Raw genomic sequence first — 124,970 nt, 5'->3', positions numbered from 1 at the left:
TCCTCTTTTTGTATTGTAGTTTCAGTATTGTAGTGGTTATCACGTTCGCCTCACACGCGAAAGTCAGTCACACCCTTAGTTTTCCAAACATTACGTTTCCGTAGTGTAGTGGTTATCACGTTCGCCTCACACGCGAAAGGTCCCCGGTTCGAAACGGGCGGAAACATTTTTCAATATTCAATATTTCCCAATGCCCAGAGGCTAACATTTGGTTTGAAACAGTTGAGGTTTGTCTAAACCTTGCTGTCTACCTAGATTGTTTTCTGTCATTACAGCTGCTTGATGTGACCGCTAGTTGTTAATGGGTACTATACACAATACCCCATAATGACAAAGCGATAACATATAGTTTTTATTAATGAAAAGAATATTTAAAAAAAAACGTATATACATACGTTTTCAGACCCTTTGCTATGAGGCTGGAAATTGAGCTCAGGTTCATCCTGTTTCCATTGATCATCCTTAGATGTTTCTTCAACTTGATTGGAGTCCACCTGTGGTAAATTCAAATGATTGGTCATTTCTGCAGCATTGAAGGTACCCAAGAACACAGTGGCTTCCATCACTCTTAAATGGAAGAAGTTTTGAACCACCAAGCCTCTTCCAAGAGCCGGCGGCACACAATAATTCCCGGCTTCTCAAGCCTTATTGCTTAATTAATGGACGAAGTAATTTCTGATTTCATTAGGTTCTGAGAGCGATAAATGTCGCACCCAGCCAAAGTCAGTCACACCCTTAGTTTTCCACACATTAGATTTCCGTAGTGTAGTGGTTATCAAGTTTGCCTCACATGCGAAAGGTCCCCGGTTCGAAACCGGGCAGAAACACTTTGTAATATTCAATATTTCAAAATGCCCAGAGGCTAGCATTATGTTTGAAACAGTTGAGGTTTGTCTAAACCTTGCTGTCTACAACTCCGACCTGTGGATCAATGTTGCCGTTTTTTGGGGGACCTCCTCCGTGCGATCTGTATGAATGTGACCAGACTGACAGCTTCTCTGAGCCAGGCAAATTCATTTATCAGGGTCATTGTAATGGATATATCCAAATAAATGGCAATATAATCCAAGGTAAAACAAACAAAAATTTAGATTGTTTTCTGTCATTACAGCTGCTTGATGTGACCGCTAGTTTTTAATGGGTACTATACACAATACCCCATAATGACAAAGCGATAACATATTATTTTTATTAATGAAAAAATATTTAAAAAAAAACTTATTTACATACGTTTTCAGACCCTTTGCTATGAGGCTGGAAATTGAGCTCAGGTCCATCCTGTTTCCATTGATCATCCTTAGATGTTTCTTCAACTTGATTGGAGTCCACCTGTGGTAAATTCAAATGATTGGTCATTTCTGCAGCATTGAAGGTACCCAAGAACACAGTGGCTTCCATCACTCTTAAATGGAAGAAGTTTTGAACCACCAAGCCTCTTCCAAGAGCCGGCGGCACACAATAATTCCCAGCTTCTCAAGCCTTATTGCTTAATTAATGGACTAAGTAATTTCTGATTTCATTAGGTCCTGAGAGTGATAAATGTCCCACCCAGCCAAAGTCAGCAACACCCTTTAAATTCCACTCATTAGGTTTCCGTAGTGTAGTGGTTATCACGTTTTCCTCACACGCGAAAGGTCCCCGGTTCGAGACCGGGCGGAAACATATTATTTTTTTTTACAGTAAGCCTATTCACTTAGTACTCTGTCCCAATTTCGGAATTCATGCTTTTCCTTCGCACTTCTCAATATTTGCTATTCAGACATACCTTTTTTAGTCGCGTAACGCACTCTGCATGTGTGGCTAGCTTGGGCGCTCTGAATACATTCCTGCTACGTGTGGTCTGAGGTCCATAATGATTCAAATAGTTTACCATGCCAGGGTAAGCCGACAAGAGCCACAGCCCTTATTTCAAGTGTTTTTAAAATCCCCCGTGGGGAACATGAATGGTGGAAAAACGATTGGAAGCATTTTCCTGTTTGACCGCTAGTTTTTAATGGGTATAATGGCTCTTTCTGTGGTACTCAATTTGGGATATTATGTGAGGTAGACTTGTGGGCATTCCTAATATTTACCACGACTTCCTCTTTTTGTATTGTAGTTTCAGTAGTGTAGTGGTTATCACGTTCGCCTCACACGCGAAAGTCAGTCACACCCTTAGTTTTCCAAACATTAGGTTTCCGTAGTGTAGTGGTTATCACGTTCGCCTCACACGCGAAAGGTCCCCGGTTCAAAACTGGGCGGAAACATTTTTCAATATTCAATATTTCCCAATGCCCAGAGGCTAACATTTGGTTTGAAAGAGTTGAGGTTTGTCTAAACCTTGCTGTCTACCTAGATTGTTTTCTGTCATTACAGCTGCTTGATGTGACCGCTAGTTGTTAATGGGTACTTTACACAATACCCCATAATGACAAAGCGATAACATATAGTTTTTATTAATGAAAAAAATAAAATAAAAAAAACTTATATACATACGTTTTCAGACCCTTTGCTATGAGGCTGGAAATTGAGGTCAGGTTCATCCTGTTTCCATTGATCATCCTTAGATGTTTCTTCAACTTGATTGGAGTCCACCTGTGGTAAATTCAAATGATTGGTCATTTCTGCAGCATTGAAGGTACCCAAGAACACAGTGGCTTCCATCACTCTTAAATGGAAGAAGTTTTGAACCACCAAGCCTGTTCCAAGAGCCGGCGGCACACAATAATTCCCGGCTTCTCAAGCCTTATTGCTTAATTAATGGACTAAGTAATTTCTGATTTCATTAGGTTCTGAGATCGATAAATGTCCCACCCAGCCAAAGCCAGCCACACCCTTTGAATTCCACTCTTTTAGGTTTTCGTAGTGTAGTGGTTATCACGTTCGCCTAACACGCGAAAGGTCCCCGGTTCAAGACCGGGCGGAAACACATTTTAACAAATTGGACAGTAAGCCTATTCACTTAGGACTCGGTCCCAATTTCGGAATTCATGCTTTTCCTTCGCACTTCTCAATATTTGCTATTCAGACTTACCTTTTTTAGTCGCGTAACGCACTCTGCATGTGTGGCTAGCTTGGGCGCTCTGAATACATTCCTGCTATGTGTGGTCTGAGGTCCATAATGATTCAAATAGTTTACCATGCCAGGGTAAGCCGACAAGAAACACAGCCCTTATTTCAAGTGTTTTTAAAATCCCCCGTGGGGAACATGAATGGTGGAAAAACGATTGGAACCATTTTCCTGTTTGACCGCTAGTTTTTAATGGGTATTATGGCTCTTTCTGTGGTACTCAATTTGGGATGTTATGTGAGGTAGACTTGTGGGCATTCCTAATATTTTCCACCACTTCCTCTTTTTGTATTGTAGTTTCAGTAGTGTAGTGGTTATCACGTTCGCCTCACACGCGAAAGTCAGTCACACCCTTAGTTTTCCACACATTAATTTTCCGTAGTGTAGTGGTTATCGTGTTCGCCTCACACGCGAAAGGTCCCCGGTTCGAAACCGGGCGGAAACATTATGTAATATTCAATATTTCCCAATGCCCAGATCTTAGCATTTGGTTTGAAACAGTTGAGGTTTGTCTAAACCTTGCTGTCTACCTCTCCGACCTGTGGATCAACGTTGCTGTTTTTTGGGGGACCTCCTCCGTGCGATCTGTATGAATGTGACCAGACTGACAGCTTCTCTGAGCCAGGAAAATTCATTTATCAGGGACATTATAATGGATATAGAGGCTGGAAATTGAGCTCAGGTCCATCCTGTTTCCATTGATCATCCTTAGATATTTCTTTAACTTGATTGGAGTCCACCTGTGGTAAATTCAAATGATTGGTCATTTCTGCAGCATTGAAGGTACTGTTGATGAATAGGTATATGAGAAACGAGACCAAGTCGAGACGCTGGACAAGGCGGATACGGTATAGTAAAGGCCGTTTATTCAAGAGTAATGATATCTGGCAAAACGTGCACGGCTCCGTTTCGTCAAGTTCTCATGCGAACCATTGGAAAAAGAGGGCGGACACATATCGTACAGGTCATTTTATACATTGAAATGACGTAGGTAGATTCTGGTAGTCCTGGCTTCTGGTAGGTTGTTCGTAGATGATAGACAGTCTCCTCCAGCCTGGTGTCAGTATCCCATTGGTTCTCGACAGAGTTCTTTGTCTTTGGAGCCCATCCAGAAGGGGAGGGGCTGCGTGTGTGTAAGTGTGTGCGTTCCTGTCTTGGCAAGTCTGTGTGTCTTTTCAGTGAGTGTGTGTGTGTGTGAGAGATATCCTGTATGGGCCCTACCATGTTTTACTGTGAAAATACGTTGCTATGTGTTGTCTCAGTTATAGCAATGCAATAGCAGTAAGCTGGTCATTTGCATAGGAAATAACACTCCATTACAAATCCCCCTTTTCACGTCTCCTAAGAGACGTGACATGAATTAAAAGCAAGTAAAATTTATAGTCGCTCTCTTCACGTCTCGAAAGGGACGTGACAACTACTCATATGTGCATGTTTCAAACTCCACCAGAGGATCCTCCTGTTGTAGGAGGGGGAACATCAGTGCAGGGTCATTATTTGGTGGAATAGCAGAAGTAATACCACGAAAAAGCAGGGAGCGGGCACATGGGATAAAACAACAGCCACAGAGGGTTAATCTAGCGACAAACACAGAGATAGAGACCCGAATAGAAGAGACCAAGACCTTATATTTACCAAATGCATCCATCCAGGAGTCCCACATGCTGGTTTCAACCCCAGAGTGGGATTTCATTTTACCATTAAGGGTACGCAGGCCTTCTAACGCCAAAGTGAGGCTGCCATCAGAGGCTGTGTTATTAGGGATAAATGTGCAACATTGCTCCCCAAACATAAAACATATCCCACCCTTCTCAGCCAGCAACATGTCAACGGCAATGCGATTTTGAAAAGCCATAAGGGAGGTGACAGCCAGTTGACCATGTACGGCCTCAAAACCTTGTTGAGTCCAGTTACCTAATTTTTGGACATTGAAATGTATATAGTTAATGCGGTCAACATTTTTATTCACAGTGCACCACCAGCAGAGAGATGATTCAAAACCTGCGGCGACCTGGTCCACCAGCTTGTACTCATCAGGGACCCCCCTAGGAACACCTATGGCATCAATATATGTGGGATCCCCACCAGTCGGGGCTGCTTCCCGCTTGGTTCTGGTAGGCAGAAACTGTGGGTCCACAGCCTGTATCCGGGTCACCAAATCACCCACACCTATAGGGTAAATAGAGATAGGCAGCAGAAGTGTTACAAGCGCACAAGTACCCGTGGCATTATTGGGAGTTCTGTCAAAAAGCCGAGGTCCCCCACACCACCACCAGATGTCAGCCCTGATCACTGGCTTAAAACCACCCACTACTATGATAGTATTTGTACACCAACCCACAGGGAGCAACCCTAACTGTAGTATACCCCCTGTCATGTTAATACAGGAGAATTTGGCCCTGGCAACATCAGAGGAAAATACTGGTGCCCTGACCGTAGCGGAGACCACAGGGTAAACTGCATCCCACAAGGAGCAATTACCAGTCGGATTGTCTTTGTCCATAAGGGGCATTAAACATCCGATGTTGACAGTGGCCGGGACAATGCGGAGCAATGGTCTTGCACCCATGCAAACTACGCAACTAGTGGGGGTTGTATTGGCTGCTTGTTCGGTCAATAATAACCAATTGTTAGACAAACCTGAGACACCTGTAGCAACCCGAATGTTCTCATCCGGGGTAGGGGTAGTGGCCACTAAAACAGCAGAACCCCACCCATCCCTGTGCTGGGGTAGGGTATGTGGCTTTGCCATATCGTCACGCACCGTCACAGAAGTAGGCTGCGGTTGTGGCGTAAAGCAGATATATAGTGTGAAATAGACTTCGGCCCTGCTGCTATCTACATATGGGGCCAACGTAAAAACCTGGCAACCCATAGTGGTCCCAGGCCGTACAATCAGCTTCATTTGAAAACCAGTGCGTGAAAGTGTAAGCCGTTTGCACCAGGCAAGGACAGCCCGTCCCTTGGAATAGCTGGACCAGTCATATCCTGTTTCTGCCACCAGGTTTTTCCAAGACCACTCACCATATCCCCCTTTGGTTATATACCAGTTAAAACTGGAATAGGTCCAGGCAGGTAGCCCCAGACTATTTCGCGCATGATCCAAAAGGCTCCAAGGCAGGTAAGCGGTGGTGGTGGCATTGACAGGCAAACACAAGGTGGTGCTCTTCAACTCCTGGGGGGTGCACTTAGTGACCCTCACCTCACGCCTAGAAACGGTATGGTCTTGTGGTAGATAAGCGGGAAGAGAGAGAGAGTTAGTTTCACCTGGCAGAGTAGAATTCAGTGTGTGAATCGGTAGTGGGTGCATCTGTTTGTCTATGAGCCATGTGAGTGTGCACAAAGTGACCCCTCCTATGAGAAGAAAAATAACAAACAGGGGTCCCGAGATCCCCAACCGTTCCCAGGGGGAAAGTGTGATTTAGTCAGGGAGTATGGGGCTGTACCTCCCATTTTCCTTGGCTAAATAGATGTAGAATTTGGGACCGAATGTAGACCACTTAGGTCAGTTCTGACTTCCGTCAGTGTGCGGGAAGGGGTTGGAGCTGGTGTACAATGTGTGAGGTGGTGCCAAGGTGCGCCCAATTTACCTTTGACCTGGACTGAGTGTGAAGTAACCTCCTTCACTTCGTACGGACCAGTCCACCTGGGTTCCAGCCACTTTCTTTTGTGGACCTTTACCCTTACCCAGTCTCCGACCTTTACCTTCAGTGGTGCTGGAGCTTCCGGCAGTTCTCTCTCCTGGACCTTGCGAACCTGAACAGAGAGGGCTGCAGAAAGAACCGTCAGTTCTTTCACATAATCAGACATTACAATATGTTGTACATCAAGGGCAGGCATATGACCTCCCTCCCTTGGTGGACCAGGCATGACTCTACCAGTCATTATCTCATGAGGAGAGAGATGGGTGCCTGACCCTGGTGAGGCACTCATGGCCATCAACGCCCGGGGCAGGGCTTCGACCCATTTCAACTTCGACCCGGCACATACTTTAGCTATTTTGGATTTAAGCGGTTGACCTGTGTTTCACGAGACCTTGGGATCGGGGGGTGGTACACAGAACCAAATCTGTGTGTTATGCCAAATCGCTTCCACCTGTCTCAGGTGTTTGTTATTGAAATGTGAGCCAAATAGTAAAATTAGATTTTTCTTTGGATGCCATACCTGGGTATTAGTTTGGTTTGTCAGCCACTTAACGACTTACCTAGCATCCCCCTTCGCTGTTGGTATTGCTTCTACCCATTTGGTGAACCTATCTATCATAACTAGGAGATAGCGTTTATCTTTAGAATACATTGTCGGGGCCCATGTCGGTGTGGTCTATACTAATATCCTGAAAACATGCATTAGGTACTGAGTATGTGCCCATTGGTGTTTGATATGGTTTCAATGGGTTGTGTCTGTCACAAACATTGCATTTGTCATAAAATAAATCATTGTCATATGAAAAATAATAATAATAAAAATAAAAAAAATCTGTCATATTTTCATGTGTGGGTGCCACCAGATGTGAGACACCTTCTGTAAAATCCTTAGTTTGCCTTCGTGTGTGTGGCTATGTGCTTCTCGTAAAAGTTCTGGGTCCATCAGTGTGGACTGCTCCATGAGCATAGGCTGAGTCTGTATAGATATTCACAGTCTTTCCTTTTCCTCTGATGAGGGCCTGCGTCAATCCGATGATTTCACCTAATTGGGCAGGTGCTGGTTGAGGGATGATGGCTGATTCAAGGGTAACGTATGAGCCGTCTGGGCCTGCTGCACCACTGCATAGTCCACATCACCATTCTCTCCTTTGTAGCAGCAGCCATCTGTGTATAACCATAGGTCAGGTTTGGTCAGTGGTGTGTTTCCCAGGTCGGGTCTTAGTTTCAATTCTTTAGCAGCTGTTTCGGTGCAGGAGTGAGGTAGCTCGTCTTCCGCTTTGAGAGCGTCGGCCATGTTCTTGTCCGTGTTATCTAAGTTGGAGGAGTGGTACAGCAGCACCCTACGCTCCCCCTCTTGTTTCTGAAAAAGGACAGAGACCGTGAACCCCTCCTTTTCAGAAACATCCAAATGGAAAATCTTGGAGTTGTCAGTGGTGATGAGAAAGGGATCCGTAGAGAGGTCAGGTCCTTCTCTCGTGGTGATGGGGGGCAGCTTTATTGCCATGGTGGGTATTCTCCTGACATACCCTGGAACGGCGCCTGCTGTGGTGGGTAGGAGGCCAATGGCACTGGGTGGTTGTATGCAGGTTGTTCACTCTGAATTCTTGCTTGCGGCTGTGGTTGTGGCTGAGGGGATGGCCTGTAGCCACCCCTCCCTCTAGGTGGACCGTAGAAGGGCCTTCTTCCCCTGGGTGGGTGCTAAGGTTGAGACGGTGGATATGGGCAGTCCCTGGAGTAGTGACCGGGCGTCCTACAGTTGTAGCAGACTCCCCCTCTAGGCAGTCCTGGAATCCATTGTGACTGGAATGCAACCTGTGGTCCCCCCTCTGCTGCCATTGGCATTGGTGTTAAGTGCGCAGGGGTAGGAGCGGGTGCGGAGGTCTGCTGGACAGTTTGTTGCTGCATCATCTGGGTGACTGTTTTAGTGACTATATCGGCAATGTCTGTAGATGCCTCGGCCACCATCTGTTTCTGTGGTTTGTCTCCCCTCTGCGCATCTTTCAGTTGAAGTTTCAGAAGTTGAATCTGTAGGGACTGGACTTGTGTATCCGCTCCACCCTTTTCCCTGTTGAATTGGGTGATGTGGTGATGTACATGGGAGTTAAACTGAGCTAAAGGTAGCGCCATCAGACCCATCTGGGTCCCGTTCACCACCATTTCCTTCCACATGCTGAGTGTGGTAGCAGTGTGATCATATGGGTCTTCATGAACGGTTCTCCATGTTGTCTTTGCTCTATCCAGGTAGGCTGCTGGTTGTTCCCCTGGATTGATGGTGAATGATGACAGGGTTGAGTGGTTTCGTTCGGTAGGGTATGCTCTTCTCAACTCAGCCCATAACTGAGTTCGGAATCGTCCTAGACCTAGTGCAGCTGGGGCCGTGGCCAGATCCGCGTCTCTTATGAGAGCCATCATGGTGGTATGGTCTGTAGCTCTAGCCAACAGAGCTTTCATGTCTCCCAGACAGAGGCGTAGGCCAGAGGTAAGTGTCTGTAGTTGGAGGAGCCATGCAGAGGCCCCCCCATGTAGACTGGGCAACTGTTCCATTAAAGTGGCGAGGTCTGTCATTTTCCATGGTTGGTACTCTTCGTATTCTCCATCAGGAGTGGGCCTCAATGGCATTTGGAAGCCTGTCCTTCCTGTCTCTCCATGTTGGGGATCCCCGTCTGCTCTGGACGAGACCCCCCTGCTTCTTAGTTCTGAGAGCCTTACGGACTGTCTGACAGGTTCGATCAGGTCTGTCACTGTTCCTACCATTACCCCTTCCACATGGAATGTGCTCCCTCCACGTTCAGCTTCGTCTATCATAGTTCTGGCTTGAGCTACAGAGTTCCGGATGTCCCGTCCCATTTCCTCCTCATCACGTCCAGGTCTACTTTTGTTTTCCTCGTCTTTACTGGGGTGATCTCTTGACGAAGCCCCGACGGAACATTTTCCTTGTGACACCCACGACCCTTGATCATCTTCTTTATCTCTGCGTCCGTACCAGTAAGTGTTCGGAGTAGAGGAGAGCTGAATAAGATCGTGGCCCTCTTTCCTTAGGAGGCCCGGTTGAGATCCACCTTCCCTTGGTTGTGGGTAGTTCGGCAGGGACCCACCTGGGCCTTGTAGTGCTGTGGGGCTTGAGCAATCGGGCCTTTCTTCACAGACTAGGAGGCCATCTTGAATACCCACAGTCATGTTCCCTTTTAGCTGTCCTCCCTGCACCATAAAGACCGGGGCCTGTACGGCGGCTGGGGTGGTGTGGGTTTTAAACGGGTTGTGTGGGAGGTGTGTGAATGGATTTTGTGAATAGGGAGGTGGCACTGCAGTCTTCTCTTCCTGTGGCAGTGGTGGGTATAGAGAGGGCGGGGCTGATGGGGTGGTCACGGTGGGCGGTGGTGTGTTGTGGTTGTTGATTGTGCCTTCGCTCATATCAGGTTTTTTGTGTGGGCGTGTCCTTTTTGTCTCTTCTATTGGCCCATGTTCCTATTTTTAGTTCAACCTCCGCGCTCTCCCTATTCTTCGTCCCTTTATTTTTGAAGAAATGGCTCTTATTTATTTCTGCTTCACTGTTTTTACTGTGTTCCACTGCTTCCTCTAATTCTCTCTCCATAGCGCTGAGCTGTTCCCTTGACGGGGCGACTCCACTAATGTAACCTGCCTGTGTCCATTTCAGCCTAATTCCCTCCCATACTTTCTTTATAGATTTATATTCCTGTTTTCCCCCTGATCTCTCCTGTATTCTCAGATCTAAATATTAGTTGAATTTGAGTTTGGGAATGGTGGTTGTGGCCATTCTGTCGTTTAACTATGTCTGGGTTTAATAACTATCTTCATACACTTAGCCCGTCACTTGGTCTAAACCAGCGATTTATTCACAGTGCTCACACAGACATATCTCTTGTGTCTCACCCTCGTGCACAAAGAGTTTTGTAGAATTACTATACTATAATATCGATGGGGATATTCGCGAGATAATTATGCGTCTAGGATAGTTTATTGGAGTAGACTGTACTAAAATATTGAAAAGGGATATTCGCGAGATAATTATGCATCTAAGGTATTAAATGTTTTTTTTTTTTTGTAATTTTACAACTACACACATTTCTACTGCCTGGCAAAATGTTAGTGTCCCTAACGCCTACTTTTGGGTCAGTGACAATGTATTCAACTGCCTTCTATAATATTGGTCGAATTAATTCTAGGCAACACCAACAGCACAAATGGGACAAAAATCAACTCGTTACACAGCACGGTGGCCGCACAACCCCGCCCCACTTTTGACTCGGCGGTCAATTTTAGAGTCGGTGGTCAGTATCACTCGGTCTCATGAAACGGTCAATCAGTGACATTAATCTGGAGAGATCAGGTTTAATTCCTTCACTCCTAGTCCAATTGTTTTACTTATTAACTGATGCTCCCTAGTGGGATGGGAACTGCTCTAGTCCCATTCTTGGCTATGCGTCTCGATCAATTTAACACCACATTTCATAATCACATTCATAATTTCATTTTACAGAGTCATCAAATCCCTCACTGTCACACCTAGTCAATTGCCACATCGTCTAGTGCCAGGCTATATGGATAAGATTTTGCAATATATCACTGAGTCATCAAATTCCTCACTGTACACCTAGTCGATTCATATCAACTACTGTCAGACTATTTGGATAAGATTTTACAATATATCACTGAGTCATCAAATTCCTCACTCTACACCTAGTCGATTCATATCAACTACTGTCAGACTATTTGGATAAGATTTTACAATATATCACTGAGTCATCAAATTCCTCACTGTACACCTAGTCGATTCATATCAACTACTGTCAGACTATTTGGATAAGATTTTACAATATATCACTGAGTCATCAAATTCCTCACTCTACACCTAGTCGATTCATATCAACTACTGTCAGACTATTTGGATAAGATTTTACAATATATCACTGAGTCATCAAATTCCTCACTGTACACCTAGTCGATTCATATCAACTACTGTCAGACTATTTGAATATGAAATGACAATATATCACTCAGATATCATTACGGAATGCCTTTTGTTATCGGAAAAATTTTCCCATAAATTTAACAGGAATTCATACCTACGCCTTTAGTACTTCTGATCAATAATTTGGATAATGACTATGATATAATATGCAGATTTTGATTTAACAGGTTTCTGCCTACCTTATAGTGTCGAGCTCTTAGATCAGTTTCCTAAGGCGAGTTGAATCCCCGATGGCTCCTAGTAAACAGGTCGCCCGTCCTTTGAATCTGTTGTCAACTTGTCTTTTCTCTCATCAACTCTCTATGGACCGAATTCATGGGTTTAATCCATCCATCTGCTACCAATTTGTTGATGAATAGGTCTTTGAGAAACGAGACCAAGTCGAGACGCTGGACAAGGCGGATACGGTATAGTAAAGGCCATTTATTCAAGAGTAATGATATCTGGCAAAACGTGCACGGCTCCGTTTCGTCAAGTTCTCATGCGAACCATTGGAAAAAGAGGGCGGACACATATCGTACAGTTCATTTTATACATTGAAATGACGTAGGTAGATTCTGGTAGTCCTGGCTTCTGGTAGGTTGTTCGTAGATGATAGACAGTCTCCTCCAGCCTGGTGTCAGTATCCCATTGGTTCTCAACAGAGTTCTTTGTCTTTGGAGCCCATCCAGAAGGGGAGGGGCTGAGTGTGTGTAAGTGTGTGCGTTCCTGTCTTGGCAAGTCTGTGTGTCTTTTCAGTGAGTGTGTGTGTGAGAGATATCCTGTATGGGCCCTACCATGTTTTACTGTGAAAATACGTTGCTATGTGTTGTCTCAGTTATAGCAATGCAATAGCAGTAAGCTGGTCATTTGCATAGGAAATAGCACTTCATTACAGTACCCAAGAACACAGTGGCTTCCATCACTCTTAAATGGAAGTAGTTTTGAACCACCAAGCCTCTTCCAAGAGCCGGCGGCACACAATAATTCACGGCTTCTCAAGCCTTATTGCTTAATTAATGGACTAAGTCATTTCTGATTTCATTAGGTTCTGAGAGCGATAAATGTCCCACCCAGCCAAAGTCAGCCACACCCTTTGAATTCCACTCATTAGGTTTACGTAGTGTAGTGGTTATCACGTTCGCCTAACACGCGAAAGGTCCCTGGTTAAAGACCGGGTGGAAACACATTTTAACAAATTGGACAGTAAGCCTATTCACTTAGGACTCGGTCCCAATTTCGGAATTCATGCTTTTCCTTCGCACTTCTCAATATTTGCTATTCAGACATACCTTTTTTAGTCGCGTAACGCACTCTGCATGTGTGGCTAGCTTGGGCACTCTGAATACATTCCTGCTACGTGTGGTCTGAGGTCCATAATGATTCAAATAGTTTACCATGCCAGGGTAAGCCGACAAGAAACACAGCCCATATTTCAAGTGTTTTTAAAATCCCCCGTGGGGAACATGAATGGTGGAAAAACGATTGGAACCATTTTCCTGTTTGACCGCTAGTTTTTAATGGGTATTATGGCTCTTTCTGTGGTACTCAATTTGGGATATTATGTGAGGAAGACTTGTGGGCATTCCTAATATTTTCCACGACATCTCTTTTTGTGTTGTAGTTTCAGTAGTGTAGTGGTTATCACGTTCGCCTCACACTCAAAAGTCAGTCACACCCTTAGTTTACCACACATTAGGTTTCCGTAGTGTAGTGGTTATCACATTCGCCTCACACGCGAAAGGTCCCCGGTTCGAACCCGTGCGGAATCATTTTGTAATATTCAATATTTCCCAATGCCCAGATCCTAGCATTTGGTTTGAAACAGTTGAGGTTTGTCTAAACCTTGATTTCTACCTCTCCGACCTGTGGATCAATGTTGCCGTTTTTTGGGGGACCTCCTCCGTGCGATCTGCATGAATGTGACCAGACTGACAGCTTCTCTGAGCCAGGCAAATTCATTTATCAGGGACATTATAATGGATATATCCAAATAAATGGCAATATAATCCAAGGTAAAACAAACAAAAATGTAGATTGTTTTCTGTCATTACAGCTGCTTGATGTGACCGCTAGTTTTTAATGGGTACTATACACAATACCCCATAATGACAAAGCGATAACATATAGTTTTTATTAATGAAAAAAATATTTAAAAAAAAAACTTATTTACATACGTTTTCAGACCCTTTGCTATGAGGCTGGAAATTGAGCTCAGGTCCATCCTGTTTCCATGGATCATCCTTAGATGTTTCTTCAAATTGATTGGAGTCCACCTGTGGTAAATTCAAATGATTGGTCATTTCTGCAGCATTGAAGGTACCCAAGAACACAGTGGTTTCCATCACTCTTAAATGGAAGAAGTTTTGAACCACCAAGCCTCTTCCAAGAGCCGGCGGCACACAATAATTCCCGGCTTCTCAAGCCTTATTGCTTAATTAATGGACTAAGTAATTTCTGATTTCATTAGGTTCTGAGAGCGATAAATGTCCCACCCAGCCAAAGTCAGCCACACCCTTTGAATTCCACTCATTAGGTTTCAGTAGTGTAGTGGTTATCACATTCGCTTAACACGCGAAAGGTCCCCGGTTCGAGACCGGGTGGAAACACATTTTAACAAATTGGACAGTAAGCCTATTCACTTAGGACTCGGTCCCAATTTCGGAATTCATGCTTTTCCTTCGCACTTCTCAATATTTGCTGTTCAGACTTACCTTTTTTAGTCGCATAACGCACTCTGCATTTGTGGCTAGCTTGGGCGCTCTGAATACATTCCTGCTATGTATGGTGTGAGGTCCATAATGATTCAAATAGTTTACCATGCCAGGGTAAGCCGACAAGAAACACAGCCCTTATTTCAAGTGTTTTTAAAATCCTCCGTGGGGAACATGAATGGTGGAAAAACGGTTGGAACCATTTTTCTGTTTGACCGCTAGTTTTTAATGGGTATTATGGCTCTTTCTGTGGTACTCAATTTGGGATATTATGTGAGGTAGACTTGTGGGCATTCCTAATATTTTCCAAGACCTCCTCTTTTTGTGTTGTAGTTTCAGTAGTGTAGTGGTTATCACGTTCGCCTCACACTCAAAAGTCAGTCACACCCTTAGTTTACCACACATTAGGTTTCCGTAGTGTAGTGGTTATCATGTTCCCCTCACATGCGAAAGGTCCCTGGTTCGAATACCGGTTGGAAACATTTTGTAATATTCACTATTGCCCAATGCCCACAAAAATGTAGGTAGTTTTCTGTCATTTCAGCTGCTTGATGTGATTGTGTGATAGATTTAGTTGGCTGGCTAGCAACGGAAAAGTAGCTAGCCTGAAACCTTGTCTAAAGATTGTTGTGCGCAATGATGGTGACAGGTGTGCGTAATGAACGGCAGTCTGGCGAGCGGGAGCATGGTTGACAGTACCCCCTCCCCCCACCCTCTAGGGGTACCACCCAGTGTCCCACCTGGGCGAGCCTGACGAACCGGCCAAGGCATGGGCGCTGGACAAGCCGGCCGGAGCGTAGAAGGCCGATGAACCGGCAGAGGCGTGGGAGCCTGGAGAGACGTCTCAGGTGTGGGAGCCTGACAATCTGGCTGAGGCGTGAGAGCCCAGCGATCCCGCTGAGGTGTGGGACCCCAACGAAACCCGCTGAGGCGCGGGAGCCTGATGGCCGGCTGAAGCATGATGTGGGGTGGGCGCATGCTGAGCCCACCTTGGCAAGACGACCTCTAAGCTAAGGCGTGGATGCCCGACGAGTTAGCTGTCCTCTATATTTGAAACCCCCCCAATCCTACGAGGTGTAATCATACCTTTCTAGAACTCACCTGCGGTTGTGCACCTGACATCTTTCTCCATAAGGTCTTCTTCTTTGGTATCATGGCATTCGCACATTTTGTTTGTGCATGCCGTCATCTACTCTGCGGTAGTGTGTGATCGATCACATTAGACCCTACACTACACCGCTATTACATACCACCAACTAACCCTAGACTTATTACATACTACATACTACTTATTACATATTACATACCACCAATTAACCCTACACTTATAAACCACTATTACATACCACCAACTAACCCTACACTTATATACCACTATTTCATAATTGAAAAAAATTAAACACCCCATTACACTACTTTAACCCTAACTGACCCTACACCAGGCCAACGGCCTGGGAGGACGGGACTCTTTTATTCAATACACCTTGTAACTCTCAAACACCCAAGTACTTATCCGCAGCTGCTATCACAACATATATTTTCTATGATTGACAATGAATGCTAAGAAGCCAACCTTATTGAAGCACAAATTCCTACCACTCTGTATTGGCCTAGGCCTAGTAACCACGCTTGAACCATCATCCTCTACTCACCTTCTGTTCTACTCGGACCTTGGCAACCTCAACCTGTCTCTCTCGCACCAGTTACTTCTGATCCCCAGCCACATGGGCACACCCACAATTGAAACCATTTGTTTTTCTCCCCACCAACACTGCTCGTTCCTTTGTTCCGTCTCGGAATCAAATCCAATTGTATTCATCACATGCTTTGTAAACAACAGGTGTAGACTAATAGTGAAATGCTTACATACGGGCGCTTCCCAACAATGCAGAGAGAAAGAAAATAGAGAAACAATAGCAAAGTAATAATAAAATATATAATAATAATAAAAGTAGACCAAAGTGAAGGGAGAAAAAAACAAATGCAAAGAAAACCAGTGAAGGAATCTACTGTTGAGAAATAATATAAATGTAAAACATGTAATAATAAAAGTATCTGTGTTATCTAGTGGAAATCGCTCTGTCATTTCATGGTTGCAAAAATTCTACACTATTTGCTCAATTTCAGTTTATGTGAGAAGACAAGCACTGAGTAGTGTGTGGAATCATTGTACCATCTAAATTGCTGTGAAAAAGATTTTCAATAACCAAAAATATTGTTTTTACAGCTGTTTGAAGCTGATGGACCAAAACCATTGTTTGAACCTGGTGGACCAAAACCACTGTTTGAACCTGGTGGACCAAAACCACTGTTTGAAGCTGGTAGCCTAAAAACTACATTTTTTGTTATTGAAAATATATATCACAGCTATTTAGATGGTACACTATTCAGCAATGTCATCAGGGTTCATTTCCACACACAAACACACACGGTTTAGGTTTGTGTATAGTCAACGCTTTGTTATTAAAAGAGTATTGTGCCTCTCATTCAGATCTGCCATGCACACCTCTGCCAGCAACACCACCACTGCCCCAGTCAGCTTCTTACCGTGTTGCCCGCACAAGGCCCATCAAGACAGGAGGTCACGCTTTTGTCTTGGACCACGGTCGATGGAAAGAGCCCATGAGAACAGTCATTGATGGGGTCTTGGCCAAGCACCATGGTGAGAAAGACAGCCTGAATCCTGAAGCAGGTGGATGGGGATGATGTTGCACTAGTGCAGAGTACATGCAATGACCCCAAACAGCATCCTGCACCCTACCGCAAGGCAGCATATCTCCAGGCATGTGAAACATCTGGCCAAGCATAAGAACATCAGCTCTGCTCTTAACACCAGCCCAGAGAAGCTCCTGGACACACAGGAGCGGTGGCAGCGTCTTACTGCAGAGAGTGAAACGGTCACTGTCCCAGTCACACCCCAGGCACCTGCTTCAGTAAACTCACCAGGGGTGTGTCCTCCCCAGGATGCCCCTCTGCCACAGGTTGCAGTCGAGAGGATGGTGAAAGAGATCAGCAGTTAAAAGGGGGCAGTGAGGAAGGCGCAAACAGAGGAAAGAGGAAAGAGAAAATCCTCAGAGCAGCATCCCTCAGGCTGTCTGAGCAGGTTTTTCCACCAGCCACTGAAACAAGGCCCCAACAGCTCAGACATAAATATCAGCTTTCCTGGAGTATCAGGAAAATGTATCTACTGCCTAGCCAAAGTGTTTTCCCTGTACCAGGCACAGGGCATGATGACAGATGACCTGGAGGGATTTCCAACAATCTGCTTTTTATGAGACTGAAAAGCAGAGATGGGTGGTGAAAAGTGGAAGTGACTCTGCAGTCACACACACACACACACACACACACACACACACACACACACACACACACACACACACACACACACACACACACACACACACACACACACACACACACACACACACACACACACACACAGGAGCTTTTCATCTATTTCCATTGAAGGAAGTGGTTTGGTTTCATGTTTGATTAGTATTTATGTAGTACCTTTGAAATACTACATATTACATTACTGAACCCCACCACGCACACCTTTCCAAATGAAATCATTACCCTTATGTAAATCAATTGATTAATCTTAAGTAATAAAGTCATGTTTTATTGTCATTGTTGTGGAGTAGTGAACTACATGTAGTTCAACTAGTAATCTACCTACATTTTGCAGTAACTTGGTGGTTGTTGAACTAAATTTAACTCAATGTAATTTTTGACATGTAGAGGTGTAGTTAACTACTGGAACTACACACAACTTTTTTAGCAGAAAGAAAATTAAATATGGGTGAAGTAGGCAATAATTTATTTCCTTTTTTTAGCATCAGACCTGCCTAATTCTCACTTGAATCGTAGATTTTGTGTTTAATAGGGGAAATGACACATTCTGTTAACATCTTGACTCCAAAATGATCTGTTCTTGCAATTTGTAGTCTGACATTATATATTTAGATATGATACTTTTCCCACTAAGTAGTGTTGATGCAATGAACTACTTTTACAAAGTAACTTGAGTTTTAAGTAAACCACATTTTTCTTAAGTGTAGATTTAGTGTATCTTCACTTCTTCCAGTAATAAGTCATTGGTATAATCTTCGTAAAGTACATTTTCTTAGTAGCTTCCCCAACACTGTTCATTTGGAATGTGGAGAGCATGTTTGCGTGTAAGGACTAAGGAGGTGGTTTCTATTTCTAATCCTTTTAACCCATTGGGATTAAAGGTGCGCCACTCCTGGCCCCTTTGTCTTTGGGATGAGTTAAATATAGAGATAATACATGGTGTTTTTCCGGTATAGGTAGACTAAACAATGGTAACAGTGCCATTGGTGTTCAATCAATACCCTTATAAATTGATTATACCTAGTAGGCCTATGAGATCGTTATTTTATTGAGTTGCAGGCTAGCCTATTTGTTAGGCTAGCCACCTTTATTTAAATACAATTTAGAATGAGATTCATTCAGATAACCAAGACATATGATACAACTAATTATAAGAATATGAATGAATTTACATGGTTATTATGTTAAAGCAGACAAAAATACATGCTCCGTTTATAAAGTTTATGACTGTGGCCAAGGACCGCTGCGCTGCGCAGAGAGTGGTTCAAAATACGTACTCTGCGCTTCCCGTCTCCTCCGCACAAATCAAATCGTTTGCCACAGAAAGAAGGAAACTGAAGAGCTGGTTTACCTTAAACTTGTTCAATGAATTTGGTCTTTACAGGCTAGTAGCTACATTAATCACGGGGCTTATCTGCAGTTTGCCAAAGCGTTAGGTTTTAATTGTAGAAGGTTGCGCGTGCAAGACAAGGAATTCCATAAATTATATCCCCGTTGAGATGGGGTTGTTTGATTAGATTGTGACGACGGTATGCAGACAGGAATTAGAATTTGAACATCGTATCCGAGAGGACTTGTCTTAGCTTGGCACCTGAGGAATGATTTGAATCCAATCAAAAAGTCGTCGTTGAATTCCCTGTGAGGCGTGTCTTTCAGCAGGTGTCAGGTGAGTTCACTCTATCCTCGTTACTTATAATACCCAGGTTAAAAGGTGTGATTGAGAATGAATGAGTAAGGAAGAAGACAATGCTATTTCACCGTAATTCTAAGCGATGCATATATGTTTAACGGCCTACATACATTGGTATATTTTCGTAGTAAAATAAATGATGGGAAATGCTCTAAGCTATTTGTGCGGTTAATATAGCTTGTGACACATGTATACGTTTCTTATACACGTAGGGATATTAAATAATCGTAGGCCTATAATAATAATATTGTCTCATGCTCTGGGGTAGACCTTGATCATGACTCTCCTTTAAATAAGATTCTTTGGATGAAAGCGTCTTCTGTAGGGGGGAGTTTTGTTAAAAGAGCTGCAACGCTTGGTCTGAACATGAACACAAATCGCTTGTGGTACGGTTTTGGAAGAATAAGGACCTTATTCCATATTAGCAATAAATTATTTTCAAAATACAAGGTTAAATTGACACATACATTTTATAGGATTCCTACATGGCCAAATTTCCACGTTACAGGGCTTGTTTATGGAAGACATAATGGACTACCTGTGATAATTAGATATCTGTCTCCAAACATGTGTGAACGGAAGACGGATGCCACAAACGTTTTGTCACTGAAAAACAATGTAAGCTGCAACTGTGTTAAAACCGGTTTAAACAGTGTACACAATAAGTGTGTATTTTGCATTTGTGAAATTTGTTGATGTGATATGAAAGTAGAGGGATTATGTTTCTAGAACCATACTGCAATTGGGAATGGATTCTAGTTTAGTTGGAGAATGTGGCTGTTTTGGCTTCGAGGTAATTCGCCCTTTAAACAAAACAAGTAAAGTCCTTTATTCCAATAATGGGCTAGGCCAGGGGTTCCAAACTAATTTTGCATTTGGTCTTCAACGAGCATCACTGAAAATTGGTTATATTTCCTTGCTGTCTAAATTTGGAAAAAAAATGTAGTCCTCTCTCCATTGTTTTTGGAATTCTCGATGCTACCTGAATGTCTAGATTTCATTTAGGTGATTATTCGCGAGCTGGACACAGTCAAGAAACTGTATGAATGTATGTTTGAGATACATGTTGGAGGTGAGGTTTTTGAAGTTAAATTTGTTTATTTATTATGCTTTGGCCACATATGAGTAGCCTACAGGATGAGTCAACAACATTATTTGGGTATAAGTTAACAGAATATGAACTTTTAAGTGAGATTTTCACTGGACAGTAACTTTAATTCCAGGTTTTAGATGCTAACCCCATCCCCAAATGAAAACTAAACATGGATTCCATGTTGTGATCTCCCTTTGCGTGCACACCTGTCTGTTTCACACCTGTTTGTCTAGCTAATCAGCCTCGCAATACGGGCTAGCTGGTACAGTCATTGGACCATGACTTATCTCGCAAGTTGTTGCTATGGAATGCCCTTAGAACACGTCTTATTAATAAAATAATTAATAAAGGTGTCTAAATTTGGGCTATGGCAAGTTTATGAATCATACAACCTACTTGAAGATGCATAAGAAAGTGGTGTATGATATTAAATCATGCATTTTTACCCACTTTTATTGTTTCATATATTCACAAATCTTTATTTTGATAAATACAAAACATTTGACTTTCTCAACAGATTGGAGATTTAGTTCATTGTAGTGGCTCCAGCTGAGAAGAACCACTCAGGCACTGATACACCGAAGTGATCAGGTTTTCCCTGATCAGAATCCTGCTTTGGAGATGGAGGTGATTCGTCGCTCCTCTGTGTTTGCAGCCGGGGTGATGGAAGCCTTTGACCATTCCCCTTCCGACAAAGAACTGGTGTCCCAGTCCAAGGCACTGTGTAGGGACTACATACACTCGAGGCTCAACATCTATGGGCTGGGCTCGTCCAAAACTCAGGTGGACTCAACGCTTTGTGAGGTGTCTGCCGTGCTTCTCTGTCTCGGTAAGAACCTGCAAACTGTTACAAACTTAATGTACCAAAAAAATCCTGCTTGAATGCATGTGCACCACTTGTCTTCAAATCTAGCATTTTACAGAATAGGTCAGTGCTTTGGAGCTGTGTTTCCCTTGAGATTCCCTATGTTCCCTGAATAGATTGGACACACTGTACTGGTTTTGTCCTCCACGTGTATATTGCTTCTTTCTTGAGATTAAGGACAAGCAGCGGACTGACATGCATGACCGAGATAGGTATCAAAAAATGTCTGACAATCCGAGGTGAAGGCATTCAAGCTACGGCATTGTTCAGTTGAGTAGGCTAACCAAGGCAGGTGAGGCAGGCCTAAATGCAAGATTTGAAGAGCAATGTAATATAGTGAGGTAATGTGGTCATCAACATTTACCAAAAGGTGGTGCAGGACCTGTCTGGACACTGGTGGGTTATGGGCTTTGGCTGATTTCTTCAGCTTGGTTTGGGTTATGGCCGAGACGATCAATTTGTTTACTAAGATTATTACAACAAATCTCTAAAAGCTTGGACACAGAGCCCAAAAGTTTGGGAACAACTGACCTATGACAGTTTCTCTGACCAGTCTGGTTTTCCTAATGCCCCTGTGCTTCAATGATTGTTTCAACAAAGTCACTTTGTCATGAAGTTGTTAATTGGGTAGATAGACCTGTTGTTCTTTCTCAGTGCTACCCTGTCTCTAATTGTTCAGCCTTTGTGGTCCTTCCTTGGTTTTCCTAGGTGATGAGCTGGAGTGCATGCGACCGAGTGTCTACCGGAACGTGGCGAGACAGCTCAACATCTCAGTGGCCATGGAGACCACGGTATCCGATGCCTTTGTTGCCGTGGCAACAGAGATCTTTTCTGCAGGTGAACAGCTGCAAGGGAAGGGGTGGCAATTGTGGGGATTTAGGAGGTTGATGTCGCGTAAGCCCTTTAAGAATCTGCACACGTAGCAGAATTTTCCCACGTTTTCCCATTGACATGCATGATTAACTCTTTCATCCCAAGGTTTGGGAACAAATCTTAAGATGATTTTTAAACCCTATATGTTTGTGCTTAGAGGGGACAAAGCAATCCTACATGAGCTTTGAGGAATGTGTGTTTTGAGACAGGGCTACAAGATGCCCGGTTATTTGAAACGAATTGCTTCTTGCAACACTTTGTTAAACATTGTTTTTGTGACACATTTTTCACACAGTAGCATCATTTACCATAAATATGAGATGATGTACTCCCTAAAGACAGAGTTCTGAACATGTACCAAAAAACACGTACCCATGTCTTCTCTTTGTCCGTCTACTTTGATGTAACTTTGAAACACACGAGAACATTGGGTGTCTGGAACAACTGTTCTATTCCGTCACTGGTACATACAGTCTCTGCTGTGTGAATGCATCTCACTGTACATCTTTGTCTGTTTACTTGACAAGTTGAAACTTTAACAGAAACATCACTAGTATACACAGTTTCTGCTACGGGACTTGCCACTCTGGCATGATTAAAGATAAGGAGTTATTCAATGTCACACATGAATTACTGCTACAGCACAGTATGAGTCCCCTGGACCGCATTAATAATAAGTCTCTCAAACTTGGCTCTATGTCTGGAAAGATAAAAATAGCCTCAATTTCAAGCATTTTCCTAGCTAACATTTTGGCTGAACTGTGACTGTTTTGACGTCACCAGGGGCATTTTTGGAACACCGTGGGATTCCTCCAGAGAGGAAAACAAACCACTGACCCAGGCAACATTGGCCTTTAAGGGATGTGGGGTTCAACAGCTGTATATTTATCGGACTGAAAAGATAAGCGACATTCTTTACATGTGATGATTGCAATAGAGAATAATGATGCTATGTCAATCAAATGCTGCACTAAGGCAAACGGACCGTAATGGATCATAGTCGCAGGTTTGATCACGATTCGTGGTTCAAAAACTCTTGAAATGAAGGGTTCCGACATCCAGTAATACACCATTATGTGACATAATTGGTTTCTAGATTTGATGAGGAAGTACTTTGGCTACACTTTTTGCCGCTAGACACTATTTGGGGTGTTTTTTCCAGTCCCCCTACATAATTCTGATTGATGAGAGGTGTTTCAGACATGATTATGCCCTAGAGTGGTATTTATAAACAATTGGCTCAAATCTCCCTGCACAATCGTTTGATTGAGCCTGCTGTCTAATCTAAAAAAAAATTGAATGGAGTCATGTTTTGTCGCAATTATTGTGGCCGTTGTGTTTCGCCAATTGCACGGTCTCACTAGGATGAGTAGATATGGTTGTCCTTGTTCAACAGAGCCATTGAACTTAACGACGCTCCTATCTGCCAGGACATTGAAGGATATCTAGGGTGACTCGTTTTCCCTGGCTTTGTAAAGACTACAGCCTGATGGGAGCCATGCTTCCTTGTCCAATTGTGTTCCCACCCTTGAAGGCATCCTGAAATCGCTATCAATTCTGGATATTGTGGTTTGCTTACAACCAGGAAATGTAGATGGCCTGTTTTTCTACGGTGAGACGCAGAACCATTTGTGTGTAGTGAGACAATTCTCGATTTTTATGACCCATATAATATGTTAATAACATATTAATGGACATACCTCAGGAGGCTGAAGAAATTCGGCTTGTCACCAAGAGCACTCAAAACTTCTACAGATGCACAATCAAGAGCATCCTGTCGGGCTGTATCACCGCCTGGTACGGCAACTGCTCCGCCCACAACCGCAAGGCTCTCCAGAGGGTAGTGAGGTCTGCACAATGCATCACCGGGGGCAAACTACCTGCCCTCCAGGACACCTACACCACCCGATGTCACAGGAAGGCCATAAAGATCATCAAGGACAACAACCACCCGAGTCACTGCCTGTTCACCCCAGAAGGCGAGGTCAGTACAGGTGCATCAAAGCAAGGACCGAGAGACTGAAAAACAGCTTTTATCTCAAGGCCATCAGACTGTTAAACAGCCACCACTAACATTGAGTGGCTGCCAACACACTGACTGAACTCCAGCCACTTTAATAATGGGAATTGATGGAAATTGATGTAAAATATATCACTAGCCACTTTAAACAATGCTACTTAATATAATGTTTACATACCCTACATTATTCATCTCATATGTATATACTGTACTCTATATCATCTACTGCATCTTTATGTAATACATGTATCACTAGCCACTTTAAACTACGCCACTTTGTTTACATACCCTACATTACTAATCTCATATGTATATACTGTACTCTATATCATCTACTGCATCTTTATGTAATACATGTATCACTAGCCACTTTAAACTACGCCACTTCGTTTACCTACCCTACATTACTAATCTCATATGTATATACTGTACTCGATACCATCTACTGCATCTTGCCTATGCCGTTCTGTACCATCACTCATTCATATCTTTATGTACATATTCTTTATCCCTTTACACTTGTGTGTATAAGGTAGTAGTTTTGGAATTGTTAGGTTAGATTACTCGTTGGTTACTACTGCATTGTCGGAACTAGAAGCGCAAGCATTTCTCTACACTCTCATTAACATTTGCTAACCATGTGTATGTGACAAATACATTTGATTTGATGCATTGAAAGAGCAGCTTTCTCTTGTACACTTCCTGCCAAGTGCACCAACCAAGCTTGCTTCCCCCAAATGTGCCCCATTTCTCGCTCTTCCACTCCTCTCCCTTCCCTCCATCTTCTTCTTATACCCAGACAATCTTCTCTCTATCCTGGGCTGTGTTGTCTCACATCAGGGTCAGATCTCTGTAGGGAGTTAGACATTGCGAGTACAGTCCTGTCCCAGAGGGAGTTACCTTATTTAAACCTTCCCCGAAGACTGTAGAGCCAAGCCACAGGTCAGTCAGTTCAGGCAAACAAAACGGCTTAAAGGAGGCTAATGCCATTAGCCTCGCTATTGCATCACAGCCATAACAAGGGTGGCACCCGAACGGCTTTAATAGGAAACAAGTGACCTCTTTGATGTGAAGCTCTGATGCGGTCGCAACCATCACTTGCTCTTTCTCTCTATTGGCTAATACTGTACAGTAGACTTCTGAAGTATGCAGTGTCTTGGGACTGCATATGTGCACTAAACTGGAGCATGTAAGATATAGGTAACTGCCAAACTAAAGGAACCACAAAACAGTATCTTAAAGTAACTTCCCGGTGCATGTCTCACTTTTTAAACGTCGTATTCTGTTAACTCGTACCAAATAATCCTGTTGACTCGTTTTATAATTGTGTTTGTGGCCAAAGCATAAAACCATTCTGTTGTTGGGGGTACGTACACACCCTTCCAACACAGAAACGCAGCTTTTTAACGTACTTCGTTACCATTTTCTGGATGGAAAACGATTTCACTTGTATTTCATAGAAATCTGGAAACACTGGCCAGTTACTTGAATTGGGTGTCTGGCTGCCAGAGCAGCTTCAATGCCCCTTGGCAAAGATTCTACTAGTGTCTGGAATTCTATTCGGGGAATGCAACAGCATTCTTCCACAAGAAATTCTATAATTTGGTGATTTTGTTGATGGTGGTCTCAAACCCTGTCCCAGGTGCCGATCCAGAATAAAAATGTGGGAAAAAGTCAATGGGTCTGAATACTTTCCGAATGCACTGTATAGCTTTTTGTGTACCGCCATGGTGTGATATTTTACGCACCAGCACATAATCTGTCTTTTACGCATACAACTCTGACAGAGTATCCCTTTACGCACATTCTGTGTATACATTCCTGTGCACTATTTTTCATGTTGCATTTATTTTTCATATTATTTCACATGTTGCCTCTATACACTGATGTGATAATGTTGTACATGTGTTTACACATTTATTTACTTGTCATGTGACATTTACCTGATCCCCACCTCTATTTCTAAAACTATTTAATACATTTTTCAATAAGGCTGTAACATAACAAAATGTGGAAAAAGTCAAGGGGTCTGAATACTTTCCCGAATGCAGTGTACACGGCAGACCAATCCGAACTCCTCTCTCGGCATGTCCAGCCAATCCCTTATCTAAGCCAATCATGGCTAGCGGGAAGGTTCCTGTCTTTTTCCGTAGCTAAACTAACTAGACTCGCAATTTAACAATTTGATTTGTATTTACAGTTGCGATACAAGTTTGTTATTAAGTCACATCAAAGTTCACATGTTCTTGAAGGCATTTCTGCTGAAAAAACACATGTTTACATTCAAATGCCTCTCCTGTGAAGTAGTGACGCATATGCCTAGTTTCCTGAAACTAATAATTTTTTGAATTGGGACTGGTTAACTACAATGCACACTTATTAGGAGTCTACTGTTTTGATATTAGCTAAGTACTTTTCATTAATGCTTTAGTATTGCAATAAAAAAGTATGAAGCATCAAGATCCACTACACCACAATCAGCCAACTAATCTGTGATTCTCTCTCTCTTGTCCATAGGCATCACATGGGGTAAGGTAGTATCTATGTATGCCGTGGCCGGCGCTCTGGCGGTGGACTGTGTACGTCAGAACCAGCCTGCTACGGTCCAAACCATAGTGGACAGTCTGGGTCAGTTTGTCCGTAAGAACCTGGCCCCTTGGCTGAAGAAACGTGGAGGTTGGGTGAGTGACTGGACTGTTGTTGTTGCTGGACTGTTGTTGCTGACAAAGGGACAGTTTTTTTGTTTTGTAACTACCACATAGTTGTGGCTTAAGTAAAAGGAAGATTATTAAATCCGCATTCTGGATTTTGATTTGACTTATTAGGATCCCCATTAGCCGACACCAATGGCAACAGCTAGTGTCCTCCCCTCCATCAGAGATCTGTATATAATGACGAGATGCTCATGTTTTCGCCTAAAAATGGGATGTCGTTGTCCCAAATGCGGGAAGGCAGGGGGACAAGCTTAGGTCCAAAATTAGCCCATAAGCCCATAGGGCTAATTTTGGACAGTTTGGAGAGAGTGAAACCTTTCGCTTCGCCTCTTCCTCTCTGCCTCTTCCTCTCTGCCTCCATGTCGTTTTTTGAAGGACACTGATGTAAGTAGTTTCCCTATGCTGCCCTCTACTGGTTCCCAGGGGTAGCCCATAGGCAACATATAACCAACGATTTTTGTTTTCTTCTCAATTGAAGGAACATTGATTCCTTACATCCTCCTTCTCCAAAAAAATGTTGTCCTTCCCTCTGACCTTCTCCTCTAGTGTGTTTTTGAGAAGGAAGAAAGGCTAGAGGACACAAGGCATTTAGGAAATAATGATATGTGGGACAAGTGTGTCCTGAAAGTTTCCAACTGTGACCTTTCCAATGTGACCTCTTTGTCTTTTTCCAGACCGACATTAAGAAATGTGTGGTGAAGTTAGATGCCGTTCCTCAGACCCATTGGCTGTCTCCCGTTGCCGAATCCTGCAAGCACTTTCTGTCAACACTGTACGTCTACATTATGAAGGAGCCATGAAGGAATTGGGAGAGGAACTGTGGTTGAAAGGCCAAGAGCTTCAAGTCCTTAAATTTGAAGGCTCTGTGCTTCAGATGAACTAGACAGCAGACATCCTCTAACTTTTTGACGGAACACATTTTGTTAAGATTGGTGATGGCCATCTAAACAGTGACTCTCCTTCGTGCAGAGTGCAAGTCACAGTATCACATTTTGTATAATCATCATCAATTTAATCAACAATGACTGCTCTTCTTCCAAAGAGTAATCCCAGTTACCCGGAAGTAAAATTCCCGCGTACGTTTTCACTTCCCGGCCATGAGAGATTATACAAAGTGTAGTCACAGTCAATTTCATATACACATATTTTCAGTTCCGATGATCAACTTTTGTTCAAAGTACTTGTACAAAACCATGTATCTTTCAGTGTTGTAATATAGTTTCCGCTACCGTGTTGTAGTGAGTATGTGTACTGTGGTAGGTGCTCAAATCTCTGAAGTAAGATCCAGTCTGATGATAACTGAAGAATATCATCTGGGACTTTACACTGAAAAATGGACAAAGTGATAGCATCTGTTCTATGGACAAGAATGTGATGCTTTTTGCTGCACCCCTGTGGAGGACATATGAAATGTATGATGAGTTACTACTTTGTTGTGATGGGATGCAACAGTCTATCCAGGCTTTGTCCAAACTGTACAGTGCTGTTGATCTCAGGGGTGCATTCACTAGGAAGCAAACGGGCAGAATTGGGGAGGGATCTACCTTGCATTTGTCCCATAAGAAACACTTTTGTTGCTAAATGTTTTGCTACAGTGTGCACTAATGAGTACACCCCAGTTGTACCCCTCAATATGTACCATTGAGTACAAAAGACAGAATGATGCCTATTCTATTTCTTTTAGACCTTTTAAGTACTATCTTTAACTAATGTATTTTATTGGGAAACTGTAGTGATGATGATTGAATCTGTATCTCTTTACAGCATCTTTCCTGTGGTCACTTGCAATATTTACTTAAAGGTCCAATGCAGCAATTTTGATCTCAATATCAAATAATTTCTGGATAACAATTTAGTACCTTTATTGTGATTATTTTCAATTAAAATTGTCAATTAAACAGCTTCTTAGCAAAGAGCAATTCCTCAAGCAAAAATGTTGCTGTCTGGTAGTGGTCTGAGTGGGGAGGGGAAAACTAGTTGTTATTGGCAGAGAGGTTTTGTTGGAGGAAATTATGGTTGAAATGACTAATTATGTATACATTCCAATCAGAACTGACTAGTCCAAATGCTATAATGTACTGTACAAATATGAATTTTCTCTCTTGCTCCCATTCCCAATTGTATATAATGTAGTCAGGAGTTTAGTAACAATGACGGTCTGTTCCTTGTACAAATGAATGTACTATCTCCAGACTGTCTAGAATGCTGATTTATACTGACTGACCTTGACTTCAGACGTGGAGCGAAGGCTCGAGAACTATAGGGCCTCTCTACCGGTGTCATGAAAGAGATAGAACATTTAGAAAACGCTGACGTCATTTTCAGTTTATAACCTGTGGAAAAATGTGTATGTGGCAGTACTCTCTTGTAATAAACGCTGTTACCTGACTTTTAAGACTGGTCTCGATCTATTTCATGCATAATTAATGAATTTACAACTCATTAATGAATTTGGTTTTGGCTATAAAACATATAGGAATTTAGAATTCCTCTAACAGGTTTGTAACTTTAATTGATTTATGGTGATGTTACCAGGCAGGCCAAAACTCCATCCCTCCAAAACAGGGAGTCTTTTCAAACAGCTCTTACACTAAAAAAGTGCATTATCATAATTTTCCCAATTTCACAGTGTTATTCCAACCTCCGTATCAAAATATATATATAACGCACAGGGAACTCTAATTCGTGACTACACTGGGCCTTTAATATTGAGCTTTTATATGCAAAATAAACGTAACACTATCGAGATAATGGTGTTGTAAACACCACAATTAGATCATTTTAATTGTTCAAATCAATCAAATTGTATTGGTCACATACAGATGGTTAGCAGATGCACAAACAATGTACGAAATAATACATATAAAAACAAATGACTCCCTGGTTTTCTAAGGACCTGAAGAGAGGCGAACATCTCTTTCGGCGCCATCAAGGAGTTTCATTTGTTTTTATTCAACAGATCCATTTGCGTTCAATACAGCCTTTGTGGGAAGGACACTACCTGATTTATGGTAGCATTAAATTAAGTGCTTCATACTGAACTCATACAAAACATTACAAATGATTTGTAGAAAAAACATCACCTGTTTCAGTGACACATTGTTTTTTTTCTTCAAATGTTACCCTCACGCATTCCCCATGAGACGCATGCATTTGATCCTCTTATCTCACACATTGAATAGTACTGCTTTCATAATTCTAATTAGTCCATTGTTTAGTCAGTGTGTTATTTTCTCGACTGTACTCCAAATGGTATTGAAGTCGGAGCATCTGAACCTGCAATTTAACATCACGATTCAACCTGGTCTCAGCATTTCATATTATTTTGTAGAAAGAAGACGAGTGGGCAGCCGGGAACTATTAACATAATATATTTACAAAATAATAAATATGGGAACAGTCAGCCGAGTGCATCAGGACGCACAACTGCAACGCGTTTTGACTACTAGAGTCTTCGTCAGGCAGCGTTGTGGACGGAAGCTGACGTGTCTCTAGAAATAGAGGTGGGGACAGGTAAATGTCACATGACAAGTAAACTATATGAAAAACACCTGCAACAGTATCACATCAGCGTATAGAGGCAACATGAGAAATATGACAAATAAATGCAACATGGAAAATTGTGCACAGGAATGTAAACAAAGAATGTGCGTAAAGGGATACTCTAATCAGGGTTGCCCTTTGTAAAAGGCAGATGATGCACTTGTGCGTAAAATTCATGGCATAAAAACACAGGAAGCATACCATGGCGGAAATCAGAAACTCATCAGAGCAAGGAATTACACAAAAGGCTACACAGTGCATTCAGATAGTTTTCAGACCCCTGGACTTTTTCCACATTTTTGTCCCTCGTCTACACACAATACCCCATAATGACAAACCGAAAACAGGTTTTTAGAATAATTGGCAAAAGTATTTTAAAAAAGTAATAAAAAAATACATATTGTGATGAGACTTGAAATTGAGCTCAGTTGCATCCTGTTTCCATTGATCATCCTTGAGATGTTTCGACAACTTGATTGGAGTCCAACTGTGGTATATACTGTATTATTGACTGTATGTTTGTTTATTCCATGTGTAACTTTGTGTCGTTGTATGTGTCAAACTGCTTTGTTTTATCTTGGCAAGGTCGCAGTTGTAAATGAGAACTTGTTCTCAACAAGCCTACCTGGTTAAATAAAAGTGAAATATAATAAATAAAATATTTAATTGATTGGACATGATTTGGAAAGGCACACACTTGTCTATATAAGGTCCCACAGTTGACAGTGCATGTCAGAGCAAAAACAAGCCATGAGGTCGAAGGAATTGTCCGTAGAGCTCCGAGACAGGATTGTGTCGAGGCACAGACCAGGGGAAGGGTACAAAACTATTTCTGCAGCATTGAAGGTCCCCAAGAACACAGTGACCTCCATCATTCTTAAATGGAAGATGTTTGGAACCCCCAAGACTCTTCTTAGAGCTGGCCACCCCAGCCAAACTGAGAAATCGGGGGAGAAGGGCCTTGGTCAGGGAGGTGACCAAGAACTCGATGGTCACTCTGACAGAGCTCCAGAGTTCCTCTGTGGAGATGGGAAAACCTTCCAGAAGGGCAGCCGTCTCTGCAGCCAATCAGGCCTTTATGATAAAGTGGCCAGACAAAAGCCACTCCTCAGTAAAAGGCAGGTGACAGCCCGCTTGGAGTTTGCCAAAAGGGCTGTCATGGAGCAGGTTTTCATCACTCCAAGTGGGCTGTTTAATCCGGGGGGAGCAATTAGCCTTTTTTGTTGTTGTCAGAACTGGTCAAAATCACCCCCTCTACCACCCTCCTGTCTTGCGGACTGCAATAGCATCGAATGAATAGTCCCCGCGACTATTCGAGTAGTTGCAACGTTGACCATGATGAGACACGTCGCTAGACGTTCGCGCGTGTTATACACCCACCCTCCTGTCTTGCGTGATCTTTAATTCATTCTGATTATTTTGAGGAAGTGTATACTGGCTCTGGCATCTCAAGATGGACAAACTGTACTATTGACGCTATTGTCTCGTTTTTCAAGCGAAGGCCAAACCAAAGCATGCGGAAGCCTCAAGACCTGAGCTCCCCCTGAAGCTATCTGGTCCCCACAGATCAGGAAATACCAAAAGGGGTAACAGTTATTTTAGGTCCAGGCATTGAATATCTATTCGGGGCATAGGCCAACCTCGTTGAATGGAAAGTGGTTTATGGACATCAGACTGGAAAGTGCCTGTCTTACCTGCTGTACATGGGGTCCTGGCCAGGGCATGGGCATGTCGAGTTGACTGCTGTCCAGTCAGGTCTCCTTACTCTTTCTCCTTCAGCCCTCTCGAGGAGATAACACCAGCTTAGGTGTTGAACTGACATGAAAAGGTTGCAGGTTCAAGTCCCACTTGGTCTACCCCCTGAATTCGCTGCAGGATGTGCATGTATAGGCTAGGTCTAGGCTTGGAGTTTGAACAGTCCAATACCTGAGATTTGTGCCATAATGAAGGCTACTCTGTTGCATTCTGAGGAAGCCACATTCCCTGTGCATTGATTTCTTATTCTCAGCATTGAACCTGCAGAACAGGGAAAATGTATGTACACACGATTACCGTTATAGGTCCATGCAGTATTGCAACAAACAACAAACGCTTTTCAATAGGACAAAAAATCAGAGTAGGCTAAGCCACCTTGACAGGTGAGTAGGCAGCCTATCCCTGTGTATAATTATTTTTGTTAGGCCTGCAGTACAGTACTCAGCTGTCAGTGGCAGTCAAACTCACAAAGTTGATGACTGGTTGGCCCACATGTGATAAGTGCAGAGTCTCAGTGTAGCGGAAAGGTGGAATTGAGGAGAAGGAGCCCTCTCCTGGCTTGTCGGACTCCCAGACCCTGAGAAGCCAGTTCAACACCAGCAGCTTGGGGTTCAGTTCAGTTATGTGGGAATACAAGGGGAGGAGGACACTATACAGTGCATTCGGAAAGTATTCAGTATGACTTTTTCCCCCCAAAATTACGTTAGTCTTATTCTAAAATGTAGTCAATTATTTTTTCCCCTCATCAATCTACACACAATACCCCATAATGGCAAAACAAAAACTGTTTTTAAGAAACGTTTGCTAATTTATAAAAAAATATATAAAAAATTCACATTTACATAAGTATTCAGACACAGTCTCCTTCGGCATGACTCTACAAGCTTGGCACACCTGTATTTGGGGAGTTTCTCCCATTCTTCTCTGCAGATCCTCTCAAGCTGTCAGGTTGGATGGGGAGCGTGGCTGTACAGCTATTTTCAGGTCTTTCCAGAGATGTGCGATTGGGTTCAAGTCCGGGCTCTGTCTGGGCCACTCAAGGACATTCAGAGACTTGTCCCGAAGCCACTCCTGCGTTGTCTTAGCTTCCTCCCTGCTTCTGAAAGACATCCCCACAGCATGAGGCTGCCATCAACATGCTTCACCGTAGGGATGGTGCCAGGTTTTCTCCAGAAGTGATGCTTGGCATTCAGGACAAATTCAATCTTGGTTTCATCAGACCAGGGAATCTTGTTTCTCATGGTCTGAGTCCTTTAGGTGCTTTTTGGCAAACTCCAAGCGGGCTGTCATGTGCCTTTTACTGAGGAGTGGCTTCTGTCTGGCCACTCTACCATAATGGCCTGATTGGTGGAGTGCTGCAGAGATGGTCGTCCTCTGGAAGGTTCTCCCATCTCCACAGAGGAACTCTGGAGCTCTGTCAGAGTGACCATCTGGTTCCTGGTCACCTCCCTGACCAAGGCCCTTCTCCCCCGATTGCTCAGTTTGGCCGGGGGGCCAGCTCTAGGAAGAGTCTTGGTGGTTCTAAACTTCTTCCATTTAAGAATGATGGAGCCAACTTTGTTCTTGGGGGACCTTCAATGCTATAGACATTGGTACTCTGACAAAAGTTTGTGCTTTGACACAATCCTGTCTCAGAGCTCTAGGGACAATTCCTTCGACCTCATGGCTTATCTTTGCTCTGACATGCACTGTCAACTGCTGGGCCTTATATAGACAGGTGTGTTCCTTTCCAAATCATGTCGAATCAATTGAATTTACCACAGGTGGACTCCAATCAAGTTGTCGAAACATTGGAAACAGGATGCACCTGAGCTCAATTTCGAGCCTCATAGCAAAGTGTCTGAATACTTATGTAAATAAGGTATTTCTGTTATGGAATTTTTATACATTTGCAAACATTTCTAAAAACCTTTTTCACTTTGTCATTGTGGGGTATTGTGTGTAGATTGATGAGGGGGGAAAACTATTTAATCAATTTTAGAATAAGGCTGTAACATAACAAATTGTGGAAAAACTCAAGGGGTCTGAATACTTTCCGAATGCACTGTATGCGTCATTTGCGTATCCTACCAGTCAACCATGGCACGTATATGACGTAGCCTATGAATACAATCATCGTGAATAAATACACTCGTAGTGTAAGACAACTGTTGCTTGGGCCGATTGTTATTGATATCTTGAATCTAACCTTACAGCCACCCTACATGAAGAACGATGTCAGAAGTAATGTATGTAAAAAAAAAAAGAAAGGTATATCCACAAGTTAAGTTGTATCGAGTTGGTTTGCTGTTGACATTGAAGATACATCCAGACGCAGTTCATTCATTTGCAACATTGTAGTGATACAATGTTTCACCGTTGGAATTTCGATTTTAAAAATTGTCTAAACATCAGAATGTTACCATGGTTACTCCATGGGATATCAGTCTGAAAGAAGTTAATGTAAAAAAGACGCAAAGTCTCCAAGCCAGAATGTTGAATAAAATTATATTTAAACATACTTTACCCGTTGTCCGTGCTGTTGGTCCTTTTGTCAGTGGTTTTATGCCGTTTTTATGTGTATAACATGATGTACAAAAACATATATGAGCTGTTTTTAAGAAATGCGATAACAAAAACCTTTCCTAAACAAAAAAAAAATCATGAAAAATTATGCACCCATGAGCTCTCGTCAGGTGAGCTGGGGCGTATTCATTGCGTCTACTCTGTTGCAAAACGTTTCTTAAATGGAAGCAAACGGGGAGGGACCTACCTGAATTTGACTGATTACACTCCTGTTATACCTACATTTCCCTGTGTGTGTGTGTATACAATACAGGCTATGCAGTGTTGAATCTGTTCAAATGTATTTCTATGAGCAAACATTTTCGTATCATGCTGTCTGGAAAAATGATTTGGGGTGTAAGTCAAATGTGTTGGCACTTACATCATTTTGTCTTTTGAAGGCCATTTATTTCCCCGAATATGCAATATGGACACAATGCAGAATTGTATATCTTTTATTGACTCCTTGAAACAGATTTTATATTCTTTCCCTGTAGAGCATTTACCTTCTACAGTAATTACAAAGTCTCTATTAGGAAAGCAGTTGCACGTGAATGTATGTCGGAATCTGTCTTTTTACATTTGTGCTTCAAATCTCTGGGCTCACAAACACCCGTGATAATACTTTCACAGATTGACGCCTTTGTCCATTCATTCCAGGTGTCCTCCAGCATGGCCGAATGCATGTTTGTTTAGGGTATTAAAAGGCATTATAAACTTTCTTTATGCTTTGCTCTTTTTGCAGTTCTTCAAAGCGTCGGCCAGGGCAGCCAGTGCCATGTCTGCATTGGTCTTCTGGCAGTTGTATCCCATCAGACCCACACGCATCACCTGGGGTGAAACAAAATGGTGGACACATCACTAACAGAGCTCACATGAGAAATTCAACCATCAAATAATTGCTCAAGACACCCGAGTAGGCAAAATTACATCGAAAAGATGTCTTATACAAATGTCAAAAATACGTATTTTCCGGACGTTAAAAATATGTCATTTACAGACAATGGCCAATTTGAGGACAATGACATCTATGGCCAAATTTCAACTGCTATACACTCTCAAGTAAGCGTTGTATCACAATAATAATTTATCATGCCTCTTAATAGAAAACAATAAAAAAGATGAGCCAACTGAAGATTGCATATGGAGTTGGTTCCCCCTTTGCTGCTATAACAGCCTCCACTATTTTGGTAAGGCTTTTCACTAGATGTTGGAACATTGCTGTAGGGACTTGCTTCCATTCAGCCACGAGCATTAGTGAGGCCGGGCACTGATGTTGGCCAATTAGGCCTGGCTCGCAGTCCAATTCCTCCAAAAGGTGTTGGATGGAGTTGAGATCAGTGCTCTGTGCAGGCCGGCCAGTCAAGTTCTTCCACACCGATCTCGATTAACCATTTCTGTAAGGACCTTGCTTTGTGCATTGGGGCATTATCATGCTGAAACAGGAAAGGGCCTTCCCCAAACTGTTTCCACAAAGTTGGAAGCACAGAATTGTTTAGAATGTCATTGTATGCTGTAGCGTTAAGATTTCCCTTTATTGGAACTAAGGGGCCTAGCCTGAACCATGAAAAACATCTCCTGACCATTATTCCTCCTTCACCAAACTTTACAGTTGGCACTATGCATTGGGGCAGGTAGTGTTTTCCTGGTATCCATTGGAACTGCCAGATGGTGAAGTGTGATTCATCACTCCAGAGAACGTGTTTCCACTGCTCCAGAGTCCAATGGCAGCGAGCTTTACACCACTCCAGCCGATGCTCAGCATTGCGCATGGCGATCTTAGGCTTGTGTGCGGCTGCTCGGCCATGGAAACCCATTTCATGAAGCTCCCGACGGACAGTTCTTGTGCTGACGTTGCTTCCAGATGCAGTTTGGAACTCGGTTGGGAGTGTTGCAAACGAGGACAGACGATTTTTACACGCTTCAGCACTCGGCGGTCCCGTTCTGTGAGCTTGTGTGGCCTACCACTTCGCGGCTGAGCCGTTGTTGCTCCTAGACATTTCCACTTCACAATAACAGCTCTTTACAGTTGACCGGGAGACAGCTCAAGAAGGGCAGAAATGTGACAAACTGACTTGTTGGAAAGGTGGCGTCCTATGTCAGTGCCATGTTGAAAGTCACTGAGCTCATCAGTAAGGCCATTCTACTACTAATGTTTGTCTATGGAGATTTCATGGATGCATACTTGATTTTATACACCTATCAGCAACGGGTGTGGCTGAAATAGCCGAATCCACTAATTTGAAGCGATGTCCGCATACTTTTGTTTATATAGTATATGTATTATTTATCCTATACATCACATGCACTTGTGTTAGCTTTTTCAGAAGCATTAACACGGGCAATGATAATGTTCAGAATAAACCAACAAACCACTTCAACCACAATAACATTCTGAGTAACGGTTGTTATGACTGCGATATGTTGTTGTTTAACTGTCTTAGTTGAATGCACTGACTTTAAGTTACTCTGGATAAGAGCGTCTGTTGAATGGCCTAAATGTTAAACAAAACACTTGCAAAGCATGCTGGGTATAAAAAAAATAAAAAGTTGGTTTATTGTCGGTGCAGTGAAATGTGTTGTTTTTTACAGGGTCAGCCATAGTAGTACAGCGTCAGGAGTTAAGTGCCTTGCTTAATTAAGAACCCATTGACAGATGTTTCACCTTGACTGCTCGGGTATTCAAACCAGCAATCTTTCGGTTAGTGGCCCAAAACTCTAACCACTAGGCTACCTGTTGTCTCTTATTATTCTAATGAGCTCCGCCCCCAAACAAGTACACATTTCGTCAGTGCGGACCTGATCCAAATCATTGCAAATCATAGACGTCTAGGCTATGTTTCACAAGTTTGAACATCCTAGTTTAGCACAGTAGAACATGGTATGGTACGGTACAGGACAGTAAAGTTTTATTCAGTCGAGTACAGTTTAGTTCAGTAGAGTTAATTAGAGTAAAGTAGGGTACAATACATTACACTATACTTTACTGTATTGTACTGCACTCTACTGTACTATACCTTTCTTTACTGTACTGTAATTTACTGTACTCTGCTGTTCTGTACTGTGCTATCCAAACTTGTGATACATAAATGTCTATGATTCGTTCAGATCTGAACCAATTATAGATATCTATGTTTGGGCTAATCAAGGCCTGTCCGGATGTCTGTGGACGTTGAAATCAAGGCCGGTCCGGACCAAAAAAAGATGGAGGACCAAAACAGGAGGTCCAAAAGACGTCGCCTGATGTCAAATGTTTAGTGGGACAGCCTTGACAACAACAAGGTACTTTCTTCCCTACATTGGTTGTCTAACCATCCCATTTGTTGTACAGACAGGGTTTCAACTCCCATATCAAATGCAATGGTTAATAAACATTTTCATGTTAGTAGTTATGCATAGGCAATTAGCTAGAACTTTAACATTCCCCTTACACTCACCATGCCAGTGGAGGGCCCCAGGCCCCCAGTCATTTCCATATTGTGGTGCTTCATGATGTACTGCAGCATCTCTCTCCAGTTGTAGCCCTCGGGTATGGCAATGGTGGTGACGGAGGGCAGCCTAAGGTCCTGCATGGATAAAATATCACGGTCCCACATTTAGACACACCTCTGTGAAATTCAAGACCAAGGAATTGCACCAGCCTTGAATTTGGAGGATGTTAGAAAAGGGACAATATTATTGCAGAACATAAATTGTTTGTTTACAATCTGTCTGAAATGGACCTCTATTCCACACTGCACTACTTCGTATGAAAATAGCATCTGGAGAAAAGTAGTGCACCGAATAGGGAATAGGGTGTGATTTCAGTTGCATGGCAAGTCTTTTACCTTGTTCTGGATGAATAGCTTGAGGCCCATGTCTTCCAGGCCCTTCCAGAGGTACCCTGCCACCTCCCTGTGGTGCCTCCAGGACTCCTCCAGCCCCTATGGGAAGACAAAGACTAGGTACTGATGGGACAGGCACAGTAAGCCGGAAACGGGTCCAAAACAGCTAGTAAATACTTTTTTCAGATTTATTTCGAGAATTAGAAGCAACGTTCAAAGTAATCAGCTAATAGGACTGCATCATAATGAACATAAACATGGTTTATTCATTAAGGTTATTCTTCCATTATGGAGAGCTCAGTGCACCTAATGTAGGGCTCAGTGAATCATATGTGCTTACCGTAAAAATTGTATTAATAGCCTGCCATTTATTTGCTTAAATCACTGAACACAACAGGCACTTACTAGAGACAGGCTTCTATTTGAGCCAGGTATCTATTTCCTTAATGCACACAGCTTTTGCTCATTTGCATAGTTCATTTGTTAATCTCAGCATTCACTTCCAACATTTTAATACATTTCTTAATTTCCTGCACTGCGTTATCATTTACACACTTTCACATTTTAACTCGGCAAGAAAAGAAACGTCCCTTTTTTCAGGACCCGGTCTTTCAAAGAATTCGTAAAAATCTATATAACTTCACAGATCTTCATTGTAAAGGGTTTAAACACTGTATCCCGTGCTTGTTCAATGAACCATAAACAATGAATGAACATGCACCTGTGGAACGGTCGTTAAGACACTAACAGCGTACAGACGGTAGGCAATTAAGGTCACAGTTATGAAAACTTAGGACACTAAAGAGGCCTTTCTACTGAATCTGGAAAAACACCAAAAGAAAGACGCCCAGGGTCCCTGCTCATCTGCGTGAACGTGCCTTAGGCATGCTGCAAGGAGGCATGAGGACTGCAGATGTGGCCAGGGCAATAAATTGCAATGTCCGTACTGCGAGACTGCTACAGGGAGACAGGACGGACAGCTGATCGTCCTCGCAATGACAGACCACGTGTAACAACACCTGCACAGGATCGGTACATTCGAACATCACACCTGCAGGACAGGTACAGAATGGCAACAACAACTGCCTGAGTTACCCCAGGAACGCACAATCCCTCCATCAGTGCTCAGACTGTCCGCAATAGGCTGAGAGAGGCTGGACTGAGGGCTTGTAGGCCTGTTGTAAGGCAGGTCCTCACCAGACATTACCGGTAACAACGTCGCCTATGGGCACAAATCCACCATCGCTGGACCAGAAAGGACTGGCAAAAAGGGCTCTTCACTGACGAGTAACGGTTTTGTCTCACCAGGGGTGATGGTCGGATTTGTGTTTATCTTCGAAGGAATGAGCGTTACACCGCGGCCTGTATTCTCGAGCGGGATCGATTTGGAGGTGGAGGGTCCGTCATGGTCTGGGGCGGTGTGTCACGGCATCATCGGACTGAGGCTGAACAACCACAACAGACCCAGGTGAATTGAAGCTCATAAACCCCATGTTAATCTGTCTGTCTGTACTGCAGTGGTGGTCACACTGCAACTGTGTCCATTACTAAAGGAGAAGTTGAGCAGGGAGAAGATACCTTTTCTAAAGGAGAAAGGCATCTGCTTTTGTCGTCTCACCAAGGGGCACATGAGCAGAGACTGTAGTAGGCGTCTCATATGTGTGCAACTAAGTCCACCCTCGTGTGCTTCATATGGAGCTACAGAAAAGAGGACCGGGAATATTGAGTCGGTGAAGAGAGGTTTGTTCTATCCATCATGCCGGTTCATGTGAAATCCAGAAAAGGAAACAAGGTATTGCTAACATATACATTCTTAGACACAGGTAGCTCAGCAACATTCTGCACCGACAAGCTGGCTCAGCAGATGAATGTAACAGGAACAAAAAGGAATGCCCTGCTGCGTACCATGGGCCAGGAAAGGCCTGTCAAAGGTGAGTGGGCTTGACACCAACAAGTTCATTAAACTATCGGAAGTTTACACTCACAAAAACCTACCAGTGACAAAGGAAAACATTCCCAGACAAGATGAGCTGTCCAAGTGGCCATATCTGGGAGAGGTTAAGCTGTCACACACATGCTGACATTGGATTGCTAAATAGGAACAATGCATCACAAGTAATGCAGGTGATCCATAGTCAAGTAGCAGGCCCGTATGCTGTCGAGACCCTACTAGGATTGGGTGGTGACTGTCCACTTAGAGAATGCAGTGACCGACGTGACACACAGGTACCGGTCGCTGCCAATAGGGTCTCCTTGATCAACCTGCTGGACCCGACGAGCCACTGTGGCACTGATTTCAGTGAGAAGGTGGAGAAGTCTGAAAGGTCAGAGCACAGCACGTTTGCCATCTGAGGTGGTGAAGCAGAGTGCATCAGCTAAAGCGACGAATGATGTCATACCCTATGTCATACACCTTCACATTTTGGCCCTTTTCTAAACATGTTTAGATAATTGTTGTTGCCTCACGTTGCATACAATAAGGGGCCGGTATGTAAGGGCCAAATAGCAGGTTTTGTTATTTGTATGAATTAGAATTATATTATTTGTTTGTATGCCATTCTGATTGTTTCTCATATTGTTTGACTGATTTTAATCACGTGTAAGTGTCTATGTCTCCCTCTGCAGGCTGGAGATGGCTTAAATAGTCATGGGCGCAGAGGCCTGCTGGGAATAGCTGGCTGGAGCCCATACTGTCTTTTGACCGTGTTTCCTTTATCTTTGTGATATTGTTTGATTGTTTGATCCAAGAATACTTAAGTTATAGCTTAAATATCGTCTTTTGATTTACTTTTTTGATTTACTTTTTGCAACATTTTGTAGATATGAAATAAATGTAACTTTATTTTTTACGGCAAACAACCTGTGGACATTCGATTTCTGGATTCATGGACTACACACGGCAGGAACAAATAGTCAGCTCATTCTCCACTGTGGCTATAAGAAAAATAAAATAGTGTTTTAAAATGGTTACAAATAGCCACTACACCTTCTCAGCAAGAATAGCAAGACTTTCCCTCAGGGAAAAGAACCCAGACACTGGTCCTGTGTGGTGGTATCTGAAACGGGGCAAAATGAAAGATTGTTATTTATTTATTATTATTTCACCTGGTTAGGATGGGAGATTTTCTCATAACAAAGTACTGTTCGTTGACAATACTGTAGACTTACAGTCTGGCTGGTTGACCATCATTTCCCCAATAGTTAGACAAGTGGGCCATGTCAAAGAGGTAGGACACTGGTTTTGTTTTCCTGTTGAACATCTTTTGGCTGTATGGTGGGGGGGGGGGGGTTCAAGAGGGAGTGTGTAAAGTCCACATTTCTCAAAATTCAAACATTAATTTGGTCTCCATTCAAAATCATTCCCCCTCTTTCTTCCCTCTCACACACACACAAACCCTCACCATGCTCTTTCATTGAAGGAGATGGGTGCTGTACCAGGGGGTGCATTCAATGCCTTTTGAGAGCCAGTGTACAGGATGTCAATATCTACAAAGACAAGAAAACAATGACATCATACACCCTATACACAAAGACAGACAGACTGAAAATGAAATAGGTATCTGAAGCTCTCTTACTCTGCTGGTCCATGAAAATAGGCGACGCCCCAAGAGACGCGACAGTATCTACAAGAAACAGGGTATTGTGTCTGAGGAGAGAGAAGAGAGAGGAATGTAGGCCTTGAATTTGAAGCCTCTGTCATCATTGTGTGAACTGAGAGAAATGCAGTGGAGATATCCTGCAGTATGTTTTGAGATGGAGCGGAGTCTCACTTGCGACAGAGGTCTCCAATGCCGTCGACAGGGTGGGCGAGGCCAGCAGAGGACTCTCCATGTGTGAGGAAGAACAGAACGGGCTTGTGTTTGGCCAGGGCCTATCGATAGACAGGAGATAGGCAGTCAGATAAACAAACTACTTTTGGCACTAAATGCCCTCCATAGTTACCCAAGCCCTTGCCATGTTGACGATATGAATTTAATATATAGGCTATATGACTGAAATCAGGGCAGGCTCTGGCCTTTTGGGGACCATACGTGAGATTTGTTTGGGGGGCCAACCCACCAAGTGGACACATTTTTTTTGTGGCCCCCTCTCTTGAAGGCGGAGAGAAAATATAAGAATAGAATATGTTTCTGAATACTTCTACATTCATGTGGATGCTACTATGATTACGGATTGTCCTGAATTTATCATGAGTAATGATGAGTGAGAAAGTTACAGATGCACAAATATCATACCCCAAAGACACCTCTCACCATTACAATAACGGTATTCTTTTGGTGGGGTATGATATTTATGCCTCCGTAACTTTCTCAGTCATCATTTTTCAAGATTCATTCAGGATTATCCCTAAAATCATGGTAGCAACCACATTAATGTAGAAGTGTTTAGAATCATATTATATTCTTATTTACAATAACAGTGACTCCAAAATGACACAATACATTATTTACCATTCATTTCTATTGGGTACAAAATGATCTGAAACAACCAAAACAAACAGCAATTGCATCCAACATGTTTGTAGAGTTATAAGCTTGATGTAATCATTGCGTGTTAGAAATATGGGACCAAATACTAAAGTTTTGACTACTTTAATACACACAAGTTTATTTATTATTACCATCACTCCTGTGTTCCAATGACACGTTGTGTTAGCTAATCCAAGTTTATAATTTTAAAAGGCTAATAGATCATTAGAAAACATTTTGCAATTATGTTAGCACAGCTGAAAACTGTTGTTCTGATTAAAGAAGCAAAAAACTGGCCTTCTTTAGAGTACTTGAGTATATGGACCATCAGCATTTGTGGGTCAGATTACAGGCTCAAAATGGCCAGAAACAAAGACCTTTCTTCTGAAACTCGTCAGTCTATTCTTGTTCTGAGAAATGAAGGCTATTCCATGCGAGAAATTGCCAAGAAACTGAAGATCTCGTACAACGCTGTCTACTACTCCCTTCACAGAACAGCGCAAACTGGCCCTAACCAGAATAGAAAGATGAGTGGGAGGCCCCGGTGCACAACTGAGCAAGAGGACAAGTACATTTAGAGTGTCTAGTTTGAGAAACAGACGCCTCACCAGTACTCAACTGGCAGTTTCATTTAATAGTACCCGCAAAACACCAGTCTCAATGTCAACAGTGAAGAGGCAACTCCGGGATGCTGGCTTTATAGGCAGAGTTGCAAAGAAAAAGCCATTTCTCAGATTGGCCAATAAAAATAAAAGATTCAAATGGGCAAAAGAACACAGACACTGGACAGAGGAAGATTGGAAGATTGGAAACAAGTGTTATGGACCGACTAATCCAAGTTTGAGGTGTTCGTATCACAAAGAAGAACATTTGTGAGACGCAGACCAAATGAAAAGATGCTGGAGGAGTGATTGACGCCATCTGTCAAGCATGGTGGAGACAATGTGATGGTCTGGGGATGCTTTGGTGGTGGTACGTGTGAGATTTGTACAGGGTAAAAGGGGTCTTGAAGAAGGAAGGCTATCACTCACATTTTGCAACGCCATGCCATACCATGTGGATGGTGCTTAATTGGAGCCAATTGCCTCCTACAACAGGACAATGACCCAAAGCACAGCTCCAAACTATGTAAGAACTGAGTGGCCTGCACAGTCACCAGATCTCAACCCTATTGATCTGTTGTGGGAGCAGCTTGACCGTAAGAAGTGCCCATCAAGCCAATCCAATTTGTGGGAGGTGCTTCAGGAAGCAAGGGGTGAAATCTCTTCAGATTACCTCAACAAATTGACAGCTAGAATGCCAAAGGTCTGCAAGGTTGTAATTGCTGCAAATTGAGGATTCTTTGACAAAAGCAAAGTTTGAAGGACACAATTATTATTTAAATTAAAAATCATTATCTATAACTTTGTCAATGTCTTGACTATATTTCATATTCATTTTGCAACTCATTTCATGTATGTTTTCATGGAAAACAAGGAAATTTCTAAGTGACTCCAAACTTTTGAACAGTAGTGTAAGTATCAAATGTAAATGTATTTGCTAAAATATACTTAAGTATCAAAAGTAAAATTATAAATTGTATCAATTCCTTATATTAAGCTAAAAAGATGGCACTCATTTTTTTTGTGGATAGCCAGGGCCACGCTCCAACACTCAGACATACAAAAAACGCATGTGTGTTTAGTGAGTCTGCCAGATCAGAGGCAGAAGTGATGAGCACTCTTGATAAGTGCACTAATTGGACCATTTTCCTGTCCTGCTAAGCATTCAAAATGAAATGAGTACTTTTGGGTATCAGGGTAAATGTATGGAGTAAAAAGTACATTATTTTAAAGTTTAAAATATATATATATATATATATATATATATATATATATATATATATATATATTACAGTACAGATACCCCCCAAAACCACTTTAGTAGTACTTTAAAGTATTTTTTCTTAAGTACTTTACACCACTGAATTTCTAAATGGTTCATCCAATATTGAAGAAAATACCCTCAAATTAAAGCTGCCAGTCATGGTAACATTTCAAATTCAGTGCTGGAGTGCAAAGCCCCCCCCCCCCCCCCCCCCACTGTCCAATTTTATTTTTCACTGTCCAAATATTTTTGGGGCTCACTGTTTAACTAGAATTGGTCACAGGTGAGGGTTGGTGACCTTGAAGTCGCAGAGGAGCCTGTATTGAAACCTGTATTGAACAATCTCTATGTGAATGCTACTTTGGTAGGCCTAATGCATTAACAAACAATTACCTTTTCAATTTCTCCATTGCTGAAAACTCCACCCGGTGCTTTTACCATGATGTGAACATTGGCACCTGGAATAAATCCAGATGAAAGTCTAATATCCGGACAAAACAGATGTATACAAGACCATAAACAATTTTCTGAAATTACATTAACTCGCAAACACTGGTCTTGTTTCAAGACCGCTGAACTCGTGAGTAAAACCGTGCGTAAAACATACCCATTCTCTCTGCGATTTCAGCCACTCGCTCTCCCCATATTCCATTGACAGCCACGAGCACGCTCTCCCCGGGTTCTACCGTGTTGAAGACGGCGCACTCCATGGCTGCGTGTCCCGAGCCGCTCATCGCTATCGTCATGTTGTTCTGTGTCTGAAAAGCGTACTGGATCCCCTTCTTGATGTCGTTCATGATCTACAAGCAACGCGTCAAATTGTTGAATAAAACAGTTGTAGTTCTAGGCCTACATAGATTAATTATGAGTGGTTCATTAAATCCTTTGTCAAAAAATAAAAAAAATTAAAAACTATTTTAATTCACATCTCAATTTAGAAATAATAAATAATATCCTAAATGTGTTCCTTCATATTGACCATGAATTTATAGGCGCACTGAGTAGTCTATAAATAACAGAACTTCTGGATAATGAACCCCCTCTGGCGGTGCCAAAAAGTAAAAAATAGTTATCAAACAAACACATTTACCTCGTACATTTCTGGGTGCAAATGGCCGATAATTCCCCTACCACCTGCGGCTAAAACTCGGGGCGGCACGTTGGACGGTCCTGGTCCGAACAGGTAGCGGAAAGGAACCTCCAGTGGCCGGAGCATGCACTCCGGGGGCGGGATGGTCACGGAGGACATGGCACGGTCAAGGCGCGGCTGTATAGGCGCGCTCATCGGGAGCAGTGATACCTCCACAGCCGCCTTTTGCGCCAGCAGCGCTCCCCTGCGAAACAAAGTCCGCTGCATCATCGTTAGCTCCTCGCTCCGGTGTTTACAACGTCTGTGACTTGCACTGACAGACAGAGGGACTGGAGTTGACTTCGGGTTTTAGTGAAGATTTAATACAAACAGGTCTTTGACCTCTTGGCCACCTAGCGTTGTGCGTCACGTCATGGACTAAACTGCACAGAGGTGGAATTGGCTCAAGTGTTCTATATTATATTGTCAGCCATCAACTGTTAAATATTGTTCACTTTAACATACTCTTTAACATTATTGACCAATTATTAATGAGAGCATGTGATTATCATGACCATATTCATCTGAAGGTATGTGTTTCCTAGTTTGAATGAGTGAAGTTTTAGAGGGGGTTTATACTATTAACAATATTTCCTCTCCTTGGGCATGACATTAGGAGTTAGGCCTAACTGAACGTTTTCTCAAACACCTGTTATATGGAATATTTTTGGAACTCCTTTTTGCCATACAATGTTCACTAAATATCCATGTATCAATTGAACCATCAAGAAGCATAATTACATGTATTTCAAATACGCATAGTATAAATAACTAGCATGTCTATCATGAGAAGAGTGAAGACTTGCACTTGGCACAGTTTGGAAATAAGCGTGCTTGGATCCAGTTGAGTTTGGTTTGGACTTGTAGCAGGAGGTGTATGCTCTGTTGATCTTTCCCACCCCTTGTGCTGCACTCACTCTGGATTTTAGAGGAGTCTACCCTTTTTAAGTGAGAGGATTGGCTGAACAGAGGACAAACAAAGAGGCATGTGCCTACACACACATTCGCACATTCACTTTTCATGTGTACCAAATGAAATCAATATTTCACTCGTCTGTCTAGAGCCCTTTCCTCGAAAAGTGAGTTAACACCGGCTTTTGTGGTTAATAATTGGAAAAACAACATACAGTAACATTTCCCACGGATTCCTGTGTCGAGAAAAAGCAATAGAACAACTTCATACAGCTCATACTCAAAATCAAATGCGTTAATTCATTCATTAATTTACTGTATAAAAAGCAGAGGCTTGCTAGCTGTGACCAGCACTTTCAGTGAAGCAAATCTCAACGTTACAGAGAGAGCTTTCTTCGGTCCCAAGAAGCACGCATTCTATACTGTAAAACCAAAGAAGTTATGTCTACTCAAACAGTTTGAGGAAACCGATTACCTAAAAAAAAAAAGTTAAGAAACTTAAATAGCTGACTACAGCAGTGCTACCTTCATATGAGTAATACAAAAGCAGTTTTTTTTTAAGTACACTGTACTTAAATGTTATGTCCCCAGGAAGCCACGCCTCAAATCATTTCCCAGTGTACCTTGTCTTTTCGATTGAGTTGTAGAGTTACCACCCATGACTGTATTTGTTAGTGACAGAGACATGGTTGTTGAATTCCGTTGTTGTCATGCTTGTGGCCTTCATTAAGTGAGTTCCTAGCTGAATACTATTATCATACTTGAACCATTATGATAATTATATTAAGAAGTAAAGGGGGGTTATTTTAAGAAGTAAAGAAAGGGAATTAGAAGAGGGGGAGAAGTGCACTAGGTACTTTTTTAAGAAAATAGTTAGTAAGGGTAGGTTAATGACTGGTTTAAAAAATAAAGATGGGGTTTTAAAAACAGATACAGAGGGAATAAAATAAGTAGTCGAGGATTTTTATGGGGAACTGTTTGGGGTAAAAGATGTGTGCAAGGAAACAATGGGGGACCTTTTAACATACATTGACAAGACCCTACACAACACGGACAACCTGATAAAAGACCTGACGAGGACAGAAATCGACCAAGGACTGAAACATTTTAAGAGGGGTAAAATCACCGGGGGAGGAAGGCCTCCCTTTGGAGTTTTTATTTGACCTTTTGGGATGTTTTAGCCGATGAACTTCTGACTGTTTTTACTGACTTTGAACATCTTGACAGACTACCTGACAGTTTTAGAGTGGGGATCGTGACTCTTTTACATAAGAAAAACGACAGGATGGACCTGAAGAACTGGAGACCGATAACCCTTTTAAACTTTGATTGTAAACTTTTTACCAAGGTTTTAACACTCAGAATGTCTTCTGTTTTAGGGGAGGTGATCCACCCGGATCAAACCTGTGCCGTTCCCGGAAGGAAGGAAGATCACGGCCAGCCTGATACTTATCCGAGATGCCATCTGTTATGCGAGAGACAGAAATATGCGGCTTGTAGTCCTAAATTTAGATTTTGAAAAAGCCTTTGATCGCACCAGTACCTCTTTAAGGTACTGCAAAAAATGGGTTTCCCGGACAGGTTCTTAGCTTGGGTGGGACTGCATTTTATGTACCGACCTTTTATCCGTCGACAGGACTCTGGAGAGGACTGTGTGACTGTGTCACACCCTGGCCTTAGATATTTGTGTTTTCTTTATTATTTTGGGTGTGGCATGGGTGATTATATGTGTCTTGTTTTGTCTAGGGGTTTTGTAGTCTATGGGGTTGTGTTCAGTTGAGTGTTCTAGGTAAGTCTATGGTTGCCTGGAGTGGTTCTCAATCAGAGGCAGGTGTTTATCGTTGTCTCTGATTGGGAACCATATTTAGGCAGCCATATTCTTTAGGTATCTTGTGGGTGGTTGTTCCTGTCTCTGTGTTTTGCACCAGTTAGGACTGTTTCGGTTTTTCCACGTTTTCTTATTTTGTATAGTGTTCACGTTTTCATCTTTCATTAAAGATGTTTATAAATAACCACGCTGCATTTTGGTCCTCCTCTCTTTCCCAGGAAGAAAACCATTACAAAACCACCCACCACAACAGGACCAAGCGGCATGGTGACAGGCAGTGGCAGCAGGAGCAACACAAGGAGGAATGGACATGGGATGATGTGTTGGACGGCAAGGGTTGCTACACATGGGAGGAGATCCTGGCGGGAAAGGATCGCCTCCCATGGGAACAGGTGGAGGCAGCTAGGAGAGCAGAGGCAGCCGGAGAGAGGAGCCGGCGATACGAGGGAACACGGCTGGCAAGGAAGCCCGAGAGTCAGCCCCAAAAATGTCTTGGGGGGGATGCACACAGGGAGTATAGCGAAGCCAGGTAGGAGACCTGCGCCAACCTCCTGTGCTTACTGGAGGGCGAGAGAGACCGGGCAGGCACCGTGTTATGCTGTCGAGCGCACGGTGTCCCCAGTGCGGGTGCATAGCCCGGTGCGGTACATACCAGCTCCTCATATCGGCCGGGCTAGAGTGGGCATCGAGCCAGGTGTCATGAAGCCGGCTCTACGCATCTGGTCTCCAGTGCATCTCCTTGGATCGGCGTACATGGCACCAGCCTTACTCATGGTGTCCCCGGTTCGCCTGCACAGCCCAGTGTGGGCTATGCCACCTCGCCGCACTGGCAGGGCGACCGGGAGCATTCAACCGGGTAAGGTTGGGCAGGCTCTGTGCTCAAGAGCTCCAGTGCGCCTGCACGGTCTGGTCTATCCAGTACCACCTCCACGCATCAGCCCTCCGGTGGCAGCTCCCCGCTCTCGCCCCGAGATGCGTGTCCTCGGCCCAGTACCACCAGTGCCGGCACCACACACCAGGCCTACAGTGCGCCTCGTCTGTCCAGCACTGCCAGAGCCTTCCTCCTCTCCAGCACTAGCAGAGTCTCCCGTCTGTCCAGAGCTGCCAGAGTCTCCCGTCTGTCCAGAGCCGCCAGAGTCTCCCGTCTGTCCAGAGCCGCCAGAGTCTCCCGTTTGTCCAGAGCCGCCAGAGTCTCCCGTCTGTCCAGAGCCGCCAGAGTCTCCCGTCTGTCCAGAGCTGCCAGAGTCTCCCGTCTGTCCAGAGCTGCCAGAGTCTCCCGTCTGTCCAGAGCCGCCAGAGTCTCCCGTCAGTCCAGAGCCGCCAGAGTCTCCCGTCTGTCCAGAGCCGCCAGAGTCTCCCGTCTGTCCAGAGCCGCCAGAGTCTCCCGTCTGTCCAGAGCCGCCAGAGTCTCCCGTCTGTCCAGAGCCGCCAGAGTCTCCCGTCTGTCCAGAGCCGCCAGAGTCTCCCGTCTGTCCAGAGCCGCCAGAGTCTCCCGTCTGTCCAGAGCCGCCAGAGTCTCCCGTCTGTCCAGAGCCGCCAGAGTCTCCCGTCTGTCCAGAGCCGCCAGAGTCTCCCGTCTGTCCAGAGCCGCCAGAGTCTCCCGTCTGTCCAGAGCCGCCAGAGTCTCCCGTCTGTCCAGAGCCGCCAGAGTCTCCCGTCTGTCATGAGCCACCAGTCTGCCAGGATCCGCCAGTCTGCCAGGTACTGCCAGAGCTGCCAGTCTGCCAGGATCTGCCAGAGCCGCCTGTCTGCCAGGATCCGCCAGAACCGCCAGTCTGCCAGGATCCGCCAGAGCCGCCATTCAGCCAGGATCCGCCAGAGCCGCCATTCAGCCAGGATCTGCCAGAGCCGTCAACCTGCCTGAGCTATCTCTTAGTCTTGGGCTACCTCTCAGTCCTGAGCTACCTATCAGTCCTGAGCTACCTCTCAGTCTTGAGCTACCCCTCAGTCTTGAGCTACCCCTCAGTCTTGAGCTACCCCTCAGTCTTGAGCTACCCCTCAGTTTTGAGCTACCCCTCAGTCCCGAGCTACCCCTCAGTCCCGAGCTACCTCAGTCCCGAGCTGTCCCTCAGTCTGGAGCTGCCCCTCAGTCCAGTGGGGCCCTTTGTTAAGGTTACTAGGCCAAGGTCGGCGGCGAGGGTCGCCACTCAAGGGACGCTAAGTAAGCGGACTAAGACTGTGTTGGAGTGGGGTCCATGTCCCGCGCCAGAGCCGCCACCGTGGATAGACGCCCACCCAGACCCTCCCCTATGGGGTTAGGTGTGCGGCCGGGAGTCCGCACCTTTGGGGGGGTGGTACTGTTCACGCCCTGGCCTTAGTTATCTGTGTTTTCTTTATTATTTTGGTTAGGCCAGGGTGTGACATGGGTGATTACATGCGTCTTGTTTTGTCTAGGGGTTTTGTAGCCTATGGGGTTGTGTTCAGTTGAGTGTTCTAGGTAAGTCTATGGTTGCCTGGAGTGGTTCTCAATTTATTGTTGTCTCTGATTGGGAACCATATTTAGGCAGCCATATTCTTTAGGTATCTTGTGGGTGGTTGTTCCTGTCTCTGTGTTTTGCACCAGTTAGGACTGTTTTGGTTTTTCCACGTTTTCTTATTTTGTATAGTGTTCATGTTTTCATCTATCATTAAAGATGTTTATAAATAACCACGCTGCATTTTGGTCCTCCTCTCCTTCCCAGGAAGAAAAACGTTACAGACTGACTGGTATGGACGAGCCTTTGGGGCGAGACTGAACAGAGACAAGACAGAGGCCCAATTTTTCGGACCGTGGGCAGACCCAGACTTGACCAGACTACCTCTGACAGTCAAAATGACAGACATACGGGTACTGGGGGTAAAGTTTGACCGGGGGGGAGGAGGGAGCGGTAACTGGAGTGGGATCCTGGGGACAGTAAGACAGAGACTGGGTTTTTGGGGACTGCGACAGCTGACTTCTGAGGCCAAGGTTTTAATCATTAAAGCTGTGATTTTACCTGTGCTTTTATTAATCAGTTCTGTTTTTATTCCCCCTCAAAGGAGTATTTTAGACCTGGAGCGGATGCTTTTTTACTTCCTGTGGGGAGGCAAGTGGGAGAGGCTGAGGAGGGAGGTGGTAAAGTGGCCCAGGTCCAAGGGGGGGAAAGGCTTGCCTGACCTCTACTTGTTCCTGGGCAGCCGCTACACAGCGTTACCTCTGACTCTTGCCACCTCCCTGGTCAACAACAAGACTCAGGCCCTCGCACGGTTCTGGCTGGGATCTTACCTCTGGACTCTGAGGCTGATCCCAGTCGACCTGCGAGCCCCAGTCTCTTTCCTGCTACCCACGCACTACGTCCAGCTCCAGAAGTTTTTAGGACATTTTAAACTGGAAAAAGAAACAGTCATGGTCTTAACTAAACACCGCTCTCTCCTCTCTCTTGTGCAAGATCGGGAACCAGTGTGTCCAGTGCGCAACGGTTCGGCGCAACGTGGCCCATCCTGCTCTCTTGAATCGGGACCTATCCTGGATGGTCGCCCACGAGATCCTCCGGGTGATGGCCGTTATGCACTCACGGGGCATGGCGAGGACATCCGCGTGCCCCCGACCAGGCTGCAGCAAAGAAGAGTCGGTGAGGCACATGCTTTGGGAGTGCAGAGCTGCCAGGGACCTGTGGAAGGAAGCAGGCCCCCTGATCACCCCGTGTCTGCCAGCAGGGGAGGACCTAACACCTCAGCTCGTGCTGTATGGGGTGGGCCGAAGGCCTATTCCATCGAAGGCCTTCATCAAGTACTGGCCCACCCTCACGTGCTTGAAGGAAGCACTGTGGTCCTCCCGCAACCTGCTGGTAGGGAAAAGCGTAGAGACCACCCCCCAGGCAGTGGCCATGGTAGCCACGGAAGCCCTGGGGTGGTACGGAAGGAAGGGGGCCTCGACCCCAGGCGAAGGGTCCCCCACAACACCCGCCCCGAAGGAGGGGACGGTAATTTATTCAGAGGAGCAGGATGAGGCGAGTTTGATAAGGACTCACCCCCCGCTCCTGTACAAGGGACCGAAGACAGCCTTTTAACAAAGTGACTTTTTAACATGTTTTTCATGTCTTAAAAATGTTTTACCTTTGTTAGATCATTAGTTATTATCATTATCATTTTAAATGGCTTTTACAGTTTTGATGTTTACAAGGAAAGTACTTTTATTCATGGTTGTTTTCATTGATTTTAACACATACTTTTTTACAAATTTAAATGTAACTTTCAAATGCTGTGTTTTATGCTTTGTTGCCGTTTTTCTGTGTATAAATGATGTAAAAAATGTATGAGCTGTTTTTAAAGGAAATGTGTTAATAAAACTTTTCCAAAAGAAAGAAAAAAAATCATACTTGAACCATTACATACTGTACGTCATAAGGCCTTTTATACAATGGCCTGAAACTCGTTGTTTTACAGGCCACATCAAGCCTGCAAGAAAGGTTGCAAAACTCTGCAAATATTTTTCCTGTAATCTTCCAACCAGGGTTTCTGGAAAACTTACTAGAATTCTGCAACCCTAACTGTTCACATTACATTGGCTTGCAAAGGGATGAGCAATTACTATTGGAATCTAGCCAGCATTAGTCCAACAGTTGACATTTGTATTCACCCGCAACCTGCATTCATAATGACTGCCAAGGTTAAGAAGAGTGGGCAGAAACTACCTAAGACATTTAAACTGGAACAACCATTTCAGTAACAGGTGCAAAACTTCAATGATTGGATTAGTTTAGAAAAAAGTATATATATTTTTTATAGCATAACATTTAATCAATCAATCAATGTACATGCAAAAACACATATGAAAAACATTTTTTTTTTAAATCTATCTGAAATAGAGCATGCTGGGAAAAAAGGTAATTTGTTATCACAAAAATATAAACACCGAATGTAACACTTTTTAAGATTTTAAAGAGTTAAACTCTACAGTTCAAAGAAGGAAATCAGTCAAATAAAATAAATTAAACCCTAATCTATGGATTTCACATGACTAGGCAGGGGTGCAGCCATGGGGTTACACATTTACCTCGTACATTTCTGGGTGCAAATGGCCAATAATTGCCCTACCACCTGCGGCTAAAACATGGGGCGGCACATTGGACGGTCCTGGTCCAAACAGGTAGCGGAAAGGAACCTTGAGCGACCGGAGCGTGCACTCCGGCATTGTGTTGTGTGACAAAACTGCACATTTTAGAGTGGCCTGTTATTGTCCCCAGCACAAGGTGCCGCTGTGTAATGATCATGCTGTTTAATCAGCTTCTTGATAACCCACACCTGTCAGGTGGATCGATTATCTTGGCAAAGGAGAAATACTCACTAACAGGGATGTAAACAATTTTGTGCACAAAATTTGAGAGTATGTGCGTATGGAACATTTCTGGGATCTTTGATTTCAGCTCATGAACATTAGGACCAACACTTTACATGTTGCGTTTATATTCATTTTTAGTATAGATTTGAGTCAGTATCACATAAATATTTTAAAGTAATAATGACTTTTTATTGACTTTGAGTGCAGTGAAGTCATTCAGGGTGGGAGTTTTGACCAACTTGTCGACTTAAAAGAGTTCAAGGAAGGAAGGGGTAAGTTAAATTAAAGGAGTTACGTGAAGGAGTACTATAATATACATTTGATTCACATCATAAATTGATCGATTGAATGAGAATACAATGTGATAGCCAGAACTCTATTTTCAGAAATCCATGCAGAAACACATGTAATAGGTATAACAATATACCATCCATTGTGAATGAATGTCTAGTGGACAAGATGAATAATTTAGAATGTTCCTTGCTTGATGAAACAAAGTTGTGAGTTTCTCGAAGTAGGGGGCAGCTCAATTGGCTTCAAGTTTGTCCAGTCTGGTTTAGCTATTATGTTACAACAGGATCTTGAACGATCCGTGTGCCTCCCTCTGATGTCACACGTGATCAATAATTTGACAGACTGTTTATCTCTGTGGCCTTTGCGCTAGAGAGAGAGAGAGAGCACGAGAGAGAGAGAGAGAGCGAGAGAATGGGGTGAGAGGAAGAGAGAGAGAGAGAAAGAGAGAGAGAGGGTGGGTGAGAAGGGTGTAAGAGGAAGCGAGAAAGAGACGTAGAGGGAGAGAAAGGGGAAGAGAAAGGGTATATTGATTTGGTTTGGGTAAAGCGAAAAAGGGGAAATCAAATCTGGCATGATCATGAGCACTGTCAGGACCCCTGTACTGAATATATATGTACTGGCCCCACATGTCCAAATAACGTGCCAGCTTAACACTGTTTGTCCTGCCTACATAATGTATTTCCTTATCTGATGAACAGAAGAGCAGACATGACGTCTGTCAGGCTATCAGTTTGTCAATGTTGTCCATCAGAAAACGAGCATACAGTTTTTGTGATCCTTGCACAAGCCAATACTGCAAAACAGGTTCACAAAATAGTGACCTTCAAACATTTGATTATTTTTACAAGCATGTATTATTAGTCTTTAATATATATATTTTAATATCTTTAATATCTTTAGTCTCTACATTTTCAAATGACTAAAGATGTTAGGTAGTCAGAATCATTACTATATTATGAGAGGAAAATGAGACATGATAAGGTGGTCGTAGGTTCTTATGGCAGATCTTATAATGCATTATAACCACATCATAAAGCATTTGACGGTCTCATTGTTTGTAACCTATTTTGCACATAATGTTGCTGCTACTGTCTCTTATGACCAAAAAGAGCTTCTGGATATCAGAACAGCGACTACTCACCTCAAACTGGACGAAGATCTTTTCTTTAATGAGTCCGACGCAAAGGATATACTGCTTCTCAGAGACCAGGCCCGAATCCCCAACATTTGCGTGAATAGAAGATGGAAATACAGGGGGCGGAGAGCGGGGTGCCTTGTGAGAATTCATCGGCGTGTGGGTAACCCGCCTCTACTATCCGTTCTATTGGCCAACGTGAAATCACTGGAGAATAAAATGGATGATCTCCGCTCAAGACTATCCTACCAGCAGGACATTAAAAACTGTAATATCTTATGTTTCACTGAGTCGTGGCTGAATGACAAAAAGGATAATATACAGTTGGTGGTGTTTTCCGTGGGTTTTCTGTGCATTGGCAGGAAAGAACAGATACGTCTGGTAGGATGGGTGGTGGTGTGTGTCTATTTATAAATAACAGCTGGTGCGCGTTGTCTAATATTAAGGAGGTCTCGGTATTGCTCGCCTGAGGTAGAGTACCTCATGATAAGCTGTAGACCACACTATCTGCCCAAGAGAGTTTTCATCTATATATTTCGTGGCCATCTATTTAGCACCACAAACTGATGCTGGCACTAAGACCGCACTCAATGACCTGTATAAGACCATAAGCAAACAAGAAAATACTCATCCAAAAGCGGCGCTCCTCGTGAGTGGGGACTTTAATGCAGGCAAACTTTAATTCATTTCAGCTAAATTCTACCAGCAACCAGAGAAAAAAATAACTCCAGACCACATTTACTCCACACACAGAGACGCATACAAAGCTCGCCTTCCCGGACCACTCTCACATCTTTTGGACTTGCCACGCAATCGAAACTTACTGGGGAGAAATAAGATCTAACATTGGAAAAATAATGGGATTTAACATAGAACAAACATTAATTTCTTTGTACATGGGTGAAATACCTGATAACTTACACAATAGAGAAAAGTACCTCTTGAAGGTCCTACTTGCAGCCAGGATAAAGGCTATAACTAGGAAATGGCTTCAAAAAGACCCTCCCACAGTGACACAATGGATAGACATTGTAGAAGAAATACACCACATGGAGCGTATGACCTTTGCTTTAAGAACTCAACAGGAGAGAGGTCAAGAATACTGGGAAAAATGGGTTTCGTACTTGGAAAAGGTCTAATTCAAAGATGTCAATGTAACTAATATGATGATATGATGATGAAGGTATGAAGTGCACTGTAACTGCCAGATCATTTTTTGTTGTTCTTTTATTTGACTTTATTTGTACTTTCTTTGTGTTCCTACAATAAAAACTAAGTATATATAAAAAATAAAACATTTTAAAAGCTCGCCCTCCATTTGAATCCTCCTGATTCCTGCGTACAAGCAAAAACTAAAGCAGGAAGTACCAGTGACTCGCTCAAAATGGAAGTCATCAGATGACGTGGATGCTACGCTACAGGACTGTTTTGCTAGCACAGACTGGAATATGTTCTCTGATTCATCCAATGGCATTGAGGAGTATACCAACTCAGCTACCAGCTTCATCAATAAGTGCATCAACGACATCATCCCCACAGTGACCGTACGTACATATCCCAACCAGAAGCCATGGATTACAGGCAACATCCACACCGAACTAGAGGCTAGAGCTGCTGTAACGGATGTGAAATGGCTAGCTTAGTTAGCGGTGCGTGCTAAATAGCGTTTCAATCGGTGACGTCACTTGCTCTGAGACCTTGAAGTAGTGGGTCACCTTTCTCTGCAAGCGCCGTGGCTTTTGTGGAGCGATGGGTAACATTGCTTCGTGGGTGATTGTTGTTGATGTGTGCAGAGGGTCCCTGGTTCGCGCCCGGGTATGGGCGAGGGGACAGTCTAAAGTTATACTGTTACATTGATGCTGTTGACCCGGATCACTGGTTGCTGCGGAAAAAGGAGGAGGTCAAAAGGGGGGTGAGTGTAACGGATGTGAAACGGCTAGCTTAGTTAGCGGTGCGCGCTAAATAGCGTTTCAATCGGTGATGTCACTTGCTCTGAGACCTTGAAGTAGTGGTTCCCCTTGCTCTGCAAGGGCCATGGCTTTTGTGGAGCGATGGGTAACGATGCTTCGTGGGTGTCAGTTGTTGATGTGTGCAGAGGGTCCCTGGTTCGCGCCCTGGTATGGGCGAGGGGACGGTCTAAAGTTAGTACTGTTACACTGCCACTTTCAAGGAGCGGGACACTAATTGGGACGCTTATAAGAAATCACACTATCCCCTCCGACGAACAATTTAACAGGCAAAGCATCAATACAGGACTAAGATTGAATCCTACTACACTGGCTCTGACGCTTGTCAGATGTGGCAGGGCTTGCAAACTATTGCAAACTACAAAGGGAAACACAGCTGCGAGCTGCCCAGTGACGCGAGCCTACCAGACGAGCTAAATGCCTTTTATACTCGCTTCGAGGCAAGCAGCACTGAAGCATGCATGAGAGCACCAGCTGTTCCAGATGACTGTGTGATCACGCCGTCCATAGCCGATGTGAGCAAGACCTTTAAACAGGTTAACATTCACAAGGCCGCGGGCAGACGGATTACCAGGACGTGTACTCAGAGCATGCGCGGACCAACTGGCAAGTGTCTTCACTGACATTTTCAACCTCTCCCTGACCGAGTCTGTAATACCTACATGTTTCAAGCATACCACCATAATCCCTTTGCCAAAGAAACCAAAGGTAACATGTCTAAATGACTACTGCCCCGTAGCACTCACATCGGTAGCCATGAAGTGCTTTGAAAGGCTGGTCATGGCTCACATCAACACCATCATCCCAGAAACCATAGACCCACTCCAATTGGCATACCGCCCCAACAATCTCAATCGCACACCACAATGCCCTTGCACACCACAATGCCCTTGCACACCACAATGCCCTTGCACACATGGACAAAAGGAACACATATGTGAGAATGCTGTTCATTGACTACAGCTCAGCGTTCAACACCATAGCGACCACAAACCTCATCACTAAGCTAAGGACCCTGGGACTAAAAACCTCCCTCTGCAACTGGATCCTCGACTTCCTAACGGGCCACCCCCGTGGTCGTATGGATAGGAAGCAACACATCTGCCAAGCTGATCCTTAACATGGGGGCCTCTCAGGGGTGCGTGCTTAGTCCCCTCCTGTACTTCCTGTTCACCCACAACTCCACCACCATCATTAAGTTTGCTGACAACACAACAGTGGTAGGCCTGATCACCGACAACGATGAGACAGCCAATAGGGAGAAGGTCAGAGACCTGGCAGTGTGGTGCCAGGACAACAACCTCTCCCTCAACGTGAGCAAGACAAAGTAGATGATCGTGGACTCCAGGAAAAGGCGGGCCGAACTCGCCCCCATTCACATCGACGGGGCTGTAGTGGAGCAGGTCGAGAGTTTCAAGTTCCTTGGTGTCCACATCATCAACAAACTATCCTGATCCAAACACACCAACACAGTTGTGAAGAGGGCACAGCAACACATTTTCCCCTCAGGAGACTGAAACGATTTGGCATGGATCCCCAGATCCTCAAAAAGTTGTACAGCTGCACCATCGAGAGCATCCTGACCAGTTGCATCAACGCCTGGTATGGCAACTGCTCGGCACACGAACGTAAGGCGCTACAAAGGGTAGTGCGTATGGCCTAGTACATAACTGGGGCCAAGCTTCCTGCCATCCAGGACCTATATACTAGGCGGTGTCAGAGGGTGACTCCAGTCACCCAAGTCATAGACTGTTCTCTCTGCTTCCACATGGCTAGCGTTATCGGAGTGCCAAGTCTACGCCCAAAAGGCTCCTTAACAGCTACTACCCCCAAGCCATATGACTGCTGAACAATTAATCAAATGGCCACCTGGACTATTTACTTTGACACCCCCATTTATTTTTACACTGCTGCTACTTGCTGTTTATCATCTATGCAAAGTCACTTTACCTCTACCTACATGTACAACTTACCTCGACTAACCTGTACCCCCTCACATTAACTCGGTACTGGTACCCCCTGTATAGAGCCTCGGTATTGTTATTTTATTGTGTTATTTTGATTTGATTTGATTATCTCCACCGGCTTTATGTAATAGTGACAGCTGTCCAGCAGATGGCGTTGAAACATTGAGCTTCTACTACCCTCCTCATTATTATTATTTTCAAATGTTAACCTTCATTTAACTAGGCAAGTCAGTTAAGAACAAATTCTTATTTACAATGACAGCCTACACCGGCCAAACCCGGACGACGCTGGGCCAATTGTGCGCCGCCCCTATGGGACTCTCAATCATGGCCGGTTGTGATACAGCCTCTATGACCGGGCTCTGATAGAGAATATGATCAAGGATACTGTCTATTCAAAATGATGACTTATTAAGTTGATTTGAGAAAGAGCTTCATTAGAATATCTCGGAAGAGAACTACAGTGTCTTGAAAGGAGGAAGATCCCATGAATATATTTACTTCACAGAGATCACTCACGGAAATACAAATACAAGGAATTACATGGTGACTTCTTAGAACATTTCGAACATATCTCTGCTCTCTACTCTGTAATAGTGTTGCAGTCCAGTGTAAATAACACAAATCCTTTGTGTCACTAGACAAAGAAACCATATTTGCCAGAAACAATGACCCAAATTGTTGACTCGTGTCCACACAGCTGAATACTTGAACTCGAACAACAAAGACTTCATTCACTGAACAGCCAGTGGATGCATGTTTGGTGTACTGTATGTGTACATGCATTGACCCCGGGATAGAATTAAAACGTTACTCTCTACTGTTTAGCTTAGTGAGACACCAATGAGATCTACCCCACCTCAAAGTACTCTATCTGTTCTTTGTATCATGGCGGCAACACATGGATCCCTAGCCATTTCCTATCCATCCCAGCCTTTTCATTCCCTGTTTGCTCTCTCCCTCAGTTTCCCCCTCCCTCCTCCCTTCTCTGTGTTGCATCACTGGGTTCTATTATTTAATCCCCCCCCCCCATTATATTACACTGTATTGATGTGTAATATTGTTATTATTGTTGCAATACATTTATTTATTTTCTTAAATAACTGATCTACTGCCTGCTACCACTACGATGATGCCGATGTCATCACTGACTCCCAGCAGCCTTGGCTGAGGCACCTGAGCCATTTTTACTGTGGACCAACCAAAGGTCGTTCTCTTCTGAGCTCATCTCCTGCATCCATCTAGCTCTAGCCTAATTCCTCTCCTCTCTCCTCCCTGTCTACTCCCCTACCCTACCATACCCATGTCTGGCTTGCTGGCAGACAGACTGACGCGCTACTGTGTACCAGGCCCTGTTAGAAACCATTCACCCATAGCCCTGACTGGGGTGGTCTAGCTCTGTGTCTCTTTCTATTGCTCGGGGCGGATACTCCCTGCATGGATACACCGAGGGAGGCTGTTAGCTGATATCGACGGGAGGAAAACATATCAAGGAGGAACCCACTGCTGTCGTCGAATTCGAGGCGGTTAGGTAAAACGATTGCGATGTGTTATTTCCTGATGAGATGTTGTTTTTTGATCATGGCCTTGGGTTGACGCAGTGGGGAACCAAGGGTGGTGCTCCGCTCTTTCTCAGGGTTGAAACAATTGTTTTTACAGGTTTACAGAATAACCTTGTCAATAGCCTATTTAATTCAATCTGATTCACAGTCAAAACAAACAACTACATCTGATAATCCTGCATTTGCTAACGTGTCGCAGGGATGAATTTATGGGCGGATGAATTCAATGACATCGATATTTACAGTGGGCGAATAGCATAGCACCAAATGAAGTGATGGCCAGTAGCCTATTGCTTTGACAGTGCGTTTGCATTGAGGTGCGGCAGCGCAAGATGTTGGAGAAGACAATATTTACGCTATGAATTTTCGGTCTTTTCGAGTGTAAACAGAAAACCACGAACTAGGTCGGTGCATAATATTTGTCAATTATGTAATTTATGTACTTATTACATTTTTTTTGTTGCGGGCTGTATGTTTTGTGATGCTGGCAAAAATATATGTGTTCTGACGGTGTGTAGAATCTATTGCTTTCTGTAGAATCAAGGAAATCATGAAACGTAACAAGCCAAACTATTTTGTAATGGATGGGACATTATTTGGTCAATAGGTCTACCGACGCAGGCCCTAATTAGGCTACATATTGGCATTGTCAGCTGCTGCGTTGTAGACGAAAATATTTAAATACCCATCGAGAATGAAAATAAATAAGAGCAGTGATCGATTGTACAGATAGCCAAGCTAGTTTGCCCTCATGTTGGTGCTAGCAAACAGGCTATGTAGTGCTACACATTGCTTTAAATTGAAAAATTAAAATACTGTATTAAAATACTGTATTACCTATTTTGCTGTATATCTACAGCAGCATACTGGGAATTATGATGCATTGTGGGATAATGTGGTTTGCAAAATAATCTCTGTCTCATTAACATATTTTGAGGTGCGCCTTGTAAAAGGCTATATTTTCTTGCACCCATTAGTTAGAATGCTGTACCCTACATAATACAGTAGTCTACATACCAAATATATACAAATATGTATATATTTGTTCTGTATATCTACAGTAACACACAGGCTACTGTACTGTTAGATATGTACTGAAACACAGTACCACCCACAGAATACAGTGACAAACTGTTTTGTGAATTTAAAAACCTTTCCCTGTAAATCTACAGTAATATACTGTAATTCAGTACTCCCCCAACATAATATTGTACCATACTGTAATTTTGGAGTGCCAAAAGCATTTTTCGGGTTTATGGTATTGTTGTGGCCCATTAACACATGTCAATAATGGGCCCGTAATTTGGGGCATTCCTGCATGTGGGCATTCCCCCTCAAGCATTCCATTGATTCCTTCATGAACAGCCCCCCGCTAGCACCGTAGGCTGGGGTGACACTGTGTAGCTAGCTAACTTGCTCGTTAGGGACACGGTGTGCTAACAAGCTAACTTGCTCGTTAGGGACACCATGTGCTAGCTAGCTAGTTAGTTAGCTAGCGAGCACACAGTGTCGCCACCGCCTCCCGGACTACCAGACTAGCTGGCTAAGCTAGCACACAGTGTCCTTCGCTCTCTCCTGTTGAACACCTACCCCTGCCGTCATTAACAGAACTGCGAGAAAACTGCGCCTGACAGGCGAGGACAAAGGACACTGTCTACTGGTGTATGGTTAGCTAACTACCGTTGTCGCCCCCTCCCCTTCTTCTCTGGGGTTTATCGGCATCCAACATTATTGTGCATTAACGCCATCTACTGTACTGGAGCGCCCAAAGTCTCCCGCCTGTCCTAGCTTAAAAATGTAACGTTATACAGTGCATTCGGAAAGTATTCAGACCGCTTGACTGTTTCTACATTTTGTTACGTTACAGCCTTATTCTAAAATGGATTCAATTGTTTTTTCTCCTCATCAATCTACGCACAGTATCCCATAATGACAAAGCATTTAGGAATTCTTCTAATTTATATAAAAAAAGAAATATCACATTTACATAAGTATTCATACCCTTTAATCAGTACTTTGTTGTAGCACCTTGGCAGCGATTACAGCCCAAGCTTCTTGGGTATGACATTACAAGCTTGGCACACCTGTATTTGGGGAGTTTCTCCCATTCTTCTCTGCAGGTCCTGTCAGGTTGGATGGAGAGTGTCGCTGCACAGAGATGTTCGATCGGGTTCAAGTCCGGGCTCTGGCTGGGCCACTCAAGGACATTCAGAGACTTGTCCCGAATCCACTCAAGCATTGTCTTGGCTGTTTGCTTAGGGTCATTGTCCTGTTGGAAGGTGAACCTTCACCCCATTTTGAGGTCCTGAGCGCTCTAGAGCAGATATTCATCAAGGATCTTTCTGTACTTTGCTCAGTTCATCATTCCCTCGATCCTGACTAGTTTCCCAGTCCCTGCCGCTGAAAAACATCCCCACAGCATGATGCTGCCATCACCATGCTTCACCGTAGGGATGGTGCCAGGTTTCCTCCAGACGTGACACTTGGCATTCAGGCTAAAGAGCTCAATCTTGGTTTCATGAGACCAGAGAATCTTGTTTCTCATGGTCTAAGAGTCCTTTAGGTGCCTTTTGGCAAACTCCAAGCGGGCTGTCATGTGCCGTTTACTTGGGAGTGTTTTCCGTGTCGCCACTCTACAATAAAGGTCAGATTGGTGGAGTGCTGCAGAGATGGTTGTCCTTCTGGAAGGTTCTCCCATCTCCACATAGGAACCATCAGGTTCTTGGTCACCCTCCCTGACCAAGGTCCTTCTCCAAGAATTGCTCAGTTTGGCCGGGCGGCCAGCCCCTGGAGAGTCTTGGTGGTTCCAAACTTCTTCCTTTTAAGATTGGTGGAGGCCACTATGTTGTTGGGGACCTTCAATTCTGCAGACATTTTTTCCTGCCCTTCCCCAGATCTGTGCCTCGACACAATCCTGTCTCTACGTACAATTCTTTCGACCGCATGGCTTGGTTTTTGCTCTGACATGCACTGTCAACTGTGGAACCTTATATAGGCAAATCATGTCCAATCAATTTAATTTACCACAGGTGGACTCCAATCAAGTTGTAGAAACAGCTCAAGAATGATCAATGGAAGCAGGATGCGAGTCTCCTAGCAAAGGGTCTGAATACTTATGTAAATAAAGGTATTTCTGTTTTTATTTTTAATAAATTAGCAAAAATAATCTAAAAAACTGTTTTTGCTTAGTTATTGTGGGGTTGTGTGTGTAGATTGGTGAGGGAAAAAAATATGTAATCCATTTTAGAGTAAGACTGTAAAGTAACAAAATGTGGAAAAAGGGAAGGGGTCTGAATACTTTCCGAATGCACAGTAAGTATAAAGAGAGGTTCCTGAAGATGCAGGAATTCCCCAAAATTGCAGTCCACAATTTGCACCCTCCTCACAAATTTGGAGGTATACCTTGTAAGAGGCTACACTTGTTTCACCTGTTAGTGAGAGTGCTGTACCAATGTAAATGAGATGTGTTTGCTCATTTTTACAAGACTGTATATAATCACTATATGACAAATGTTTCTATCCCCTTGCCATGTTTGTGAGTTTAGTGTTTGTTGTTCATTTCTGATTGTCTAGTTCACTTGCTTTGGCAATGTAAACACATGTTACCCATGCCAATAAACCCCATTGAATTGATGTGCGGTAGTACTTTCCTAACAATTAAATGTATATATGGAACAGATCAAAGTGGCATCAAGTTTCAAACCTTTAATGATTGAATGTTTAGCCATGTCCTTTCGATCTTTTTTGTCCTGGGAGTCACTGCCAGTTTAGACCTTGGTTATGGCCTCTACAAGTTCAAGTGAAATAAAACGGCCAATTGGTATGCTGATATATATAATTACATATTTGATGTTAGCAATTGCTGTACTTTCATTACAGTAACATTTAACAATAAAGTACTGTCTGCTGTATATTTACTGCAGCATTCTCAAAAATATAGTGTATTGTAGGAAAATGTTGTGGGAGGGGAAAGCATCACTGGCTCATGAACTTATTTTGAGGCGTGCCTTGTAAGTTATTTCATGCACCCGATATGTTGGAGTAGTTTTCTAGCTGTTTAAGGTGTATAAAGAACACGTCAGTGACAGCAGGTCTTAAACTTCAAATGGTTGAATATTTATCTGTGTCATTTTGATCTGTTTTGCACTGTAATCCCAGCCAGTTTGGAAGACTTTCAGGCCTCTAGAAGTGCAAGTGCTACACAAATGCTAACATGCTTACAGTTGCATTTACTTTTTTTTTTAACCCGTGTTGCGCTGTCATTGCTCAGAATTTTACAGTAACTTACAGGAAGCTAGTGGCAAGTTACTGTGAACATAGCAATATACTTTGCACTAGCCAGAGATGTGCAGAGATACATCAGAACGGTATCTTGTAACAAATCCAGGTTCATTTGAAGACCAATGCATCCTTAACTACAACAACATTCCCAGTAACGGTTACAGAAAGGGTTTACTTGCTATGACTGTGCTAAATACTGCCTGTTGTTGGCACTAGCTACTGGCGCTGAACATCTTCAACAGTTTACTTATCACTGTGCTTCCAGTAATGCACTGTAAATTCTAGAAATCCATAATGGTACTGTAGTCAGGTGTTCCAGTAATATGCAGTAAACTTGTGTTACGGTAAAGGGCCTGTAAATCTACAGTGATTTACTGGTTTTTGTGCTGCCAGTAATTTACTGTAAATATTACAGTATTTCCCCCCCCTCCCCGCAGTGTAGATATTAACAGCCAATCCAGTAGGGTCTGGAAACTATAGTGAGCTTCGGACAATAGCAACGTGATGTCGCTTTCCCCATCTTTGTTCCCACCCTGGCTGCAGTTCAAACACTTAAAAGACACACCCTCGTCCACTTAACCTCGCCTTATGCCCTTGGGGGAATCCCCGTCGCCACCTTGGCGGGCGGTCCAAATTGTTAGCCAAGCCCCTCAGCCCTCGTTTATAGTCGTGTTTGCGATTGTACAATTATGTTCACTCCGGGGCCTGAAACTCCCCTTAATTCAATTTGTGACGGTTGTACATTCGCTAAGGAAATCTGCGAAAACTTAAAAACAACATCAATGGAGAAGTCAACATACAAGTGCAAGTCAAAATAAATGCAAATAAGTTAGAAATTGTGCTACTAATGACGGCACAAACACGTTTTTGTTTGTTTATCTTTTGGAAATTGTACAAATAAAACATTTTCCTTCTTCAGAAACTCCAGCTAGGCAGGCTGACGTTAGTTTGCTAATAAATTTTCTAGTTATCACACATTAGGTGTATATTAATAACGATATACAGTATGATGACACTCGTTTTCATAACAAAAAAACAGGAAGCTAAATATAATAGCAAGGTGCAATAATTTGCTGTGAGAAAAGTGAAAATCTATTGTAACAGAGACATAGTGAGTCATGAAGCAGGTGCAGTTGGTGAGTTTAATAATAACTAATGTGGCGAGATACAAAACAAGCGCAGCGTCTGGACAAGAAAACAGAACTAATACTGTCTGTTGAATGAGGCTACAGAGTGCTAGATAAAGGGGAAGTAATCAAGGCAGTGATGAAGTCCAGGTGTGTATAATGATGGGGCGCAGGTGTGCGTAATGATGGTTGCCAGGTGTGCGTAATTCTGGGTTGCCAGGACTGGCGCTTAGTAAACCGGCTACGTCGTGCGCCGGAGTGGGAGAGTGGGAAATAGACATTTATTTCCTATGATTTATTTCATTTCCATGATCATTGCAGAATAAATTCCTCACCTTTTCTGACTGTGATGTTTTCCTATTTGCGAAATAGCCTATAGGCCTTCAACAAGTTAAGATAGGTTACCATTTGTCCCATCTCTCATTTAATTGCACCCAGTTTACAGTAGTAAATAGATAAGCTATTTAAAGTATTTCGCTCTATTTGATCCGAGACAGTTCACCTTTTCCATTGACGTTTTGTAGGCTATGTCTGAATACTGTACTGTCAAATTTCCAGAGCAGACAATATTTCACTTATAAACATAATACATGTATCATAACCATTGCAAAATAAATCCCTCACCTTTTATGGCCACGATGAGTTCATATTCCCCAAGTAGCCATACAACAAATTATTGTGCGCATCTCTCATTGTGCCTATTCGATATTATAATTTCACATTTGTATGTCTGAAAGAGAGTGCGGTTTACATACAGTAGAATTTCACAGGTGAACAGACAGTTGATCTTTTGCATTGATGTGTGTAGGCTACCACTGTATGTGGGCCTACTGTAGGCTAGTTTAGATTAGAAAGTAGAAAATGTTTCAGAATTCGCAGACAGTGCCGCATATTTAGGTTCATGAAAAAGTAAATACAAAACATTATTGAATTCAAACAATCTGTTTACAGGTTCACAACAATGTGCACTTGTTGTTGTCTTTCAGAAACGGTCAGATACAGCAAATGTCACTGCAAAAGAAAACATTCTGCCAACACCTCGAAAGACATTTGATCAAGTTCACCATGCAATGCTATTTCCTTAGATACAGTCTTGGCCTAATTCCAATTCCTCCCCAGTATACAGAAAATAAGGGTGTTATAGTCACTATAAAAGGGGTTATTTGCGGAGGGATAGGATTCTACCAACAACCGTTTTGATCAGAAGAACCCTTTTTGGAAAACTACCTAGAACCTTTAACATCCAGTTTTTGGAAGTCTTTGATGATTCCTTGGAAGGCAAGAAGTGTTCTACAAAGACCCATATATCATTTTTCCCAGCATGCTCTATTGCAGGTAGCGTTTCAGAATGGTTTGTTTTACTGTAATATCTGTGTTTTTGCATGTACATTGATTGGTTGATACATTTTATGTTACACAAATATAAATATCATACAGTTTTCTAAACGAATCCACTCTGTTAGTAATTGGATTTATGGCACCCGTTACTGAGATGGTTGAGACAGTTTAGATGTTTGAGGTAGTCTCGATATCCCATCTTCCCTACCTTGGTAGTCCAGAATGCAGGTTGCGGGTGATTAACAATTCCACTTGTTGGATATCCTAACTCTGGCTGGATTGCAGTAAGAATTACACATCACTTTATAAGTCAACATTGTAAACCAGGAGATTCTTAACATCACTGTGTTAGGATAAAACTTGGCCCTTAAAGAAAGGTCTTCTGATACAGTAAATATTATGTATTGTCATAATAAGGCTGATGGGCTCTATACATTCATAAAAAGTGTTCTCGTTAGAACCCTTCGTAGATGGCTTAGGAAGAACCTTTAGATGATAAAATGGTTCATGGTAGAACCATTCATAGACGACTCTAGGCAGAACCATATTTTATGCATGGGGTTCCTTGAAAAACCCTACATAGAGGGTTCTAGTTAGAACCCTCTGCAAAGTGTTCTACCCAGCACCAAAAAGTGTTCCCCTATGGGGACAAACCGAAGAACCCTGTATGGTTCTACTTGGCACCTTTTTTTCTAAGAGTGTATAATGCTCGTTCACAGTTTCACGACATGTTTGATTCATTACGGGAATCAAACATGTCGCCAAGTGCGCCAAGTTTATACTTCTCAATATTTTTGTGCGTGCGCAGTCTTTTCAGAAATTGATTTGAAAAAAATAAATAATAATTCTTAGATGATGGCATTACAAATTCGTTCAAATTAGATCTTCAATCAAATCACCATCTCACTATGGCTTCCCTCTCCACAGGTGTTAGGCATCTACCTGGTGACAAGCCCCTCCTGACTGAGCCCCTCTATAGTCGCGGGCGCATCCCCCCACTGACAGGCATCATGGCGGGGGCTTCAGTGAAGGTGGCTGTCCGGGTCCGTCCCTTCAACTCTCGAGAGATCGGGAAGGACAGCAAGTGCATCATCCAGATGTCAGGGAACACCACAAGTGAGTATTGCATATTTGCATGATAAGAAATGTCTATTATATTGTCATTGGTGTAAGAAAACACATGGACCTGAGGTCTTCAGCTTTGCTCTTTCATTGTAGGTTACTTCTTGATTAACCTGGGATGGATGTTAATTGGCCCCCAAATCAGAAGGCCTATCCAGGGTTGGGCTACCACAACCAAAACAAAACATTTCTATTGAAGTATTTCAAATCTAAAATATTTTAGTTGGGCCAAGTCAACTGATGAGGAAGTGATTTGGGGTCCGCCATGCTTACGTACTGGTAGGGGAAATATTAGTCTATGTAGGTAATGTTCTATACTAGTAAGATCTCTGGAATATGTATTGATGAATCCTTGAAAGGCCTTCCATTGGGATATACAGCATTTCCAGTCTGATAACTCCAGGCAGAGATGTTCTCATCAATAATGAATGTAGTTTGATGAAATATTTACTAATATGGTCTGCTTTAGATTGGGCTTTTAGGAGACAGCCTCATATGGCATTTTAAATGGTTTTGGAGGTGCTATACATTCGATCTAACACCATCTCAAGCTTATTTGAATAAATTCATCACTTCACAACATAGACCCTTCATGATGGATTCCGATCATCTCTACTGTAGAGAATCACTGAAACATTGCGCTTCTGCCATTTTCTGCTTGGTGCTCGGAACACATGCTTGAAAGCGACAGGATGGTGGGTAGTGAGGCGTGCAACACATGAGACAAAGGCTCCAATGAGAACTGAGAGCCTGTCTCTGTGTATGTGTTTGTGGGGGTGACCTCTAGAGCTTCTCATCCCTCATCACGTAGCCCAGAGGGTCCAAAAGGCCTTGTTGTTTCTGTCTCAGCTGAGACGCTAGGTCAGATGATATGTGTGTGTGTGTCATATTCTGCTTCTTTGTGCCTGTCAACGGTCTGATGATGACCTCATTCCCACAGTCTTTAGCATGGCACAGATTCGGAATACTCAAAAATGGCTTCCTTTCCTCTGGACCGTTGAAAGTAATAGGGAGGACGGCAAATAGCAATACCAACCATCCTCTTCAATTTCACCTTTCCAGTCAATACAAGCGAACAAGGATGAACTAGAAAATACGAAAGGAAATAGGAAATAGTTGTCCTACCCTCTCTCTTGGATGCAACTGTCTCAGGAGGACTGAACCACATTATTCTGTTCCACACAACAAAGACTTCCAATTTGGCTGATCACATATCCCTATGAATACCTGATACGCAATATATAACCCACAAACCCAGTCTATTGAAGTGCATAAGTGACATCATCATAGGTCAGTCACCACTGTATTAACCAGAGGAACATCATCACTATTGCATCACTGCAGTACCTACACTGAGTACACAAAACCACTCAGTGTAGGTACATAGACATAGACTGACCAGGTGAATCCAAGTGAAAGCTATGATCCCTTATTGATTTTCACCTGTTACATCCTCTTCAATCAGTGTAGATGAAGTGGAGGAGACTGGTTAAAGATGGATTTTTTTAAGCCTTGCGACAATTGAGACATGGATTGTGTATGTGTGACATTCAGAGGGTGAATGGGCAAGACCGAAGATTTAAGTGCCTTTGAACAGGGTATGGTAGTACGTGTCAGGCGCACCAGTTTGAGTGTGTCAAGAACTGCAACGCTGCTGTTTTTTTTCACGATCAACAGTTTCCCATGTGTATCAAGAATGGTCCACCATGCAAAGGACATCCAGCCAACTTGACACAACTGTGGGAAGCATTGGAGTCAACATGCATCCCTGTGGAACGCTTGCTACACGTTGTAGATTCCATGCCCCGACTAATTGAGGCTGTTCTGAGGGCAAAAGGGGGTGCAACTCAATATTAGGAAGGTGTTCCTAATGTTTTCTTCACTCAGTGTATATGGACCACATACAGTAGCTGCTACCAGGAGCATGATCAACTTTTGTGCTTTGGCCATTCAAGCCTTCACAGAGAGGCACTTGCTCAGCTTTCCCCAAACGCCTGGCCTAATTTCAGATTCCACCAGGTCTACAATTATCCTTAAAATGATGACAATGCATTTTGCACTAATGATATCTATGTAGCCAGCCAAAGACTCTTTCTAGTTGCTATTTACATTTGGTCTGCCATAGCCAAGAACTACACAGTGTTTCACCATAGCTTACTTTCTGCTAGTTTATGGGCTTGGTCTGGGCACTTCTCTAACCTTTCTTTACTTGTTGTCTGTGCTTTTAGCAATCATAAACCCCAAACAGCCGAAGGAGAACAAGAGCTATAACTTCGACTACTCTTACTGGTCACACACAACAGTGAGTTTCACCCCATACACCTGAAAGACTTGAATATCATGCGTTTCAAGACCATGCAAGCCATGAGCTCTGCATTCACTCCGTAATAGCTAACTAACGGTGTATTCATACTCAAACACTGTCTTTCTCTCTGCAGCCGGAGGACATCAACTATCATTCCCAGAAGCAGGTGTACAAGGACATTGGGGAGGAGATGTTGCTGCATGCCTTTGAGGGATACAATGTTTGTATCTTTGCCTATGGCCAGACTGGATCTGGGAAGAGCTACACCATGATGGGCAAGCAGGACCAGAAGGATCAGCAAGGCATCATCCCTCTGGTAATCTGGATGGCTGGATGGCTTGGTGGATGGAATGATGGATGGCAGGGTGGATGGAAGGGTAGATGGAATTATGGAATGATGGATGGGTGGGTGGATGGAAGGGTGGGTTGATGGATGGATGAATGGGTGGGTGGAAGGATGATGGGTGGAAGTGTGGATGGGTTAATGGTGGAAGGGTGGATGGATGGGTGGGTGGATGGAAGGGTGGGTTGATGGATGGGTGGGTGGATGGAAGGGTGGGTTGATGGATGGATGAATGAATGGGTGGGTGGAAGTGTGGATGGGTTAATGGTGGATGGATGGATGGAAGGGTGGATGGGTAGATGGACGGTTGGGTTGATGGATGGGTGGGTGGAAGGGTGAAGGCTGGATGGGTGGATGGATGGATGGATGGGTGGAAGGGTAGATGGATGGATGGATATATAGGTGGATGAATGAATGGATGGATGAATGAATGAATTAATGAATGAACGAATGACCAAATGTAGTTAAACATCATATAATGTAAAGTTACTTCATCATGTCAGATACTGGATCTTTGGAAACCCATTTAGTTTCATGCCAAAAACATCAAAGCCTTTTATTGATAATACATATGTTGTGTTCATATCAGGGTTGGGGTAAATTACATTTCAATTCAGAAACTAAAACAAATTCCAATTCCACATTTTCCTAATTGAAAAGCATTGAAGACAATTGGAATTGGAATGTCAGTGTCCTTTCTTAATTGAATGGAATTGACCCCAACCCTGGTTCATATCCGAGTCTAACAATGCTCCTCCATGTTCTCTGCCTGCCAGCTGTGTGAGGACCTATTCACCAAGATAAGTGACAGCAATAAGGAAAACAGCTTGTCCTACTCTGTGGAGGTGAGTGCTCCCTCTAGTGGTTTGAGAATTAGTTTCTGTACAGGACAGGCCTACTGCTTATCAGTGGGGTAGGGCTTTTACCTCTTGGGTGATACATACTGAACAAAAATATAAAGTGTTTGTCCCATTTTTAATGAGCTCAAATCAAAGATCCCAGAAAAGATCCCATACTGTATGCACAAATTTGTTTACATCCCTGTTAGTGAGCATTTCTCCTTTGACAAGATAATCCATCCACCTGACAGGTGTGGCATATCAAGAAGCTGATGAAACAGCATGATCATTACACAGGTACACCTTGTGCTGGGGACAATAAAAGGTCACTCTCTAAAATGTGCAGTTTTGTCACACAACACAATGCCACTGATGTCTCAATTGGCATGCTGACTGCAGGAATGTCCAACAGAGCTGTTGCCAGATAATTTTATGTTAATTTCTCTACCATAAGCCGCCTCCAACGTCGTTTTAGTGTACATTTCCAAGTTAAATGCACTCCATTAATTTTGCTGTGCATATGTTAAGAGTTCAGATAAGAGTGTCTTCTCTGCCCCAAGGTGGTGTTGCTCAATAGACATTTGATTGGCACTTAGTTATCTTGATTGGCACTTCTATAGAGTATTGACAACCTCCACAGGTGAGCTACATGGAGATCTACTGTGAGCGTGTGCGGGACCTGCTGAACCCGAAGAACAAGGGGAACCTGCGTGTGAGAGAGCACCCCTTGATGGGGCCCTACGTGGAGGACCTGTCCAAGCTGGCCGTTACCTCCTACAATGACATCCAGGACCTCATGGAGTCTGGCAACAAGGCCAGGTAAATGGGACTTAGAATGGATGGATGGATGATGGATGGATGGGTGGGTCGGTGGATGTGGGGGGTGGATGGACTGGATAGATGGATAAATAGGTGGATGGATGAATGAATGGATGGATGAGAGATGGATGGATGTCACAAGGTTAAATGCTTTCTTCCTTCAGGACGGTGGCAGCCACCAACATGAACGAGACCAGCAGCCGCTCTCATGCTGTCTTCAACATCATCTTCACGCAGAAGAAACACGACATGGATTCAGAAAACACATCTGAGAAGGTACTGCGCAGACTTAATAACCAGGTTCAACCTTATATTCAAGCTACTGCAATAGGTTGAGGCCATAGAGTTATAAACCCCTACAGATGTAGGATCTTAATTTGATCACTCTTGTTGCTGTGAAATTTGTAGTGCATTCCAGGTTTCAAAGGGCTTTTAAAGTTTGTAATTTCCACACCAAAAGAAATCAGACATGATTCACCCTAAAGAAAAATGTATTGACCTCTACAAAAAATGTCCATTAATTATAATCCACATAATAACTCACATTTCATCTTGCTGCTGGGATTATTTTCCTGCTGTAGCAAACTGTCTCAAATTAAGATCCCTCAAGATGCCTCAGGATTTTGGATTTTGGAGGATTTTGTAACACTTTGACCTATGCATGGTTTATAACTCTATGATTGAGGTCTATATTGCCATGCTATCTGGACATCCACTGTGTTATCGTTCATGATAACACTACTCATTACAGATAAGTCCTCAAAGAGAGTTTCTCAGGGCTACCACTGTGCATTTGGAATCTGGGCATTTCCCACTGTGATATCAAATCAAATCAAATTTATTTATATAGCCCTTCGTACATCAGCTGATATCTCAAAGTGCTGTACAGAAACCCAGCCTAAAACCCCAAACAGCAAGCAACGCAGGTGTAGAAGCACGGTGGCTAGGAAAAACTCCCTAGAAAGGCCAAAACCTAGGAAGAAACCTAGAGAGGAACCAGGCTATGTGGGGTGGCCAGTCCTCTTCTGGCTGTGCCGGGTGGAGATTATAACAGAACATGGCCAAGATGTTCAAATGTTCATAAATGACCAGCATGGTCGTATAATAATAAGGCAGAACAGTTGAAACTGGAGCAGCAGCACGGTCAGATGGACTGGGGACAGCAATGAGTCATCATGTCAGGTAGTCCTGGGGCATGGTCCTAGGGATCAGGTCCTCAGAGAGAGAGAAAAAAAGAGAGAATTAGAGAGAGCATATGTGGGGTGGCCAGTCCTCTTCTGGCTGTGCCGGGTGGAGATTATAACAGAACATGGCCAAGATGTTCAAATGTTCATAAATGATCAGCATGTTCGAATAATTAGAAGGCAGAACAGTTGAAACTGGAGCAGCAGCACGGCCAGGTGGAATGGGGACAGCAAGGAGTCATCATGTCAGGTAATCCTGGGGCATGGTCCTAGGGCTCAGGTCCTCCGAGAGAGAGAAGGAGAGAATTAGAGAACGCACACTTAGATTCACACAGGACACCGAATAGGACAGGAGAAGTACTCCAGATATATATTTGATACAGAGTATCAAAGCAGATTCATGCCAAAACAAATGATAACAGAGAGTTTCCTGTTGCAGGTGAGCAAGATCAGCCTGGTGGATCTGGCTGGGAGTGAGAGAGCAGACTCTACAGGAGCCAAAGGAACCAGGCTGAAGGTGAGAGGCTATTTTGGGTCAATTTTATGTGCTGAATCCGACCCCCCAGTGATATCAATGTATGGATTTCTTCCGTTTCAAGTTAACATTTCAAGTTGACATGTCTATGAACTTTACAAAGCCTCTAGGCTCTCTTTCTCAAGATTGTGGACTGTGTAGTTGTTTGTGTTGCACGCAAGGCTTTTCGTTTGATTAAGTGTGCCCCATCTGTTCCTTTTCAGGAAGGAGCAAATATCAATAAATCTTTGACCACACTGGGGAAAGTCATCTCTGCATTAGCTGAAGTGGTGAGAGTCTATAGTTTTCAGTACACAACTCTTTGTCTGTATGGTCATTGAAGGAATTTTGGTAAGACTGCCAATTAATTAAGTTCGGTCAATTTCTTTTTCTTTCTAGGACTCAGCACCAAATAAGGTACACAATTTCAATGACTTCTTCCATTTTTTTTCTCCGAAAATATTTTGGGAAATGGTATTAAGAGATTGGGAAGTAGATGATTCACGAGCGTTTCTTCTTGTATTTCCCAACAGGTAAATGCACTTTTATTGAGACAGTATCCTTATCCTAATTGTTAAAATGAACTGTTAACAGAACAAGAAGAAGAAGAAGGTGGAGAGCCACATCCCCTATAGAGACTCAGTGCTGACCTGGCTTCTTAGAGAGAATCTGGGTACGTACTTTCCACTTACTAGCCCAGAACCTGCCGACTACGCCAATTGTAACATTCTTAGCACTGTTTGCTATTTTGTTTAATTCCCCTGCAGATGATGATTCAAAGCTTTTATTCAACTTTTCCATCATTTCCACGGTGAACAATTCACACGTCTATAAACATATTAGATGCCCATATCCATCCAAGCAGCTTACAACTCAAATCCCACTGGTTTTCAAATACCTGTTTGGTTGTTTCCAGGGGAAAAGATGGGCAACCAACGCCCCCCCCCCCCATTATTTTATAGGGGGCTGCAGCAAACAATACATGAATAAACATAAGACACAAGACCTGCCAACCTACCTTCTAGTCCTCCCTCACCTACCTGACCAGCCGCGGCCCCCCTTTCCACCTACTAGCCCAGATCCTGCCAACTACGTCAAATGTAGCATCCTTATCACTGTTTACTCTTTTGTTGAATTCCTCTGCAGATGCCCTTTAAATAATCTTTCCTCCTCTTGCCCTCATCCCCAAATGAACCTCTTTGCCCCTTTCTGTCCATTAGGAGGTAACTCTCGCACCGCCATGGTGGCAGCCCTCAGCCCTGCTGACATCAACTATGACGAGACCCTGAGCACCCTCAGGTAACAACCCAGCTCTGAGGTCAAATGCTCAGGTTAAAAAAAACTTCAAATCCATAGTTATTCTGTGACCTTACAGTACTTCAGTATCACTGTCATTCTCTGTGAGGATCAGTTTTAGTTCCAGCCACCTGCCTCCTTATAAAGTAATGTACACAAGTGTAATGACTACACACACAAGTGGTTCTAAATAGTACAAGACAGGGGTTATTTTTGGTGCTTTATAGAACCCTTGTTTGAATGTTCAATAAAGAACCATGCGCATCAGGTTCTAAATGGAACTATAAAGAACCATTAACCCTTTAACAGGCAGCTCAACTGGGCAGTTGAGCTAATTTTGACAACCAATTTTAAATTAAATTAAGCATATGTATTTTTTTTGGCATATTTTATCATCTCATCCAATGTAATTTAGTAAATTGATCATGCGGTCATTGTTATTGGACTCCCATTTTTTTTTTAACATGCATTCAAAAATGGTTGAAAACCAGCAAGTGAACGTCATTTACCAATCATTATTATTAATTATTAACTCATTGGGTATAAAATGGACATATACAACGTTGACCTTGTTGTTGACCTCTAAAACATCATTTAAGAATGATTCAATTACAAATGTGTTGTTGTTACTAATTTAGGAACTCTTGAAATCTCTGCTCTACCAGGCAGTTGAGTTGCCCATTAAAGGAATGCTATTAAGTCAAAGCTAGTGATAATGGACAATGGATAAATATTGTTATGGGACTTTCTTTGTCTGTGCAAATACAAAAATCCTTTGAAATTCATATCATGATTCAATGTCTGCCTATTATCTTCTATATGTTTCACAATATCATTCAATACATGTCATTTTACTGGTATTCTAAGCATATTCTAAACACATTAAAAAGTCTATGCAAATTCAGATAGAAAACTAGTTTACTCTAAAAGGGCAACTCAACCGGCTGGTTGAGATGTTTGAAATGCATTATCTATCAAAGTTTAAGTCACGCAAAGACAAATCCTTCAATTATGGCCTATACTGAGGCTAATACACATATTTTACAGAAAAATATGTTTTTCTTGGTGTGCCAGTTAAAGGGGTAACAAAGGTTCTATCTAGCACCATTTATTATTCTTTTTTAATTAAAAATGAAAAGCTGAAATGTCTTGAGTCAGTAAGTATTCAACGCCTTTGTTATGGCAATCCTAAATAAATCCAGGCTTAACACGTCACCTAATAATTTCAATGGACTCACTCTGTGTGCAATTATAGTGTTTAACATGATTTTTGAATGACTACCTTATCTCTGTACATACATACAATTATCTCTAAGTTCCCTCAGTCGAGCAGTGAATTTCAAACACAGATTCAACCATAAATCAATCAAATGTATTTATAAAGCCCTTCTTACATCAGATGTCACAAAGTGCAGTACAGAAACCCAGCCTTAAACCCCAAACAGCAAGCAATGCAGGTGTAGAAGCACGGTGGCTAGGAAAAACTCCCTAGAAAGGCCAGAGCCTAGGAAGAAACCTAGAGAGGAACCAGGCTATGAGGGGTGGCCAGTCCTCTTCTGGCTGTGCCGGGTGGAGATTATATCAGAACATGGCCAAGATGTTCAAATGTTTATAGATGAACAGCAGGGTCAAATAATAATAATCACAGTGGTTGTCGAGGTTGCAACAGGTCAGCAACTCAGGAATAAATGTCAGTTGGCTTTTCATAGCCGATCATTGAGAGTATCTCTACCGCTTCTGCTGTCTCTAGAGAGTTGAAAACAGCAGTTCTGGGACAGGTAGCACGTCCGGTGAACAGGTCAGGGTTCCATAGCCACAGGCAGAACAGTTGAAATTGGAGCAGCAGCACGGCCAGGTGGACTGGGGACAGCAAGGAGTCATCAGGCCAGGTAGTCCTGAGGCATGGTCCTAGAGCTCAGGTTCTCCAAGAGAGAGAAAGAAAGAAAGAAAGAAAGAAAGAAAGAAAGAAAGAAAGAAAGAAAGAATGAAAGAAAGAGAGAAAAAGAGAGAGAGAGAATTAGAGAGAGCATACTTACTTTAAAACAGGAGAAATACTCCAGCTATATCAGACTGACCCTAGCCCCCCGACACATAAACTACTGCAGTATAATACTGGAGGCTGAGACAGGAGGGGTTGGGAGACACTGTGGCCCCGTCCGACGATACCCCCGGACAGGGCCAAACAGGCAGGATATAACCCCACCCACTTGCCAAAGCACAGCCCCCAGACCACTAGGATATCTTCAACCACCAACTTACCATCCTGAGACAAGGCCAAGTATAGCCCAGAAAGATCTCCGCCACGGCACAACACAAAGGGCTGGGGCGTCAACCCGGACAGGAATATCACATCAGTGACTCAACCCACTTAAGTAACGCACCCCTCCTAGGGACTGCAGGGAAGAGCACCAGTAAACCAGTGACTCAGCCCCTGTAATAGGGTTAGAGGCAGAGAATCCCAGTGGAGAGAGGGGAACCGGCCAGGCAGAGACAGCAAGGGCGGTTCGTTGCTCCAGTGCCTTTCCGTTCACCTTCACATTCCTGGGCCAGACTACACTCAATCATAGGACCTACTGAAGAGATGAGTCTTCAATAAAGACTTAAAGGTTGAGACCGAGTCTGCGTCTCTCACATGGATAGGCAGACCATTCCATAAAATTGAGCTCTATAGGAGAAAGCCCTGCCTCCAGTTGTTTGCTTAGAAATTCTAGGGACAGTAAGGAGTCCTGCGTCTTGTGACCATAGCGTACGTGTAGGTATGTACGGCAGGACCAAATCGGAAAGATAGGTAGGAGCAAGCCCATGTAATGCTTTGTAGGTTAGCAGTAAAACCTTGAAATCAGCCCTTGCCTTTACAGGAAGCTAGTGTAGAGAGGCTAGCACTGGAGTAATATGATCAAATTTTTTGGTTCTAGTCAAGATTCTAGCAGCCGTGTTTAGCACTAACTGAAGTTTATTTAGTGCTTTATCCAGGTTGCCGGAAAGGAGAGCATTGCAGTAGTCTAACCTAGGAGTGACAAAAGCATGGATACATTTTTAGGCATCATTTTATGGACCGAAAGTTTTAGATTTTTTGCAATATTACGTAGATGGGAAAAAGCTGTACTTGAAACAGTCTTGATTTGTTCGTCCAAAGAGAGATCAGGGTGCAGAGTAACGCCGAGGTCCTTCACAGTATTATTTGAGACGACTGGACAACCATCTAGATTAATTGTCAGATTCAACAGAAGATCTCTTTGTTTCTTGGGACCTAGAACAAGCATCTCTGTTTTGTCTGAGTTTAAAAGTAGAATATTTTCAGCCATCCACTTCCTGTCAGAAACACAGGCTTCCAGGAGAGGCCATTTTCATCGAAATGTACAGCTGTGTGTCATCTGCATAGCAGTGAAAGTTAACATTATGTTTCCGAATCACATCACCAAGAGGTGAAATATATAGTGAAAACAATAGTGGTCCTAAAACGGAGCCTTGTGGAACACCAAAATTTACAGTCGATTTGTCAGAGGACAAACCATCCACAGAGACAAGCTGATATCTTTCCGACAGATAAGATCTAAACCAAGCCAGAACTTGTCCGTGTAGACCAATTTGGGTTTCCTATCTCTCCAAAAGAATGTGGTGATCGATGGTATCAAAAGCAGCACTAAGGTCTAGGAGGACAGATAAAGACCAGGGAGGTTTTCCAAGGCCTCACAAAGAAGCGTAGACATTGAATATTCCTTTGAGCATGGTGAAGTTGTTAATTACTCTTTGGATGGTGTATCAATACACTCTGTCACTACAAAGATACAGGTGTCCTTTCTAACTCAGTTGCAGGAGAGGAAGGAAACCGCTCAGTGATTTCACAATGAGGCCAAACTCAGTTGCAAGAGAGGAAGGAAACCGCTCAGTGATTTCACCATGAGGCCAATGATGACTTTAAAGCAGCTAGGGTTTAATGGCTGTGATAGGAGAAATTGAAGATGGATCAACAACATTGTCGTTACTCCACAATACTAACCTAATTGATGGAGTGAAAAGAAGGAAGCCTGTACAGAATAAAAATATTCCACAACATGCATGCCTTTTGCAAGGCACTAAAGAAATACTGAAAAAAATGTGGCAAAGCTATTCACTTTTTGTCCTCAATACAAAGTGTTATGTTTGGGGCAAATCGAATACAACACATTACTGAATACCACGCTCCATATTTTCAAGCATAGTGGTGGCTGCATCATATTATGGGTATGATTGTAACAGGACTTGGGAGTTTTTCAGGATAAAAAAGAAACAGAATGGAGCTAAGCACAGGCAAAATCCTATAGGAACACCTGGTACATTCTGCTTTTCACCAGACATTGGGAGATTAATTCACCTTTCAGCAAATAATCTAAAACACAAGGCCAAATCTACACTGGAGTTGCTTAACAAGAAGACAGGGAATGCTACTGAGTGGCCGAGTTACATCTTTTTGAAAATGTATGGCAAGACCTGAAAATGGTTGTCATGCAATGATCAACAACCAATTTGACAGAGCTTGAAGAATTTTGAAAATAATAATGGGCAATTGCTGTATAAGTCAGGTGTGGGAAGCTCTTAGAGACTTACCCAGAAAGACTCACAGCTGTAATCATTGCCAAAGGTGCTTCTATTTCATCAATTTTTAATTCAGGCTGTAAAACAACAAAGTGTTGAATAAGTCTATGGGTATGAATGCTGTACTTTCTGAAGACACCTTTATGGAGGATGGTTGTAAAGAACCTTTCTCAATTTGGTCAGCCATATTATACAGTGGGGAGAACAAGTATTTGATAACCTGCCAAATCGGCAGTGTTTCCTACTTACAAAGCATGTAGAGGTCTGTCATTTTTATCATAGGTACACTTCAACTGTGAGAGACGGAATCTAAAACAAAAATCCAGAAAATCACATTGTATGATTTTTAAGTAATTCATTTGCATTTTATTGCATGACATAAATATTTGATACATCAGAAAAGCAGAATTTAATATTTGGTACAGAAACCTTTGTTTGCAATTACAGAGATCATACGTTTCCTGTAGTTCTTGACCAGGTTTGCACACACTGCAGCAGGGATTTTGGCCCACTCCTCCATACAGACATTCTCCAGATCCTTCAGGTTTCGGGGCTGTCGCTGGGCAATATGGATTTTCAGCTCCCTCCAAAGATTTTCTATTGGGTTCAGGTCTGGAGACTGGCTAGGCCACTCCAGGACCTTGAGATGCTTCTTACGGAGCCACTCCTTAGTTGCCCTGGCTGTGTGTTTCGGGTTGTTATCATGCTGGAAGACCCAGTCACGACCCATCTTCAATGCTCTTACTGAGGGAAGGAGGTTGTTGGCCAAGATCTCGCGATACATGGCCCCATCCATCCTCCCCTCAATACGGTGCAGTCGTCCTGTCCCCTTTGCAGAAAAGCATCCCCAAAGAATGATGTTTCCACCTCCATGCTTCACGGTTGGAATGGTGTTCTTGGGGTTGTACTCATCCTTCTTCTTCCTCCAAACACGGCGAGTGGAGTTTAGACCAAAAAGCTCTATTTTTGTCTCATCAGACCACATGACCTTCTCCCATTCCTCCTCTGGATCATCCAGATGGTCATTGGTAAACTTCAGACGGGCCTGGACATGCGCTGGCTTGAGCAGGGGGACCTTGCGTGCGCTGCAGGATTTTAATCCATGACGGCATAGTGTGTTACTAATGGTTTTCTTTGAGACTGTGGTCCCAGCTCTCTTCAGGTCATTGACCAGGTCCTGCCATATAGTTCTGGGCTGATCCCTCACCTTCCTCATGATCATTGATGCCCCACGAGGTGAGATCTTGCATTGAGGCCCAGACCGAGGGTGATTGACTGTCATCTTGAACTTCTTCAATTTTCTAATATTTGCGCCAACATTTGTTGCCTTCTCACCAAGCTGCTTGCCTATTGTCCTGTAGCCCATCCCAGCCTTGTGCAGGTCTACAATTTATCCCTGATGTCCTTACACAGCTCTATGGTCTTGGCGATTGTGGAGAGGTTGGAGTCTGTTTGATTGAGTGTGTGGACAGGTGTCTTTTATACAGGTAACAAGTTCAAACAGGTGCAGCTAATACAGGTAATGAGTGGAGAACAGGAGGGCTTCTTAAAGAAAAACTAACAGGTCTGTGAGAGCCGGAATTCTTACTGGTTGGTAGGCGATCAAATACTTATGTCATGCAATAAAACTCAAATTACTTACTTAAAAATCATACAATGTGATTTTCTGGATTGTTGTTTTAGATTCCGTCTCTCACAGTTGAAGTGTACATATGATAGAAATTACAGACCTCTACATGCTTTGTAAGTAGGAAAACCTGCAATATTGGCAGTGTATCAAATACCCCTGAGGACCCCCAGCTGGCACCAGGGCATATGTGAGTCTTTCACTAGACACCGTCACTGGCTGTAGTTACATAAAATAGCATAACACAACACATTAGATAAACTGGAATGACACTCTCACTCATGGTTCCACAAAAAGAAGTGTGAGCAAACCAGGCCGAGCTTCCTCCCCCACATTTTAACTATCACTAAAAGAGCAAAGGACCCTTTTGTGAACTGTAAAGAACAATTGAAGAGCTCAAAGTGTTCTTTGAGTCATTATGTGTCCACATAGAACCATCACCATCACAACCATCACCAGCATTGAGAGACTAAACCAGGAAGTGATCCAGGACCTGCAAATAATGATACCTTGAACCTATGTTGTCCCTATCGATGACGATGTTTCTCCCATCATATAAACAGTGGACATATTTTTGGGGTGAACCTGCCTTTGAATGGTTTTGATCCTTCCCAGGTATGCTGACCGCGCCAAACAGATCCGCTGTAACGCCGTCATCAACGAGGACCCCAACAACCGTCTGGTGCGTGAGCTGAAGGAGGAGGTGTGCCGACTCAAGGACCTCCTCTACGCCCAGGGCCTGGGAGATATCATAGACAGTGAGTACCTACCTACACACACACACACACACACTGGATGGGAGCCATACAGATGTGTGTGTGTGTCTCACACACTCTTCTCTCTCCTCTTTCCTCTCAGCGTATCGATGTCCCGATCCTGTGATAGCTGGTTTGAAAAGTGTGTATATTCTAGCAACCCCCCCCCCCCCCCGCTTTGCAGCTAACTGAAAATAAAGCTAAACCTCTACCATACTAAAATCCTATAACACCCCAGAGCTATATGGAAAGACTCCAACCCAAAAACCCATCTAAAATCCATAAATCCAGTACACACTGAAGAAACATTTTTACTGTCCGCCTCTTTGGGACTGGAATGGGTCTCAAAAGTGTAACATGGCATCTTCTCCTCATCTCCTTTTTCTTCCTCTGCACTGATCTGCAAACATGGGATAGGTGAAAGCAAGATGGTGGACTCCCCTAAGAGAATATACTTTCCTCTTTCCAGTCCTTTCAGATCAGTGCAGAAGAAGATGGGGGAGAGGAAGCCATTTTAGACTGTTGGGATGCAGCCTGTGTTACACTCTGGTTCTCTGGGTGTGTAGCTATCTGATTGGATGCTCTGCTTCTGTAGATGGTCTTTGATATGCCAGGTTCTTAATGTGGGCTCTGGCTAGGGCTCCAGAGCTCTGCTGCCTTACTTCTAATTCACACTGCTTGCCCTGCATAATTGTCGCTTGCGGGATAAATTCAGTTTTTAGGAATTGCATTGATTTTAATTGAATAATACTTTCACAGCCTTTCAGCCTGGAGATTATGCTGCAAGTAAGAACTAAAATACATGTATTCTAGATTGGCTGCCCTATATATCATATGACATTGCTTGTTTTTCAGCTTGTTACTGTATGTATTTTGCATATGAATGGCAGAGAAAAGCGTTTGCTCTCTAACTTCTCTATACTTTGCATATCCACCAGTGTAAGTTGCTATTTTCTCGCTCTCTCTGCAATGCCTTTGGTGAGCACCTGTCTCTGCTTCTTCGATACATTTTTTTTGTTGAGCTCTCTTCTTCTGTTTTTACTCCTCCCTTGTTTTCCCTTTCTTCCGTATACCCACTTCTCTGCGTTTCTTTCTCTCTACCCCCAATGTCTCCTCCTCCTCACCTTCCTGCTGTTTGCTCCCCTCTCTTTCCTTCTCTCCCCCACACACTCCCGCTCTTCTTCTGGCAGACTTGTGCGATTACAAGAACTTTGTCAATAATCGCCAGGCTGTCAATCAAACGGGTGATCTATCCACAGTGACCAATGCCATGACTGGGATGAGCCCTTCCCCCTCTCTCTCCGCCCTGTCCAGCCGTGCGGGCTCCATGGCAAACCTGCATGACCGCATCTTCAGCCCTGCCTCTGAGGAGGCCATAGAGAGACTCAAGGTAGGGAGGAGGAAGGGAGGGAGGGTGAACTTAGAGGTGGTGAGTGAGTGAGTGAGTGAGATGGAAGGAGAAAGAGAGGAGGAGAGGAAGGGCAGTGGAGAGATAGAGGGATAGTTAGACAGCTGGGGACAGATGGAGAAAAAGATCAGGGAGTGGAACCAGGAGGTTAGAGAGAGATGGTAAGGGTCATGGAGGCTAACCATAATGTCATGGCGTGTATGTACCATGCCAACATTTGTTGGCATTTGTCGTTCTTTTCACTCTAGGAAACAGAGAAAATCATTGCTGAGCTTAATGAGACATGGGAGGAGAAGCTGCGCCGTACTGAAGATATCCGGATGCAGAGGTGTGTCAGACGGCTTTAACCTTTAACCTCTATCCTTATCTGAGTCCACCTGTCTCAAATAACTGTGGTTCTCTGCTATATGTAGGGAGGCCCTACTGGCTGAGATGGGTGTGGCCATGAGAGAAGATGGAGGCACCGTGGGCGTGTTCTCCCCCAAGAAGGTCAGAACCCCAGTACACCCCTTAAGGCAACTGTAGTGAGATGTACTACGCTACCCACAATCCTCTGTGCATGATATCCATTTCCATCATGCTACAACAACCCCTGTCAACAATATTTCAACACAAAATGTCAACATATGTGGAAGCAAAGTCACCATGTTCTTGTCTTTCTTTTAGACCCCTCACCTGGTGAACCTGAATGAGGACCCACTGATGTCTGAGTGCTTACTCTACTACATCAAAGATGGGACCACCAAGTAAGAACGACTCTTTCATCTGCAGGAAATGTAGTGAAGTGTACCTCTTTTGTATTGAAGTGGCCTCCAGTCCTGTGGTACAGTACGGAGGGATTTGGAGTAGGGAGTCAGCTGTTTTAAGTTTACTACCTGGAATATCAAGGATCAGAATGGCCCTGTGAAGTGGGCAACGATGTTTCCTTCGGAATTTGAAGAGTGAAACAGTGCTCTTACAAGAAAGACATCTATGTAAAAAGCTGATCAATCGACTCCGTATCCTATGCATCTTTCCCTCAGGGTTGGACGTGACGACGCCAGAAGTCGCCAGGACATCGTGCTCAGTGGCCATTTTATCCAAGACGAGCACTGCACCTTCAGTAGCACCGCAGGCTCCGGCGGAGAAGGTGAGACTGAACTGACCAACTGTGGACGAACCATGATAGTTTCTATTAGTTCTAGTTCTATGAGAAGAATCATTAGCAGATTTTGCTTGCGTGCACCAGAGGTTATAGGGTCTGTAGAGGCTGGGACTATTGAGACTGGGTTATGGACTAAAGAGACTTGGACTAGTGAGGCTATAGTTATAGTAAATTCTAAACTGGGTGGTTCGAGCCCTGAATGCTGATAGGCTGACAGCCGTGGTTTATCAGACCGTATACCTTGGGTATGACAAAAACATTTTTGTACTGCTCTAATTACGTTGGTAACCAGTTTATAAAAGCAATAAGGCCTGTGGGGGGTGCGGTATATGGCCAATACACCACGGCTAAAGGCTGTTCTTAGGCACGACGCCAACGCCATATAACACACCCCCTCGTGCCTTATTGCTTTTATAAACTGGATGCCAATGTAAAATGGTTAGCATAGCAACTACTGTAGCTATCTCGTAAACTTGCTAGCTACTTCAGTGAATGTTGAACACGTTTCTTTCCCGGCAAATCAACACATTTCTAGCGCAAATGTGTTCAATTATAACCATGGTACAAAAGGGATAATCAACTCGGGCCTCTATGCCGTTCCCTGGAAAATAGTGTAACACTGTGGAAGGTCAGTTCCACTCCGCTAGCAGCTTCGTGGAACACACCTTCCACCTCATTCATTATTTTCCAAAGAACGCATAGCCCCTCTTATGTAATCTCTGCAGAAAAAGACGGTAGTTGCCTTTTTCCCTCTTGACTTTACCTATGCAGGCTTTGTAGATCACAGCTCATTGATGGCAAACAAATGATCCATTCAGTACATGTACATCAGGGCTGACCAATTCCCGGTCCCGGTAGGGCCAAAACACTTCGTTTTTTTTGTTTCTACGCGGTAGTTAATTGCACTCATCTGGTGTGACAGGTGTGAATTAGTCCCTGATTAGAAGGAGAGGATGAAAACTAGAAGTGTTTTGGTCCTCCAGGACTAGAAATTGAGTAAGAAACGGAGCCAATGTAGAATGGCCAAAGGCTCACCATCCCCGGTGGTTCTTGTCTGTTGATGATGATGACACAGGGAATGTCATCCTGGAGCCCTGCGAGGGGGCTGAGATCTACGTCAACGGGAAACTGGTGACCACGCCTACTCTGCTTCGTTCAGGTAAGGCTTCAACCCCTCAGCATCTTCCACTAAGTACAGGAAAAGATACATAACAGACACTAAACATACTGAAAAACACTACACTGATTTTAATGAAATATTTTGTATTTGTCTAGGCATGAATCTGCTTCCATATACAACATCATAAATACACAAAGAATCACCATAGGTGATTCACACTGGTGATTCTCACTTGAACAGTCCAAGGTTAAAATCATTACAGTTTTTGACAATTGCTTCCACATGATTTCTGAAACTATGGCTCCTCGTCTCTTGACTCTACACACAAAACCCCAAAAACACACACGCACAACATGCAAAACGTCACAGATCTCTTGCAAAACCAAACACTTTATTCAAAACGGTATTTAACTCTTCTCAAAGTGGTGTTTTTGCACCACAACTCTACACACAAACCATCAAATGATTAGCTCCTATACACGCCAACTACACACAGATGTGACAAATGTAAAACACTACTATCGTGCGTATTTTGCATGTTCAGTGGAGTCCACGGCAGTTTGTCATAGCACTCACACGTACATGTATGTGCACAAATATATACAGTATGTATGCATATTCAGTATATATTCACACTATGAACAGAAATGCAAGGAGGGGAAAAAAAAAATGAATTTCTTTCTCAAAACATTGTGTATTCATCCTCCTTCTCTTTGTCCTCGTCTTCCTCCAACTCCTCTTCCTCTAACTCTCTCTCCAAAATTGGCCTCCTTTCTTGTCCAAACCAAGAAAGCCAACCTGAAGCCTATTTACAGTGCTCAAGCTCTGATTTCTATGTGAAGAAATGAGCTATAAGTGTTTTCACTGGGTTTAGGTAATCGGTAAATGAGTGTGGCATTTTGAATGGAAGTGTTTTCCAAACGAAACACAAGACCTGTTGGTTTTGAATGATGTGTCTAACGTAGAGAACTGTGTTTATTAGTGTTTTGCAAAAAGTGTGTTTTGCAATTGCAAACTGAGTGTAAAGGGGACTTGGTCTGGAGATTAGGTACTAGAGTTAACCGTTTCACAGTGTGCCTCAAGTACCACTTTTAGTGTGTAAGCGATTGTAAAACAAACTGTAACAGGTTTATGACATTGATGAAATGACTGAGGTGTGATGCGACTGACCGGACTCCTGACCTCAGGAAATCGCATTATCATGGGGAAGAGCCATGTGTTCCGCTTCAATGACCCGGAGCAGGCGCGGCAGGAGCGGGAGAGGACCCCCTGCGCCGAGACCCCCGTGGAGCCCGTGGACTGGGCCTTCGCCCAGAGAGAGCTGCTGGAGAAACAGGGCATCGACATGAAGCAGGAGATGGAGTCAAGGTACAATAACAGATGGACTGCCTTTGGCAAAGCACCAGCTGTTGTATCATCCTTTTGTATGACTTTGTATGACTTTGCTTGAAAATGATTTGCAATTATTTTGTTTTGCAGGCTTCAAGAGTTAGAAGATCAATACCGCCGAGAACGAGAGGAGGCCAGTAACCTTCTGGAACAACAGAGACTGGTAAGACAGGCCACTAAGAGAGACCCCTTAAAAAGCAAATCTTTAGTTTTTTATAAATACAGGTAACTGTGTAAATAAAGGAAACACAAAGGGACACAAAGTACTGTATATTGAAGGCAGTTGCCCATTATTCTCCTCTACCATGGCTAGAAGAAGACATCTCAGTGACTTTGAAAGAGGGGTCTCAAATGAGCATAAGGAGGGGGTTTAAAGGGTGTTTGTGTCACCAGATCTCAAACCAGTTGAACACTAATGGGAGATTCTGGATTGGCGCCTGAGACAGAGTTTTCCACACACCAGCAACAAAACACCAAATGATGGAAGAATGGTGTCACATCCCTCCAATAGAGTTCCAGACACTTGTAGAATCTATGCCCAAGGCGCATTGAAGCTGTTCTAGCTGCACTGGTGGCCCAGCGCCCTATTAAGACACTTTATTGGGTGTTTCCTTTATTTTGGCAGTTACTTGGATATGGAGACACTCAGTGGCCAGTTTATTAGGTACACCCATCTAGTACCGGGTCGGACCCCTCCTTTTGCCTCCATAACATCCTGAATTCTTCGGGCATGGATTATACAACGTTCAATCGTTGCTCAATTGGTATCAAGGGACCTAACATGTGCCAGGAAAACGTTCCGTACACCACCGCCACCAGCCCCGTACCGTTGATACCAGGCAGGATGGGACCATGGTCTCATGCTGCTTCCTCCAAATCCTGACACTGCCATCAGCATGATGCAACAGGAACCGGGATTCCTCGGGCCAGGCGATGTTGTTCCACTCCTCAGTTGTCCAGTGTTGGCGATCGCGTGCCCACTGGAGCCGCTTCATCTGTTTTTTAGCTGATAGAAGTGGAACCCGGTGTGGTCGCTGCAATAGTCCATCCGTGACAAGGACCGAGACGAGTTGTGCGTTCCGAGATGCTGTTCTGCACACCACTGTTGTTAGGACTGCCACTGACAGGATGTTTTTTTGTCTCACCATTCTCAGTAAACTCTAGACACTGTCGTGTGTGAAAAGCCCAGGAGGCCGTCTCTGAGACACCGGAACCGGTGGCGCCCGGCGCCTGGCACCGACGATCAAACTACGCTCAAAGTCGCTTAGGACATTAGTTTTGCCCATTCCAACGTTCATTCGAAGAGTAACCGAATACCTCGATGCCGGTCTGCCTGCTTTATCTAGTGAACAATGGCCACGTGACTCACTGTCTGTGGGAGAGAACCTTTTTCGTGAACGGGGTGGTGTCCCTAATCAAATCGAATTGTATTAGTCACATGCGCCGAATACAACAGGTGTAGACCTTACAGTGAAATGCTTACTTACGAGCCCCTAACCAACAATGCAGTTAAATAAATAAAACAATCAAATCAAAATAAATAAATAAATAATAAATAAATAAAAAATTATATATATATATTTAAAAAAATATGAATTAGAAATAAAAGTAATAAGCAATTAAAGATCAGCAGTAAAATAACAATAGTGAGACTATATACAGAGTGTTACCGGTACAGATTCATGGGGCAATGCAAATAGTCTGGGTAGCCATTTTGGCTTGGGGGTAGACGCTGTTTAGGCTAGGCTTGGGGCTCCGATAGCGCTTGCCGTGCGGTAGCAGAGAGAACAGTCTATGACTAGGGTGGCTGGAGTCTTTGACCATTTTTAAACTGGCCAGTGAGTGTATATGGCCGTTATTCTGTCATGTGATTTGATGTGTCTGTACCGGGGTCTCTCTCAGGACTATGAGAGTAAACTGGAAGCCCTGCAGAAACAGGTGGACAGAAACTCCCGTTACCTGGAGTCCCCAGACGAAGAAGAGGAGCCTGAGGAGGAAGGTGAGACATTGATTGACAGTTACCCAGCTAGAACAACCTTTATCAAATGTTTACATTGATTTTGAAATAAAATATCTATTTCTGAGGTAAGGTCAGAGAATGGAATATTTTCTGAATTATGGAATGTTTTAAGTTTTTCCCATAGTTCCGTGGACAAAGCGTGAGATGGAGCTTGCATCATGGGCGTTCCGTAAGTGGCGTTTCTACCAGTTCACCTCCCTCAGGGACCTGCTGTGGGGCAATGCCATCTTCCTCAAGGAAGCCAACGCCATCAGTGTGGAGCTCAAGAAGAAGGTACACTGTCATTATATACAATCTATAAAGTAGAACAAGGATTCAGTGGTGAAACTGTGAGGTATCAGTCAAAGGAAACTGTGTTATTAATCAGTTCAGTCAGTCTACCAAATGAGTGTACATCGAATGAGTCTATTCTTAGAAAACGATGAATCGATTCGATGAGTCAGCAATGACTGCTATTGCGAAATAGTGCCCCTGCAAAGTCATTGAATCAGATCGGCTCTATTGTGAAGCGGTTCGATGAGTCCGCAAAATGAGATTTCAATTGACAACAATGATTTTGTTGCTAACCTGCTGACATGCTAAAATGCTAAACTGGTCCTCTCCTTTACAGGTCCAGTTCCAGTTTGTGCTGCTGACAGACACACTGTACTCCCCGTTGCCCCCGGACCTGCTGCCCCCCAGCGTGGCCATGGAGCGGGAGAAACGGCCCTTCCCCAGCACCATCGTAGCTGTGGAGGTCCAGGACCAGAAGAACGGGGCCACACACTACTGGACCCTGGAGAAACTCAGGTATGTGTGTGTGGGGGGGAATTGTGTGTGTGTGTGTGTGAGTTTGTACAGTATCACTATACTTGTGAGGACCTTGACATTAGACTGTGTGAGTGTGTTTTCGTGTCTCTGAGCATTTGTTCCGGTTATTTCTCTGCGGCTTTACATTATGATATGTGTCTCTGTACACGCGAGGCCCTGGTATGTAGGCCTATATGGACTTACCCGGTCTGCGTCTACTTTACAGTGTCTGTTGCTCTGATGTGCTCTGTCCTGGTCGTGTGCCTTGTCTTTGCTGCCCCCTATAGACAGAGGCTGGACCTGATGAGGGAGATGTACGACCGTGCGGCGGAGGTGCCTAGCAGCACTGTGGAGGACTGTGACCAGGCTCTGACTGGAGGAGACCCCTTCTATGACCGCTTCCCATGGTTCCGTCTGGTGGGCAGGTCAGTCACCGTCCCAGGTCCTAGTCTTTTCAAATGTCATTCCCTTCCTTTCTTGAGGTAATCACTAAGTAACCAGTGGTTTCCTAATAAGAGCAAAAGGATGGAAACAGATCCAATAAATCAAATCAAATTTTATTTGTCACATACACATGGTTAGCAGATGTTAATGCGAGTGTAGCGAAATGCTTGTGCTTCTAGTTCCGACAATGCAGTAATAACCAACAAGTAATCTAACTAACAATTCCAAAACTACTGTCTTATACACACAAGTGTAAGGGGATAAAGAATATGTACATAAAGATATATGAATGAGTGATGGTACAGAGCGGCATAGGCAAGATACAGTAGATGGTGTCGAGTACAGTATATACATATGAGGTGAGTATGTAAACAAAGTGGCATAGTTAAAGTGGCTAGTGATACATGTATTACATAAAGATGCAGTAGATGATATAGAGTACAGTATATACGTATACATATGAGATGAATAATGTAGGGTATGTAAACATTATATTAGGTAGCATTGTTTAAAGTGGCTAGTGATATATTTTACATCATTTCCCATCAATTCCCATTATTAAAGTGGCTGGAGTTGAGTCAGTGTGTTGGCAGCAGCCACTCAATGTTAGTGGTGGCTGTTTAACAGTCTGATGGCCTTGAGATAGAAGCTGTTTTTCAGTCTCTCGGTCCCAGCTTTGATGCACCTGTACTGACCTCGCCTTCTGGATGATAGCGGGGTGAACAGGCAGTGGCTCGGGTGGTTGTTGTCCTTGATGATCTTTATGGCCTTCCTGTAATATCGGGTGGTGTAGGTGTCCTGGAGGGCAGGTAGTTTTCCCCCGGTGATGCGTTGTGCAGACCTCACTACCCTCTGGAGAGCCTTACGGTTGTGGGCGGAGCAGTTGCCGTACCAGGTGGTGATACAGCCCGCCAGGATGCTCTCGATTGTGCATCTGTAGAAGTTTGTGAGTGCTTTTGGTGACAAGCCGAATTTCTTCAGCCTCCTGAGGTTGAAGAGGCGCTGCTGCGCCTTCTTCACGATGCTGTCTGTGTGGGTGGACCAATTCAGTTTGTCTGTGATGTGTATGCCGAGGAACTTAAAACTTGCTACCCTCTCCACTACTGTTCCATCGATGTTTCCTGAAGTCCCCAATCATCTCCTTAGTTTTGTTGACGTTGAGTGTGAGGTTATTTTCCTGACACCACACTCCGAGGGCCCTCACCTCCTCCCTGTAGGCCATCTCGTCGTTGTTGGTAATCAAGCCTAACACTGTTGTGTCGTCCGCAAACTTGATGATTGAGTTGAAGGCGTGCGTGGCCACACAGTCGTGGGTGAACAGGGAGTACAGGAGAGGGCTCAGAACGCACCCTTGTGGGGCCCCGGTGTTGAGGATCAGCGGGGAGGAGATGTTGTTGCCTACCCTCACCACCTGGGGGCGGCCCGTCAGGAAGTCCAGTACCCAGTTGCACAGGGCGGGGTCGAGACCCAGGGTCTCGAGCTTGATGACGAGCTTGGAGGGTACTATGGTGTTAAATGCCGAGCTGTAGTCGATGAACAGCATTCTCACATAGGTATTCCTCTTGTCCAGATGGGTTAGTGCAGTCTGCAGTGTGGTTGAGATTGCATCGTCTGTGGACCTATTTGGGCGGTAAGCAAATTGGAGTGGGTCTAGGGTGTCAGGTAGGGTGGAGGTGAAATGGTCCTTGACTAGTCTCTCAAAGCACTTCATGATGACGGAAGTGAGTGCTACGGAGCGGTAGTCGTTTAGCTCAGTTACCTTAGCTTTCTTGGGAACAGGAACAATGGTGGCCCTCTTGAAGCATGTGGGAACAGCAGACTGGGATAGGGATTGATTGAATATGTCCGTAAACACACCAGCCAGCTGGTCTGCGCATGCTCTGAGGGCGCGGCTGGGGATGCCGTCTGGGCCTGCAGCCTTGCGAGGGTTAACACGTTTAAATGTTTTACTCACCTCGGCTGCAGTGAAGGAGAGGCCGCATGTTTTGGTTGCAGGCCGTGTCAGTGGCACTGTATTGTCCTCAAAGCGGGCAAAAAAGTTATTTAGTCTGCCTGGGAGCAAGGCATCCTGGTCCGTGACGGGGCTGGTTTTCTTTTTGTGGTTTTCTTTTTTGTTTTCTTCTTGTAGTCCGTGATTGACTGTAGACCCTGCCACATACCTCTTGTGTCTGAGCCGTTGAATTGAGATTCTACTTTGTCTCTATACTGACGCTTAGCTTGTTTGATTGCCTTGCGGAGGGAATAGCTGCACTGTTTGTATTCGGTCATGTTTCCGGTCACATTGCCCTGATTAAAAGGCTCCCTAAATATAATACACTTATAGGAGGATGCACATGAGAAATATTTGAACAGGGCCAGAGTCAGTAGACTTGCCCCACTAGAGATTACCTCAACATTCTACGACGGTCCTCTGCTCTGAAATGATTGCCCTGTGTCTGATACAGCTCCCCCTCTATTCCTCTCTCCCTCTCTATCCCTCTCTCCCCCTCTATTCCTCTCTCCCTCTCTAACCCTCTCTCCCCCTCTATTCCTCTATCCCTCTCTCCCCCTCTCTCCCCCTCTATTCTTCTCTCCCCCTCTATTCCTCTATCCCTCTCTCCTCCTCTCCTCCTCTCTATCTATCCCTCTCTCCCCCTCTATCCCTCTCTCCCCCTCTATTCCTCTCTCTCCCTCTATTCCTCTCTCCCCCTCTATTCCTCTCTCCCCTTCTATTCCTCTCTCCCCCTCTATTCCTCTCTCCCCCTTTATCCCTCTCTCCCCCTCTATCCCTCTCTCCCCCTCTATTCCTCTCTCCCCCTCTATTCCTCTCTCTCCCTCTCTCCTCCTCTATCCCTCATTCCCCCTCTTTTCCTCTCTATCCCATTCTCCCCTTCTATTCCTCCCCCGTCCGCAGGGCCTTTGTGTACCTGAGTAACCTGCTGTACCCCGTGCCGCTCGTGCACCGCGTGGCCATCGTCAGTGAGAAGGGAGAGGTGAAGGGCTTCCTCAGGGTGGCAGTACAGGCCATCTCAGGTATCAGCTACTGTGCCAAATTGTCATGTCTCTATCCTTTTACTGTGCGATAAATTTGTGTTAACATGCAGTATTAGACACAAATGTTTAGTGTTTTGTGTAGGACATCCACGTGGGTGCTGAGAGGGTAGTGAATTGCTGTTTGATAAAAATGGCCTTCAAAATAGGATGAGGTTCCAACATTTTTATTGTCTCTCCCCAGCTGATGAAGAAGCCCCTGACTATGGTTCTGGCGTAAGGCAGTCAGGAACCGCCAAGATATCCTTTGAGGACCAACAGTTTGAGAAGGTAGAATCCGTAAGAAATTATACAGGAACTTGAATTACTTGCCAAATCGCTGTCTGCATACAGTATCGAGATTGGGAAAATGCTGTGTCATTATTTAAAAGGCCATGTGTTTGGCTGGTCAGTTCCAGACAGAGTCGTGTTCCGGCGGCATGTCCCATTCTAACACCTCTCACGAAGAGCTACGCTTCGTGGAAGGGGAGGGACAGAACTCTGATGTAGGCGCTGACCCTGACGAGGTCAACAACAACACCTGTGCAGGTAAGGAGATCCTCCCAATCATGTTTTTCGATTACATCATTGTGGCGGTAGATATGAACAGCACACATTTGTTTAGTAGGGGAAGACTTAACTGAAAAGGTCATGTACTTATAATTTGTGTAAGTCATGGTGCAGGAGTAAAGCACTGTGTCTCCCCCGTCATACCGTGTGCAGAACTGCAGGCATTTCCTGTCTTTATCATGTGTACTTACCATGACCACAGACTTGTCCCCCGTCACAGCCACACCAGAGGTCCCCAGGAGCCCACTGAAGGGTGGTCTGGGTCTGGAGCTGCCCCTGGAGAAGGCCCTGTCCCACCTCCACATAGGCTCCACCTTCACCTTCAGGGTCACAGTCCTGCAGGCCTCCAGCATTTCCGCTGAGTATGCTGACATCTTCTGCCAGTTCAAGTAAGTGCCTCCCACTCATTCAAGCTCTTTCATTTTGTGGTATTTTAGCTTTGACCAGGATGGTTTGGAGTTTTGTTTTAGGGAGAGACTTGACAAGATGTCAGTGAGGGAAAGTGTTTTGAATGATGACGATGACAAGATGATGCATAAAGAGGCATCTGTTTCTAAAATCTCTCCTTAGGAACGTCTGCAAGTGCCAGTGGTTCAGGTACTTTAACAATGTAAACTCCCTGAATTTAGAAAAAAGTAATAATAACAGCAACAACAGAGACAAAAGTCGTCAAGGCAGTTCAAATTGAGAAGCTAACTTCAACGACCTCTGCATCCCTTACACGATAGGAAGATTAAAAAGACAACAACAAAAAGACCAAGGTTTAAAACGCACTAGGAGTTCAGGGCTGAGAAAGTTCCAGAGAGTGGGGGAGGCATTGCTGAAGGCACAATCCCCCATGGAGAATAGTCTGGTGGGGATGGGGGGTGACCAGTAGGCCAGAGACAGAGGATCGAAGGCTGCGGGTGGGGGTGTAGATGTGTTGCATGCTGGAAAGAGGGAAGGGAGCCAAGTCATGCATGGATTTGTAGGTAAGGTGTTTGATTGGAAGCCAGTGGAGGTGGAGAAGTGTGGGTGTGATGTGCTCCCAGGGTTTGGTGCGGGTGAGGAGTCTTATAGCTGAGTTCTGGATATACTGAAGTTTGTTGAGGGAGCTGGCAGGGAGTCCATTGCAATAGTCCAGGCGTGAGGTAATGAAGGCAATGAATAAGATTTTCATTTTCAGCAACTGAGTCAGTAAGTGAGGGGCTGAGACTGCCTATGTTCTTGAGATGGAAGAAGACAGATTTTGTGATGGTTTTAATGTGGGCATCAAAGGTGAGTGTGGTATCGAGGATGACCCCCAGATTATTCACCTGAGAGGTAGTAAAGATAGAGCAGCCGTCGACGTTAAGGTCAACCTTCTTCAGGAGAGATCTGGGTGCCACCAACATAGCTTCTGTCTTATCGCCGTTGAACTTCAGGACTTCAAGCTCATCCATGCTTTTATGCATTTCAGACAGTTGACAAGTGATGATGGGGGGGGGGGGGGGGGTCTGCTGTCAGAGGTGGGTTTGGAGTGAACATAGATTTGTGTGTCATCAGCGTAACAGTGGAATTCCAGACTGTGTTGACGGAGGATTTTGCCGGATTGGTACGATATAGACGATGAAAAGGAGTGGTAACAGCCGGTTTGAGTTCAGGGGGTACAGAGCCAGAGCAGAGGGACACATTGACAATGTCAACCATGAGGGGAAAGAGTGGGAGTGTGGGCATAGGGTCAAGTGAGCAGGTTGAGGCTTTTGGTGTGTAGACCAGAGATGAACACTGCATCAACAGAGGAGAAGGTGGAGAGTGACGGAAGGGTTTCTGAGTCGAGCTGTGGTGGGAGACGGGGGGTTCAGTAGACGTTTGTTGGAGCTGTGCATGTATTGCGTCTAGTTTATTTTGGAATAAGTCCAGATACCGATCACAGAGGTCAGCTGAAACAGTGTGAGGGTGGGGGGGGTGGGTGGGGGGGTCGTTACGTGGCAGTTGTAGCTTATAGATCAGGGAGGAGGGAGCTCTCGGGTTATGACCTTTTTCTGATGTTAGAGTAGTGGGTAGCCTTGGCCTTGTGGAGAGCGTCAGGGTTCTCATGGGACTGAATCAGTTCAATCAGGGGGGTTGACAGTTTTTGCATTTCTGAGGGTCATGGTACATTTGGTACGGAGCTTGGGGAGGGAGATGTAAAGATTAAATATGATGGCCAAGTGGTCAGAAATGGTGAGGTTCAGGCCACACGTGTCGGAGGGATCTATGGCCAGTGTAGCACACCAGGTCCAGGTTGTAGCCTTTGACATAGGCTGTAAAAGTCACATGCTGGAGTGTACATGAATGTTTAAGTCCCCAAGCAGCACATGGAGCAGGAAGATGTCAGTGTCTTAAACTCTTGAGTGGAAGACAAGGGAGACTATGGGAGGCCTGTATATCAAAATGAGGAGCAGTGGTTTTGGGCCAAACAGTGTGAGCGCTAGGCATTCAAATGAGGTCAGATTCTGTACCTGAGTTACAGCCCGTTTGAGGTCTGATCGCAAGGTTAAAAGGTCAAACATTCATACGGGTTGTTGCCAGGTTTCAGTCAAACACATGACATCAATTTAGCATCTTCTGTGATGAGCCCCTCTGAGAATAGCCAACCCGACGCACAATCCTTTAATAACAGTGAGGCCAGAGGGGAAAAGGGGGTTCCTTTATAGCGACACGATTGGAATTGATACAGTCCAATGGAGAAGTACCCGATAAGAGCCACGTCCAGTGTTGAATGTGCCAGTTACATCCGTAGAATTGTTAGAGCAGAAATCCTTGCGGCAGTCACTTGACCAAGCAGCCACCGCAAGCCGCAGATGGACACCGCGGAAGAGGTCGGTAAATGCGAGAGTCTCGCTCACTGCTAATGCCAACCCGAAAAGGCTAGCAAAAGCAAGAGGGGTGAAAGCGCTGTAGACATGACAGTAACACATGTCACTGCCAGAGTAATGAGGATGTGGGGCACACAATCCAGGGTAGGGTGGCTTGTTTAGGTGCAGGGAGGCAGAGTCTATGAAATGGTGCCAATTTTGTACTGTCACATAACATGATCATATCCATTTGACAGTTGTAAGGAAGTCGAAATCTAATAGTTAGTCATGTATAATTGGACTGTTATGTGTCGAAAGCAAAATTAGTCATTTCAAGGCCTGTTCCTCAACTTTATTTCCTATTTTCATCATATTTTGACTATGTACTTGAGTTTTGTCTCCTCGGCAATTTACAACGATTTTTATTGAGGCAGGAATCTACATTTTAGATGACATCTAACACGTTAACTATTTGAAAGCTATGCTATGGAAAAGGGCGGCAGGCAGCCTAGTGGTTTAGAGCGTTGTGCCAGTTACTGAAAGGTAACTGTCTGTCTGTGCCCCATAAGCAAAGCACCTTCCCGTAATTTCTACTGTAATTGTCTCTGAAATAAGAGCATCTGCTAAATGACTCAAATGTAAATGCAAAAAGCCTTGTCTTTCAAGACCTTTCACTTCTCTCTTTTCTTCATCCAGAAACGACTCCATCCTCTCTTGGTTTAAACAAACAAAATTCTCATGGTTAGTGTTATTCCTGAAGTAGACTCGTCTGATGGTGCGAGACAAGTGTCCCACCAAATGTGATCGTAATCAGTGCGCCACATTGAGAGTAGTCAACAGTACATAGTAGTAATGCAACAGTGTCGTCGTTTTAATATATATGTGTAGTGAATAGGTACGCATATTGACTGAATGTGGTCTCCCTACTTTCCAGCTTCATCCACCGACATGATGAGGCTTTCTCCACTGAGCCACTCAAGAACACTGGCAGAGGACCTCCGCTGGGATTCTACCATGTACAGAATGTAAGCGCCGCCCGGAAATAACATTGCTATTCCTTATTATTAGTCATAGGTTACTACAGGCGTTATTTCTATGATATTGCCATGAATGAATCATGAATTACCGATTGTTGTTGTGTTGCATTGTAATCATCCTGTTGTCGCTGGCCTCGTTAAGGGACTTGAGTGATAGCCTACCTCGTTTTTTTTTTGATGGTCTATTAGATCACGGTAGAGGTTACCAAGTCGTTTGTGGAGTACATCAAGACCCAGCCCATTGTCTTTGAGGTGTTTGGCCACTACCAGAAACATCCATTCCCACCCCTCTGCAAAGACCTCATCAGGTGAGAACTGTACTTGCTCTCTTCTTCTTCAAATGATCCCGTTTCACTGTCTTGCTAAAGTAGACAATTTTAAAAGTTCACACTTCTATTTCAGTCCCCTTCGACCTTCTAGGAGGCAGTTCCCAAGGGTCATGCCCTTGTCTAAACCAGGTGAGTGGTTTATTTGGTATGTGTCTCTTTCTACATCTTTGAATGTGCCAGCCACCAAGCTGAGCAAGTTGGCACTGCAGCCATTTTGTACAAGAATGTTAACCAGATATTGGTTAGTTGTACAAATGTGACGGCCCATCCCAAATGGGGCTTATGACGAAAAATGCTTATGGCCAACCATCAGCATGGTCAAACCCTCCATTATCTCAGCCAATCATGGCTAGCCAGAAAGGATCCTGTCTTTCTCCCTATTTAGCTCAGTGCTTTCTCCTTGGCTAAACTCATAATTTTATATTTACAGACCCCATTCAAGTTTGCAATTGAGGCACATGAAAGTTCACATGTTCATGAAGGCATTACTGGAGAAAAAAATGTGAAAATATTTGTACATGTTTTATATATAAATTCAGCAAAGAAAGAAACGTCCTCTCACTGTCAACTGCGTTTATTTTCAGCAAACTTAACGTGTCAATATTTGTATGACCATAACAAGATTCAACAACTGAGAGATAAACTGAACAAGTTCCACAGACATGTGACCAACAGAAGTGGACAAGGGGGGGGGGGGGGGGGGGGGGGGGTCAAAAGTAACAGTCAGTATCTGGTGTGGCCACCAGCTGCATTGAGTACTGCATCCTCCTGATGGACTGCACCAGATTTGCCAGTTCTTGCTGTGAGATGTTACCCCGTACATTTCTGGGGGAAATGGCCCTAGCCCTCACCCTCCGATCCAACAGGTCCCAGACATGCTCAATGGGATTGAGATCCGGGTTCTTCGCTGGCCATGGCAGAACACTGACATTCCTGTCTTGCAGGAAATCACGCACAGAACGAGCAGTATGGCTGGTGGCATTGCTGGAGGATCATGTCAGGATGCGCCTGCGGGAAGGGTACCACATGAGGGAGGAGGATGTCTTCCCTGTAACGCACAGTGTTGAGATTGCCTGCAATGACAACAAGCTCAGTCCGATGATGCTGTGACACACCACCCCAGACCATGATGGACCCTCCACCTCCAAATTCTCGCTCCAGAGTGCAGGCCTTGGTGTAACGCTCATTCCTTCTAAGAAAGATTGTGCGTTCCTGGTGTTACTCGGGCAGTTGTTGTTGCCATCCTGTACCTGTCCCGCAGGTGTGATGTTCGGATGTACCGATCCTGTGCAGGTGTTGGTACACGTGGTCTGCCACTGTGAGGACGATCAGCTGTCCGTCCTGTCTCCCTGCAACGCTGTCTTAGGCGTCTCACAATACGGACATTGCAATTTATTGCCCTGGACACATCTGCAGTCCTCATGCCTCCTTGCAGCATGCCTAAGGCACGTTCATGCAGATGAGCTGGGCATCTTTCTTTTGGTGTTTTTCAGAGTCAGTAGAAAGGCCTCATTAGTGTCCTACGTTATCATAACTGTGACCTTAATTGCCTACCGTCTGTAAGATGTTAATGTCTTAATGACCGTTCCACAGGTGCATGTTCATTTATTGTTTATGGTTCATTGAACAAGCATGGAAAAAAGTGTTTAAACCCTTTACATTGAAGATCTGTGAAGTTATTTTGATTTTTACGAATGATCTTTAAAAGACAGGGTCCTAAAAAAGGGCCAATCTTTTTTTTGCTGATTTGATATATTTTTTAAACATCCCTACCTTCATCCACCTCATTGTGCTTGTGTGTCACAAATATTCAGACACATTTCTGACCTTCTCTTTCACAGTACCAGCCACCAAGCTGAATACCCTGACCCGTTCCACGGCCGGCCCATGCCACTCCAAATATGACCTCATGGCCTTCTTCGAGATCTGTGAGCTGGAGGCCAATGGAGAGTAAGTATTGTCTTGTCTCTGACTATGATTAAATTAAATGACATGGTATTTTATCAAATCGATTACCTAATGTTTAATTGATTACGTGATTGAATTAAACCATGCAACAATTAAACCATTAATAACCTGGGGCACCACGGAAGCATTCATTTATATAGAGTGGTTATCTCCCGAATCCACTCTCTTAAAGATCTGAAGATCTTTTATATCAATAGCAGTCAATTATTAATCGTCACCTTGATCAGTATTGTTCTGTTTGTCGTAAGTACTTGGTTATCTGCACGAACCCTAGCTAACAAGTTGAATCAGCAATACACAAATTGGCTTAACTATTTATTTACTAAATACCCAAATAATCACACAGAATTACATATATATAGACACAGGATAGATCACACATCGATTACTAATCATGTCATGAAAAGTCCCTGGTGGGCTAACCCGAAATGATGGCTGGTTACACAAAGGAAAGGGGTTGGGTTTGAATTAAAGAGCGGGAAGACTAAGGGACAAAGGGATTGGGTCTCTATCGGACCTTGAGAAGCTTTGCTACCGTAAATACAGAATCATATGCATTCTAATATCCGGCCAATCGGAAAAGAAAAATGCAAGATATATATTTACTCTGAGCTGAGCTGCGCTTCGATAGATGGGTCGAAGATGGAAGACAGAGATCGCCATTGTCCTTTGAAGAATCTTTCTGGCCGTAGTGTTGTAGAGCGGATACGTTAAAGTACCCTGTTGTTCTTAGGAGATATCTGTCCTTTCCTAGGCCGTATGTTTACAGCTGCAGCTGATAACTCGACGTCTAAGAGGTATCACTTCTTCTTTAGTGAATAATAGATCAACGTTCATAACAAGTTGCCATAATCAGCTCATGCTGTATTCTGGCTGGTCTAGTCGAAATTCACCATTCCAGCATGGTGATTGTCACCTCCACGTTGAAATTTGACATTTTAAATGTACGGACACCAGTCATCGGGAACTGACGTTGACTTCTGTCAAACGGACTTTGTACTGGGGGAGAGAAGGGTGTGTTTCATAGTTCTCAACCAATGTCGGTTCACTTGGGTGTGGCCACTGACTGGGCCTACGTTTTACTGTGAAACAATGATCTTATTTAGGAGGCAAAAATGACATTTCATCTTTGTACAAATAGTTTCATGTTTAAACATTTAAATATTTCCCCTTCTTCATGGTCATTAAAGTGGCAATATGTCACTTTTTGGGCAACCCAACCAAATTAACATAGAAATATATAGATAATAGATCTGTCATTCTCATTGAAAGCCATTAGATCTGTTATACATGCACTATTTCTATGCTTCCCATTCTTAAGTTTTGTCTTTTACTTTCGGTTTTGTACACCAGCTTCAAACAGCTGAAAATACAATATTTTTGGTTATGGAAAATATATTTCACAGTGGTTTAGATGGTACAATGATTCTCTACACAATGACTGCTTGTTTTGTCACATAAACTGAAATTAGGCAAACTATTAGAGTTTTTGCAACCAGGAAATTCTGGATTGATTTCTACATATTGCACCATTAGCCATTGAAATTACAGCATTTTCTCACCAAGTAATTTCATGGTAAATACCAGTGGTACTGATAGTTTAGGGTCATTAATGTGAGTCATTGATGAATATGCCATTTTTTTTGTCCTTAGCTATATCCCTTCAGTGGTGGACCACAGAGGGGGCATGCCCTGCCACGGAACCTTCCTGCTTCATCAGGGCATCCAGCGGAGGATCACAGTCACCATAGCGCACGAGACAGGAAATGACGTGGAGTGGAAGGAGGTCAAGGAGCTGGTGGTGGGTGAGTACGGATGAAAGTAGACGACAATAACATGTGCACAGTAAATTCATCTTTACCGCACATAAAGATCCCATAGATCCGTCTTTACGGTGCATAAAGATTGCATAGGTTCATATTTTCAGCACATAAAGATCCACCACTGACCTTTGACCTCTCAGGGCGGATCCGGAATACTCCAGAGGCTGATGAGACCATCATCGACCCCAACATCCTGTCTCTCAACATTCTATCTGCGGGCTACATCTGGCCCTCATATAATGACAAGTACGTCCCCTCTCCTCTTTCACAGCTAGTTCCTGTACATACTGTAACACCTAATAACATGGTTGTGTATTAATGGCCTTTTCCATAATGGAAAGTTTTGAGTAGGTTTTTGTTTTCTCTCCGTTCTCTATTTCTCTTCTTTTTTTTACCGTATTTTTGCACTGAAGACCACATGTATTTTTTTATCCAATATTCTATTGTGTTACTTGTCTTCTTCACTTTTTTTGCCACTTTGTTACTGTAAAATCCACAGCCGAGCTGCTTGCTTATAACTTCTCGCCCTTTTCTCTTCGCGCTTCGCTGTATGGCAGCATGTCCCTGGGAGTTGACCATAGGTATAACACACAACCTTTCTCCTTCTCCTCTTGTCAATTGTATGTTCCCTGAATCAGCTTTCTGTTCTTGTTGTTGTTGTTGTCTGTTTCCTCATGCTTTCATTTGACTTCACTCTCAAAGGTGAACTCAGCGGTGTTTGTTTCTGTCCTTGTAAATATGTGTATATATAGTTTGTTTGAGTGTTGTTGTAGAGGGTCTTGTGCAACTTAATCTTTTTTTTCACTGATATGCTGATGGAGAAAAATCATATTTACATGTCTCCATTCATTCACCATTGACAAAATGAAAACAAGTTCTATACACAAAACCCCCCGTAACGTTTGCCTGTATGTTGACTGAACAGGACGTTTTACCGATTTGAGGCGGCATGGGATAGCTCCATGCACAACTCCCTCCTCCTGAACCGTGTCACTCCCTATGGAGAAAAGATCTACATCACTCTCTCCGCTTACCTAGAGGTAAACGCATCAACATTCGTTCTAAACCGTAACCCAAGTAGTATCGGCTTGGATTAAGTGAGTTCTGACTTGGATACATTTTGTTCCAACTTTCTTCAGATGGAGAACTGCACCCAACCAACAGTGATCACCAAAGACTTCTGTATGGTGTTCTACTCCCGTGACGCCAAGCTCCCCGCCTCTCGCTCCATCAGGAACCTCTTCAGCACCGGCTGTCTCAGGCCCTCAGAGAGGTTCGACCTCCTTTCTGGAACTCTGAATCTGAACTTTATTTCTATGTTGTTTGTAGAGTAGACACAACTCATTCTCTCCTCTCTCTCTCTCTCTTTCTCTCTCTCTCTCTCTCTCTCTCTCTCTCTCTCTCTCTCTCTCTCTCTCTCTCTCTCTCTCTCTCTCTCTCTCTCTCTCTCTCTCTCTCAGTAATCGTGTCACTGGAGTGTATGAAGTCAGTCTCTGCCATGTCGCTGATGCCGGAAGTCCTGGTAAGTTCAAGAATGACACAGTTGAAGCTTGAGAAAAATGAACGCTCCACCATGTTGTCACCCTTACACAATTTGTCACAAGCATGGATGCCGTGATGTCTGTCATCCCGTGTCCTCCCGTGTGCATCAGAACCTTGATTTAACCACTGGGCATATCACCAAATGATCTCTTGGCAGTGTGTATCTGTTATTCTACAGGCATATATGAAACACTCTGTTGCCCTCTTGTTCACCCTCAGGCATGCAGCGGCGGCGTAGGCGCGTCTTGGACACCTCGGTGGCATACGTCCGTGGGGAAGAGAACCTGGCTGGGTGGAGGCCCCGTAGCGACAGCCTTATCCTGGACCACCAATGGGAGCTGGAGAAACTCAGCCTTCTGCAGGAGGTGAGGCCTGGCATTGGTGGGGTCTGTAGGGTGTTTGGGGCGAAGACTCCACAGAGTAGTGGAGTCAATTTGTGATGGAATTGGTTGGTCAATAAATAGGAATACATTATGCATCATGGTTGGCATTCATATACAGTAGCTATTTTCAAAGTACCTTTTATTGAATAGAGTTAATACTCACCAATGAAGGTGACTCACCTGGACGATGCATGACGGCCATTTTGTGCCAAAAGAAAGTTAATGTTTTCTCTGGTTGTGTCTGTACAGGTGGAGAAGACCAGGCACTACCTGCTGCTGCGGGAGAAACTGGAGGCCACCCTGGCAGTGGGGCAGGACGCTCTCTGCAAGAGTGGTGACCTTAGCGACTTTGCGAAGAGCCCCATCCTCAGCCACTGCCCCGGGGGTAGCCCCGCCCTGGAGAGACCCAGCCAGAGGCAGAGGGAGCTGGCTGCCAAGGTGACTACCAGTCCCTGGCTTCAGTTAGGAACCAGGCCTAACACTTGCTTGGCCACCTTTTTGGTTATCTCTCTTTGTTGGATTAAAATGCATTATAACTTGTATTGGTAGTTGTTATGAGTAATAATAATCTCTCTTTTTCCTCCTCCTCGTCCTCTTTTCCTCCTGGGGTCTCAGTGTCTGCGGCTGCTCATGCACACGTTCAACAGGGAGTACAGCCAGGTGAGCAGCAGTGCCAGTGAGAGCAAGGTGAGCCCCAGCCCCCAGGCCCTTTAACCCCCTCTATAACCCACTTACAGTACCCCATGCAGGCTACTTTTAACCAGCCAGAACCCTAGCCCGAAGCCCTTTGTATCCCATAAAAACTTGGCCCCTGTGGACTCCGGGCCCATTGTCACTAATCCCACCCAAGATACTTTCCCCTCCTGATCCCCTGTCTCGTTCACACACTCAGCCTCTCCGAGAATTTAGTATTCCAACAAATGACTGAATTCTAACGAGGAACTGCATTCTAAGAAAGTACTTGAACTAAAAACAGAGTAACTAACTCAGTTCCTTCATTCATTCACGTGTACTTGCTCTTGTCCTCATCAATCATAAACCCCATCCCCTAAGCCAAGGTCCCATATTCTCTGTAGATTTACCTCTGACCTATGGAATCCTTCACCCAGACCCTAATCAACCTAGCCTTTTTTGATCATACCCCCCCCCCCCCCCCCTCAGAGAATGACAGGTCTCTTTATCCCTACTACAGCATGTTGTCTGTAACATGTTTAACCAAAAGGCCTGGGGCAGAAACCTATCTCTTCTCGTGACCTCATCAGACCTTGCAGACCCTTCAAAGTGCGATACAGTACATGGGAGCTGTTGATTTATGTATAATGGTGTCACTGTATGTGTCTTTTTGTGTGCTTATTTTTGTGTGTTTGTTTGCTCTCGTGTACGTGCATATCTGTGTGTGTGTGTGTGTGTGTGTGTGTGTGTGTGTGTGTGTGTGTGTGTGTGTGTGTCTGTGTGATTATCTGTATGTACTTGTATGTGTGTGTGCGTTTCAGCTTTCTGAGATGTCAGCGTCGCTGATGTCTCCATCCTCTTCTAGTCTGAGCACGCTAACTCCGTCCTCTACTTGCCCCTCATTGGTGGAGGGACATTATGACATCAGGTATGTGACCTTTCAACTGTCATCTCTTACTCCCATTTTATTCACCCAAGGCTTGCTCCTGGACAAATAGCATATGCAAATGAGTTTGTTCTCTTTGTTGAGAGGACCTTGTTAATAGGGCATTGATAGGACATTGAGAGAGCACAGAGAATATTTTGAGAGCGTTGCGAGAGTTTTTTTCCCCCCTGGTCTGCAGACTCACTGAGCCCATCTCTGGTGCTTCCAGCCCAGACCTGGACCCCTTCAGTCCTGTGGACAAGAAGAGGACCCTGGGTAGAGGTTGCACCTTCGTCCCTGACATCCAGGAGATCCGCGTCAGGTGAGACCAGACCATTTTTTGGTTATCATTATGGCAACAGCCTCCAGGAAGAATGAAAAATCACAATATTTACATCTTATGACGAAATTAGGAAAGGAATATACAGTGGGGCAAAAAAGTATTTAGTCAGCCACCAATTGTGCAAGTTCTCCCACTTAAAAAAGATGAGAGAGGCCTGTAATTTTCATCATAGGTACACTTCAACTATGACAGACAAAATGACAAAATGTATTTGCAAATTATGGTGGAAAATAAGTATTTGGTCACCTACAAACAAGCAAGATTTCTGCCTCTCACAGACCTGTAACTTCTTCTTTAAGAGGCTCCTCTGTCCTCCACTCTTTACCTGTATTAATGGCACCTGTTTGAAATTGTTATTAGTATAAAAGACACCTGTCCACAACCTCATACAGTCACACTCCAAACTCCACTATGGCCAAGACCAAAGAGGATACCAGACACCAGAAACAAAATTGTAGACCTACACCAGGCTGGGAAGACTGAATCTGCAATAGGTAAGCAGCTTGGTTTGAAGAAATCAACTGTGGGAGCAATTATTAGGAAATGGAAGACATACAAGACTACTGATAATCTCCCTCGATCTGGGGCTCCACGCAAGATCTCACCCCGCGGGGTCAAAATGATCACAAGAACGGTGAGCAAAATTCCCAGAACCACACGGGGGGACCTAGTGAATGACCTGCAGAGAGCTGGGACCAAAGTTACAAAGCCTACCATCAGTAATACACTACGCTGCCAGGGACTCAATACCTGCAGTGCCAGACGTGTCCCCCTGCTTAAGCCAGTACATGTCCAGGCCCGTCTGAAGTTTGCTAGAGAGCATTTGGATGATCCAGAAGAAGATTGGGAGAATGTCATATGGTCAGATGAATCCAAAATAGAACTTTTTGCTAAAAACTCAACTCGTCGTGTTTGGAGGACAAAGAATGCTGAGTTGCATCCAAAGAACACCATACCTACTGTGAAGCATGGGGGTGGAAACATCATGCTTTGGGGCTGTTTTTCTGCAAAGGGACCAGGACGACTGATCCGTTTAAAGGAAAGAATGAATGGGGCCATGTATCGTGAGATTTTGAGTGAAAACCTTCCATCAGCAAGAGCATTGAAGATGAAACGTGGCTTGGTCTTTCAGCATGACAATGATCCCAAACACACTGCCCGGGCAACGAAGGAGTGGTTTCTTAAGAAGCATTTCAAGGTCCTGGAGTGGCCTAGCCAGTCTCCAGATCTCAACCCCATAGAAAATCTTTGGAGGGAGTTGAAAGTCCGTGTTGCCCAGCAACAGCCCCAAAACATCACTGCTCTAGAGGAGATCTGCATGGAGGAATGGGCCAAAATACCAGCAACAGTGTGTGAAAACCTTGTGAAGACTTACAGAAAACGTTTGACCTCTGTCATTGCCAACAAAGGGTATATAACAAAGTATTGAGAAACTTTTGTTATTGACCAAATACTTATTTTCCACCATAATTTGCAAATAAATTCATTAAAAATCTTACAATGTGATTTTCTGGATTTTTTTCCCTCATTTTGTCTCTCATAGTTGATGTGTACCTATGATGAAAATTACAGGCCTCTCTCATCTTTTTAAGTGGGAGAACTTGCACAATTGGTGGCTGACTAAATACTTTTTTGCCCCACTGTAACAAAAGTACGATTAAACTAGGACTACTGTACAGGATTCCATAGAGACCAGATGAGTCATGCAGTATGATATTGTTGTGAATTATGACGGCAGTATCCATGCTAGATTCATTATTTAGAATCACTTTAATGTTGGAAAATATATAAACAACACCTGAGTTATTTGGATAATAATCAATGTATTGAATGGGCTGTTTTTGGTTGTTGTTTTTAAAAATTTTCTCAACAACAAATAATCAAATAGAAATTATGTTTATTTCAGCCCCATCGTGTCTAAGAAAGGCTACCTACACTTCCTGGAGCCCCACACCAGTGGCTGGGTGAAGCGCTATGTAGTGGTGCGCCGGCCCTACGTCTACCTGTACCGCAACGAGAGGGACAGCGTGGAGCGTTCCGTCATCAACCTTTCCTCCGCCCAGGTGGAATACAGCGAGGACAAGCAGACTCTGCTCCGGGTACGACCAACCAGAACTACTTTCAAATATAACATACAGTGCATTTGGAAAATATTCAGACCGCTCAACCTTTTACATATTTTGTTACGTTACAGCCTTATTCTAAAATGGATTAAATCGTTTTTTTCCACCTCATCAATCTACACACAATACCCCATAATGACAAGTTGAAAACATTTTTGCAAATGTATTAAAAAGAAAACACAGAAGTACCTTGTACCTTGAAATTGAGCTCAGGTGGGTCCTGTTTCCATTGATCATCCTTGAGATTTCTACAACATGATTGGAGTCCACCTCTGGTAAATTCAATTGATTGGACATGATTTGGAAAGGCACACACATGTCTGTCTATATAAGGTCCCACAGTTGACAGTGCATGTCAGAACAAAAACCAAGCCATGAGGTCAAAGGAATTGTCCCTAGAGCCCCGAAACAGGATTGTGTCGAGGCACAGATCTGGGGAAGGGTACCAAAACATTTCTGCAGCATTGAAGGTACCCAAGAACACAGTGGCCTCCATCATTCATAAATGGAAGAAGTTTGGAACCACCAAGACTTTTCCTAGAGCTGGCCATCCGGCCCAACTGAGCAATTGGTGTGAGAAGGGCCTTGGTCAGGGAGGTGACCAAGAACCCGATGGTCACTCTGACAGCGCTCCAGAGTTCCTCTGTGGAGATGGGAGAACCTTCCAGAAGAACATCCATCTCTGCAGCAATCAGGCATCTCTGGTCTGATGAAACCAAGATTGAACTATTTGGCCTTAATGCCAAGCGTCACGCCTGGAGGAAACCAGTACCCTACGGTGAAGCATGGTGGTGGCAGCATCATGCTGTGGGAATGTTTTTCATTGGCAGGGACTGGGAGATTAGTCAGAATCGAGGGAAAGATGAACGGAGCAAAGTACAGAGAGATCCTTGATGAAAACCTGCTGTAGAGCGATCAGGACCTCAGACTGGGAAGAAGGTTCACCTTCCTGCCAGAGCCCGGACTTGAACCCAATCTAACATTTCTGGAGAGACCTGAAAATAGTTGTGCACTGACGCTCCCCATCCAACCTGACAGAGCTTGAGAGCATCTGCAGAGAAGAATGGGAGAAACTCCCCAAACACAGGTGTGCCAAGCTTCATACCCAAGAAGTCTCGAGACTGTAATCGCTGCCAAAGGTGCTTCAACAAAGTACTGATTAAAAGGTCTGAATACTTACGTAAATGTCATATTTCAGTTTTTTATTTTATGTAAAAAAAACTGTTTTTACTTTGTCATTATGGGATAGGAACAAAAATCTATTTAATCAGTTTTAGAATGAGGCTGTAACGTAACAAAATGTGGAAAAAGTCAAGGAGTCTGAATACTTTCCGAATGCACTGTAAATATGTTTATTTATTAGACATTTTACAGGATGAAATCTCTTGAGACGCACCATCTCATTTTCAATTGTCCAAATGAAAAAATATGTAACACATAACCTTGTATGTGGACACCCCTCCAAATTAGTGGATTGAGCTATTTCAGTCACACCCAATGCTGACAGGTGTATAAAATTTGAGCCCACAGCCATGCAATATCCATAGACAAACATTGACAGTAAAATAGCCTTAATGAAGAGCTCAGTGACTTTGAACGTGGCACCGTCATAGGATGCCACCCTTCCAACAAGTCAGTTCGTCAAATTTCTGCCCTGTTAGAGCTTCCCTGGTCAACTGTAAGTGCTGTTATTGTGAAGTGAAAACATCTGGGAGCAACAACAGCTTAGCTGCGAAGTGGTAGGCCACACTAGCTCACAGAAAGGGACCGTCGAGTGCTGAAGCGCGTAGGGCGTGAAAATTGTCTGCCCTCGGTTGCAACACTTCACTACCGAGTTCCAAACTGCCTCTGGAAGTAAGTCAGCACAAGAACTGTTCATCGGGAGCTTCATGAAATGGGTTTCCATGGCCGAGTATCCGCACACAAGCCTAAAACCACCATGCGCAATGCCAAGCATCAGTGGTGTCAAGCTCTCTGCCATTGCACACTGGAGCAGTGGAAACGCGTTCTCTGGAGTGATGAGTCACACTTCACCATCTGACAGTCCGACGGACGAATCTGGGTTTTGGCGGATGCCAGGAGAACGCTACCTGCCCCAATAAATAGTGCCAACTGTAATGTTTGGTGGTTGAGGATTAATAGTCTGTCTGTTTTTTTATTGTTCGGACTAAGCCCCTTAATTCCATTGAAGGGAAATATTAACGCTACAGCATAAAATTACATTCCAGACGACTCTGCCCCTGTGCACAAAGCGAGGTCCATACAGAAATGGTTTGTCGAGATCGGTATGGAATATTAGAAGTAAAAAGGGGACCAAATCCGTATTAATGCTCATGATTTTGGAATGTGATGAGCAGGCGTCCGCATACATTTGGTCATGTATTGTACAGTACCAGTCAAGGGTTTTTCTTTTCTTTTTACTATTTTCTACATTGCAGAATAATAGTGAAAACATCGAAACTATGAAATAACACATATGGAATCATGTAGTACTCCCCCAAAAAGTGTTAAACAATATTTGAGATTCTTCAAAGTAGCCACCCTTTGCCTTGATGACAGCGTTGCACACTCTTGGCATTCTCTCAACCAGCTTCATGAGGTAGTCACCTGGAATGCGTTTCAATTAACAGGTGTGTCTTGTTAATAGTTTAATTGTGAAATGTTTTTCCTTTCTTAATGCGTTTGAGACAATCACTTGTGTTGAGACAAGGTAGGTGTCATGTCTTGTCATATTATGTCTTGTTCCTGTTCTTTCTCTTCACTCTGTCTCCCTCTGCTGGTCGTATTAGGCTACCTTCTCTTTCTCTCCTCCTCCAGCTGTTCCTCATCTCCTCTAACTACCTCGTTCACCCTTTTCCCACCTGTTCCCTTTTTCCCTCTGATTAGGTCTCTATTTCTCTCTCTGTTCCTGCTTCTTTCCTTGTCAGATTCTCGTTTGAGTTTCTCATGCCAGAACCAAACTATCGTCTTGTTTGCTTCACCCTTGTCCCATCCTGTTGGAATCTGCCTGTTCTTCTGATGCTACGTGTGATCAGGTACCTCTGTCCGCTACGACCCGCGCCTACCCAGAGAGACCAGCAGTCTGTCGCCGCAACCCAGCTATTCTCCTCTGCTGCTAAGAAGGGGACTCTTTAGTAAATATCAGAAGGACTTTCTGTTTCATTTGTCGCCCTCTCTGAAGGTTGTCTATTTTGCCATTTTCTACATTAAAGGACTCTGTTTTTGTTAAATCGCTTTTGGGTCCTCACTCAAGTGCACAACAGTAGGGGTGGTATTCAGAAGATAGCCCTGTTTGGTAACAGACCAAGTCCATATTATGGCAAATAAGCAAAGTGAAACGACAGTCCATCATTGCTTTAAGACATGGTCAGTCAATCCAGAAAATGTCAAAAACTTTGCCAATTTCTTCAAGTGCAGTCTCAAAAACCTTCAAGCCCTGTGATGAAACTGGCTCTCGTGAGGACCGCCACAGGAAATGAAGACACAGGGTTACCTCTGCTGCAGAGGATAAGTTCAATAGAGTTCCCTGCCTCAGAAATTGCAGCCCAAATAAATGCTTCACCGAGTTCAAGTAACAGACACATCTGAACATCAACTGTTTAGAGGAGACTGAGTGAATCAGGCCTTCATGGTCGAATTGCTGCAAACTAACCACTCCTAAAGGACACCAATAAGAAGAAGAAGACTTGCTTGGGCCAAGAAACATGAGCGATGAACATTAGACCGGTTTAAATCTGTCCTTTGGTCTGATGAGTCTAAATTTGCGATTTTTGGTTCCAACCGCCGTGTCTTTTTGCGACGCAGGTGAACGGTGAACGGATGAACGGATGATCTCTGCATGTGTGGTTCCCACCGTGGAGCACAGAGGTGGTGGTGTGGTGTGGGGGTGCTTTGCTGGTGTCACTGTCAGTGATTTATTCAGAATTCAAGGCACACTTAACCAGCATGGCTACCACAGCATTCTGCAGCGATATCCCATCTGGTTTGCACTTACAGGTTGACTACACAAAATCAAATTAAATCAAATGTATTTGTCACATACACATGGTTAGCAGATGTTAATGCGAGTGTAGCGAAATGCTTGTGCTTCTAGTTCCGACCATGCAGTAATATCTAACAAGTAATCTAACCTAACAATTTCATAACAACTACCTTATACACACAAGTGTAAAGGAATGAATGAGAATATGTACATGGCCTCCCGGGTGGCGCAGTGGTTAAGGGTGCTGTACTGCAGCACCAGCTGTGCCATCAGAGTCCCTGGATTCGCGCCCAGGCTCTGTCGTAACCGGCTGCGACCGGGAGGTCCGTGGGGCGACGCACAATTGGCCTAACCAAGGTTGCCAGGTGCACGGTGTAGCCTCCAACACATTGGTGCGGCTGGCTTCCGGGCTGGATGCTCGCTGTGTTAAGAAGCAGTACGGCTGGTTGGGTTGTGTATCGGAGGACGCATGACTTTCAACCTTCGTCTCTCCTGAGCCCGTACGGGAGTTGTAGCGATGAGACAAGATAGTAGCTACTACAACAATTGGATACCATGAAATTGGGGAGAAAAAGGGGTAAAAATTCAAAAAAATAAAGAATATGTACATAAAAATATATGAATGAGCAATGGCCGAACGGCATAGGCAAGATACAGTAGATGGTATAGAGTACAGTATATGAGATGAGTAATGCACGGTGTACCCTCCGACACATTGAAATGGTATGTAAACATTATATAAAGTGGCTAGTGATACATTTAGTACATCAATTTTTCATTATTAAAGTGGCTAGAGATGAGTCAGTATGTTGGCAGCAGCAACTCAATGTTAGTGATGGCTGTTTAACAGTCTGATGGCCTTGAGATGGAAGCTGTTTTTCAGTTTCTCAGTCCCAGCTCGGACTCCACTTTGATGCACCTGTACAACTGTGCAGCTGCTGCGCCTTCTTCACCACGCTGTCTGTGTGGGTGTACCATTTCATTTTGTCCGTGATGTGTACGCCTAGGAACTTTCCACCTTCTCCACTACTGTCCCATCGATGTGGATAAAGGGGCTGCTCCCTCTGGTGTTTCCTGAAGTCCACGATCATCTCCTTTGTTTTGTTGACATTGAGTGTGAGGTTATTTTCCTGACACCACACTCCGAGGGCACTCACCCGCCTCCCTGTAGGCCATCTCGTCGTTGTTGGTAATCAAGCCTATGACTGTAGTGTCGTCTGCAAACTTGATGATTGAGTTGGAGGAGTGCATGGCCACGCAGTCATGGGTGAACAGGGAGTACAGGAGAGGGCTGAGAACGCACCCTTGTGGGGCCCCAGTGTTGAGGTTCAGCGGGGTGGAGATGTTGTTACCTCCCCTCACCACCTGGGGGCGGCCTAACAGGAAGTCCAAGACCCATTTGCACAGGGCGGGGTGGGTCTCAAGCTTAATGACGAGTTTGGAGGGTACTATGGTGTTAAATGCTGAGCTGTAGTCGATGAACAGCATTCTTACATAGGTATTCCTCTTGTCCAGATGGGTTAGGGCAGTGTGCAGTGTAATTGCGATTGCGTCGTCTGTGAACCTATTGGGGTGGTAAGCAAATTGGAGTGCGTCTAGGGTGTCAGGTAGGGTGGAGGTGATATGGTCCTTGACTAGTCTCTCAAAGCACTTCATGATGACGGAAGTGAGTGCTACGGGGCAATAGTCATTTAGCGTCGTGTGCGCTAGCGTTGCAAAATACATTTAGAAATCTATATTATTCAATTATTGCACCCACACTGCTCGCACTCGCCAACGAGCATCTGCGTTGACAGGCGCTAAAATAGAAGTCAGTTATATTTGTGATGCAGATCTCGCAGCAAGTCCTGCCTCTCCCATCTCCTCATTGGTTTATAGAAGCAGGTACCCACGTACCATCTCCTCATTGGTTATACCCACTTGGGTGACTGAAAGACGAACAAGGTTGTTGGCGGTAATGCACCTCATTTATGAATGTTGCCAATCACAATATAAAGTCCAGAGAATAAAATCCTAGAAGGAGGAGAGATGACTAGAAATGATTCGATTGACTGTTTTATTTGTGGATTAATTGTCGGAGTAGAGGACCTTGTGCATTTCAGGTAAAATAACAACTCAATGTTTTATATCGAGGACAAATTAGCTAGCAACAGCAAGCTAGCTAAATAGGACAACTTAGCTAGCAAGTGCAAGCTAGCTAGCTAAATTGCCATAAATGTTTAATGCTTTTCGACCTGTCCCCAAATTAATGTAATCGGTTCAGAGTTTGTTTTGATATTTTAACCTGCGTGTCGTGATCGCGTTTGATGTGGGGGGACAAAGTTAATGCATGCTAGATGGCCCATGCGCACAGCCGGTTTGGGTTCTGTGTTAGTCCCACTATCATTTGTTTTTCAACAGGACAATGACCAAATCACACCTCCAGGCTGTGTAAGGGCTATTTGACCAAGAAGGAGAGTGCCAAGAGTGTGCAAGGCAAATGGTGGCTACTTTGAAAAATACAAAAGATAAAATATATTTTGATTTGTTAACACTTTTTTGATTACTTCATGATGCCATATGTGTTATTTCATAGTTTTGATGTCTTCACTATTATTCTACATGTAGAAAATAGTAAAAATAGAGAGAACCCCTTGAATGAGTAGGTGTGCAAACTTTTGACTGGTACTGTATGTCATTAATGTATTGCAAATACATCATATGTTTTTTCAGGAATATACTATAAATATAACACAAATACAATATTCCACAAATATATTTGCTGGAATATACATTTGTTCTATCAATATATTTGTAAATATATAATACACATACCCTTACCCTTAATGTTATCCTGGATCTTAATTTACCATGTGTCATCCTCCTTGTAACCACAGAATATGCTCTCTGTTTTTAGACTCCAAACACATTTGCAGTGTGCACCGAACATCGTGGAATACTCCTCCAGGCCAGTAATGACAAGGAGATGCATGACTGGCTGTATGCTTTTAACCCCTTGCTCGCCGGAACCATCAGGTATACGAACCCCTCACTGCCTCAACCTGGTTACCTTACGTGTTCATGAATGAAATCCTCAACTCTTGATTTTTTTGTGTAATACCAGATTAGTTCAATCTCCTTGTAAACACTTATTTAAGATTAACCCTCCCCTCTCTTACCTCTTCAAGGTCTAAGCTCTCCAGAAGAAAGTCAGGCCAGAGGATGTGAGAAACAGGAACACCCGCTGTGGGGGGGGGGGGTCATCTGAAATGTCCACGGACCCTCTGCTGTATATAGCTTATCTAAACAGCTCTCTCCTGCGCTGCTCTCCGTCCTAACAGTGCTCCATCCTGTCGCTGATACGTCCTCAAACAGCACTTAAAACCATCCCAGCCCATCTCCTATTTGACGCCTCTTCCTGGTTACCTGGATCATGCATGGTATAAACTACCCATTAAAGACCATTAAAACCCATATACTGTAAGACTAACTAACAACGCAACCCTGAGTAGTGGGGCTTAGCTCCGCTGGCTGTGATGCTCCTTACTGTCATGTGTATGTAGACCTTACCTTCCAGGCTTACAGCCCCTATAGGGTTTAGCCAAACAAAGGAAGAATATAACGTTTATGTCTTAGTCCGAGTTGTTAACAGTTCCAATATCATGCAACTTACTACTACCACACTCTATTTGTATATGATGCCCCATATCCAAACCTCTCATGTATTTCTTATAAACACTGTAGTCTAATAAGAAAAAGAATAATGGGAAAATGGTATATTCCCTTTTCTAGTCCTCTCATAAGATATCTCTGTTTCTGTGTGTGTGTGTGTTTAGTGCAGGGAAGATAGCAGTACCTATCAATGCTCTTTTCTCATGTTAAAACAGCGTATCCATATTACCTCATGTTGAAAATCGCTGGGCTGCAGGCGCATACTGTAACTCGTTGTCATTGCATCTGTTTTGTATCCAAGGTTTTGGACGATATACAGTGTGATAGATGGGATGATGTGAAGGTACATTGGACAGTGTAGAGTGAAAAGTGACATAATAGGACACTGTTTTGTTGCCAATGTTTTGGACAGAATACAGTGGGATATAATTGTAATAGTTGGATAATATGATGGATAGAATATGATAGGACAATAGGATGACTCTTTGGCTTCCATGTTTGGATAATGGTGAGTTCGCTGTGCTGACATTTCATAGTAACACATTTGCTACAGTAGAGTATAAAGCATGTAATTTTGCTGGCTGCCTGACAGTGGAGAGCAGTTGTGTCCTTGATTTATTTTCACCTTATGTGTTTTTCCATATTATTTGTGTATGTACATTATTTGTTCTTTTTTTTTTTTTTTTGTATGGGATCACTGACCAGTTTTGTTGCGTCGCACTTTATTGTTGCATTATGTACACTTTATTTCACTCAGTTGCTTTAAACCAAAGCATTCCAATCTCAATTTTAAATAGTAAAGATATTCTCTGTTGTGTAGACTTGACAAAATGGCTCCCAGGTTTTAGAGATATTAATGTAATCTTCAAAACATCAAAACCTACTATTCTACTCCTCTATGTTGACCCTGAATGTCTGTTTATAAGTGAATTATACCATGTGGATACACTGAGAATGGTTCCAATCGAGCAAGTTGACGTTTATTCCGTTCTATGGTGGTGGGTTACAGTAATGTTGAATAATTGTAAGGACAAATTTGATCCTACTGTATTGACGGGTTCGTGGGATATTTTTGACCTTTTTTTATCCGACAGTCCAGTTGTGAGTCTGAAAGTACATCGTTATGCACCAGGTAGTGCCTCCCCCCCCCCCCCCCCCTCTCTTTCTCTCTTTCCAGTTTTTCATCAATCCCACACTTTCACATCATTGACGTCCAACACGTTCGCTCAGTACTACATGTATCAAAGCAAACATTTATTTAATAGGCTGCTATGAACCTTCTATTGACGCTATGTGTCCATGTGAATCTATCCGTTTGGATTAAATAGCCCTAATACAGTATATAGCCTACGTCAGCTCCTTGTTGTAAAGTAGCGTCTTAACATCCTTTGCTCTGCTTTTGTATCCGAAACCTATACAGTATGAACCTGTCTCACATCCAGGGACTTAGGAAGCCGTTTATTGTTTTTGTCACCATACTGCTACATCCAGATGACATGCAAACTGCTCTCTGGAACAAAACAAGTCCTAAGTCAATCAAGGGGGCGCTGCCGACTGAAGTAAAAGCAAAGTGACTCTTTCAGAGCTACGTTGGTCTAGCAGCCCATAAAAGATGGGCAATTTCAAACTAAAGTTGCCGGTTGTCTCCTAGTCTAGCTGTGTTATGCTCTTGCGTGACCATGCTTTATTGAAAATCAAGTGCTAGTCTTGCGTTTACGGTAACGTTGTGTGTTAGCGCAGCAGACCAGGGCCGTGGCCAGACAGCCAATTGGATCATGTCTTACTGTTGTTCCTTGTTCTTACTGCGAGGGTCGTGGTTCGGGTCAAACACAATTCTCCCGTGTAGCACATCGTGCATGCTTTAGGCCAGCCAACCTACAGAGCATGCTGAGATAGCCACGGCAAGGTAAAACATGCAAGACATGGCATGCTCACACGCTGTCCCATAACTACGCGTTTATAGCCTCCAATTATAAACATATCCTCCCAATAAGGAATATAATTGCTGTTATACTGCAGTGCAATATTTGATTGGTTTCAGTGGTAAATCAACCCCCCCCCCCCCCCCTAGCGGTTCTTTCTGTTTTCTGATTCTAGAACGCTGACACCAAAAACACCAAAAACATGATCTAAATACCATTAACTACGGAATCTGGGATTCATATGGTGGGTCAGGTTGGGGTCATCTTGGTGTATGCATTTTAAGCTTTGTTGTACACTGGTATGCCACTTTATTTTGTCTGCTCGAACAATGGAAGAAAATAAAGCTTTATTCATGAATTATTGTTGCTATTTGGAGGTGGAGTATGTCAGCGGGGAATGTTTGAGCTATTGAATTGTCATCCAAGTCTAATTTATTGTATTTATCACACCTCATAATTGAATGAATAATAATGTGTGAGTAAGATTGGTTGGGGGGGTAGGATATCCTTCAACAGAAGGAGATGTTGTTTTTTCAACTGTACTATTGTCGCTTTAGCGTGTAAGCACCTTAAATGCATCTTACTGCATCTACTGTAAAGGGGACTCTTAACTCTACTTGTTAATGCTAGGATAGCTGACTTTCTGTCCTCAAAGAAGAATTCACTGCAGGTTAAAACAACGCATTTGAAGTTCAGTGATCTGGCTATAGACGAATATGGATTGGCTCTTTCACTGATTTGACTGCTTTTTTAACATGACATTTCCTGGATCCAAGCATGTAGATGTGTCTCTTCCTCACCCTGGTCTCTCTCTCTTTCCCTTACTGCTTGCTATTGATGTCCTATCCCCCTCAGTGCAGCCCTGTAGAGAAACGCCCACCTCCATGACTCGGTATTGACTCTTCTTGACATTTGATTGGCACCTTTCTTGTAAATAATTAACCTGATAGGATCCACCACAGCCAATCGCACAGATGTAACCCCCCTGTTCCTTTATACCATAATAACTGGCCTGTGACATCATCTCAGTGCTCACGTTATCTTTGAGTGTTGGAGTTCTAGTGTCTTCTAATGTTTGTGGACACGTAACCAGTTGTCGAAATAAAGTGAAATAAATGTGACATTTATGCAACACTTGCTTGTGTCATTTGTTTGGATTTTGTTTGGCATCATTTATTAGCTAAAGATCATAGATGTGCTGGTTTGGACAACTCAACTGGACATCGAGAACTCTAAGCATCTCTAATGCAGTGCTATTCATTCCTCTTCCTAATCAAATACTTGATGATTCATTTTTTTGGGATGAACAGCCAATGTGTGTGTCCGTGTGTCTTGTGTGTGTGTTTGGCCCTACCTGTTCAGTGTGTGTGTGTGTGTGTGTGTGTGTGTGGTTCTACCTGTTCAGTGTGTGTGTGTGTGTGTCTGTGTTTGGCCCTACCTGTTCAGTGTGTGTGTGTGTGTCTGTGTTTGGCCCTACCTGTTCAGTGTGTGTGTGTGTGTGTTTGGCCGTACCTGTTCAGTGTGTGTGTGTGTGTGTGTGTGTGTGTGTGTTTGGCCCTACCTGTTCAGTGAGTGTGTGTGTGTGTGTGTGTGTTTGGCCCTACCTGTTCAGTGTGTGTGTGTGTGTGTGCGTGTGTGTGTTTGTCCCTACCTGTTCAGTGTGTGTGTGTGTATGTGTGTGTGTGTTTGGCCGTACCTGTTCAGTGTGTGTGTGTGTGTGTTTGGCCCTACCTGTTCAGTGTGTGTGTGTGTGTGTGTGTGGTCCTCGACGCCCGTGATGGCCTCCCTCCATAATTGATAATGCACTCAGGATGTTCTCAGGCCAGACAGACAGGTCATTAAGCCTAATCCCTTAATAACAGAGACATAAATGTTTTGCTTATTACTCCACACAATGGGACTCAATAGTGTGCCATGGTGGGGATGGTGCAGAAGGGATTACAGGACAATTCACAATTCAGGGATTAAAAGGGTTTTGTAATCTGGGACATATTGGGGAACATGGCCTGTTGTATGTGTGTGTGTTTGTCCCTACCTGTTCAGTGTGTGTGTGTGTATGTGTGTGTGTGTTTGGCCGTACCTGTTCAGTGTGTGTGTGTGTGTGTTTGGCCCTACCTGTTCAGTGTGTGCGTGTGTGTGTGTGTGGTCCTCGACGCCCGTGATGGCCTCCCTCCATAATTGATAATGCACTCAGGATGTTCTCAGGCCAGACAGACAGGTCATTAAGCCTAATCCCTTAATAACAGAGACATAAATGTTTTGCTTATTACTCCACACAATGGGACTCAATAGTGTGCCATGGTGGGGATGGTGCAGAAGGGATTACAGGACAATTCACAATTCAGGGATTAAAAGGGTTTTGTAATCTGGGACATATTGGGGAACATGGCCTGTTGTATGTATGTGGAATTGTGAGCGCGAGCATGTGTTTGGGGGGAGGAGGGGGGGGGGGGGGGGGGGGGGGGGGCGCGCCAGTGAGTGTGTGTGCGTTTCTGGCTTTGGTGCTTTTCCTTTTCTTACACGAAAAGTTCTCCCATACAGCCTCAATAATTTTGTTCTGGCCCCATCGCTGCAAAGCCAGATCTCTTTATCAATCAATAGCCAGATGCCAATGAATGTCTCCGGCGCCACAACATAATGGCGAGCCAATCAGCCAAGCGCTATTCAATGCCTCGCTGCCTTCAATTTGACTGACAGGCATTGCTTGCCTTCCTTTGTCACATATCATTTCTTTCACCTGCCCCCAGCCTTTGGTTCCCTCGCATACATACATCCACATGACATTGGGTCTACTTGTACTTCCATATCCCTGGACATCCAATCCCACCCTTGAATAATTAACATTAAGAAGGCCCCTATCTGAGGGTTTGGAACATGGGCCACTCTTCCTTGTTCATTGGCTGGCCCGGCTAAAGAGGGCGTCAAAGAAGTTGAAGACCGTTTCTCAAACATACCAGCACTTAATCTATGCCGGGAATCCAGCAGTTATTGTAAGTATACATCTTTGCTTAGAGGAATCTCTAGTATAAAAATTAAAAATGATGTGGGAACCATAGTTGGGTGTTTTGAGAGGGCAAAACATGTGATAATTGGAGTACTGCAGGGTAGAATTTCACCAGCAGAGACAGATCTGTGTCTAGACATATTGTCAGTAGTTTTAGTATTAACACAAATGACTTTCTGAAATAATGAATGCCAAGCCATGTTGTCTGATTCCTTGAACCAAAGGATGGTTTTCTTTTATAAAACGGGGAAATAACCATAGTAGGGACACTTACACCATTACATTTGTGTCACATTGTTGTTCAGTGTGTCAGTCTCCAGGTGAGGTGACTGATAAACTCCTGCTACTGTGAACAGATAGTGATTTATTTCGTTTCATATTGACCCTATCTTTCAGTAATAGGAATCATTGCTGTGATTGTGTGGGGGGGCTTACGGATGCTTATAAAACAAGCTTTCTTCAAATTAGATATGGAAAGCATACTTTTGCTTATGTCTTCATGCATTCAATGAATCCGTCTTTCAATTGGGCTCTTGATATCTTAATATTGACTAATTAGAGTGTGTATCACTGTAGCTAAGGAACCACAGCACTTGAATTAAGTACCAGTGTAGCGTTATTGGGTGGCACAGCCTACCATAAGTGCACCCTGTAGCATTTAGGCTAATGAATAGCATTAAGTCCTTAAACATCCTGTGAATCACTAAGGTTACCTGAACCGTACTATCAGGTGTCTGACCTCTTACACACTCACTGTCTGTCTCTCCTACATCCCATGGGGGGGGGGTATGCTACATTCAACAGTCTGGGCTCACGTTTCACCTCTAGCTTTTACCTCTGGACTTTGTGTACAGTAGTGTGTGTGTGTGTGCTTGTGTGGGTGTTTGCATACTGTATGTATCCTCCTTCCTGGGGGTCTTGGTCTCTTAGAAGATTGGTTTGGGGCCTCTTATCGACTCGTGGGTCATGTTCTGAGGTCACGTTTCTCTCTAGGTGGGGTACTCTTGGCCAGCTCGGGTCTGTGAGTTGCTGATGTCGTCGTCGTTGTTGTTGTTGTTAAAATGCTTAATGTAGGTGAAATGTCATGTGAACAGTATGGCTAACCCAATTCACTACTGATTATCATCCGACAGTAACGGCAACTGCTATGTTATGTGGTTTTCTTCCTCTCTGACACTGTCTTTCAGAGAGTGTTCCCATCCAGAGAGAAAGAGAGGAGTGGGAGACCAACAGTGTATTAGAGGCTCTGGGTCTGAAGATACTCCTTGGACTTGACCTTGAACTATCCTGCCTCTACCTGGACAAAAGGAGGAACCTATTCACGGGCTGAAATGGAGAGCAGCAAGGTGACCGACCCTGAAGTCTGGGAAACCAGTCACCGTTGAATAAATCAAATCAAAGTTTATTTGTCACGTGCGCCGAATACAACAGGTGTAGACCTTACAGTTAAATGCTTACTCACAGGCTCTAACCAACAGTTCAACAAGGTATTAGGTGAACAATAGGTAAGTAAAGGAATAAAAACAACAGTAAAAAGACAGTGAAAAATAACAGCAGCGAGGCTACATGTACAGTGCCTTGCGAAAGTATTCGGCCCCCTTGAACTTTGCAACCTTTTGCCACATTTCAGGCTTCAAACATAAAGATATAAAACTGTATTTTTTTGTGAAGAATCAACGACAAGTGGGACACAATCATGAAGTGGAACGACATTTATTGGATATTTCAAACTTTTTTAACAAATCAAAAACTGAAAAATTGGGCGTGCAAAATTATTCAGCCCCTTTACTTTCAGTGCAGCAAACTCTCTCCAGAAGTTCAGTGAGGATCTCTGAATGATCCAATGTTGACCTAAATGACTAATGATGATAAATACAATCCACCTGTGTGTAATCAAGTCTCCGTATAAATGCACCTGCACTGTGATAGTCTCAGAGGTCCGTTAAAAGCGCAGAGAGCATCATGAAGAACAAGGAACACACCAGGCAGGTCCGAGATACTGTTGTGAAGAAGTTTAAAGCCGGATTTGGATACAAAAAGATTTCCCAAGCATTAAACATCCCAAGGAGCACTGTGCAAGCGATAATATTGAAATGGAAGGAGTATCAGACCACTGCAAATCTACCAAGACCTGGCCGTCCCTCTAAACTTTCAGCTCATACAAGGAGAAGACTGATCAGAGATGCAGCCAAGAGGCCCATGATCACTCTGGATGAACTGCAGAGATCTACAGCTGAGGTGGGAGACTCTGTCCATAGGACAACAATCAGTCGTATATTGCACAAATCTGGCCTTTATGGAAGAGTGGCAAGAATAAAGCCATTTCTTAAAGATATCCATAAAAAGTGTTGTTTAAAGTTTGCCACAAGCCACCTGGGAGACACACCAAACATGTGGAAGAAGGTGCTCTGGTCAGATGAAACCAAAATTGAACTTTTTGGCAACAATGCAAAACGTTATGTTTGGCGTAAAAGCAACACAGCTCATCACCCTGAACACACCATCCCCACTGTCAAACATGGTGGTGGTAGCATCATGGTTTGGGCCTGCTTTTCTTCAGCAGGGACAGGGAAGATGGTTAAAATTGATGGGAAGATGGATGGAGCCAAATACAGGACCATTCTGGAAGAAAACCTGATGGAGTCTGCAAAAGACCTGAGACTGGGACGGAGATTTGTCTTCCAACAAGACAATGATCCAAAACATAAAGCAAAATCTACAATGGAATGGTTCAAAAATAAACATATCCAGGTGTTAGAATGGCCAAGTCAAAGTCCAGACCTGAATCCAATCGAGAATCTGTGGAAAGAACTGAAAACTGCTGTTCACAAATGCTCTCCATCCAACCTCACTGAGCTCGAGCTGTTTTGCAAGGAGGAATGGGAAAAAAATTCAGTCTCTCGATGTGCAAAACTGATAAAGACATACCCCAAGCAACTTACAGCTGTAATCGCAGCAAAAGGTGGCGCTACAAAGTATTAAATTAAGGGGGCTGAATAATTTTGCACGCCCAATTTTTCAGTTTTTGAGATGTTAAAAAAGTTTGAAATATCCAATAAATGTCATTCCACTTCATGATTGTGTCCCACTTGTTGTTGATTCTTCACCAAAAAATACAGTTTTATATATTTATGTTTGAAGCCTGAAATGTGGCAAAAGGTCGCAAAGTTCAAGGGGGCCGAATACTTTCGCAAGGCACTGTATATAGACACCGGTTAGTCAGGCTGATTGAAGTAATATGTGCATGTAGATATGGTTAAAGTGACTATGCACATATGATTAACAGAGAGTAGCAGTAGTGTAAAAGAGGGGTTGGCGGGTGATGGGTGGTGGGTGGCGGGACACAATGCAGATAGCCCGGGATAGCCAAT

At 43.7% G+C, this 124,970-nt stretch overlaps 3 protein-coding genes and 4 non-coding genes across 41 annotated transcripts; 6 read left to right on the top strand and 1 right to left on the bottom strand.

Moving 5' to 3' along the window:
* Window positions 1-2,173: 2,173 nt before the first annotated feature.
* trnav-cac (transfer RNA valine (anticodon CAC)) lies at window positions 2,174-2,246 on the top strand. Its single transcript has one exon. It is a non-coding gene; the product is annotated as a tRNA-Val (tRNA).
* A 589-nt stretch (window positions 2,247-2,835) lies between these two features.
* trnav-aac (transfer RNA valine (anticodon AAC)) lies at window positions 2,836-2,908 on the top strand. Its single transcript has one exon. It is a non-coding gene; the product is annotated as a tRNA-Val (tRNA).
* Window positions 2,909-13,361: 10,453 nt separating this feature from the next.
* trnav-cac (transfer RNA valine (anticodon CAC)) lies at window positions 13,362-13,434 on the top strand. Its single transcript has one exon. It is a non-coding gene; the product is annotated as a tRNA-Val (tRNA).
* A 764-nt stretch (window positions 13,435-14,198) lies between these two features.
* Window positions 14,199-14,271, top strand: trnav-aac (transfer RNA valine (anticodon AAC)). The gene has a single exon. It is a non-coding gene; the product is annotated as a tRNA-Val (tRNA).
* A 4,701-nt stretch (window positions 14,272-18,972) lies between these two features.
* LOC109875295 (bcl-2-related ovarian killer protein homolog A-like) lies at window positions 18,973-29,414 on the top strand. The gene is made up of 5 exons (XM_020467602.2): window positions 18,973-19,396; window positions 21,031-21,342; window positions 22,087-22,215; window positions 26,789-26,952; window positions 27,660-29,414. Exons 2-5 carry the CDS (start codon window positions 21,135-21,137, stop codon window positions 27,783-27,785), a joined length of 627 nt encoding a protein of 208 aa, XP_020323191.1. The 5' UTR covers window positions 18,973-19,396; window positions 21,031-21,134; the 3' UTR covers window positions 27,786-29,414.
* Window positions 29,415-35,266: 5,852 nt separating this feature from the next.
* agxtb (alanine--glyoxylate and serine--pyruvate aminotransferase b) lies at window positions 35,267-46,504 on the bottom strand. Its single transcript, XM_020467212.2, has 11 exons — window positions 46,077-46,504; window positions 45,594-45,786; window positions 45,380-45,444; window positions 42,422-42,522; window positions 42,227-42,297; window positions 42,053-42,137; window positions 41,820-41,918; window positions 41,638-41,707; window positions 38,655-38,750; window positions 38,265-38,393; window positions 35,267-35,658 (listed from the first exon to the last, which is right to left on the bottom strand). The coding sequence occupies exons 1-11, from the start codon at window positions 46,344-46,346 to the stop codon at window positions 35,551-35,553; spliced, it is 1,287 nt and encodes a 428-aa protein (XP_020322801.1). The 5' UTR covers window positions 46,347-46,504; the 3' UTR covers window positions 35,267-35,550.
* Window positions 46,505-60,715: 14,211 nt separating this feature from the next.
* Window positions 60,716-119,732, top strand: LOC109874984 (kinesin-like protein KIF1A). 35 transcript variants are annotated; one of them, XM_031810371.1, is made up of 50 exons: window positions 60,716-61,048; window positions 68,753-68,941; window positions 71,176-71,249; window positions 71,386-71,568; window positions 72,372-72,440; window positions 73,075-73,253; window positions 73,418-73,529; window positions 74,877-74,954; window positions 75,176-75,241; window positions 75,351-75,368; window positions 75,546-75,624; window positions 76,172-76,250; window positions 83,065-83,207; window positions 83,308-83,346; window positions 83,964-83,990; window positions 84,395-84,594; window positions 84,861-84,940; window positions 85,026-85,101; window positions 85,279-85,358; window positions 85,635-85,741; window positions 86,817-86,915; window positions 88,064-88,244; window positions 88,356-88,428; window positions 90,168-90,264; window positions 90,410-90,558; window positions 90,896-91,074; window positions 91,362-91,499; window positions 94,412-94,530; window positions 94,733-94,818; window positions 94,941-95,076; window positions 95,300-95,486; window positions 98,592-98,636; window positions 98,830-98,920; window positions 99,122-99,240; window positions 99,317-99,390; window positions 101,103-101,211; window positions 102,883-103,034; window positions 103,193-103,298; window positions 103,610-103,633; window positions 103,978-104,092; window positions 104,192-104,325; window positions 104,513-104,574; window positions 104,814-104,959; window positions 105,227-105,415; window positions 105,593-105,664; window positions 106,471-106,577; window positions 106,774-106,896; window positions 108,824-109,016; window positions 115,919-116,037; window positions 116,190-119,732. In XM_031810371.1, the coding sequence occupies exons 2-50, from the start codon at window positions 68,836-68,838 to the stop codon at window positions 116,227-116,229; spliced, it is 5,259 nt and encodes a 1,752-aa protein (XP_031666231.1). In that variant the 5' UTR covers window positions 60,716-61,048; window positions 68,753-68,835; the 3' UTR covers window positions 116,230-119,732. The 35 variants fall into 35 exon arrangements, with proteins under 35 accessions (XP_031666231.1, XP_031666246.1, XP_031666238.1 ...); XM_031810386.1 differs by having other exon boundaries at window positions 90,398-90,558; window positions 105,593-105,637; window positions 106,804-106,896; XM_031810378.1 differs by having other exon boundaries at window positions 90,398-90,558; window positions 105,593-105,637.
* Window positions 119,733-124,970: the final 5,238 nt, after the last annotated feature.

This window comes from Oncorhynchus kisutch, linkage group LG30 (genome assembly GCF_002021735.2).
Source record: "Oncorhynchus kisutch isolate 150728-3 linkage group LG30, Okis_V2, whole genome shotgun sequence".
Taxonomy (NCBI): domain Eukaryota; kingdom Metazoa; phylum Chordata; class Actinopteri; order Salmoniformes; family Salmonidae; genus Oncorhynchus; species Oncorhynchus kisutch.
Note: the sequence above shows the minus strand (reverse complement) of the source record. Positions and strands in the feature narration are given on the sequence as shown.

What these genes read in the sequence shown, in the direction of transcription:
- LOC109875295 (XM_020467602.2), top strand. Translation starts at nt 21,135, where the DNA reads ATGGAGGTGATTCGTCGCTCCTCTGTGTTTGCAGCCGGGGTGATGGAA. An exon ending in AACAGAGATCTTTTCTGCAG is followed by an intron (nt 22,216 to 26,788) that starts GTGAACAGCTGC and finishes TCTTGTCCATAG; the next exon opens with GCATCACATGGGGTAAGGTA. An exon ending in TGAAGAAACGTGGAGGTTGG is followed by an intron (nt 26,953 to 27,659) that starts GTGAGTGACTGG and finishes GTCTTTTTCCAG; the next exon opens with ACCGACATTAAGAAATGTGT.
- agxtb (XM_020467212.2), bottom strand. Translation starts at nt 46,346, where the DNA reads ATGATGCAGCGGACTTTGTTTCGCAGGGGAGCGCTGCTGGCGCAAAAG. An exon ending in ATTGGAGACCTCTGTCGCAA is followed by an intron (nt 42,298 to 42,421) that starts GTGAGACTCCGC and finishes CTCTCTCCTCAG; the next exon opens with ACACAATACCCTGTTTCTTG. An exon ending in TCCTTCAATGAAAGAGCATG is followed by an intron (nt 41,919 to 42,052) that starts GTGAGGGTTTGT and finishes CCCACCATACAG; the next exon opens with CCAAAAGATGTTCAACAGGA.
- LOC109874984 (XM_031810369.1), top strand. Translation starts at nt 68,836, where the DNA reads ATGGCGGGGGCTTCAGTGAAGGTGGCTGTCCGGGTCCGTCCCTTCAAC. An exon ending in AAGCAGGAGATGGAGTCAAG is followed by an intron (nt 88,245 to 88,355) that starts GTACAATAACAG and finishes TTTGTTTTGCAG; the next exon opens with GCTTCAAGAGTTAGAAGATC. An exon ending in TGGTTCCGTCTGGTGGGCAG is followed by an intron (nt 91,500 to 94,411) that starts GTCAGTCACCGT and finishes CCCCGTCCGCAG; the next exon opens with GGCCTTTGTGTACCTGAGTA.